The following is a 144,179-nucleotide window of genomic DNA, read 5'->3' on the forward strand; positions in this document are numbered from 1 at the left end:
GATGCAAAGGAGAGTCTCGATCATCAGCTCGTACAGTGCGCCAGGCCATCGCGCCACTCTATCTACTGAGATATTAGGTGAGTTAACTAATACTTACAGCTCCCCGTGTAGGCACTTGCTGTAAAAGATCAGCAAAAGACGTCATCACCCTGGGTTCGAACCACGGTAGCAAAAGAGAGTCTCGATCATCAGCTCGCACAGTGCGCCAGGCCATCGCGCCACTGTATGGACTGAGATATTAGGTGGATAAACTAATACTTACAGCTCCCCGTGTAGGCACTTGCTGTAAAAGATCGGCAAAAGACGTCATCACCCGGGGTTCGAACCACGGATGCAAAAGAGAGTCTCGATCATCAGCTAGTACAGTGCGCCAAGCCATCGCGCCACTGTATGGACTGAGATATTAGGTGGATTAACTCATACTTACAGCTCCCCGTGTAGGCACTTGCTGTAAAAGATCGGCAAAAGACGTCATCACCCGGGGTTCGAACCACGGATGCAAAAGAGAGTCTCGATCATCAGCTCGCACAGTGCGCCAAGCCATCGCGCCACTGTATGGACTGAGATATTAGGTGGATTAACTAATACTTACAGCTCCCCGTGTAGGCACTTGCTGTAAAAGATCGGCAAAAGACGTCATCACCCGAGGTTCGAACCACGGATGCAAAAGAGAGTCTCGATCATCAGCTCGTACAGTGCGCCAAGCCATCGCGCCACTGAAGGGACTGAGATATTAGGTGGATTAACTCATACTTACAGCTCCCCGTGTAGGCACTTGCTGTAAAAGATCGGCAAAAGACGTCATCACCCGGGGTTCGAACCACGGATGCAAAAGAGAGTCTCGATCATCAGCTCGTACAGCGCGCCAAGCCATCGCGCCACTGTATGGACTGAGATATTAGGTGGATTAACTAATACTTACAGCTCCCCGTGAAGGCACTTGCTGTAAAAGATCGGCAAAAGACGTCATCACCCGGGGTTCGAACCACGGATGCAAAAGAGAGTCTCGATCATCAGCTCGTACAGCGCGCCAAGCCATCGCGCCACTGTATGGACTGAGATATTAGGTGGATTAACTAATACTTACAGCTCCCCGTGAAGGCACTTGCTGTAAAAGATCGGCAAAAGACGTCATCACCCGGGGTTCGAACCACGGATGCAAAAGAGAGTCTCGATCATCAGCTCGTACAGTGCGCCAAGCCATCGCGCCACTGTAGGGACTGTGATATTAGGTGGATTAACTAATACTTACAGCTCCCCGTGTAGGCACTTGCTGTAAAAGATCGGCAAAAGACGTCATCACCCGGGGTTCGAACCACGGATGCAAAAGAGAGTCTCGATCATCAGCTCGTACAGTGCGCCAAGCCATCGCGCCACTGTATGGACTGGGATATTAGGTGGATTAACTAATACTTACAGCTCCCCGTGTAGGCACTTGCTGTAAAAGATCGGCAAAAGACGTCATCACCCGAGGTTCGAACCACGGATGCAAAAGAGAGTCTCGATCATCAGCTCGTACAGTGCGCCAAGCCATCGCGCCACTGTAGGGACTGAGATATTAGGTGGATTAACTCATACTTACAGCTCCCCGTGTAGGCACTTGCTGTAAAAGATCGGCAAAAGACGTCATCACCCGGGGTTCGAACCACTGATGCAAAAGAGAGTCTCGATCATCAGCTCGTACAGCGCGCCAAGCCATCGCGCCACTGTAGGGACTGAGATATTAGGTGGATTAACTAATACTTACAGCTCCCCGTGAAGGCACTTGCTGTAAAAGATCGGCAAAAGACGTCATCACCCGGGGTTCGAACCACGGATGCAAAAGAGAGTCTCGATCATCAGCTCGTACAGCGCGCCAAGCCATCGCGCCACTGTATGGACTGAGATATTAGGTCAATTAACTAATACTTACAGCTCCCCGTGAAGGCACTTGCTGTAAAAGATCGGCAAAAGACGTCATCACCCGGGGTTCGAACCACGGATGCAAAAGAGAGTCTCGATCATCAGCTCGTACAGTGCGCCAAGCCATCGCGCCACTGTAGGGACTGTGATATTAGGTGGATTAACTAATACTTACAGCTCCCCGTGTAGGCACTTGCTGTAAAAGATCGGCAAAAGACGTCATCACCCGGGGTTCGAACCACGGATGCAAAAGAGAGTCTCGATCATCAGCTCGTACAGTGCGCCAAGCCATCGCGCCACTGTATGGACTGGGATATTAGGTGGATTAACTAATACTTACAGCTCCCCGTGTAGGCACTTGCTGTAAAAGATCGGCAAAAGACGTCATCACCCGAGGTTCGAACCACGGATGCAAAAGAGAGTCTCGATCATCAGCTCGTACAGTGCGCCAAGCCATCGCGCCACTGTAGGGACTGAGATATTAGGTCAATTAACTAATACTTACAGCTCCCCGTGAAGGCACTTGCTGTAAAAGATCGGCAAAAGACGTCATCACCCGGGGTTCGAACCACGGATGCAAAAGAGAGTCTCGATCATCAGCTCGTACAGTGCGCCAAGCCATCGCGCCACTGTAGGGACTGTGATATTAGGTGGATTAACTAATACTTACAGCTCCCCGTGTAGGCACTTGCTGTAAAAGATCGGCAAAAGACGTCATCACCCGGGGTTCGAACCACGGATGCAAAAGAGAGTCTCGATCATCAGCTCGTACAGTGCGCCAAGCCATCGCGCCACTGTATGGACTGGGATATTAGGTGGATTAACTAATACTTACAGCTCCCCGTGTAGGCACTTGCTGTAAAAGATCGGCAAAAGACGTCATCACCCGAGGTTCGAACCACGGATGCAAAAGAGAGTCTCGATCATCAGCTCGTACAGTGCGCCAAGCCATCGCGCCACTGTAGGGACTGAGATATTAGGTGGATTAACTAATACTTACAGCTCCCCGTGTAGGCACTTGCTGTAAAAGATCGGCAAAAGACGTCATCACCCGGGGTTCGAACCACGGATGCAAAAGAGAGTCTCGATCATCAGCTCGCACAGTGCGCCAAGCCATCGCGCCACTGTATGGACTGAGATATTAGGTGGATTAACTAATACTTACAGCTCCCCGTGTAGGCACTTGCTGTAAAAGATCGGCAAAAGACGTCATCACCCGAGGTTCGAACCACGGATGCAAAAGAGAGTCTCGATCATCAGCTCGTACAGTGCGCCAAGCCATCGCGCCACTGTAGGGACTGAGATATTAGGTGGATTAACTCATACTTACAGCTCCCCGTGTAGGCACTTGCTGTAAAAGATCGGCAAAAGACGTCATCACCCGGGGTTCGAACCACGGATGCAAAAGAGAGTCTCGATCATCAGCTCGTACAGTGCGCCAAGCCATCGCGCCACTGTAGGGACTGTGATATTAGGTCGATTAACTAATACTTACAGCTCCCCGTGTAGGCACTTGCTGTAAAAGATCGGCAAAAGACGTCATCACCCGGGGTTCGAACCACGGATGCAAAAGAGAGTCTCGATCATCAGCTCGTACAGTGCGCCAAGCCATCGCGCCACTGTATGGACTGAGATATTAGGTGGATTAACTAATACTTACAGCTCCCCGTGTAGGCACTTGCTGTAAAAGATCGGCAAAAAACGTCATCACCCGAGGTTCGAACCACGGATGCAAAAGAGAGTCTCGATCATCAGCTCGTACAGTGCGCCAAGCCATCGCGCCACTGTAGGGACTGAGATATTAGGTGGATTAACTCATACTTACAGCTCCCCGTGTAGGCACTTGCTGTAAAAGATCGGCAAAAGACGTCATCACCCGGGGTTCGAACCACGGATGCAAAAGAGAGTCTCGATCATCAGCTCGTACAGCGCGCCAAGCCATCGCGCCACTGTAGGGACTGAGATATTAGGTGGATTAACTAATACTTACAGCTCCCCGTGTAGGCACTTGCTGTAAAAGATCGGCAAAAGACGTCATCACCCGGGGTTCGAACCACGGATGCAAAAGAGAGTCTCGATCATCAGCTCGTACAGTGCGCCAGGCCATCGCGCCACTGTATGGACTGAGATATTAGGTGGATTAACTAATACTTACAGCTCCCCGTGTAGGCACTTGCTGTAAAAGATCGGCAAAAGACGTGATCACCCGGAGTTCGAACCACGGATGCAAAAGAGAGTCTCGATCATCAGCTCGTACAGTGCGCCAAGCCATCGCGCCACTGTAGGGACTGTGATATTAGGTGGATTAACTAATACTTACAGCTCCACGTGTAGGCACTTGCTGTAAAAGATCGGCAAAAGACGTCATCACACGAGGTTCGAACCACGGATGCAAAAGAGAGTCTCGATCATCAGCTCGTACAGTGCGCCAGGCCATCGCGCCACTGTATGGACTGTGATATTAGGTGGATTAACTAATACTTACAGCTCCCCGTGTAGGCACTTGCTGTAAAAGATCGGCAAAAGACGTCATCACCCGAGGTTCGAACCACGGATGCAAAAGAGAGTCTCGATCATCAGCTCGCACAGTGCGCCAAGCCATCGCGCCACTGTATGGACTGAGATGTTAGGTGGATTAACTAATACTTACAGCTCCCCGTGTAGGCACTTGCTGTTAAAGATCGGCAAAAGACGTCATCACCCGGGGTTCGAACCACGGATGCAAAAGAGAGTCTCGATCATCAGCTCGTACAGTGCGCCAAGCCATCGCGCCACTGTATGGACTGGGATATTAGGTGGATTAACTAATACTTACAGCTCCCCGTGTAGGCACTTGCTGTAAAAGATCGGCAAAAGACGTCATCACCCGAGGTTCGAACCACGGATGCAAAAGAGAGTCTCGATCATCAGCTCGTACAGTGCGCCAAGCCATCGCGCCACTGTAGGGACTGAGATATTAGGTGGATTAACTCATACTTACAGCTCCCCGTGTAGGCACTTGCTGTAAAAGATCGGCAAAAGACGTCATCACCCGGGGTTCGAACCACTGATGCAAAAGAGAGTCTCGATCATCAGCTCGTACAGCGCGCCAAGCCATCGCGCCACTGTAGGGACTGAGATATTAGGTGGATTAACTAATACTTACAGCTCCCCGTGTAGGCACTTGCTGTAAAAGATCGGCAAAAGACGTCATCACCCGGGGTTCGAACCACGGATGCAAAAGAGAGTCTCGATCATCAGCTCGTACAGTGCGCCAAGCCATCGCGCCACTGTAGGGACTGAGATATTAGGTCAATTAACTAATACTTACAGCTCCCCGTGAAGGCACTTGCTGTAAAAGATCGGCAAAAGACGTCATCACCCGGGGTTCGAACCACGGATGCAAAAGAGAGTCTCGATCATCAGCTCGTACAGTGCGCCAAGCCATCGCGCCACTGTAGGGACTGTGATATTAGGTGGATTAACTAATACTTACAGCTCCCCGTGTAGGCACTTGCTGTAAAAGATCGGCAAAAGACGTCATCACCCGGGGTTCGAACCACGGATGCAAAAGAGAGTCTCGATCATCAGCTCGTACAGTGCGCCAAGCCATCGCGCCACTGTATGGACTGGGATATTAGGTGGATTAACTAATACTTACAGCTCCCCGTGTAGGCACTTGCTGTAAAAGATCGGCAAAAGACGTCATCACCCGAGGTTCGAACCACGGATGCAAAAGAGAGTCTCGATCATCAGCTCGTACAGTGCGCCAAGCCATCGCGCCACTGTAGGGACTGAGATATTAGGTGGATTAACTAATACTTACAGCTCCCCGTGTAGGCACTTGCTGTAAAAGATCGGCAAAAGACGTCATCACCCGGGGTTCGAACCACGGATGCAAAAGAGAGTCTCGATCATCAGCTCGCACAGTGCGCCAAGCCATCGCGCCACTGTATGGACTGAGATATTAGGTGGATTAACTAATACTTACAGCTCCCCGTGTAGGCACTTGCTGTAAAAGATCGGCAAAAGACGTCATCACCCGAGGTTCGAACCACGGATGCAAAAGAGAGTCTCGATCATCAGCTCGTACAGTGCGCCAAGCCATCGCGCCACTGTAGGGACTGAGATATTAGGTGGATTAACTCATACTTACAGCTCCCCGTGTAGGCACTTGCTGTAAAAGATCGGCAAAAGACGTCATCACCCGGGGTTCGAACCACGGATGCAAAAGAGAGTCTCGATCATCAGCTCGTACAGTGCGCCAAGCCATCGCGCCACTGTAGGGACTGTGATATTAGGTCGATTAACTAATACTTACAGCTCCCCGTGTAGGCACTTGCTGTAAAAGATCGGCAAAAGACGTCATCACCCGGGGTTCGAACCACGGATGCAAAAGAGAGTCTCGATCATCAGCTCGTACAGTGCGCCAAGCCATCGCGCCACTGTATGGACTGAGATATTAGGTGGATTAACTAATACTTACAGCTCCCCGTGTAGGCACTTGCTGTAAAAGATCGGCAAAAAACGTCATCACCCGAGGTTCGAACCACGGATGCAAAAGAGAGTCTCGATCATCAGCTCGTACAGTGCGCCAAGCCATCGCGCCACTGTAGGGACTGAGATATTAGGTGGATTAACTCATACTTACAGCTCCCCGTGTAGGCACTTGCTGTAAAAGATCGGCAAAAGACGTCATCACCCGGGGTTCGAACCACGGATGCAAAAGAGAGTCTCGATCATCAGCTCGTACAGCGCGCCAAGCCATCGCGCCACTGTAGGGACTGAGATATTAGGTGGATTAACTAATACTTACAGCTCCCCGTGTAGGCACTTGCTGTAAAAGATCGGCAAAAGACGTCATCACCCGGGGTTCGAACCACGGATGCAAAAGAGAGTCTCGATCATCAGCTCGTACAGTGCGCCAGGCCATCGCGCCACTGTATGGACTGAGATATTAGGTGGATTAACTAATACTTACAGCTCCCCGTGTAGGCACTTGCTGTAAAAGATCGGCAAAAGACGTGATCACCCGGAGTTCGAACCACGGATGCAAAAGAGAGTCTCGATCATCAGCTCGTACAGTGCGCCAAGCCATCGCGCCACTGTAGGGACTGTGATATTAGGTGGATTAACTAATACTTACAGCTCCATGTGTAGGCACTTGCTGTAAAAGATCGGCAAAAGACGTCATCACACGAGGTTCGAACCACGGATGCAAAAGAGAGTCTCGATCATCAGCTCGTACAGTGCGCCAGGCCATCGCGCCACTGTATGGACTGTGATATTAGGTGGATTAACTAATACTTACAGCTCCCCGTGTAGGCACTTGCTGTAAAAGATCGGCAAAAGACGTCATCACCCGAGGTTCGAACCACGGATGCAAAAGAGAGTCTCGATCATCAGCTCGCACAGTGCGCCAAGCCATCGCGCCACTGTATGGACTGAGATGTTAGGTGGATTAACTAATACTTACAGCTCCCCGTGTAGGCACTTGCTGTTAAAGATCGGCAAAAGACGTCATCACCCGGGGTTCGAACCACGGATGCAAAAGAGAGTCTCGATCATCAGCTCGTACAGTGCGCCAAGCCATCGCGCCACTGTATGGACTGGGATATTAGGTGGATTAACTAATACTTACAGCTCCCCGTGTAGGCACTTGCTGTAAAAGATCGGCAAAAGACGTCATCACCCGAGGTTCGAACCACGGATGCAAAAGAGAGTCTCGATCATCAGCTCGTACAGTGCGCCAAGCCATCGCGCCACTGTAGGGACTGAGATATTAGGTGGATTAACTCATACTTACAGCTCCCCGTGTAGGCACTTGCTGTAAAAGATCGGCAAAAGACGTCATCACCCGGGGTTCGAACCACTGATGCAAAAGAGAGTCTCGATCATCAGCTCGTACAGCGCGCCAAGCCATCGCGCCACTGTAGGGACTGAGATATTAGGTGGATTAACTAATACTTACAGCTCCCCGTGTAGGCACTTGCTGTAAAAGATCGGCAAAAGACGTCATCACCCGGGGTTCGAACCACGGATGCAAAAGAGAGTCTCGATCATCAGCTCGTACAGTGCGCCAGGCCATCGCGCCACTGTATGGACTGAGATATTAGGTGGATTAACTAATACTTACAGCTCCCCGTGTAGGCACTTGCTGTAAAAGATCGGCAAAAGACGTCATCACCCGGGGTTCGAACCACGGATGCAAAAGAGAGTCTCGATCATCAGCTCGTACAGTGCGCCAGGCCATCGCGCCACTGTATGGACTGAGATATTAGGTGGATTAACTAATACTTACAGCTCCCCGTGTAGGCACTTGCTGTAAAAGATCGGCAAAAGACGTCATCACCCGGGGTTCGAACCACGGATGCAAAAGAGAGTCTCGATCATCAGCTCGTACAGTGCGCCAAGCCATCGCGCCACTGTAGGGACTGTGATATTAGGTGGATTAACTAATACTTACAGCTCCCCGTGTAGGCACTTGCTGTAAAAGATCGGCAAAAGACGTCATCACCCGGGGTTCGAACCACGGATGCAAAAGAGAGTCTCGATCATCAGCTCGTACAGTGCGCCAAGCCATCGCGCCACTGTATGGACTGAGATATTAGGTGGATTAACTAATACTTACAGCTCCCCGTGTAGGCACTTGCTGTAAAAGATCGGCAAAAAACGTCATCACCCGAGGTTCGAACCACGGATGCAAAAGAGAGTCTCGATCATCAGCTCGTACAGTGCGCCAAGCCATCGCGCCACTGTAGGGACTGAGATATTAGGTGGATTAACTCATACTTACAGCTCCCCGTGTAGGCACTTGCTGTAAAAGATCGGCAAAAGACGTCATCACCCGGGGTTCGAACCACGGATGCAAAAGAGAGTCTCGATCATCAGCTCGTACAGCGCGCCAAGCCATCGCGCCACTGTAGGGACTGAGATATTAGGTGGATTAACTAATACTTACAGCTCCCCGTGTAGGCACTTGCTGTAAAAGATCGGCAAAAGACGTCATCACCCGGGGTTCGAACCACGGATGCAAAAGAGAGTCTCGATCATCAGCTCGCACAGTGCGCCAAGCCATCGCGCCACTGTATGGACTGAGATATTAGGTGGATTAACTAATACTTACAGCTCCCCGTGTAGGCACTTGCTGTAAAAGATCGGCAAAAGACGTCATCACCCGAGGTTCGAACCACGGATGCAAAAGAGAGTCTCGATCATCAGCTCGTACAGTGCGCCAAGCCATCGCGCCACTGAAGGGACTGAGATATTAGGTGGATTAACTCATACTTACAGCTCCCCGTGTAGGCACTTGCTGTAAAAGATCGGCAAAAGACGTCATCACCCGGGGTTCGAACCACGGATGCAAAAGAGAGTCTCGATCATCAGCTCGTACAGCGCGCCAAGCCATCGCGCCACTGTATGGACTGAGATATTAGGTGGATTAACTAATACTTACAGCTCCCCGTGAAGGCACTTGCTGTAAAAGATCGGCAAAAGACGTCATCACCCGGGGTTCGAACCACGGATGCAAAAGAGAGTCTCGATCATCAGCTCGTACAGCGCGCCAAGCCATCGCGCCACTGTATGGACTGAGATATTAGGTGGATTAACTAATACTTACAGCTCCCCGTGAAGGCACTTGCTGTAAAAGATCGGCAAAAGACGTCATCACCCGGGGTTCGAACCACGGATGCAAAAGAGAGTCTCGATCATCAGCTCGTACAGTGCGCCAAGCCATCGCGCCACTGTAGGGACTGTGATATTAGGTGGATTAACTAATACTTACAGCTCCCCGTGTAGGCACTTGCTGTAAAAGATCGGCAAAAGACGTCATCACCCGGGGTTCGAACCACGGATGCAAAAGAGAGTCTCGATCATCAGCTCGTACAGTGCGCCAAGCCATCGCGCCACTGTATGGACTGGGATATTAGGTGGATTAACTAATACTTACAGCTCCCCGTGTAGGCACTTGCTGTAAAAGATCGGCAAAAGACGTCATCACCCGAGGTTCGAACCACGGATGCAAAAGAGAGTCTCGATCATCAGCTCGTACAGTGCGCCAAGCCATCGCGCCACTGTAGGGACTGAGATATTAGGTGGATTAACTCATACTTACAGCTCCCCGTGTAGGCACTTGCTGTAAAAGATCGGCAAAAGACGTCATCACCCGGGGTTCGAACCACGGATGCAAAAGAGAGTCTCGATCATCAGCTCGTACAGTGCGCCAAGCCATCGCGCCACTGTAGGGACTGTGATATTAGGTCGATTAACTAATACTTACAGCTCCCCGTGTAGGCACTTGCTGTAAAAGATCGGCAAAAGACGTCATCACCCGGGGTTCGAACCACGGATGCAAAAGAGAGTCTCGATCATCAGCTCGTACAGTGCGCCAAGCCATCGCGCCACTGTATGGACTGAGATATTAGGTGGATTAACTAATACTTACAGCTCCCCGTGTAGGCACTTGCTGTAAAAGATCGGCAAAAAACGTCATCACCCGAGGTTCGAACCACGGATGCAAAAGAGAGTCTCGATCATCAGCTCGTACAGTGCGCCAAGCCATCGCGCCACTGTAGGGACTGAGATATTAGGTGGATTAACTCATACTTACAGCTCCCCGTGTAGGCACTTGCTGTAAAAGATCGGCAAAAGACGTCATCACCCGGGGTTCGAACCACGGATGCAAAAGAGAGTCTCGATCATCAGCTCGTACAGTGCGCCAGGCCATCGCGCCACTGTATGGACTGAGATATTAGGTGGATTAACTAATACTTACAGCTCCCCGTGTAGGCACTTGCTGTAAAAGATCGGCAAAAGACGTGATCACCCGGAGTTCGAACCACGGATGCAAAAGAGAGTCTCGATCATCAGCTCGTACAGTGCGCCAAGCCATCGCGCCACTGTAGGGACTGTGATATTAGGTGGATTAACTAATACTTACAGCTCCATGTGTAGGCACTTGCTGTAAAAGATCGGCAAAAGACGTCATCACACGAGGTTCGAACCACGGATGCAAAAGAGAGTCTCGATCATCAGCTCGTACAGTGCGCCAGGCCATCGCGCCACTGTATGGACTGTGATATTAGGTGGATTAACTAATACTTACAGCTCCCCGTGTAGGCACTTGCTGTAAAAGATCGGCAAAAGACGTCATCACCCGAGGTTCGAACCACGGATGCAAAAGAGAGTCTCGATCATCAGCTCGCACAGTGCGCCAAGCCATCGCGCCACTGTATGGACTGAGATGTTAGGTGGATTAACTAATACTTACAGCTCCCCGTGTAGGCACTTGCTGTTAAAGATCGGCAAAAGACGTCATCACCCGGGGTTCGAACCACGGATGCAAAAGAGAGTCTCGATCATCAGCTCGCACAGTGCGCCAAGCCATCGCGCCACTGTATGGACTGAGATGTTGGGTGGATTAACTAATACTTACAGCTCCCCGTGTAGGCACTTGCTGTTAAAGATCGGCAAAAGACGTCATCACCCGGGGTTCGAACCACGGATGCAAAAGAGAGTCTCGATCATCAGCTCGCACAGTGCGCCAAGCCATCGCGCCACTGTATGGACTGAGATATTAGGTGGATTAACTCATACTTACAGCTCCACGTGTAGGCACTTGCTGTAAAAGATCGGCAAAAGACGTCATCACCCGGGGTTCGAACCACGGATGCAAAAGAGAGTCTCGATCATCAGCTCGCACAGTGCGCCAAGCCATCGCGCCACTGTATGGACTGAGATATTAGGTGGATTAACTAATACTTACAGCTCCCCGTGTAGGCACTTGTTGTAAAAGATCGGCAAAAGACGTCATCACCGGGGTTCGAACCACGGATGCAAAAGAGAGTCTCGATCATCAGCTCGTACAGCGCGCCAAGCCATCGCGCCACTGTATGGACTGAGATATTAGGTGGATTAACTAATACTTACAGCTCCCCGTGTAGGCACTTGCTCTAAAAGATCGGCAAAAGACGTCATCACCCGGGGTTCGAACCACGGATGCAAAAGAGAGTCTCGATCATCAGCTCGTACAGCGCGCCAAGCCATTTTTTTTTTCTCTTTTATTGGGAGATGAGCCCACTGGCTCACCCATTGACAACATTATTTACATAATTAAAGCTTAAGTATGATTTATTTAAGTAGAACATTAAATAATAATTACCTTAACATTTACTCATGTTTAAGTTAAGAGAAAACTAAATTACTAAACACCACAGACATAAGAAATTATATACAAAGACAACAATGTCTAAAGCAAAGTCAAAATACCAGACCCTGATTACGTCAACACGTACTTTATACAAGTTAACCCCTATCCAGATCGTAAGTATAGCTGTTCGATTCTTTCTTAGAGAGCACAATATCGTTCTGTGCAAATATATTAAAAAACCGTAAGGTATTGTTTTTGTGATAGTACACATCAAAAAGTAAGCGAATTTTCTTCTTGAGTACATTGTGAAAAACTTTTTCAATATTACAAAGATAGTTATTATTGAGGCGAGATATTCTGCAATTCCAAATTGTACACTTATATATACTGAAGATGAAGTCACACAAAATTCCTACAATACAGTTTTTTTTTACGGCCAAGACCCAGAAGGGACAACCCCTTCCATTCATCAAAATTAACTACCGGATGTAAAGTATTCAACTTATATATTAACCAAAAAGTGCCATAAATTTTCGACTTCAGAACACTCAATAAAAAGATGAATAGTACTTTCGTGCGTGGTTTTGCAAAAGGTGCAATAAGGAGAATCGGCTAATCCAAACTTGTACAATTTGTCGTTAGTGTAAAGAATATTATGTAATACTTTGAAGTCGATATCGGCTTCAAAGAAACACTTTGGAGAACGATATATGTTACTCCATCTATTAGAAAAATCAAGACTGGGAAAATGCTGCTTCCAGTATTTTTCGCCCTTGGGCGATGTGTTAAGATTGTCACGCAAAAGGCGTGAAGCTATTCTGCACGAAACTGAGGAGGCATCTATAATGTTTTTGCCATTTTGAAATTTTACAGTAGGAATATAGTCAATTTGCGTAGATACAATTGCATCAGAAGAAAATATATCACCTAACCAGTCAGAGGGGAAGGCGTGGAGAATGACATCGATATAATTCTGAACATCGATTACTGTAAGGGGATTATCAGGATTAGCAAGCTCAATGCACTCATGCACGGCCTTGGCTGGCAGAGAAGTGGGTATAATCTCATACATCAGAACACTTACAGAAACGATACCACCTTTAATGAAGTGACGATTAAAAAGTGTTTGACTATCATTGTCAACAATCAGGGTATTACTAAAGATAGGTTGATTGAGGATGTCTTCTCTGGTCTCTGGTAGCCAGAAACGGCCTTGAATTAGCCGATCCCATGCTAACATGAGTTCACATGTGTAATACGGGCTTAGCTTATGAACAGACTTGCGGTTAGGAGTAATTTGAAAGATACTACGCCCAAGGCTCAAATTTCAACTGCATGACGGTCTAGAGGCCTACCAAGCTGTTTGAGGTGGGGATGGGCATAGGGCCATAGGCACTACTACTAATCGGTACTAGGCTAGGCTTCAACAACTAGTATTACGACAGTAAGAGTAGGCTAGATCGGCATGTTTTGGTCATAAAGTCCAGGATTTCCTGTTTAGTTCCATTTTAGGCTTGGCTTACTACTTATTTAAGATCAAAGCAAACAAGCATAGGCCTATGGCTTCCTATGTCTAGGACTACGACTGAGTTATAACAAGCCTAGCCTAGACCTACAGTAGTTATACCAGTGCAATCAATGTAACCACTGAAGATTCTAAAGTCTGCCTGTAGCTGGGCTGAATTAGGCCTAATGGACCCATATGCAGACAATTAGCTGTGTATCTCAATCATAGGAATTGAAGTTGAATATGGCCATAAGAAGTAGCCTACTACTAGTACTACTATGGGTATAGCAATACATATTACTAGGTCTAATGCTATGCATGAAGGCCAAGACTGTCTATAGATAAACAGTCCTTCTCAAATTCACTCGAGCATTAAGAATTTGTTACTTGATAAACTACCCCAAATACTGCCACTAGGATTCATCCTTGAGCGCACCTAATTAATTCACCAGTCAACATGTATGATTGTAAACATAAGTGCTCTAAATCTAATGGCCAGCACTACTTTCCTGTGCTTGAAGACATGTTTGGCTTGACCACTGAAATAATACTCTGTGTGTTTAATCATGAATTTGTGCAGAGGAGCATTAACTTTGCCTAGCATTACCAAATGGGGTAGATATTCAATATTCCCTTTTTGGCCAACAACAGGTCGAGTCAGTTGGTATTGCAATAAGTATATGGAAGATGGTAATGGCTTAGCCTAAGATACTCCTAGGGTAAGCACCTACTGTAGCATGCTATGCAACAACACTTTGATTGAAGATTTGTTAACAGACTTATCAGCCATAAGGCTAGTTCTAAATTAGCTAGACCTTACACAGTTACAGTTTCAGCCAAAAACTCCATTAGGCCTATACAATTTGGCCTACTGCCACTGGCTGAAGTTTAAAACGATGGGGTTAAGACTTAGACTAGACTCAGTACATCAGCAAAAATCATTAAGTCGAAAATTTTACGAAAGTTTGTTATACCTTTGAGTTTGACATCAGCGTCCTCGAAATTGGGTCTGTTCATGTTTCACAGTTGCCAAAGGTAGCAAATTTTCAAATTACAGTACAGAACTTCTATTCTAAATGAAAAAATTATAATTAATATCTGCAATTCATGAATTAGAACCTTAAAACTATTCTGGAAATTATATTCAAGATGGTAGAAAAGTGTGACAATCTATAAATTTTCTAAAAGTTGTTCTTTTCTTAATGGTGGTGCCACTCCACCATTAATCAAACATATGTTGTTCATTTAAAGGTAATAATAATGAGTTGACAAACATGTTATTAATTCATAACCTTACTAAAAAAGATATATAAACTCTTAATAGGTTCCAAGTTCGAAACAAAGAAAAGTGATCAACAAGACATAAATTTATTAAACACAGGCCATGCTTGTTATTATACTAAGCAATACATTTCAATGTGTAACGCGCAGGCACACAAAATTCTTAGTAGTTGCATATTTGCACGCACTGTTCTGGCCTTCGGTTAAACATTAGGAGTTGAGACCGTTAACTTACTTAGCCCGATCTGATATTACAAGATGACTTCTCCTGAGCTGGATACCGATGAAGAGTACAGTATCATTGGAAAATATCGTTCGTCAGGACTGTGCCCTGAAAATTCAACATTAAATCTAAGAAGATCGATACGGAAAAGATCAAAGAGTTTAGACTAACGGGAGCAATAAACAGCCACCGAGCTTTGTGCTGAAAAGTGTGAGCAGTAATACTTTTAAATCAAGAAAAGCCAAAATCATGCAATTTAAATCATTGAAATTAAAAAAGCTTCACTGTCCGGTATCAAAAGTATTTGCAAACTTTGATACAGCATTCTGTTCTGTACAAGAATTGTTGATTGTACGCACCTGATTAGCAGTGTAAGAATACCTGCTTTTAGCACAATCAGTCATCAAGTAATTTTTTGTTAACTTTCAATAAGTATATATCAGCATGATTGGAAATCCTTAATAGCAGTATATTGTCTACAAAACTCAGACATAAATCACTTGAACATCAGTTGGTATGATTGTGTATGGTTCTGAATGCTATTTTCCTTTCTTTTTTTTAGGTGGGTGTGGATATGATTGGACCCCTTGCAGAGACCATCAATGGAAATAAGTACATCATAACCCTACGTGACTATTTTTCAAAATGGCCAGAGGCTGTTGCTGTAAGAGACAAAACAGCATAAACCGTTGCAAACTTTCTGTTTGAAACCATGGCCAGGTATATATCCATCTACTTTGTTTTTACTTTAAATGACATATTTTTGACGTTAGTTATGCAGACCTGCATTTGTTCTCAGTTTTACGTGTGACCCAGAAAGCGGCCAAATGGTTACAGGAATTTCTTGAAGTTGTTTTATAAGTTAATGTTAATAAAATGTTAGTGGGATAACGGTCAGTGCAGCCAAGACCAGGTGCTATGTCAATGCTTAACTTACTTGTTTTGAAAGAAGTGCTAAAAGAATCTCCTGATTAAACCACACGGCCACTCTGAAGATGCCAATAGTTTACTGCATTACTCATAACCAGTACTTTAGCAACTTGTTTAATTTTTCATTTATTTAGATTTGGGTGCATAAAAATTGTCATCTCAGACCAGAGAGGAGAATTTGTTAATGCTCTGAACAATTCCCTGTTTGACATGACAGGGGTGGGCCACAGAGTATCCTTCAGCTACCACCCACAGACCAATGGGCTGGATGAAAGATTCAACCAAACTCTGCAAAATGCAAATGTCACTCATCAAAGCTGTCAATCAAAACCAAGATGACTGAGATGGAACACTATCTTCGATTCTCATGGGGTACCGTACAGCAAAACATGGTTCAACAGGTCTTTCTCCTTTCGTTGTGATGTTTGGAAGGTTTGTAATAATTCAACTTACCATTGCTGAATAGAGGTTTACATTTGTAAAGGTCATATACGGAGAAAAGCAATCAGGGACAAGAGAGTTTGGACAAATCCTGCATAGCTACACTGATCCTCTATATGATAAAATCTCATTTGACACATCCCAGGTCCTGGGAAAAACTGCTAAATAGCAAGGACAAAAGATGAACATTCATTAAACTATAAAAGCATGCCAATTAATTTAGATACATGCAATTAATGCCACTGATATTGGTTTTGTTTTTCAGTTATATATCATATTTTGGGCTGGTATGCAATTTGGACCTATAACAGCACAGAATATACTTTTGTTTTATATTTCTGCTGGTTTGAGTAAGTGATGTGACTCAGATTTATGGTTCTAGGGTCTTAATAATGAAAATAAAATATATAAAAATTTATTTATTCTTCAGTCAACAAAGTGTTTTGAATAATTGATTGTTAATTTATCTTCATATATCCAGAGAGCCATTGTTACCAGTCGACATTGAAGACTCCATTGTCCAACCAGAATCTCCTGCTGCAGCGATGCACAGAAGGAGAGGGTTTTTCAACTCATGTCACAGTCGCAGGACATAATCAAAGGTTTTGTGAAAGAAAATATTGGCAAAGCCCAAGAATGGCAAAAAAAGAATTTTGATAAAAGGCAGCAATCAAAACAGGTAATTACATAATGCTATGTTGTGCATTGAAAACTGCACTGTAGTTAAATGAATGGCAACATATACATTGTATTATGATGTTTACGTATATATGCTGGATTTTGTTTTATTCAGAGCTTCAAAGTTGGTTCTATAAGTGTTCTCGTCCGGAATACTAGAAAGGATGCCCGAAGAGGAGGGAAGCTCGAAAACTCTTGGCTTGGGCCGTATGGAGTCAAGGCTGTGAATGAGAAAGGGCTGTACACACATATTAACAGTTCCACAGGCCTTCCTTTGAAGAAGAAATTCAATCCATTTTACTTAAAGAATTTCACACAAGTAAGATTGCTTTACAGTCTTTTATTTGGGGGGGGGGGGGGTCGGGAGAGGGGGTTGATTGGCATGATTCCTCCATAATTTCCTTAACAATAATCAGTAACTTGATGAGTTCTGTGCTGGCTTATGTGAGGGTAAGGCTAGTAGCTGTCTTCACACAATAAATCAATTTTGACTCAATGGCTTTAAAAAATGAAACATAATTGCTAACAATAAAAGAGAGAAGAATAAGTTAATTAGAAAACTCCAGTTTCTAGACAAACGTTTTCAAATATTTGATTTTATTTGCTTAGTTTCGAGAGGAGAATTTTATGTGATGTCAGTTTGAAACTCAGCAATTAAAGTTCCAACTTCTAATTAGCTTCTTGCCAGATCAACTTGGTAAAACCACTTATAGTAACTATTTTCTTTGGTGTAGATATCATGCATGGTAATGAGTGGACGGGGCTTAACATAAAACTAGTATCAACATGTTGCTTGACCATTACAACATTTTTAATCTCTGATTTATTCTGCTGATTGAATGTTTGTAACGGGCGGGACCAAAATAGATTTTAGCTGATGTTCTCTTGTTAGCTCCAATCTGAAGAATGGTAGGTTGGTTTGAGGTGATCCTTGCAGCAATGATGAGCTAAGGAGGGTCATTATTGCTTTTGGTGCAGAGATTGTGCAACAAAATGAGTGGGCAGGGCTTAACATTAATAACTGTTAGCTCCAATCTGAAGAATGGTAGGTTGGTTTGAGGTGATCCTTGCAGCAATGACGAGCTAAGGAGAGTCGTTATTGCTTTTGGTGAAGATATCCTGCAACGAAATGAGTGGGCAGGGCTTAACATTAAAACCTGATCTGCAATTGCTCACTAACCATATGTGGTATGACTAAATTTTATTGTGCTGAGCAGGTTGGTTACCCAGTGCAATGTTTTCAGTGCTATGTTGATTTTGCTGCATATTGGTGAGATGTGTGACAAAATAAGGTTCAGCTGAAATTTCCTGATAAACACAGAATCGGAAGAATTTTATTCCATTTGAGTTGATACTTAACATAATGATACCTCATAGCCTGTAGGAATGGTCCGTCTCGTTTTCTTGGCAGATATTTTCCACTTTCACCCATGTTTGTTGCATCTCAATCATCATTGTTAGCTCTTTCTAATATTTGTAGAGCCTTAATTACTATTAAGTGTGTGCAAACCCCCTTCCCTCCTCACACACACAAACAAACGCATACACAAATTACTCATGCTACATCATGGAAACCATAATGCATTTTAACTTGGTTGATTTTTCATATATTGAACAAACTAATATTAAGAAAATGTCCCTTAACATATTACTTAATTCAAAAGGGAATTGTGATATATAGCATCATTATGGTAATGTTGCTTTACCATTCCAATGTTGTTGTTATAGGAGAAATGATATACTGCTTAAATCTTCATGGTGGTGGCAGCAACCCAATGAGATTCCTGGCTTGCAGCCGAAAATATCAGGAACTTGGCCAAAGTTGGTTGAGTTGATAATCTAACACAATGTCTAGACTGAGTTTGCAGCAAGAACAGCCATCAAATTACCATTTCCCCAAAGAGTGGTGTAGCTGGGAACCACATTGCACTTTGCATGTGTGGTTGGATTATTAATTTTATACAGGTTGTAAAACACTGAATGAAGTCACATTTATTCTTTCATCAACATTGATTCTATCATCACAGAAATCCTCATAGAGGCATAAATGTTCAGAATAGGGACTGATATTGACCCACTTAAATTTCATCTGATCTTGAATTTGGTATGACCTCTATGTATTAACATATTCCTTAATTAACAAAGAAAAAAATGCAAATTTGTTTTCAATATCCAATAAATGTCTCGGAGCGTTTAAATTTTTTATTGCAAGAAAGAATTTTTTAACAAAAGGAATCGATATACATATGAACATATCCACAGTGTACTAACACAAATAATTGCTAACCGGTGCTGTGATAGGTTGTTGAATATAGCTGTTGCATGTAATCCATAAATTTAATTATTCTATATTTCAGGAACTTGCAGCCAGTATCATCAGTACAAACACACCAGATGAGGTTAGCAGCCCAAGTTTGAATATGATTCAAATATCCAATAGAAGAAATTTGAATTAAAGGTAGTCTGTATAGGCAACAAATTATAGCATACTTTTCTGAAGATTTCAAAAATTACATTCCTGGAGATTCTTATTTCCAGATTGGTCTCAGACATTCTAAATGAACACACAAGATGACTGAATGTCTCAGTGAGGTAAATTGCCTCCAGGGTGGTAATGACAACAGTTTAAAATGTTGACCAAATGTGACGGTATTGGAACTTTTGGCATATTTGGGGCCAAACAAACCTCTGCCCCCCTGCACAATTTCCCACCCCAACCTATGTTCTATATTTCTCTTTCACAATATATATTACCTTCTTACAGGGAGAAACATGATCAAGGTCAATACAGCCCCACAGATATTGCATATATATCCAACTCTTGCAAAGAATACTGGTTTTTCTATTTCAAATTGAGTTTTCCGTTTCATTATTTTATGGATATAGATCCATGTTATTGTGAATTTCTTGATCGTGGAAAATCACTGGCCATGCTCGAAAAGTCACATTAAATATTGTTAAATGTTTTTATTTCAGGAAAAAAGCAATCCTGTTATTGTAAAGGTAAGTAACCTAAGACAACCCATGCAGCTTTACAAATAAATTCATTAAGGCAGGGATTGTAAGCCACGGAGGTGCAAGACTTCATGTGACTTGATCCTCCCCACCTGGAAATGTTGAAAAATGGAAGACTTTTACTGTGCCAGGACCATATCCTTGACAAACTCCTATGCCTGGAGAAGGGAAAATCCCAACCTATATGGGCACAATTGCAAGGGGCATTTTGTGATGTTCCAACCCCATCCCAAGGATTGGCACTTATTGCAGAATATCATAATTTTCACTTCAACAATGAAGGTTTTAAGTTTTATTATCCCCCAAATATACTAGATTTCCAACATGGGCACTCTCTTTGTCAAGTTCATGATACCTCTACTCCTTTCTCCCAGTAGCATATTCCAACAAATGGTTATTAAGATATGATGTGTTTATCATTTTACTTGATGAGAGTAACTTTTCAGCTACAGAAGCTAGTGACAGACTTCCAAGAAAGTGCTTTGAATCATCAAGCAATCATAAAAAAAAATAGATACAAATGAAGGCTGCAACCCTAAACTTTACCAATTATATTGATGAGCCACCCATGTCAGATGTAGATTTCCTACAAATCTAAATTTTCCTTCTTTTATAGCTTCTTTGCAGCATCATTCAACACTATGATGGACATAGCTCTGAATTAATGGAATGAATCAAAGCTCTCTTCCACGCAATTTCAACCTGAACTTCATGGGCCTCCTGTCTCGCAAGGTTGAAACAGATTCTTCCAGAGTTTGATTCAACTGCACAGGAGGATGCATTAGCTGTAACCAAAGCCAGTGCAAACTTTTAGATGAGTAAGAGATATAGATCGTTCTGTGAAAAGCATCAAAGCAACCCCCCAAAAAATAAGTGAACTTTTCAATGTATTATTTAAATTTATGCCATGTTGGCCCAAATATTCAAATTTGGTCACCTTTGGTCAAAATTCTATAAACTGTTTTTATTACAAATTTTGAGGAAATTTACCTCACTGGGACATTCAGTCATCTTGTGTGTTCATTAAGAATGTCTGAGAACAATTTGGACTAAGGGCCTACATGAAAGTAACTTGTTAAAAACTTCTAGCAATTATAGCATCCTATAATTTGGGGCATATACAGACTACCTTTAACATTGAAACTGATTGGGAATTTGCTTAGGTTTGCAGGGAATTAGTCATTTTTAAAAGAGGTATCATGGCACCAGTTAGATCTGACTGATAAACTTGCATCAATACAATGAGGATGCACATTTTGTAAGGCTGGGTTTAGATGATAGTCTGTATCTGATTTATATGTTTGTTTCTCTTAATAGTAATTCTGATAATTTTAAGTAAAAGCTGAATGAAAGTTTTCATTTATACCTGATAATCCAGAGGGTAAAGGAACAAATGGAAATTACAATAGAAATGCAACATTGTTGTAATGAGTAACTTATTTTTTCCTTTCCAGGTACTTCTTACATACAACAAATGAGATGAAGTGGACTTCCTGCAATGAGACTTGGCACTGTCGGGCAAACTCATATCCAGTAATTCCAATATATCCTAGTAACAAGGGCTATATGTCATGCTTGAGTATGCAGGGGCACCTTGAGGTGTGTCTAAATTGCAAAGATCCTGAAGGCTTTTGTGAGTCCTGGTGAGTTCCTGCAAACTCCCTGTTTTTGTCATATTGTTTTCATTCCATGCTGTTTTGTGTTATGTAAAATTGTTTCAATATGTAACACAATGCATTTTTGTGAAGTAGCAGTATGTGTGTTTATGAGTGTAATGCTAAGAGCCTGTCATTACGATAACTCAATAAACTGACAAATGAACAGTAGTCAAATTCTGAAACTATTAGTGATGTAAGTTAATGGCCAGAATTCATACGTTGGAAATTTTCAGGTTTAGAATCCAGCTTGAGTTGAAATGATCCCATTGAGCATTTCTAAATACTGTATACAGGCATCTTTTCATATTGACTGTAGATCTCTGGTGTTATGTCTTTCACAATTTATTAATTTATTAAGTGTTGTACAAAGAGTTAATTTCACATAGGGTGACATGTTTATGTGAAATTAATTAACTAGCTATGTCGTTCTAAGTGTTGTGAAAAGAGTTAAATTTACCTAGAGCAAAGATGTCGCCTTAGGAGCTTTATGTGCAATTCACTATTTTTTAATTAAATACTTTGGTATTTGTATTAGGCAGAGGGATTATTATAAATAGCACACCATTAGTCCGGTTCTCCTTCAATACTATTCTCCAGAAGTACACAATTTTCTGGCCAATGGTTCAAGAACAGGATTGATAAAGTATACCGTTTGTATTAGAAACCGTTACTTCATCTAGCCAAGGATGTGAAGAATTATTAGTCTCCAGTAGTTCTTGATTCAGTGGTTCATATTCAATTCATGTTGAGTTTTCAGGAACTATTACCAGTTATGCAACGAGTCAGGGCTAGAGTCACTAAATTTCAGAGAAATAAAGAAACTCAAACACAAGTTCATGGACAGTCTTCCCATAGATCTAGATTATGCAGTGACCAAGACCAAGATTCAACTCAAACATAGGTTTCATAAAAGTGATATCTTTATTAAGTATCTTGATAGTCACTGACTTTTTCATGTTTGCTGATAGTGGTTGTACCAGATGTCATTGTCTTAAACTCCACAAGTCACAAAGTAGCATTAATATTCGGCATAAATTTGTTTCTACTAGGGTCGTGAATGAGTGGAATGGTTTGCCTGAGAAAATTGTACTTGCAAGTACTGTAGTGTGAATGGGTTTAAGAATGCTTTGGACAAGCACTTTAAGCATTGTAATCGGGTCTGATCGTTTGTGTCATCAGTTTTCTTCCATCTCCTATACGGTTTTTGATGGGGACTTGAGTGTCCCTCCTGATCCTTTTTCTTTACTAAACTAATCTAAACTAATAAGGTCAAGCATAAAGTATGTGTGCTGTAGGCCTACGCAATTGCAGAAGCCAACCTTCTTAACCTTTTTGAACTAGCACTTTTAAGGTTAACTTAACCTTTTAGGCAAGGTAAGCTTAACTTTTTCTTTGCAAATGTAATGAACATGATTGAGCAAGAGTCGTGCCAGCAATGCCACTGCATGAGGGAAATTCACAGTGACAGAGTAAATAATTGCTTTCCCACCCACGGATGAACACATGTTAGGTATATTACTATCACTAATCCGGGGAAATTGCATTTAAAATATAAATATGTTTATCAGCTGGTCAACAGTTATTTAAGGTATCATTTAATTGTTTTCATTTACTCCATTAGTGGTCTTCCCTTTTCCAACAGCTTTACTGGAAAGACTCTTGCTCAGCCGCATTACACAAACACTTTACCAACAGAATACTGCAGATAGCTGATCGTTAACTATGTTAGGAATCCACATGCAGTTGTGGTTACAAAAATAGTAAGAGACAAGATCTGCATTTCAATCTATGTTTATGGTTAACTACAATTAAGAATAATGAATTGCAATTTTAATAAATGAGCCCTTCAGTACTGATAACCAGGATTTTAGTTATCTTTTTTTTCTTTCTTTACAGTACAGAAATGCAGGGTTGCACTACACCATTTCCCACAGAGGAAGTATGGCAGAAAACAAGTGGAATTTTACATATAAATGCCAAAAATGTACTGGACAGAAAGGTTCAATAAACTTTTGGAACATTGACACCTCATTCACTTACATGAGGAAACCTTTTCTCATAGATGTTGAATAAACAGTTGTAAGAAGATTAACATGTAGAATTGGTTCTGAAACTAAATCAGTATTTATGAACTCCTCACATCTATGATCTCACCATAAAAGAACAGAAGCAAGTTGTTGAGTTTGAAGAGTTAGCAACTTAAAATTAGGAAAAAGTTTCATATTCAAGAAGAAATCAAATTTCAACTTTATGATAAAGAATGGGATGATTGCATGGGTAGGTGTGAAAAGCCTCTCAGCTACCTCAAAGGGGAACAGTGAAAGTAATACCCATCACCTCAGAGCTTATACCAGCACAGACTTACACTCACTAAGTAGTACATGTAGCTTATTTGATAGGGAAGTTGTAGATCTGGTGAGTAGCCTACTTCTGTGCAGTGTAGCAGAGCAAAAGCGACAGAAGTTTAAAAGCATATATTACTACTCAATGTGGTGTAAGAATCAGCTGAACTGAGCCCCAAGCTGCAATTCAAAATAAGCTTAGGCCTATATACATTTAGAAAATATGTAACTGGAAAGCTCACACCTTTGCAATTTCAGACCAAGATTGGATGTCATGGGCTGATGACATAAATGAAAAGTTGGCAAACATACATCAGCCCCAGCAAGTTACACAGAGGGATGCAGAATGTGGACAGGTGCCTACACCATCAGTAAGCCAGGGGCAACAGCATATGGCATTATGTTCACAATGCTAACCCTGACAGCTAAGAGAAGAGGCAGCAGAGTCCACATTCTGACATATATGCTCTTCAAAGTATTGTGCAAAGTAAAGAAATCTTAAGGACCAAACCATTTGACATCTCCTACATATGCCACAACAGCCTACATGTGGAGAGAGGTGTTACATCTGTCAACAGTATCTTGCAGTGCAACACAGCAGAAAGCCTTGACAGTTTGATGGCACTTGCCAAGTTTATGGTCATCAGCCTACTTGCCTACTTCCCTGACTGAGTGATACTGTTTTAACTCATAACAGTGAGTGTGGATAGACTCAGTTTACAAATTACTGGCATCACTGATAAATATTGTCATCTTCATCATCAGTGTAGTTTTTCATCCTAGAGTAACTGGTCATGATGAATCAGTTGATCTTTCTTATAGAAACTGGACTGGTTTATGTTTTTAGTTCTACCATGTAGCTTGTACTTTCTCTCTCTGAGTTGTGCTCTCCTCCATCTGTATGCTCTGCCTCTCTTACGTAATTCATCACATTGCTGTTTTCTTTGCATCTATTTCAGAGTCTGGATACATGGACTATTTGAGCTCACCTTTAATACTGCAGTTTCCATCTTCCTGGCTATGGACTCTTCAGGCACATTATATGTTATGTGTATGGAACTGTAGTCCCTGTACTGACCAATGCACGAAAGTGTGGTACTATGTTTTGGATTGGTCACAGTGAAAGCCTTATTGATGACATCTGCTTTTGAGTGGAAGTCTCAAAACGAGTGGACCATAATCATTTGCTGCAGGTGGGTGTCTCAGATATTTTGTTTAGCTTCCTGCTGTCAGTGTGGGATATTAGCAGAGAACCCTTTGCAGCATTTGGCATACATGGAAATGTGTACTTCCTGCCCCTCTTGCATACAAATGAATGCTTTTGGCAATATAAATGATTTCCACTGTAGTACTTTGCAAGGCATTCTAAACATGTTGATAAAGCGCTTTTGATATTTCAGATATAAGAAATTTATTGACCATAAAAATTGGCATTCAGTCTATCTCAGTAAAACAGACAATAAAACAATCATAAATACATCGAAAATACATAAAAATCTGATTCCTAAAACGAAAAATTAAGACTACTATGTCCATGTTGTGACACATATATTTGGCCTATTTCCTACATAATTCATTGGCAAGATTGAGAATAGCCCTTTGCAAGAAAGAGCGCCTGTATCTTTCGGTTCAGCATCTCATGACAATTAGTCTGCCTGTTTTATTGCTGTAATCTACCTGATGCCCCAGAGGATGTTGGGATGACATGATTGACTTCATATTCCTCTGTGATACTCTGACAAGCAACTCATCTACTGAACTGAGGTCATGTGACCGACAAACTTTCCTTGCTTTAGAAACTAGTCTACTTAACTTGGTCATGTCTCAAGCAGTAGTATTTTCACCCCACGCGGCTAAACAGAATGTAATGGTGGTCTTGATTGCCGATTTTAATATAGAACAGAGAAATAAGAGTTGGTCTAGTCCGAATAAATTAAGCTTCTGTCATAGGAACATATGCTGATTAGTTTTTGCTAGAATACGTTTTACATGTTCATCCCACTCCAATTTATCAGTGATGGTTTCTCCCAGGTATTTATAAGATTGTCAAGCGCTTCTTAGTCACAGTTTTTGCAGGAACATATCAGAGGAGAATACTGCTTTAATATAGTCAGTGCTCTGCGGAGTGACTTGAGTAGGTGAACTTGATCTAACAGGTTAAGTTCACTTTCAGAATGAGTAGTTACAGCCATTGTACTACTGAACCTTTTACATGCCTTGCCATCAGCATCAGTTGTGAGACACTTGACCATTAGTGGATTTTTGCCTGTAAGTAATTTGGATTCAAAAATCTTTCCACCATTTTGTTCATCTCCGAAATAGGGCATCTTTGCTGAACAGCCCTCATTGCCTGGACTTTGTACCTTGTGATCCCTTCTTCTTTTCATTTCACCCATTAAGCACAACTTGTTACTGTGATGGTAACCAATAACAAATGTATCCATGGTGACATTCGCAACTATTACATCTCTGCATTGTCTTGCAGGAGCAAATGGAGTCTTACTTCTTGCATTATACTTAGAGGGTTGTGATATTGATGATCATATTCTACCTGAATTGGAAAGTCTTTGAAGAGGCCATGCAGTTGCAGTGTCTTCTTAATTAGAACCTTCTTTTGTGCCATATTATTTTTGATTAATTTCTTTCATTACATGTAGGTACAACCTTTTTGTAGTGTACTGACCACAGGACTGGGAAGAGACGTGCTGTTGAGCAATCTACGAGCTGCACTTGAACTGCCCACTACTCAGAGGCAGCGGGGGCTACCCGTTCCTGGGAAAGGCATCCATACCTGGCGCTCATCCTGTAGTAAGTAATGTTTATATGTACATGCTATTGTGTCTGGGCTGGGTAAAATATAATTCCTTATCCTAGGTTGCCAGGGTCAGCTCTGTGCATCATTGTCTTTGTAGAGAGTTTCAGAGTATGTTTGGTAGACCAAACCAACTGTGAATAGGAAATAACGACTTTCAAACAGCATGTGTGTGTATTTGATTAGATGTGTGTGTGCGTGAAGCTATGGGGTTGGAATGGGATTTATTGTGATTGGTGATTACCCAGTATGTGAACATAGAGCATTCGATATTATTTATAATTCCTTTTGAAACAGGATTACTGGAGCATGAAGTTGATGGACAAATTTAGGAATGAAAGGAACACATGCAAGTAGTAAAGAGGAGAAGAAACAGTTAAGTGACACCTGTTCCACTGAAAAATAACCAAGTAGATGACCCAGCTAGCAAACAAAGGCATAAAATGTAAGTACAGGTATAACTTTTGAGAATGAAGCTCATCTTGAGGAAAATAGACATCATTAAATAATTAACATACTAGACTAAAATTGCATTATGCAGTCCTATTCACAAATTTGATTTGATTTGTTTATCACGTGAATATATTCAATGTGATAGGAAGTCCTCTAAAAAAGCTTCAGATGGCTTAACAAAGTAGAGGACTCCCTGTAAAGAAAAGGAAAAAGAAAACAAAATATATAAGAAAAAATGAACATGTTCAATTAATAAGATGCAGTAATTTTTTGAATAAAGTTTCTTCTGAATGATTTTGCAGAAGGTTTATTTGTAATATTGTCTGATAGAGAATTCCATGTTTTGATTGTACGTGCCCTTAGTGATAACATCCCCATTGTAGAATTATACCTGTTATAATGTGCATTGCCTGAAGATCTGGTATTGCAATGATGAATATCACTGTTACATATTAAGTAGTCATTAAAAGCATTTGGTAACAGTCCATTCCATGCCTTATAAGCAAATGTAGCAAGGTTAACCCTAATAATGTCATCAGCTTTTAAAAACTTAGAACGCTTAAAAAGAGGATTTGTGTGGTCCCGTGGTTTGGCATGTGTTATATGGCGGACTGCTCTCTTCTGTGTAATACAAATGGGATTCAGATTGGTATATCTAGTACCAGACCATATGTTACAACAATACGTAATATGTGGCTGGACTAATGTCTGATAGAGAATCTTTAATACGTGTTGTGGCAGATAATGCTTAGGCTTAGCTAAAACACCGGTTTTTTTTGCAACTTTTTTACAGACAGTTGTAATGTGGTCACGCCATTTAAGTTAATGATCTATATATATGCCTAAAAATCTAGTACTATTGACTTGTTGTAGTCTTTTACTACCCATAGTAATATCATCATTCCATGTAAAATTTTTAGAAGTATTAAAAACTATATAGTTTGTTTTATCAATATTCAATGATAATTTGTTGCCAGCAAACCAGTCGCTGAACTTGTCTAATTCAGTTGATACTTCAATATGAAATAAAGTTCTCGATTGTGATACGAAGAAAATATTTGTGTCGTAAGCAAACAAAACAACTTTAACTTTATCAGAAACATTGGTAATGTCATTAACATATAGGATAAAAAGCAATGGACCAAGTATAGAGCCTTGTGGCACACCACATTGAATTATCTCCAGTTGGGAATGAGCATTTTTGTAGGATGTATATTGGTAGCGGTTTGCTAAGTAACTGTCAATCCAATTAAGAGGGGTTCCTCTTATGCCGTAACGGTGTAATTTATTAAGCAGAATTGTGTGGTCTATTGTGTCAAAGGCCTTTGAGAGGTCCAGGAAAACCCCGACACAGGTACTATTCTTGTCAAGAATACTATACAAATTGTCAATGGCATCAGCTAGTGCTAGCTCAGTGGAGTGTTCAGGACGGAATCCATACTGTTCCTGGCATAAAATGTTATATTTTGAAATAAAGTTAAAAATACGATTATACATAAGCCTTTCAACTATTTTGGAAAAACATGATAATAGTGATATAGGTCGATACTTTTCAAAGTTTTCTGAATCCCCTTTCTTAAAGACAGGGATGACCTTGCCAATTTTTAGCATATCAGGAAAAATACCAGTATTGAATGACAAATTACAAATGTGGGTTAATGGTTTGGTAGTAAATAGGATAACTTGTCTTACAATACCAGGCTTAAAATCATCGTATCCAGCTGCTTTATCGGGTTTCATGCAAGAGGCTGCTGTTTTTAACAACTCCTCCTCACTGACAGGATGAGAAAACATGGAATGAGTGTTAACATCAATGTTCACAGATTCCTGTGATTTACGTTTGTGGTTGATTTTACTTGCCAGTGATGGCCCCAGATTGACAAAAAAGTCATTAAATTTATTAGCAATGTCATGGTCGGTGTTAATCTCTTTGTCACCATCCTTGAAAAAGAGGGATACGATGATTGTTTATGACCTTTACGGAGTAGTTGGTTAATGGTATCCCATGTGCCTTTTGGGTTACTCCTCGCATTATCAAATTTATTGTTGAAATATAATTTTCTAGAAAATTTGATAACATGATTGAGCTTATTGCGATATTGAGAATAAATAGTTTTATTTACACCAGATGGGTTCTTAATATGTCTTTTAAATAGCTTATCTTTTCTTTTGATAGAAACTAGAATACCTGCAGTAATCCACAGGTGTCTCTTTCTACGTTTCTTAGATTTGGTGATGCATTGCTCAGGAAAGCATTGATTATATATGGTTTGAAATTGTTATAAAACATAGAATAGGCAATGTTTGCATCAGTTTGGGATGAAACATTTTCCCAAGAAGCATCTCGGATTGTTGAGAAGAAATTCTGTACATTTGTTTTGCAGTAGATCCTCACATACATAGGGCCCCTTTGCCTACTTTTGTGTATGGCAGTTTGGAGAAATAATGGATAATGGTCACTGTTACAAAGATACCAGTTATTAGTTTGCAGTCATCATTGGTTATAACATTATCTAAAAGAGTTGCAGAAGTGCAACCCACACGGGTAGGTTTGGTAATAGTAGGAAAAAATCCACTGGCATATAATAAGTTTAAAAAGTCAGCAGATTTAGTATTGTCAGCAAGATCAATATTATAATGACCCATAATGTATGCACTATGTTGTTCATTCGGGAGTTGGGTTAAAATTTTGTTTACGTGTGTCAGAAAAATATGCAGTGAACTTTTTGGAGGCCTATAAATTATGCCTATGGTATAATTTTTCATTGCTGATGTTATGTCAACCTCTATGAACATTGACAGAATCATTGAAAATGCTTATATCGTTTCTGAGTTTGAAATTTAAATCGTTGTTAACAAATGAACAAACACCGCCACCTTTCCTTTCGGGACGATGCCTTTCAACAAGTGTATAGTTATTGATATGGATTAGGGGGGATATATCTGCAGTAAGCCAGGTTTCGGTAAATCCAATGACAGAGAAATCCTCCTTCAATAGAGACATGAATGTAGTAATGTCGTCTAAGTTTTTGTTGAGGCCTCGACTATTATGGTGGAATAAAGACAATATGTGTTTGCTAGACATCTTGTTGTATGAAACAATATCGTAGTAATTGCATGCGATAGCTTCCTCCCCTATTTCAAGGTATTTTGCAGCTTGCATTGCTATAAATAAATAAATGTATAACATGAACGCCATCATCTTTGCATAGGTTCTGCTGAAGAATCCTTTGTTCTGACATTTCTCGCTCTGCTGAGATTAGGAATAAATGTTTTCTTCTTTAGTCTGATAGTTTGAAAGCTGTCTTCGTCTAGGGATATTTGCCTTTTGTGGGGTTGGATGTTTCCCCTTTGTGTGCTTGCACCCTCCATCTGCTGAGATCCAGTCTCCGGTTGTGTTCTCCGTTGTTCTACTACTTTTTGTGTTGGCAATGTCGTGTTTTGTTCAGTTCGCTGTTGTTGGTGGGTTTTCTTTGACTCCTGGTTTGGATTACTTGGGTGTCTGGGGTTCGGGTTATTGTTCTTCTTTGCTGTTGAATCTGTGTTTTGTTCGGATTTCTGTGCCCTGACCTCGTTAGCTTCTTGAATAGCGTGATCGTCCTGTTCAACTGACCCAGTTACTAATCCCTCAGACTGATATTGTGTCATGGCGATACTCTTCAAACGTCTCAGGACGATTAAAGCTTTTATGTCCAAGTTCTTGGCATTTAAAGCATCTGACCTTTGGGCAATTAGCTTCCCGGTGCCCTTGGGCATCGCAAACTTTACATTTGTTGTAAGGACAGTTTCTCCTGATGTGATCGCTTTCCAAACACAAATTGCATACTTTAGTTTGACCATTGTGCTTTAAGTTCATATTAATCCTGTTAATTCTAATTGCGTAAGGCAAGCTCTTGTGTTCTTCAGGTAGTTCTAACTGTACATATCGTATTCTGTTCTCGATATTTGGGAATCTGGGAAAGGTCTTTCGTTTTCATTCGCCTCTTATTTTGCACCCATACTCACAAAGTTTTCCTGTTAGATCTTTGTCCTGTATGAATGAAGGTACTCCGAAACCACTAACAGTTAGGAACGTTCTGTTGACACCAGTAGAAACTGATTCCCATTCACGAGGAGTCCACTGTCCAAAATAAGATCAGCTTGTTCCTTTGCTTTTAATGTGATAATCCAGCATCCCAAAGATTTCACACAACTTGCAATTCCATCTCTACCAACATCATTCATGATAGCATACAAAGTCTCAGTATCTTTATATGAACTGTCGGCAACTCTGATGCTACACTCCTTTAATTTCTCCACTGTCGCAGAATCCGTACTAACAATCTTGTAGGCTAACGAACGTTGCAAGACGTCATTGCCGAGATCTCCAGCGGAAAAAGTATTCCAAAATTGGAATAAAATAAAATTTTCTGCTAAATATTGTCTCAATTAGTGTCTCAAATAATACAATTTGCAATGATGTAGTGAAAACCACACTCTATTTAACCTCGGAGATCGTTAGAAAGTAGAAAATATAAGAGCTCCTCAAGGAACAGTGTTAACAGGTTGACGGTTGGTTATCCAATAACGGTTGGTTATCCAATTTTTTGACTTCATGAAGTCAGACCAACTTAAAATTGATCTCAAGGATTGGGCTTTTTGATAGGTCTATTTATATGTAGAGATATGCACTAGTTAATTGCAATTTCAGCCCTCCAAACTAGTGTAGGGATATGCAATAGTTTATTTGCAATTTCAGCCCTCTAAACTAGTGTAGGGATATGCAATAGTGTATTTGCAATTTCAGCCCTCTAAACTAGTGTAGGGATATGCACTAGTTTATTTGCAATTTCAGCCCTCCAAACTAGTGTAGGGATATGCAATAGTTTATTTGCAATGTGACCCTTCAAACTGGTGTAGGGATATGCACTAGTTTATTTGCAATTTCAGCCTTCAAAACTCCAGGAAGTTGCGGGTAAGGAACCTGAAAAAGTTTGTGGTCAGGACCATTGACAACGTGGTTTATACATGAAATCTAAGATTTATGTATATATCCAAAAATATCAGTTATTTTTATTAACTTTCCCTGCGTCAGTTTATCATCAAAAGCTCTATGAGGTAATAAAATGTTTCATTTGTAACTTTTCTAAGATTTTGACTGATATGATGCTTTTTTTGTAGTTTGACGTGAAGTTAGGTGTTGCAGAAAATGTACGTTTGCAGTGTATGCTGTGGGCAGCTATGGAGACCAGGTACAATCAGGTAAGTTCGTTCCTTACTTTCTAAACATCTTAGGTCCAAGCATGTGTTATATTATGTGATATGCCTGCTACTACTGTACTAGATGGAATAATTATTTCAGTATGTGAACGAAGACGTTACAAGTATTCATATTTGCTTGCATTTCATTTTTATATTGTAGGTGATTTCTGTTGGTAGACAGCATAAGGCTAGATAGGTTGTACATATTCTGCGGTATTTGCCAGTAGCACCCTCAGTTTTATCACAAGTTTTTGTAGTATAAGATGGCCGTGTCCATGTGTTCGATAAAGGTAACTGTTGTGTACATATTGTTGTTGGCGTTGGTACATAATAGTATTCCATGGCATTGGGATTAGTTGGTCGTATGTACACTTAAAGTTGTAATAAATAAGCTGTATTGATTCCCTTCAGCTATCATCTATTGACAAAGCAAATATTTTATTAGATGGTTATGGATTTTGGACAAATTTAAGATTTTATATCTTATTTTTTTTTTATCATATGTCAGTTATAGCCATGATTTTTAGAATAGAAGGTTAATTTTTGACATGAGATGCATTGTGGGTTGCATGGCATAAGCATTTAAAAGAGCCTTCTACTCCTTAATATTAAAGGAGCCATACACTCTTTCATATTTTCTGAGCATTAAAGGAGTGTTCCAACATTTAAAATGTTCTTTGAATATTCAATATGTTTGCCTAGCATTACCCTTCCTGCAAGTTGTTGACCAAAGCAAATCGTTAAAAGCAAAGATGTCATAGAATATGGAGGATTTTGAATTTTTTGCTTTGAATCTTGACAGGTCTCAACTATGAAGTGTGGCCTATTGCCGATCAGTCAAGATGCCTTGATTTGTGGTGAGATCTCTATACTATGACTACACGGAGATCGTGGTCGAGGAGGAACAGAAGGATCAAATCATCAGGGCCCCTGGACCCAAAAACAAGATCCTATTCTTGTGTAACCATGTATCGTCTGCTGTGGTGGGTCCATAGAGGAGGCGTACTTCCTAGCCCTCAACTGTGTAGCAGCATGTGAGATACAGGTAAAGAATTAGCTGGACTTGGTCCAACGTGGTCTGATTGCTTGTAAAACTTAGCAGTGTGAGGCCAAATGTTTTCTGGTTATGTTACAGTTTGTTCATTCTCCTCCATTTCAGAATATTTTGGAGACCTGTGAAAGTTACAAAGTTTTCCTTTTTTAAGCTGTTTTTTAAAGAGCCGGGAATGGGGTAAGGGGGGGGGGAGGGGGTTAGGGTTGAAAATGGACAAGATTAGTCAACTCGAAACAAAGTAAATGGTATGGATTGAGTTAATCTTTGTTATGACCCTCTCCTCTGAGAAATTTTCAAACTGTTTCCAAACAATATAATCAATTTGGAATTTTTGTTGTCTTGGGAATGATTGTATCTCCTAGCCTACATGGAACTTGATTTTGCCATTAGCATAGTCTACTTCTGTATCAATATGTAGTCTTTACACTCTCCTCAACTCTCTCCACCCCCGAAGATTCTGCTTCTGTACAAACCTTTGTTTGCTATATTCTGAGTCAAACTAGGCTCTGAGTAACAGCAGAAAGCCACCCGCAATAGCAAAGCCTGCTCCATGAAATGAAAAGAAAATAACAGCGGTTGAAAAAGTATGTTTGACTGGAATAATTGCTAGTCTTGATGCGACTTGCCAAATCGGATTTATGGATTTGGATGAAGGCATAGTAGGGGATGTTGGCTTTCTAACATGTATGTGCACTAATATTGTTGACATTCAGCGATAAAGTTCCCATAATAGTCTTTTTGATGTCTGACCACAAGGGCAAGGTTACCCACCTGGGAGATGTGTTTCATTATTGACCTTGGAAACCAGGGTCTTTTGGCTAATGTAAATCCTTAGAAAAGCTACCAGTTGAAACTGTGGGAAAAATTTCCCTTAGAGATCATTCATGAAAGTCATAATTGAGTTTTCTATTTGTATGTCTTGAAGGTTCAGCAACACACTTTACTAGTGGGTTAGGATTTCAAGTGGTGGGGGAAGTGGGGGGGTGTTGATGGGCAGGAATGGGATTACTTGGTCCTCTCTTCTCCCTGCAGCATCAAGAGTTGGTTGTCTGGGTTTTGTCAACCTACAATTTTATCAATCGGAGTGTGTGTGTTTTTTTTTGTCTATAGTCTGGGTAACAAACAATGGTCGTTACAAAGCGGATTATCTGCTTTCTAATAAAGTTACCCTTAACCTAACACGAATATAGTCGATAAGTATTCAAAAAGTATTCAAAGATTTCCTTAGTATTCAGAAAATTTACCATATAACACACAGTACAAAATAAGTATTCCAATACTACTACGAATAACTATAAGCCTTCGTCAGAGCCAAAATATGTAAATGAGTGAAGTATTCGAATACCTGTTAGGTATTCAAATAGGTATTCAAATAGGTATTCGAATAGGTATTCGAGTAGATTTGGAATAGCTATTTGAATACTTAGCTCATTTACATATAAGTATTTGCTAATTTAAATAATTCGGCTCTGATGAATACTTATAGTTACTCGAATACTTATTCGCTAGTATTCAAATACTTGTATGCTAATTAGTTATTTTATGAAGGCTTAACAGGTTTCTGAATACTTACTCGAATACTTATTGAATACTTGTATGCTAATCAGTTCCAAGTAAGGAGAGTTAGGAATTTGGCCAGCTTGTTGTCCTAGTTATTGATTAAAACTCTCCAAACAAATAATGAGAATAACCAGAATTCTGAAGTCTCCTTTTTTATTCAACAACTATAAAATTACAAAACAAAACAAAAATAAAATACAGCTTCTTCAATTTCACGTATCTTGGAGCATTCTACACTTGTATGCAACCCGTTTGTTCTTCTCTTGTGGCTGTGGCTCTGTCCACTGGTTTCTGCCACACATACTGTGAATGTACTCTGAACATAAAACAAATAAAAATAATTAATAATGATAGGGCACAAATATACATTGGCACAATAACCACCCACCAGAAACGAAAATATAATATATAATATTCAGTGCATAATACAGGGACATCGCAACGCGGGGGAGAGATGGGTGGCTTTAGACCCCACTTTTTTTGCAAGCAAGCATGTTTACACATGTCTTACAACATATCACAAAGTTTATATATAACCTTACTAGCCCTCACCCCCACTGTAATAATTATTAAAATGATGAAAAATTTGGCTCCTTGCATATAACCACATATGAAAAACAGAAATGTAATCACATTAAACCCTGCATGCCCAACACTTAAATGTTTTGCATTTTTATAACACTTTTTCAATGGTAAGTAAAATCTCTGTAGTAGGGTAAGAGAAACGTCAGACTTGAACGTGAAGTTTGACTAGGTAAAACTAGGAAAATCCAAGTACTGAATGTCCAAATAATTACCAAACATAGGCATTGCCACATGCACCCATAAGAATAAGCTTAACTGTAGTAACCCTATAAGTTTAGGCCTAAACAAGAAATATACTACACATGTAGCCTTGTCTTATTTTAATTTGATTATTAATTTCTATTAACTGCAAATATGCTGTTTATCATGGCACAAGACAGGAGAAAATTAGAAGTTGAACTTGGTTATTGTGCCACTGTCAGAAAGTTGCATATGATTACACATAGAAATGAAACAGAAAAAAGGTCAACAAACCACTTATTTTGATGATTTTTCTAGAATACGGCCCCTTTCCTCTCCACTTTATCAAGCAGACTGCATTTTCAGTTGCATTTTCTTTGTCCATCACCGACTCTGTACTAACTTGTTGATCTTTCATCCAATAAATAACACATTTTTGAGGCTTGGTCTTCTTCGATGGGTCAACAATATTTTCCATATTCTTGGATAACTGCAGCAAGTTCTGAACATTCATTATTGGATATTTAGGCCTAGGCCTATCGCTGTGGGATAAAATTTATTTTCTTCCAAGTTTCAGCCTAATGTTAATAAAGTTCAGTCGGGCTGCAAGGACTGGAATAAATTTAGTCCGACTCAAAAACTGAAACATTTATTTCTGCTAACTCAAATTCAATCTGCTAATAAAAGTTGAATAACATTCAAGAGGAATAAATATCTATTCAAAAGGGAGTATTAGGCACAGAATACTAAAACAGTAAGTCTATGAATATGATCGATGAGATTTTGGAAAGGCTTCAGTTTTCAATCCTGCGTGGTATATTCAAATACTGCCGCGCCTGTGCACTTCACCTTGGCCAGAAAGCGTATTATAAATACTAATGTGATGACACTAACATCATGAAAAGAAAGCTGGGATACTCCTGAAGGTCTTTGTAAGTTTGATGAGCTCAGCTTGTGCCCGCAGGCGTCCACAGGATTCTGTATCAAATCGTTTGGAGAAGAGGCTTATAAACACAAACTTCCGTTTTCCTGATAGTGTTACGATGCTTCTATTGTACCTCATACATATTGTACATAATGCTTTTGCCTATTTGCTATCAAGGTGCCTTGCAGAATCCAGGCATTGGTTATATCTACCATAGAGACGTTGACATCTTTTTGTTCATTAAAGAGCAAATTATCAAGTAGCCAAGTTTGGTCCAGTTTTGTTGACAGACAAATTTTTGTTGTTGGATAGGAACAAATGAAGAATTATTGCCCAGACAGACAGTTGCTCAAATATTTGCCTGTTGAAGGAGAAGTGCATTTCTGTGTTTGTTCTGTAATGGCAGTATTTAGCTCTTTTGTCCCTTGACAGAGAGATGGAAGACAAAATGCTTCAATTGAGAAGGATTCAAAGGTTTCATCAAAAGGACGAAAATTCAAACTGGATTTAAGCTAAAAACGACTCTTTAGTGGGTCTTGTATTTTTGAAGCATGAACGCCAAACGGATGGTTTCTTCGGCAAATCATGTACGATGTTGCATGTCGTCCTCTTATATGAAATTGTTGAGTTTCAAACCTTGGATGGCATATACAAGATGACAAATATAAGAATCTCCCTAGTAGTGTTAGGACCAGCAGAGCAAAGTCAGCGACGAGAAACGACAAAGGAGGAATAAGAGAGATTAAAGAGTCGCTCGTAAGACTTGTGTTCGATAATGTAACAACAAACTGCATTCAAACACTTTACCGTATGCTAATTATTAGTGTCAGATACATGCCGTAGGCCTGGATAATGTCATCCACCTACCGGATGAAGTCAGAGACAAGGTCGGCGAAGTGACTGCCAAGGACGTAGGTGGGGTCAGTGAGACAGGACACAAACTGAAGGTGGGTGAACTGGAGTTCGAAGCCATGATGAGACATTTGGACAACATAAGATTTCAAAATGCAAAAATTCCAACTCACTTGGCCTGCAACGTCTGTGCAGCAGACCAACTAGCCTTATTTGCATTTAAAGATCTGGGCAGACATAGCAAGCATTTACTATGCTAATTGCCAACCGATGGCGTCGCTAGTTAACGTATGAGGTTTTTGATCATATGTGTACCAAGCTAATACGCTTTATTAAGTGAGATAATTCAGTGAGAAGTGAGTTGTAGGAAGTCAGTGTGGATAAGCAGGTAGCTTCGTTCAGTCAAAGTAAACAGCTGTGACGTATCAGGATGGTTGGATACACCATTTGATTTGATTTGTGTCTTACTTGAAACTCTAATTGTTACAGCTTGATACTCTCTTAGATTCAATATATATAGTATTGGCAAGCTCTTGGCTTAATAATCAGAATGGTTTCATACGCTATTGAACATAATCCAAACGTTATCGGTTTGGGGAACTTCATGAAGCTCCCTACAAGTGATCTGTCGCACACTCCACCCATTTTGAAAATATTTTCAAGATCACTTGCATCCAAAATTGTGCAGTACTTCATGGAAATGGCATAGAAACGGAATGTTCCAATTAGTTTGTCCTGAATGCACCAAAGACAGCGAATGTGTGAGATTTTCAAAGAGCTAGATACTTGTGGAAGACTTGATATGTAATCATTTCATAAGTAAAACAGCAAAGAAGACAAAGATGGAGGAATGTTGTGCTGCTGATGTTAGATGTAAGAGTGATTTAGATCTGCAACCAGCACAAAAATTTGATCACAGGAACTTTTTAATTTGTTACAGGGTTACATAACAGGCAACGTGTACGGCCAGCCGTTTGTGAGACATGAACTGAAGCCCAAGAGCGACGTCGCCTACCCAGCAGCCTCCACCAACTTCATCTACATCTACGACAACGAATTTGAAAAGAGCAGATACGAGTCACCGATCAAGATGTTGAACAGGAGGCAGGCAGAGAAGACGAAATGGCTGAACACGCCAAACACATACTCCAAGGTGGAGGTAGCTCCAAAGTACGCCAACTGGGGAGAGAAAGGGGAAGACGATCAAGGGCTACAAGACAAAGATACACCTGAGTAGTAGTGACATGTAATTGGTGGTAGGCACATCATCCGTTTGACAGAATCACCCGACACAATCCTTAATTTTGGGCAATTTGGGGACTTTGACAATTCAAGACATCGAAGAGGCACTTGCCAAGGTGATGAAAATGTTTTGATTTTAGCACTTTCCAGAAACAAAAAAATCTAAATCTAAAATGTCCTACAGATGGAATTATCAGAAGTTAGTCATCCTTTGTTTGTTTGCTATTTATTTAGCAAATGTTTGATCTTTTCAGAGGGAGAACAGGGATAGAAGGGTTGTTGGGGGGAGGGGGAAGCGGGATTGTCACCATTCTGGACAATGTGATCCGGGGCGGTGATTTGTTTCAAATATTGATGGGGTACATTTGCTTGGGTGCAGGCGCGTGGCAACTTTCATCCCCCAAATTGTTCTCGCGCTTTGTGATATTTTGTATATTACTATCTAAGCGGAGCGCCACCATCGGTTGGCACGCAGTGTACAAGAAAATTTCTGGTTTTGATAGCCCCCAGATCACCGAAAATGGCACTTCTCAGGCTTGAAAATGACCAACCAGATGAACACTTGCCTGAGAACCAAGTTTTTTCCAAATAGTTTTTTTTTTTTCATCCATTACCTATTTTAAGATTGACACCAGTCACACATCATGTTGGACCTCATTGCATCTCCTGTGGATCATTGCTTTTGTAAGTAATACTACGTAACGGCCCACAATATCCGTCAGCCCCACTTTTAGAGGTTTTAAAGCCCATTATTTGTTCAGAATTTGAATAAACAAATTCACTTCAAACATGCCCATAATGTTGCACAATATATCATCTATGGACAACCAATATAGAAAAAAAACCTTCAACCCCTAACAGACCGGTCAAAATTGCAAGAGTAGAGGGAAGTATGATGAAGAATGTTGGTCAGGGAATTTTCGAAAATTCAGACACAGTTAATTTATTGGTGAACAAATATTAAAACCTCTTATAACAGCTACTATAAAACTTTGATATCATAAAAAAAAATACAAAAAAAAAAATCGGGCGGTCTCCCCCTTCGCCCCCTGGCTACGCCCCTGCGGTTAGAAATCTTGTAGGAAACAGGCAAAATGGAAACCCAGTGATTATGCATCATCCACAATTCTTCTCTCTGGTTACATTTTTCACAGTGGGTAGGTGACAAGGACCCTAAGAGTGGTGATGCAGTCGCTATCACCGATCCACAACAGTTTGCAAGACAGGGACAAGATCATAAGGAGTACAAGAAGAAGGTTTAAACTGTACGTTGATGACGTTATACACTGTTATTTCTAATTGATTGTTTTATTTTTGTTATTTGTCACCACTTTCTCCTTCCTCTCACTTCTTTCCCATTTTTTCGCCTTTCCCCTAATTTGGTCTTCCGAGGAGTGAATGATGTATCTGGTATGTTATAGAAAAAGTGGTAAAAAAAAAAAGATAATGTAAGAGTGTATCAGTGGGTGTTGCCCTGGATTCGTTGAAGCGGACTCCCCACGTAGGTAGGGTTCTCCCCTTGTAGGGAGCGGACTCCCCATTTAGGGAGCCATTTCCACATGTAGGGAGGGTTCACCCAAGAAAGTTTTTTAAGTTGTGCTATTTACTACTTTTGTATTTTTATGGTAGGTTGAAGCAGATGGGTGTATATTTCCTCACGCCCCCGACCCCCTTCCCACCCAGGATCATTTTACACACAGCAGACCCTTAGCAAGCCTCAAAAATTTGCTGTGAGAACTTCATTCTTAAATCTCTCCTCCTTAGTATCACTATTCAATGTCCTCTTAGTGTTATGTTATGTGTCTTCTTAGTGCTATGTTATGTGTTCTGTCATTCTGACATCTTTGATAGATGTCCCAAAGAGTGTCTGCCGGTGAAGTTTCCATAACCATATTACCCAGAAATGAAAAATTGATGAGGTCACACCTGCATCCAACAGAACGAGGCATTTAGCACTCATGCCACATGCTCCTTGCAGCTGGTGCCAGGACCGCGGTGGCAAAAGGCATGAATTTTTAATGCCTCATCCTTAATGGCAGAGAGGCTATGAATAGAAGTGTTATAATGTTACCAACGAGGATGTTGTCTACTCTTTGAATTTCAGATTAGGCAAGAGCGTTTTGGGGATAAGACGCACCCTGGACCCATCTCTGAAGTTCTGGCAGGTATAACTTATGGAGATGCTTGCAGAACACAGGTGCGTTGGAATTTTCCTTGTCTCTGGCCCCTCTACATTCCATTCTTCTCCCCACCCCCTCTGCATTTATCTATTAAGTCCACATTCTTAAAGGATATCTCTTGTTTTAGATTATGAAGAGCAGAGCCACCCACCTATTTCTGTTTATAGATTGGTTATGATTTGCATACTAGTAAAAAGTATACCGACTAAGTTCGGTAGTATGTCAGCTGATAAGGCTTTTTGTTTCATGGACAAGACCGTAATAAGTTGGTGTAGGGTTACACAGCAGTTGTACGGGTATGCTACTGTAGACAAGGACAGAATAAAGCGCCCTCGCTACCTGTTGTGTTCTAACGCGTCTCATACCAGCACAACAGTGTCCTGTTTCATTTAAGCTTTTACACTGGTTCGAGAGTAAACCACCTGTATCAGCCCGATGACCCTCTAGTAATATTGTAAACATTGATCAAGATCTAATAATATGGTAAAGTTTGATCAAGGTACCAGTTTACTTAAGAATAGAAAGTCTTCTGTCTTTAGTTAGGTAATAGCTTGGCTGGCCTATCCCCCATTCCCAACAATTATATTTATGTTATTTGATTAAGCATTATCTTGACCGCACCTACCAATGGGCTGCCAAAAACTTAAGTATTCTTGCTTAGTAAAATTGTAAAAATCTTCATCATTAATCCAAAACAAGCACTAAGTAATAGAAAGAGAGAAAATAAAAGGGAGGTGGGGGGGGCAATTTTGTTTTATCAATGTGCCTGGTGTGACAGTCGTTAGTATACGATTCATGTGTACTTATTAAAGTGTGGTGAAAATGACGGATGGTCTCGACATTCCTTCCGTTAGGTTCTATGTAAGTAATATCAGTGAATGTACCAGAAGAAAGTACATGAGCTACGGGGAAAAGTTGAGATATTAGCCACTCCTCCCCCCACCCCACTCCACCCAGTAAAATGTGTGGGTAAATTGACACTGAAGCTAGTACTTGGACATGCCACTGGAGTTGCACTTCATGTTAAAATCAATAGGTTGAACAAACTTCCATTGATAAGATGGAATTAATTGATCAATCTCAACTTACTAAAGCCAGCTTACTCGGAAACAATTATCTTTCAGCTATGGCTTGTTTTGATATTCTTCATTAATGATTACACAAAGTGATTGGTTTTAAGTGTAGAAATCATGTCACCTTTTATGTGAGTCATAAATCAATGCTTTGCTTTACTTTTGTTGGTGAGCTCGGTTTGATCAGTGCTGTTCTACCCAACCTCTACCCCCCACCTATCCCCACCCCCCAAATTGCAGTTGTTTACGGATTGGTTTGACTAGACTCACATGTTTGAAAGACTTGCCTGCAGCTTTTGTTTACTTTTGAATTGAGTGTTTTGTTTTGAATTTATTTTTGGAGTGATATTGTTTTCGTAAGCTTCACTTTCACCCTTTTTGTGCATGAAAAAATGTTTTTATGGTAATGTGTGTATCTTTGCTGAACATCAGAAAGAAAAAAAATACAAGAAGATAATTTCATAATGAAACTATAGTTTAGAGAATTAATACCCAGGAGATTCTCAAAGAATATTATTTTAGAGTTGCCAGATTTTCTGAAAACATCGGTTCTGATCCTGCCAGACTCTATGTTTATTGTTCAGTTAAAGTAGCATTCAGCTTGAAAAATCTCAATAAAAAACCAAACCATGTATTCCATATCAAATAGGAACATAATTGATGTTCAAATGATAGAAATTACACAAAGTGGAAGTTTTAACCTCTGACTATGTCCATATTAGCTGTTAGCATTAGTCTTTACCATGTTTTTACTGTTTCTAGCTTTAGTGTTTGGCTAGCAAAAAAAATGGGGAAAAAAGTGCTCCTTTAATCTAAATTTCCTGCATGGAATATAGCTCCACTTTTAGTCAAATTACAGTAGTGCATGTCACCTTTAAACACTGTCTTTCTTCAATCTCCTTAAACTAGATCCCCCAAAATTGCTTGAATTTCTCTCCAAACTGGGATGTTGCCTCGAACCTTTAAACACTGTCTTTCTTCAATCTCTTTAAACTAGATCCCCCAAAATTGCTTGAATTTCTCTCCAAACTGGGATGTTGCCTCTACCAAAAAGAGGGGAGAAAGGAGAAACTGTTTTCTTTCTTAATTCAGCCATCTTTTGGGCATTTGCTACAATGATGTGATTTTGCTGTGACATTGTCACAACTTGTCACAACGTGTCACAAGTCTGTATTTACTCTGTCGTTGTCGTTGATGTTGTTGCAAGTTTTGGTTTCCTTCCCCACTCGGTCGACCAGGATGCGCCACTGTCGGATTCTCGTGACGGTATGTAACCTGGCCAACAGGAATAGGAAATAAATTTAATAAAAAAACAAGAACAATAGCGCATCTTGGGAATAAAAGCAACCAAAATATCATCATTTTGTCACGGTGGATTTATATTGCAGACTTGAGGTTTCCGTATTATCTATGAGGACATTATTAGAACAAACATCAGTAGCAACTGAAGCTCTCTCTCACCCTGTTTCATCCATTTTTATTTTTATTGGTGAAGGGTGATGGGTGTGGGGAAGTGGGGGGGTTAAATGCCACCCGAATATTTAAAATATGCAAAATTCTTAAAACCACAGAAAGATCAAATGTAAGAGAGGATTAAGATGTCTTACTTTACTTTTCATATAGCAGAGGGACAGAGGTGATCAGGCTAATTAGCCATGTGAAGTTGCACCTCTTTGGGCGTGGGTTGGAGGGGGAGAAATACACCAAGGGTTTCGTACAGAAATATTGCATAATATTGCCTTCACCTGGTGGTAATTAGAATTGAATGAAAAGTGTAGTACGTTAAATGCTACTTCACAAAATTGATTGACCTTTTAGCTTTCAATTCAGGCTTCATCTCTGAAATGCTCTCTCAACCGATTCTCCATTCAGTGATAAAAGGACATCTGGATTCAACTTTAAGTCTCTGCTTGTTTGTTTGTTTCTGTCCTCTCTAAATATGAAAGTCTCAATATCTGTCCCATCCATGTTTTGCCATGCCAAGCATCATATATTTACGGACTAATTGCACCCATTTCGACGGTGCTGAAGTAAAACTCATTAAAGTGTTTTTAGGGAACTATCCAGTAGCTACTTGACCCGACTGTCAACTTATTTTCTATGGTTTCAATTTTTTCTTTAAATCCATTGGGATATGGGTATTTTGAGTTTTGCATATGACGTAAACACAAACAAAAATGTTGGTCATGAATAGCACACGGCTCCTCTGTTTTTACTTACATTTCAAAACTGAGTAAATTGGTTGGTTTTATAACTTGCCTCTTAGTTGTGTTCTGATGAATATCCTTCATTGTTTGTACTTACTTTCATGTGATATTTAGGTATAAAGCCCCATTATGCCTTCCATTATAAACACGAACAAACTGTTCCCTAACCCTATTTTGGTACCATTGTGTAGTTAATAAGCAGACAATCTTGTAGGTGCATTGTTTGCCAAATATTTTGGCCAAATCTCAGAGAACGAGCGAGAATAGAAACCTCCAAAACATTATTATTCAGACCGTCCAGATGGAATGCATAGTGAGACTTTAACATCAAAGGACAAGATGTACAGTGACCTTTGAGTTAATGTTATATATTCTTTGATGGTATGATATTCCTTTTATTACTCTTATATTTCTTACATCATGTTGAAGCGTGTAAAACCTACCTTTATAATCCCCACCGGTTTCATACACAGTGTATCAAAGACTGGAACAGTATGAACTATCTTTTTAACTGTTTTCATTCATTTAGAAGATAGTACAGTATTCAAATTTGGTGGCCTTTACTGTAGAGTTGTTTACTCTATTGTTCACTCTGATAGTTGAGTATAATTAAGTTACATAATATATACTGCAAGACACTTGGGGCGATATTTTATGAAGGAAGTACGTTCCTTTGTAGCTACTTGTTCTGTTGCTATATGATCTAAATGTTAACAATGAATTATTTGACAACCTGCAGGCTTTATTTTCACACTCAAATGAGTACTTATTAATGATTACCCACATTGTTGATTACTATAGATGTGATTGAACACACAATATCACAACCTAATTAAAAGGCTTGTATTAGTATACATCTCTCTCCAGAGGCTCCAGTTCACTGTACTTTCATCAAGGGATGTCATTTTCTTATCATGTTTTCAGTTTTAGTTCTTTTATCTTTTATGTTACTGTTTAATTATCATTCAATTACGGTGTGTATGTATGCTGTTGATAAATAAAAAGGATTCCAGCTTCCACGGAGTGGTAAAATAAATGGCTGTCCTTTGAGTTTCTTATAAAGCTAAGATTTATATCAGAGCTGTAACATTATGTAAATGTGGTTTTCTGTTTCTTAATCTTGGGGTCCAATTGCACTACACATCCAACAAGTGCAGATACCCCCTCCCCCCACTCCAAAGATAAGAATGGGGTTAACACGGCCCTTGTAATAATAATAATGAGCAGTTATTTTTACAAAGCTTAACCAAACACAAATGTGGGAGAAGCCCGCACAGGTGTATGGATCACAACTTACACTACGGGTGGCTTCCAATTCAACATTTTATATAAAATTTAGAAACTCATTTTAGATGGGAAAACTGTAGACTGCTCTTGGATGATAAACCCACCTTACATAGAACCTCCTGATTGCCAAACCTCATTGCTTCAAATGCCATTGCCTTTATCCACTCGATCACAGCACCAGTGGTTCATCCTAGATGAAACCTGGCAGAGGGAGGGGGGGGGGCACCTAAGATACAGTTACAGCAACTGAAGTAGATAAGATAAGATAAGATAAGATAAACTTTATTGCATCCGATAGGGAAATTACATGCTTGCAGATAAAACAGTAAGATATAAAAACGATACTATACAACAATAAGAGAACAAACAGTAGGACAATAAAAGCATAAGAAATGCTAATAACAAGGAATGGGAACAGATGCGCCGAAGCTCACAGAATGGCAAGGAATAAAAAGTATAAACAAATCACAAACGGTAAATATGATAAGAACCCAATGTAAGAAGGAGAGACAAAGGCAAGAGATTACCGATTAAAAGATGCATTAAAAATTCTAACAGCTTGTCCCATGAAAGATGAGGGGTAACGATTAGTATGAGCCTTCAGAGGTCTCATCCTCCCACTACGAGAGATAATACAATTATTTAATGGAGCTTGGAGAGGGTGATCGATATCCTTGAGAACTGAATGAAGCTTATCATCAACCCGACTATCAAAGACCTCGTCAACCATTGGCAAGCGTTTTCCAACAGCCCTACCTGCCCGTTTAACAGTATCATCTAACACTTTCTTGGATGTCTTATTTATGTTACCAACCCATGAAGTTATGCAGTATGACCAAACACTACTAATAATAGAGTTGTAAAAAAAGCATAAAATGTTCTGGTTCAAGTCGAAAGAGACTAATTTCCTCAAGCAATGCATTCGTGGTTCCAAACGTTTGGCAACATACTCAACATGTGCATCCCACTTTAGCTGATCATCCATAACTACACCCAAATATTTGTACTCAGTTACCCTATCCACTGTCTTACTGTCAATGACCACAGGTTCGGACACTATCTTGTTCGCTCTCCGGAAGTCTATAATAAGTTCCTTCGTCTTGTTGACGTTAAGATGGAGATAATTCCTGTCGCATTCAGCAACAAAATTGGAGAAATATTAGATATAACTATTGGTTCTATTAAAATTGAGCAAACCGGTACTTTACCCAACCTCTATTTCAAGACATGCATAAGGAACAGATGCTCCACAACTCTGCACAAAAAGGTAAGACTGTACTTTAAGAACAAAACCTCTACATGGATCACAGAAACAGTGAATATTTCATTTAATACCTTCATTTATATTGGAGAATGGGTTAAAAATTCAGACAATTTATCTAAAAAATCTCAAATGTGACATTTTATCACAAAATTCAAGCAGTTTTTGCCAAAATTTGTTGTGTCTGAAAATATTCATGCAGCTAGCTAAACAATTTTACTGTAGGCTGACATTTTTATGTCAAGATTCGCCCCAAAGAGTCCCCCTCAAAAAGTGTAAATTATTATCTTTAGAATTTCTGTCCCATGGATACGCCAGACCTACACCCTCGCCCCCCCCCCCCTCCCCGCGGTTGATCATGACAGTAGGCCTACTGTCCCGCCTAGGCCTAATGCCAGACCAACCCATTCGGGTAATGATATATTTGTCATTAAAACAACTTTTCTGACGAGATTCGCAGCGAACTCAATAAATTATCTTGACCAACATGTTTAATGACCTTAGGCCTATGTTATGAGACCATTTGAATTGTTTCGTTGTAAATGTAATGATTTCAAATGGATATGCATCTACAGTAGCATGTCATTGCTAGTTTATTATTTTTTTTTTCAATTAATACGTTGATATATTATGCGGTGTTTATCCGACATGGCTTGCAATAGACGCACACGGTCGTGGTCAAAGGTTAAGCAACGGAGCGCGAATTATGATCTGTATATAAAGCTCACGAAAGGTTACACGAGCTTTGCAGTTCGCTTCCTGGCAGCCGTTGACTAACAATTCATACGTAATTGTAACTTGTAGCCTATTCTGTATGGGGGGTAACTGCCAAAGAATGTGAATGGCAGATATATTCGCCAGCTCGAAGGTTGTGTATTAGTTTTGTGGAGCAAGTTAGTACTTCACATTGTTTGAGTCAGCGAGCGTGAGAAATTACGCTAGCCTATCGTATAATAGTACTGCTTAGGCCTAACGATAGGCTAGCTCACGTAGGCACTGGCGTCGATACAGACTAGTTGGAATGCTAATCTAGGCCTAATATGATATTCACTAGACAATTAACGTAAGTAAAGTAAGTCACTTTATATCTTCCGACAAAATACTAGACCTAGCTGGTTGGGCCTAATTAAATACTTTCTGGTTAAGGCTAGTACAGTTAGGCTAGGCCTAACTTAATTAGCCTAGGCCTAAATGTCTTTAAATTCCTACCAGAGTAGCCTACCATAGCCTAGGCTATGCCATCTAGCACTTAACACTAACAGTAACACATCCTCAAGAAACTAACTCGCAGCCGGACAAATTAGCTTAGGATGAAAGCTCTCACTCTTTCCTTTTTTCCCCCACCATGACAGGCAAGGCCGTTGGTTTCTTCTCCAACTTTCAAGAATAAAAACAATAGTTTCCTCCCTGACATTATTTTTAGGGGTTGAAACCAACGTTTTTCAGGGGAGGAAAGAAAGACGGCTTGGCTGTGGAAAGAATTAATTTAGGTATAGTGAAGCAACTGTACATAGTAAATGTGTCTTGTGATTTAGGAGAGTTTGGTGAAAGAAAGGAAAGGAAAACAAGGAGAGGAACCAAGGAGGGCATACCTACTGTATAGGCTAAATTGTCTATGCTATTTCATTCCCACAATGAATGCCATACAAGCAAACAACCCATTACCACTATGAATTCTACGCATGTAAATTACCCCTTGTTCGCATACAATCCTATGCAAACAATCCGGCCTATTCACAAACATTTTTTATCTTCCAATCACTGAACAGTTACACAAGGAAGATACCTGGTCACATTTTCTATTTTCATACTATCACAACTTTCTTTACCTTACTCTACAAGAATATGCAGTCAGAGCCTATACAGAACAACAGTCTCCTCCCTTGAAAATAGTATGTTAGTTTCCTTAACCATGTTATTTTTCACCCTTAACTTTACCTTTCTCCCTTTAAATCTTTTCTTACAGTTATTCCACTTACAACATCTATTCTTTCCACATAGCCTAGCCAATATGCCTCCCATGAAACACCTTAGTTAACTCCCCAGGAAATGTTAGTTTCCAGTGAAAACGTACTTGACTCCCCTATGATGTAGGGGAGGTAAGTTACTCAACTTTTAAGTGGGAGGAAAATAACGTTGTTAGGGGAGGGAACAAATGGCCCCAGGCTAGACCTACCACCAAATGAAAATGGGAAACCTAGGCTAGCCTACCAAAGCGAAGGCTAGATAGAGATAAGGACGAACTAGCCTATCCTAGGCTTCTTATACAAGCAACGGTACTTTGTAAAATGAAATTCTCAAGCAATTAGGCCTAGCTCTGTGGTCTAATTGATGTTAGTGATGGTTCAAGTATGGAGAAAACTCTCCATGAAAGCTGATGTTACCAAGCATAGGCAACTAAATTGATATACATGTATTAATTTGATCAACTAGCATAATTTTGACCTGAAGCTAGGCTTAACAGTATTGGTCCAACTCTTGGCATATCTTTATCAGATCATAGCCTTCTTTTGATGCCTAAGGCATGATTTTATGGTCTGCAGAACTGTTTCACTGAAACTTTGATTATTATTAAACCAAATTCAAACTTTGCTAAGTCAACCTCTCATTGTTGAGTAATTGTCTTTAATTTGGCTTTTAATTTGAAAACATTGATTGAAAGTTGTGAGGAACACAACTCATGGTAAACACATATTAAGAGTATTGAGAGATAAGTACAAGATATAGTATCTCTGTCCTTGTTGATATAGAATATTATTACACAGGTGCTAGAAGTCATGGAAGCACATGAGGGTTTACCATGAATATACTAATATGTTGTTGGTACTTGTGTATTGGCTGATAAGCCAGTTTTCATCTTTGCTAAGTGTACATGTTGTAGCTTAAGTGTCGGTCCTTATTTCACTTGTCAAGTTTCTCGTTTCAAGAATGATGTTTATTTCAGACATTTTTCAATTTTCCAGTTCCTCATGAATGTGCTTGCTAAGTTTGTTTAAACTAGTACATGCACTCCAAATTGTTTGGCTGATGAAATGTTCTCAAATTGTGTTGAATTCATTCCTTTCAATCAGCTTAACCATTATAGTGAACAATATACATCAAAGGAAGTTTTGGCATTTTACGAAGTACTCCATAGGTTTGATAGCAATGTCTAGTAAGGTTCATTAAAGAGTCATATTGCAAGTATTAAAAATAAACAGGCACTTAGTAACAAAAAGAGGTACAGTTTATTCATGTTTGTAAACATTCATCAAAAAGGTATCTGCATACGCAAACTGGAAGATGATCTTATGGCCACACTGATTCACAAGGAGACTCCATGAACTGTGACTGTAACATCCTGCTGGACATTGAAGATTCTGTAATGCTTCCATTTGGGTATGCAGTTTACTATAGTAACACAGAAATATTTAAGCTCTGGTATTTGTTTCGTTTATTTCTGCCATTAAACCACAATCATATACATTTGTTTATACATAGTTATATCAATGAGGCAGCAGTCAGGGTTGTTTAGGGAGTCAGGGGGAGGGAGGGGAGGAAGGGAGGGAGTGTATAAAAATGAGTCTAGTTGCGATGTCTATCTGCTTTCCAATGTATGAAATCTTATCTTTTACAATACTGTCTCAGGTGAAAGAAGAAGATGAAGAAAATTGTGAGTCTTGGATGTCTGTAATGAAGCTGGATCAGGTTTAGAACAAGTGGTTGAAAGATCATAAACTCCACCAAATACGAGAAGATCCTTCAAGCCTGTCCTCTACAGAGAGATCTGGAAGTGTTATCTGGAGGTGATTTAACAGAAATTGGAGAAAAAGTAAGATTCAAGGGAAACATCAGTGTGAGCCAGTATCATGAACATCAGTCTTGTCCTCTCAACAGTTGCTTGTCAAGATCAGTGCTAAATGTACGAGACACGGTGCCTTAGCCTGTTGGAACCAGTCGGTATTTGGTGTGGTCTGTTTTTGTGCTAACTGAACGAGGCACAGTGCCTTAGCCTATTGAAAAAGGTAATTGGTGTGGTGTGTTTTTGTGCTAATTGTATGAGACACGGTGCCTTAGCCTGTTGGAACCAGTTGGTATTTGGTGTGGTCAGTTTTTGTGCTAAATGTACAAGACACGGTGCCTTAGCCTGTTGGAACCAGTCGGTATTTGGTGTTGTCTGTTTTTGTGCTAATTGTACGAGACACAGTGCCTTAGCCTGTTGGAACCAGTCGGTATTTGGTGTGTTCTTGTTTTTGTGCTAAATGTATGAGACATGGTGCCTTAGCCTGTTGGAACCAGTCGGTATTTGATGTTGTTTTTTTTGTGCTAAACTACTATTCTTACAGAAAGGCTGAACAAGTTCCATGATATAGTTTGTACAGAGTGACACATTCCACTCATTCCAAGCAACCATGACAACATCAAAATGAAGCTAATTGGTTTCTTAGTTTATTGGTATGAGATGCTAATTAAATTTTTGTGCTAAATTATTGAGACATGGTGCCTTAGTTTATTGGTATTAGTTTTTAATTAGAAATGTAGGAGACATTTTTGTGCTAAATGTATAAGACCTCAGCCTTAGCCTATTGGAACCAGTCGGTAATTGGTGTGGTGTGTTTGTATTAAATTGATAAGTTCTGCCTTAGTTTATTGATATGAGTTGCTAATTAGTGTGGTCTGTTTTGTGCTAAATTAATGAAACCTGTTGCCTTAGTTTGTTGGAATGAATTTGTAATAAGTATTTTGGTTGTCTAAAATTAATAAGACATTGTACCTAGTTTGATGGAACGAGTTGGTATTTAGTGAGGTCTTTCTTGAGAGTTGTTCAAACCAGTGTCCAAATAACTTTGATCTGACCATTAAATTCCATTTCTTTCACAAAATTGCCCCTCTAGAAGAGTATACATGTTTTGTCTCACGGCTGACAGTTTGGTTGTTAACAGGGTTTGACTTTTTTACTTTTGCTGTTTCTTTGAAGAAAAGTGACTAATTTGTTTTGTATTCCTCTCCTTTCATCAGAGATCTGTGGCCTATGTTGCTCAACAAGCTTGGATCCAAAATGGTACTGTGAGAGGAAATGTTCTGTTTGGTAAAGATCTCAACTCCACCAAATACGAGAAGATCCTTCAAGCTTGTCCTCTACAGAGATATCTGGAAGTGTTATCTGGAGGTGATTTAACAGAAATTGGAGAAAAATTAAGTTTCAAGGGAAACATCAGTGTAAGCCAGTATCATGAACATCAGTCTTGTCCTCTCAACAGTTGCTTGTCAAGATCAGTGCTAAATGTATGAGACACGGTGCCTTAGCCTGTTGGAACCAGTCGGTATTTGGTGTGGTCTGTTTCGTGATAAATTAAAGAGACATTGTGCCTTAGTTTGGTGGAATGAATAGCTAATTAGTGTGGTCTGTTTTTGTGCTAAATTGAAGAGGAGTACTGTGATAATTTGTTGGTAGTTAGTGTGGTGTGTTTGTATTAAATTTATAAGTTTTGCCTTAGTTTATTGATATGATTTGCTAACTAGTGTGGTCTGTTTTGTGCTAAATTAATGAGACCCGGTGCCTTAGTTTGTTGGACTCATTTTGTAATTAGTAATTTGGTTGTCTTAAATTGATGATTGTTGCCTTAGTTTGTTGGAAAGAGTTGCCAATTAGTGTGGTCTGGGTTGTGGTAAATTAAAAAGACAGTTGATTGTTGTCAAGATCAGAAACTTCAAAGATGAGCTGATTTGATGGAAAAACACCAGCTAAGCTGGAAAGCTGCAATATACTGTACAGTCAAGGTTAGTCATAGGAAAGAAAGGTTCATGAAAATGTAATATATATTTAATTATGTTTCCACCAGTAAAGTTTCAATCACAGCCTAAAATTTGTTGGAATTAGTTACTAATTAGTGTTTAATGTTTTGTGCTAAATGTACGAGACTTACTTTGAAGAAAACTGGCTAATTTCTTTTGCATTCCTCTCCTTTCCTTAGGGTTCTGTGGATTATGTTGGTCAACAGTTAGCTTTTTGACATAGTGCCACCCCATCATCCTTCACTCTATGACTTACTCGCCATTTACAAAACGTACACGTCCTTGGATACCAACACAACGCTGCCGAGTACACTTTCGATTCATAGTGTGTCTCTTCAAAAGGAGTTCCTATTCTTTCCGTCCGCCGTCTTAGGCTGGAGACTAATTCTTTCTAGTAAGTGAAGTTCATGATCAATTTCATTGTATAGAAGCCATTTAAAACCAGTAGGGAGGGGCTGTTTTCCAATATGACAACCCCTTACCCACCTATAACCGCCCCCCTAGTCGAAAACCTAAACCTCTCTGATTTTGACATAGACATTAATGACTGGATCCCTGTACAAAAATAGCAGAAAAAACCCATCTCCTAACTCCAAACCAACCACCAAAAAGTCTGCTCAAACAATCATTGTATCATGAATCTTACCAGAACTATCAAAAAACCCAATAAACACTTGCTAAACTAATCAATGAAGAAAAACCAAATGCCATGATCTCAAATATAAACCGTCTTTGTAGTAACGACATCCTAATCACCCCCATGACCCTAAATCTGCAAATATCCTCCTGAAACCATGGACTCAAAAGACTAAACTGGGCAACCCCAAACCAAGAATCCCCCAAAAAGTATGACAAAGAAACTTCTCCGTAGTAGCCTGTGGCATAAACCCTGAAATTCAAATCAAAGATATTGAACAAGAACTCAAAGACCAAGAATACACCCCAATACAAACTGAAAGACTCATTAGTCATGCCACAAACAATACAGCTTGGAAAGTAAAAATGACGTTTGAAGAACAAGAGCCTCAACAATCCCTAATCAAACAAGGTTTCTACTTAGGATACTCTAAACACAAAACAGAAGAATACCACGAACCCCCCCAAATCACTCAATGTTTCAAATGTCAACTCTTTGGACACACCCCCCATACTTGCAAAAATCAAACCAGATGTCTCAGATGTGGCAAAAACCACAGAGTTAAAGACTGTCCCAAACCAAAAGAAAACCCAAAATGTGCCAATTGCTCAGGGACTCATGTCGCCCTTTACAAAGGATGCCCAAAATTTAAAGAAGCTAAAACTGAAGCTAATAACAAACAACAAGAACAAAGAACCTAAAATTGAAATAACAAATAAAATCGTCACTGAAAAAAAACTTAATATCGCAACCTTTGTAATTGAATTAGTACAATACACCTTCCAAAAAGCCAACATTAATATTAAATCTGACGACCTCGCCAGTTACGCCACCGTGTTAGCAATAAAACACCTAAACTGTAACTGTAATTGTAACTGTAATTATGGAACGTCTCCACCATCCTTCAATATTTAGCCCTCCTCAATCACATACATGACAAGCACACTCCCTCCTTCGGTCAAGTTCCTCCACCTAAACATCAACAGTATCCTTCCAAAATTAAGCCTCCTACTTAGTATATTCGCCAACCACTCCCCAGATATCATTTCGTTAAACTAAACTAAATACAAATTCCCACCTTAGCACCCCTGGTTACCAAACTTTCAGACACGATATCTCTCGATATATGGTTTGAGTACTTATTGCTGAAAAAAACAACCTCAAAGCCACCCTCCTCCCAAACAAACCCAAACAATTGAAATTGTACTCGAAAGAGACAATAAACCTCTCCACATTATTAGCTATTATAGTCCCCAAATGAGCCCATATCCACAATCAAAAACAGTTCTAATAAAAATACAATACTACTAGGAGATTTAAATGCCCACCACATCATTTTTGGTAGCACCAAAATATCTGAAAAAGGCATATCTCTCTTAGAAATATGTGATAAACACAACTTAACAATAATTAACCAAAATACCAAAACTAGGATAAACCCAATAAACAATAATACTGAACTACTTGACTACGCCATAACCTCAAACCACCTTGCAACTAAAACTAATTCGATTCAAATCCTAGAAGATGACCTAATCAGTGACCATTTTCCACTCCTTTTTGAGCTAGACATAAACCTCAGTCGCATCCAAAATAACGAATTAACGTATAATTACAATAAAACTGGACATCAAGGGATCATAACAAACAACACTATTACCAATTACCACAACAACAAGCTAAATTACATCGGCATATATTGTGACAGCATTGCCCAACATATCTTTAATACCTTCAAAAAACACTGCCCCTTAAAAACAAAACAGAAATCCAAAACTAAATAGGAATATTCTTACACTAAATAAATCAGACGTCGACTACATAGAACCTATATGATCTCCCCAGATCCAACTCTAAAATCCTAAATTAACCAACTTAAAAAACAAATAAATAGACAAATATCGGCGGTCGACCAAAACCGAGTCCAAAACAAATGCGATTCAATCATTAATGACAAAAACCCAAAACACTTTTGGAAAAATTAAAGAAATATCGAAAACCCATTACAACCCAAACACAGGTAATACAAAAGAATGCCTTAGAGATAAAGTAGGTAACCTCATCACAAAAACTTAAGACCAAATAAAGCTTAGTGAATCATACTTGAAAACTATATTCAATATCTTAGATGGCCCTCCATACGATAACAGATTCCAACACAAAATAGACCGTACAATTATCTGTAATGCAACCAGCTTTATCCCCAACTTCTAAGGATGTCTCAACAAAAACATCCCTCTACTCAAAGAAATAGATATAAATGATTGGTATAGTGCCACTGAATATGCAAAAATGCCTCCTCCCCTGGTCTTGACAACATAAATGACCTAATGCTAAAAGATTCCCCTCCGTCGGCCTCCGATATTCATTAACTCTCATATTTTCCCATTATTTAACGAACTCCTTAGACTGGGTCATTTCCCAACCCTGTGGACATCTGCCAAAATGATTTTAATACCGAAACTAAGTAAAGACACACCAAAATTCAAAACTATCAACCAATTAGTCTCCTACCAGCCTTAGGTAAGATTTTCGAAAGAATTATAGATATCCGCACCAGAAACCACCTTGAGCAAATTAATCACTTTGCCCGTATCAATCAGGCTAATTCCGGGCACACAAATCTACAATAAACCAAACTTTCCACCTTTCCAAAGAAATTTGCATCGGCTTCATAAAAAAACATGATACCACTGCCCTCTTCCTTGATGCCAAAAAGGAGTTCGACAAAACTTGGCACAACGGCATAAGAATTTAACTACTTAACTTTAATCTCCCCTCCAATTACACCAGACTTGCAACAACTCACTACCCCAAAACCAAACCCTTTATGTATTCACAATTGTTACTACTTAAAGTCTCATTCCATTAAAAAAATCCTTTCCTAAATGGTTCTAGGCCCAAGTATACTTATATATACAGATTATATTGTTATCAAACAATAGAAACCACAACCACTCCCTACCCAAACAATAGAAACCACTCCGTCTCCACAATTCTCAGTACTTAAAAAATTTCCTCTCCTTTAGAAATCCCTCCCTAACTGACTCTTCGACTCTGACCTCGGGTTTGATTATGGCTATCCTGTCCAATGTAAATATATAAGACTTCATTTACCAGCAATTCCCTGACTGAACATAGACAACCTTTCCAAGAAAAAAAAAAAAATGTCTATTCTATAAAAACAAACTTATTATCCCCCGTAGGACCTCTCGCCAGGTCGACCAGGGGTTAAACTCCTTTTGATTTGATATCAACAACAACAAAAACAAAACTTTTGCTCGAATTAAAAAAAAAGGTAACTAATTTCATTTATTTTATTTCATTTCATTTATTGATTTTTGTTCTATTTTAACATAAGTATGACATATGACATAGAAGGAGATAATAAACAAAACTTGTGAAAGGAAGTGTACTAAAAAACCCTATGGGGCTTGTCGGGTAGTGACACTCCCTAAAAACTTAATGTGGAAGACATCATGATTAGATTTTGGTTTCATTTAATCAATAGGTGGAGGTAGAGGAATTGGACACTCTTGCACAAGATATCAATGGCTTGAAGTACTCTGTTCAGGTGGCCTCCATTCTAGGTATGTACTTAATAATAATATAATAATAATCATAATAATAATATTAAATTTACTGTGTTTGGAAAGAAACTTTTTGCTGCTTTGGATGAAGATTAAGGATTCTTGTTTTTCAAAAGGCAAAATGCAAGATGGACTATATATGAAAGGATGAATACCAAAAAATTAAGAAAAGAAATTGCATGGGGGAGGGGGAATCAGGCAGAGACCATCATGTTACTACCCTGTTAATTTTGTGTAGGACCCTGGTTAATTTAAAAGGAAGAAATCCCTTTAGTACCCTTGAGTTTCTGAAAGGTTTCTTCTTTGGGATAACGGTGGAGAGACATATCGATGTTCTCTTTTGGGTCTGATCGTCAGGAAAATGCAGATTAAACTGCCGTGTCCATTTGGAACCTGGGAATTGAACCCTGCTACTGGAACAAATGTATTCCATCAGAGCATAGACAATGATTCAGAGAAATATGGCCTTTATATTAATAATCTGTTGTTTTCTTTCCCAAATTTTTCTCTTTGGTTAAACAATGAGTGAAAAGATTCATTCGGTTGGAAGCAGCGCCGCCCCTTTTCACACCCTTTTTTGGGGGGGAGGGGGGGGGGAAGAGACCTATTAGCCCTTAGGGTCTGAAAATATTACAATAGGATTATTGTAGTGGACAGGACAGACAACAGTTATTTTTGCTTGTAGCTGAATGTATGATGTCCAGGGATCACAAGGAAGTATCAAAAGCCCGATCAAAACTGCCGTTTTTTGTACTATCGAAATTTGTCAGAATAAAGAAATTGAAAGCCAAAATATAAAGAGTTTATCTGGCCTTGTAGACTGCAATTGAACCAGTCTCTGTCATCTACAAATAATAGAAAGTGGGTATCCATTTCTGTTTGTGACAGCAATAACAAAAAATGACTGCAAATTAACAAGTTTTTGTAAACTTTCTCTATTCAGGGATTCGAATCCCAAATTCCACTCGAATATACCCCCCCTACTTATGAACTGTCACGTAGCTCAAGGTGACAAACTTACTACAAAGATGAGAATAGGCCTTAGGTGGTTCCTAATTCAATGACGTTTCTCACAGTTAATTGAATTGACTTCCCCCTCCCTCCGGATTATCCTCACCCATAGAAAATACCCTCCACCCAAGAATACTTTAAAAAAAAAACCATAGCTTACCAAGAACCTCTCTGCGTTCATTTTTCAGATTCCAATGAACCTTCCATCCGCAAAGGAATGGCGCAACTCGGTCTGAAGGACAATCGACCGCTGTCGGAATGGCTTGACCGATACAACGCCAACCAGCCGGACCTGGCCGCCAAGCCCAACTTCACCACATTTCCACTGGACTTTAAGCCGTCACCGTGCAAACCGCTCTTCTTTGACATAGCTCTGAACCATATAGAGTTACCCTCCTTGGACGAGAAACTGGAACAGAATAAATCATCCCCGCAGGGGGGTCTGGGTGGGTCCCTGCGTGGATGGTGGAGCGGGGGTGAAAAGTAACTCTCGATTTGCCACGATGTCGGAAAAAGGATTTCGGAAAAAAGGCCTTTGTATACATAAGCCGGTAGTATTTGGGAGGGCTCTCTCACTCTTCTCCTGCATGTGCTGTAATCATCTTTTATTTAAGTTTTGATTTCATTTGTTTTCTTTAGTATAGAAAACTACACCTTGTTGCAATTCAAACACAAAGATGGGGGAAGGCCAAAAAGAATAACACTCACGTTTTTAACGTGGCTTGGCAAACAAAATTTGAAGAATATTCAAAATGGGAATTGGAATTTTATATATTTTGGATTTGGTGTTTGTGTGTTTATCTTGTTTAGAGAAAAAGAAGAAAAAAACAGCATCTTTATTTGATGGGACTTTAAAATTTTAAAAATGGGTTTCAGGTGTTGATTTCTTGGTCTACAAACATTGTGGTGCTTGACTGACTGACACTTTATGGGGGGATGCTAAGGTAACTGAATTTGATATTGGCAGGAGTTATGGATGATAGATGTCAGGACCAGAGGTGGGGGGGGGGGGGGGTGGGTGGTGAGGCGAAGGATAGAGAAGGAGAAATGAAAGTGAAGAGGGAGGATCTTTGAATTAAATTTTCAGTTTGCAGCAGCACAGGTTTACTGCATGAAAAGGCTATATTTAAAGAAACTTTCAATAATGCACTCTTCGTGTATATAATTTGAGGTGTGGTAGTCGAAGCGGGGGGGGGGGAGGGGGTGTGTGTGTGATTGAGACAGCTATGAAAGGGAGCAACCTTTCCACATATATGTTGTTTGTGCTATGGTAGTATCGTTTCCTTTTTCAAACTGGAGGGCAAAAAATGTAAAAATTAAGTTATCTAAAATTAATTCAAAATCAGGTTTAGTTAATAAATGAAAGTTAAAGAAAATTTTATTGATGGTAGCAGGGGTGCCATGGTATTGTAAACTCAATAATCAATCAGCCATGGAAGGCCAACTCCTTTTTGTTGGGAACTTGTTGTCAAGCAAACCTATGGATTCAAGCCTTGTCTGGCTAAAGTAAGATGGGGTTATTATTTTTATCTAGGAGAAATCAATTCTTTTCCCCTCATGTTGAAGTGGTCTTCCAAATGTTTAAAAAAAAAATGTCTAAAAAGAATGTACCGGTGTGAATTGGATAGCCACCTGGTGTGAAGTAAAAAGGCCATAGTCTTATCCCATATGTACATGTGACTGCTTAGTATCATTAAATAACTGCCCTCCAGGCTGATATTATAAATAATAGAAACAGAGAAAATAACCGTCTGTTGTCACCCCACCATCTCAATAGTAGATGCAGGTATCACAAAGAATGTTTATGAAATATGTATTGCATGTATTGATTAGTATTTGCATAATAATTTGATGAGGGATAACCTGTTTCTGGACAGGTAGTTGAAGGGTATTAACTGGTGGGAGGGATGAAGGTATATCCTGTTCATGAACTGATTTGTCATTAAAAGTTATTTCAAAGTATCACTCTTTTTTCTTATTTTTACTTCCTTTTTTTTTCCTTCCTTTTTTTTTCCTTCCTTTGACATGAGTATTGTAAAAGGAAAAGCAGAGGTTGAGTTTGAGCCAGGAACCTTGAGATGCAAAAGCAGAAGTCTTGACCACTAGACCATTAGGTGGGCCTCTGGTTTCTAAAGCTTTACAAATATTTAAAGATCCTGCTGTTTGGACTTAGTCGTTTTTGTAAAACATTTTCTCCACTACTCCTCCTCCCCCAACTACCGATTAGCTAGTCAGGGGGGAGGGGTGGCGGCAAACTCCACTTGTCCGCGCGTGAACCTTGCCGGGGGGAGGGGTGGCGGTAAACTCCACTTGTCCGCGCCTTTACCTTGTCAGGGGGAGGGGGCGGCGACCTCACCTTGTCCGCGCCTCCACCCCCTCTCACCTTCTCACCTTGGTACTCACCTTGCCCATCTGTCAGGAGGAGGGGGCTGCCCGCCTTCGGGATTCACCTTATCCACTTGTCAGAACTCCTTTTGCAAGTACTCACCTGGGACTTGAACCGATGCAATCCAAACCAATCGCTTACTGAACGATGGAATAACCAATTACACCATTTCGGTTCCCTCTGGAGAAAATTCGTTTCTTATATTTATACTTCCACTCCCTCCAGAGGGTAGAAAAGTAAAAGGCTCTGTCTGGACATGAACCGCAGACATGATGCTCTGTCTGGGGTTCGAACCGGAGACATGGAGTTTGTCTGTCTCTCCAGTCCAGAGCACTACCAACTGCGCCACTAGAACTGTTGAGAATTAATGCTCGTTTCTAATATTTAAACTTCAAAGTCCAGAATGGAATCAGTAAAAGGGCAAAAATATAAAATGCTCTGTCTGGGGTTCGAACCGGAGACATGGAGTTTGTCTGTCTCTCCAGTCCAGAGCACTACCAACTGCGCCACTAGAACTGTTGAGAATTAATGCTCGTTTCTAATATTTAAACTTCAGAGTCCAGAATGGAATCAGTAAAAGAGCAAAAATATAAAATGCTCTGTCTGGGGTTCGAACCGGAGACATGGAGTTTGTCTGTCTCTCCAGTCCAGAGCACTACCAACTGCGCCACTAGAACTGTTGAGAATTAATGCTCGTTTCTAATATTTAAACTTCAAAGTCCAGAATGGAATCAGTAAAAGGGCAAAAATATAAAATGCTCTGTCTGGGGTTCGAACCGGAGACATGGAGTTTGTCTGTCTCTCCAGTCCAGAGCACTACCAACTGCGCCACGAGAACTGTTGAGATTTAATACTCGTTTCTAATATTTAATCTTCACAACATTAGAAGGCAAATAAATAGAAAATTAAATGCATCCTCTGGTGTTTGAATTCAAGACAAGGAGTATGTCTCATTTTTTTTCAGTTTATTGACAATTTCATTGTACAAAACAATAATAAATATGCAAAATTATACAACATAACAACTTCGCCACAGTAACTGTTAATTGAGAAATGATAGGCTTTTCTAATATTTTAACTGCAAAATGAGGAAAAGAAATACCAAAACAATACATCCTCTGGGAGTTGAATTCTAGACAGAGTTTGTCATACTTTCTAAGTACATAACACTAACCACAGTAACTGTTTAGAAATAATTATTAGTTATTTGATTTGATTTATTTTGTTTTTTTTTTCACGTGCAAATATACAATGTGAAAGGAAGTCTTCTATAAAGCATACAATAGCTAAACAATGTAGAAGACTGGTCAGAAAAGCATTATTTGGACAATTGCTTCCTATCTAGCAAAAACATATCCCTAACAACAGTAAACCGGTGTCGTAAAATATTTTTGTCATAAACAATGGTAGTATCAATTCTAATAAAATTATTAGGGATTTGCACACCCAATTTCCGATGGTTTCTTAAAGGTAGCTAAGCTTACTGAAAACCATACAAATTTGTCCAATGAAGGTATTTTTAAATACAGGAAATATCCTGGTCATGAAAATTATAATTAAAAAGCAACTCTTTACCGGACGGCGACAGAGAGGAATGAAATAAAAGAGCTTCCAATACCCCGTGTTGGCATTATTACAATAACGCTTGACCCAAGAGGTTTTGAGAGCACCAACAAAGCTGTGAACATATATTTTTTTTAACCCCCCCCCCCCCTTTTCAATGGGGTTATACATAGTAATTTTCCTTACTTTATCAGTTTTCCCGTTCGAAATAAATCAAAAATAGTACTTCGGATCTTATCAATAAAATCTTTTGGAGGGCTATGCAGATTCCTTTGGGACCACGTATCTCCCGCACGGAAGCAGATATGGACCTGGGAGCTGCAAATTTGGGCTCCTGAGCATCGGTTACCCCCTTTTACGTCATTTGGGCGAAATCGATTTTGGATCGATTTTGGTCAGTTTTGGCAAAACTGCAAATCAGGTTTTTTGCCCCCAACACAGCACCTAATTCCAAAATAAACTTCAGATTCGTAATCAGCGTGTCGCGAACTACCAGAAAAGATGCACATTTATCGCCTTTGCGACAAAAATGCGATAAATGTGTATCTTTTCTGGTAGTTCGCGACACGCTGATTACGAATCTGAAGTTTATTTTGGAATTGGGTGTTGTGTAGGGGCGTGCAGGGGGGGGGGGGGCAAAAAAACCCTGATATATGATTTATGAAAAACTGTAGAAATCATAGGCCTATAAACAGCAAGACTTTCCTGGTCAGATAATTACACGAAATTGGTGTATAACAAAGACAAGGATGTCTTCTACTCCACGTCTACTTTTAATGTCGATGGGTGTTTCAGAGAGGACAAGAGAGGGGGCTGAAAAGAGGGGTTTTTCAAAATTGTGCACTTATAAAGAATACGTATTTCTATCGGGTCTTTTGCAGTGTCGGAGCTAGGGGTATTGGTCGAGGGGGCGAGGATGGTCTGCAGGGGCGCTTTCGACACTATCTAAGCGGAGCGCCACCACGAGTTGGCGCGGAGCGTAGAGAAATTTTTGAATAAAGATGCTCCCTAGATCGCCGGAAATGACCCTTTCCGGGCCTTGCTTATATGCAGATAAATGAAGAATAAATAGGTGTCATCGCCAAAAAAAATATGACAAATGTCAATAGGTAGATGAGAGCGCATTAAAAACGTCAATAATCGCATATAAATAAAAAGTGGTAAAAAGCTGAAAAGGGCGCCAGCAGTCCATTTGAGTCCGTCAGGGGGGCATCCGCCCCCCTGACTGTATGGACGCTCCGCCACTGCCAGATAGACCACTCAACCCCCCTCCCCCTTCCATGGTACGCCATTTGACGCAAGAATAACACACCCTCATTGCAACCTATAGCTAATGGATGGACACTTTCGTGGTATGATTATAGTCCCCCAAATGAGCCCATATCCACCGATATAATAAAAAAAAAATCAGTGACCATTTTCCACTCGTTTTCGAGCTAGACATAAACCTCAACCGCATACCAAATAACGAATTGACGTATAATTACAATAAAACAGACTCCCAAAATACAACAACCAAAACAACGAGCTAAATTACATCGACAGTTACTGTGACAGCGTTGCCCATCATATCTTCTATACTTTCAAAAGACACTGTCCCTTAAAAACAAAACAGAAAACGAAAACTAAATAAGAATATTCTTACACTTATGAAACTCAGACGTCGCATACGTAGAACTTATATCATCTCCCGAAACCCAACTCTAAAAACCCAAATTAACCAACTTAAATAGCAATAAACAGACAAATATTGGCGGATGAACAAAACCGCGTCCAAAACAACTGCGATTTAATCATTAATGATAAAAACCCGAAACACTTTTGGAAAATTTAAAAAAAAAATCATTAACCCCATTACAACACCAAACAGGTAAAACAGACCAAGGCCTTAGAGATAACGTAGGTAACCTCATCACAAAAACTCAAGACCAAATAAAGCTAATTGAATCGTACTTTAAAAGTATATTCAATATCTACGATGGCCCCCCATACGATATCAGCTGTAAACACGAAATAGACCGTACAATTATCAGTAATGCAACAAGCTTTAACACCAACCCATTAGGATGTCTCAACAAAAACATCCCTCTGCTCAATAAAATAGATATAAACAATTGGTATAGTGCCACTAAAACATGCATCCTCCACTGGTCCTGACAACATAAATGACCAAATGCCTAAAAACTCCCCTCCGATATTCATTAACTCTCAAATTTTCCCACTATTTAACGAACTCCTTACACTGGGTTATTTCCCAACCCCATGGAAATCCGCCAAAAAGATTTTAATACCGAAACTAAGTAAAGACCGCACCAAAATTCAAAACTATCCACCAGTTAGTCTTCTCCCAGCCTTAGGTAAGATTTTCGAAAGAATTATAGATAACCGCACCATAACCCACCAACAGCAAATTTAATCACCTTTCCCCGTATCAATCGGGCTAATTCCGCGCACACAAATCTACAATAAACCAAACTTTCTGCTGATCCTATTTCTTTTAGCCCTTGAAGATCCTGCTAGGATCGAAACTTTTACACATTCTATTGCTCTCTAGTGGATAAGCAGTTTGCTAACAGTTTTATTTTATTTTCATTCTGCTGATCTTTTAGGCAGAACAAAGGTTTGTGAATCCTTTGTTCGTTTTAAAAGTTTTTTTCGGGTTTCTATTGTTCCTCTGAAGTTGCAAACTGACCAAAAAAGAGGCCGATAGAGAGCGCTCGACGCATCTTGCCAGTCATACGTTATTTCAAAGCAGTCAAATCAAACCTTTCTTATTCATAAATATTCTCCAGTTTCACGGTGTTGTTTCCTCGGAAATTGTATGCTAAGCGATAGAAGTGTTCAATGTTTTAATCGTATTTTTTTCTTCAAAAATGGAACGGAGGGTGATAAAATACTGCCTGATACTGTTGTTTTAACTGGTTGTTGTATATTAATAGTTTTCAACTGCTCCGCGACATGAGCTATGCAGATTCAGGAAACGTTGCCTTGACCATTACTTTAGCATCAAGGCAATCAAGAGAATTAAGATCTTTTAAGGACTCAGAAATGTAGAATTTATATTCCAAATGTTTCAATACCCAGAGAGAACAGTCTTTCTATGTGAAATAAAGACATACAGATGCTCTTTGTATAAGCACATGGACATATTCTCTGATCAATTTGAGCAAGAAGAGCAGCTCTGCCACCCCTTTAATAATTAATGAGTTACATGACATTATTTTATTTTCACTATGAAACATTTTCACAACTTACTGCCAAACCTAGAGTCATGTAGTATTAATCACTGAAAATGCCAATTTTAAGACCATTTGAAATATGAAGTTCAATAAAGGTTGTACGTGTTGAGTTATCCTGTTTACAAGTACAGCATTTTCAACATCACCCTCCGTTCCATTTTGAAGAAAAAATTAGCATTATTTCTCAACAGTTGCTGTGACGCAGTGGTTAGCAAGGGCGTAGGAACCGGGGGCTGGGCTGGATCTAACTGCGCCAAAGTTCAATACAGGGGAACTTGAAATGCAGCTATTGGTCAAGACAAATTGGTGGGGACACGGTATATCATGTCCCCACTACTGAAAAAGTTGATGGGGACGCGTCCCGCTGTCCGCAACAGGATCTGCGCCCATGGTTTGAAGGCTGTTCATCCTGGAACGCCATTTTTATGCTCACTTATATGTTGTGATATCTGCTGTTTGCTTAACAAATTCTAATAATTGAAATGAGACTGAAATAAATAACATTGATTTGTTTATTGTGCAATTCCCTACATTCTTTTTATTTCGAAAGACGCACAGTTTCGAGTTCAGTACACTGAAGGTTTAGATTCTCTATCTGCCTTCAGTTTAGGTAAGATCTTGGGATATTCATCCCTAGATATTGCTAGAAATCCATACAGCACAGTGTTCTTGGTATTTCTTGGGATTTTTCGGGCCTGATCTTGGGAAATTGCAAAATCGGAAGTGGTTACACTCCATTTAGGTCAGTCGTATGGCAAGCCGTTTTAACATTTACCTCGCAATTCGACTTAAGTCGAATACATTTCACTTTAGTGGAATTCAATATCACTTAAGCAGAATACTATTTAACTTACGTGGAAATCTATTTCACTTAAGTGGAATACCATTCCACTTAAGCTTAATTGTATTTTACTTAAGCTGAATTCATCAACTTGTCACTGCATCTTACTTAAGCTAAATCTATTTCACTTAAGGGGATTGTATTTCACTTAAGTGGAATTGTATTCTACTTAAGTGGATACAATTCCACTTAAGTGGAATGTCCTTTCTATTTCACTTAAGTGGAATACAATTCCACTTAAGTGGAAATCAAGTTCAAGTTCAAGTTCAAGTTTATTTGTACCATCATCATCATAATCATTAATTCATATTTTATAACATGAGTAATAGTAAATTAATATACTTACATATAATAAATGATATGCAAAAATCAGTATATATATATATATATACATATGATGGGTAGAGGAGTCAGAATAAGCAAAGCTTTTCGAGTCTGACCCCTTACAAAAAGAAAGGAAAAGAAATAAAGAAAAATAATTAGCAATGTGCTAATTACAAAAGAAAAACAGCAACATTAAAGAATGGTTTAAATATGCATGTAATTATATGTAATATGAAGTCGACATCAATTTTTTCCTCAACCTATTTTTAAAAGTATATAAAGTAATATTCAATTCAGTGAGATTAGATGAGAATGAATTCCAGAGAGTAACACCACTTGAGCGAATCTGGGACTGTCTAAGTCTAGTTCGTGAATATGGAATGTTTAGAGAATACATAGATCTAGTGTTGTAATGATGCATATTATATCTATAATGAAAATATGAGTTGTAAATAGGAGGAAGATTTCCATTATTAAACTTAAACATAAAAATACCTAGCTGATAATCAAATAAATCAAAAATAGTTAAGACGTTCAGACTCTTAAAAAGAGGACCCGAGTGAGCAGTATACGGCGCAATACAAATGTTACGAACTGCACGTTTTTGCAGTTTATATAAATTATGCAACAGTGATTTATTTGCACCTCCCCAAGCAAGTAAATTATAATTCAGGTGTGGAAGTATTAGAGTATTATATAAAGTCAATAATGTATCTTTCGGAAGAACATGTTTTAATCTATAAATAATTCCATTTGCACTGGCAATTTTACTACAGATATATGAAATATGATTTTTCCAGTGAAGGTTACAATCGATAATAGTACCGAGAAACTTAGTAGTTGCTGTGGTTAATACAATAGTGCCATCAATATTGATGGGAATATTAGTAGTATCATGTAATTTATTGTCGAATATAAGAATATTAGTTTTTAATAAATTCAGAGACAACTTATTTGCATTAAGCCAGTTAATAATATGAGTAAACTCTTTTTCTGCTTCTAGAATTGCATCAGTTATATTATCCTTCTGAAATAAGATTGTAGTGTCATCAGCAAATAAAACAAAGTTTCCCTTAGTAGAAGAATGAGAAATATTATTAATGTACATAAGAAAAAGAAGTGGGCCTAGAATAGAACCCTGTGGAACACCAACATTACAAATGGACCTTGCAGATGTAACTCCGTTATAATATACATAGTTTATACGATTACTTAGATAACTTTGAAACCAGTTATAGGAAATTCCACGTACTCCATAAGCAAGAAGCTTCTTTAATAAAATAGAATGATCAATGGTATCGAAAGCCTTTGATAAATCAATAAAAATACCAACAGTAGACATCTTTTTATCTAAGCCACATGATATACTATCAATTAAGTCGATAGCTGCAAGATAAGTTGAATAGTTTTTCCGAAAACCATACTGATGTTCATTTAAAATGTTGTGCTTATCAATGAACTTAATCAATCTGTCATACACTAGTCGTTCAACAATTTTGGAAATAGTGGTTAAAAGTGAGACAGGTCTGTAATTAGAAAACAACTTATGATCTCCAGATTTGAAAATAGGAATAATTTTTGCAACTTTTAACTCTGATGGAAATATTCCACTAGAAAACGAACAATTAATAATGTGAGCAAGCGGAGCCGCAATAAAATCATTAATATGCTTTATAACATTATTGGTAATTTTATCATGACCTGGACTTTTACCACTTTTAAGCTTAATAATATAGCCTTTTACCTCCTCAGTGCAGGTTGGAAGCATCATAAACGACTGCTTTATATCATTATTAATGCCATGCAAGGGATTACTGTGACTTAAAGGAATCTTATCAGTCAAAGTGTTCGCAATGGACGAAAAATAATTAATAAAACCGTCAGCCACATCGTTAGCATTAGTAATATGTTGACCATTACAAATAAACTCTTTATTACAATTAATGCTAACATTTTTACCGAGTATATTGTTAATAACCTTCCATAATTTGGAAGTGTCATCTTTATTACTTTCAATAAGATTTTTATAATGCATTTTCTTAGCAGTTTTAACAACTGTTGTGAGTACATTTCTGTATTTGCTATACACTCTTTTACGGTTATTGGAATAATTTTCTTTATATTTAACATAGAGCTTGTTCTTATGTTTAATCGATTTCAAAATTGCAGGTGTAATCCAAGGAGATTTGTTAGATATATTATGGCGTTTAGTCGTCTTGGTTAATGGACAGCAACGACAAAAAGCATCCATAACTATGTGAATAAAATTGTTATATGATAATTGAACATCCTTAGTAGAGGAAACACTATCCCAGTTAACGGCCGACAATTCGTGTTGTAATAAAGCAATATTATTAGGACATGTATTATGTGTATAATTATTACATTTCTGAGAAATTGTATAATTATTACTAGAATTTACGAAAATTGGAAAATGATCAGAAATATCAGAGATTAAAATACCGCTTTTAATAGAGTGACAAATATCATTCGTAAAGATATTATCAATTAATGAAGTACTGTATTGGGTAACTCTGGTAGCTTTACTGATTGTAGGATACAACCCATATGATGAAAATGTGTTAATAAAATCATCAACTATACCTCTTTCACCAAGTTTGAGTAGGTCTATATTAAAGTCCCCTGCAAAATAATACGTTTTGTAATCATTGGAGAGCAATCCCAGGCAGTGACCTAAATTTTCATTAAACACACGAGAGTTGCTATCTGGAGGCTTATACATACATCCAATAATAATATTTTTAGCTTTCATATTTGTTGCTTCTATAAATAAAGACTCAGCACTGATATCCAATGGGCAACTTAAGTCATTTCTGATTACAAATTCAATATCATTTCTCACAAAAATACCTACACCCCCACCACGACGATCATCTCTCTCCTTGTGAACAAATGTATAACCATCTAAATTATAAATACTACTAAAACCATCTTTAAGCCATGTCTCTGTCATAGCAATAAATGAGAATTTGAAATTTTCAATAGAATGCAAAAAGCCTATAATAGAATCAAAATTTTTGGATAGACTTCTGGAATTTATATGCAATATAGATGCATGATGTTTGTTATTTTTAAAAGTATTATTATAAGTCTGGTCGGTATAATACTCGCAAGTTATGGTATTATTCTCCTGGAAATCGTTTACATTATTAATTGTATAATTCTCTGTTTATGTAATACTTTGAGAAATATATGCCAATTTTTAATTGATATATGTAATATGTATATAAAAATAGAATAATTTGCGCAATTATAAATCATAACCCATTCTGTCGCCAACATGTAGAAGAAAGTAAAAAAGTAATGAGATAACATGATAAAAACTATCATACTAAACAAAACAATAACAAAATAAACCACGTGGTTTATGCCAACGGTACTTTAAATAAATTATCCTCTTGGATGCGAATGTTAAAGTTTGAGAAGATCGTTTGTATTAGAAATGATTACTTTTGATGTTCCAGTTACTGTCATCACATTGGCAATTATACGCCCGTCCCACGTCCAGCAGTTCTCGACCTTGTCGTGCGCCTTGGTATTTTTCAGAAGGAGGTGGTTTCGGTGGGTCAAGTCCTCAGCTATTACAATCCCAGTTCCCTTTAGCTTCTTTCTGGATTTCATTAGTGTCAGCTTTTCACGGTAGGACGAACACTTCACAAGGAGGGCCCTGGGACGACCAGTGGCTGTTGGCTTGCCGACTCTATGTGTACGGTCAATGCTAGAGTCTTCAATCGTTATACCCAGTTTGCTCTTAGTCAGCTCCTTGAAAATATCGTCAGTGACCTCATTTTCCTTCTCTTCAATTCCAAAAATCCTGATACTATTCCGTCTAGTGTATTGTTCCAGATTGTTGACGTCATTCGTGGTTTTGTCTTGGGAGTCTTGAAGGCCAGATAATTTAGTTTGCATGCCTTTGCATTCCTCTGTTTTCTCATCCAGTTTAATTTCTAAGCCAAGAATTCTGGCCTCCTGGATCTCTAATTGTCGAGTTAGATCGTCAAATTTCCTGCGAATAACCTCTTGAACAGTACTTTCAATAGCGGTTTTGAGACTGTCATTCTTGAATAGGCCTTCAGTTACAAGGGCTGCAATTTCAGCTATTGTCTCTTTGTTGAAACGAGTATTGGGAGCCATTGTTAATGTGGCTAAACAGGATCAGTGACCCGTGTTGATGCTTGACAGATTGTAGGTGATGTATAGGCTGGGACTAAAACATGCAGTGAAAATGATAGGCTGAAACTTACATTGTATCGATGTAATGATAATTTCTCAGATTGAGATTGGTTGAAATTAAACCATAATTACAGCCAAAGCATCCAGCGATTTTTATTATATGACACTCCCACGTAGTTACAAACTTTTAGTCCATGTCGTGTCACGAATTGATTGGTTTTGAAGCCACTCAAAGAAGCTGAAACATCAGTGCCTTTCCTAGTCGAAGACACGAGACACCAATCATACTTGCATTCCATTTAAGTGAAATGTGATTGGATAGTCCACCTAGCACTTAACATCCGTGCAAGGTGAGTACGTACGTACCTGACCTGGTAACCTGACGAATACCATTCCAAAATAAAGCCATGGCAAATACATTACAAGTGGTTGGAGCTACAGCCGAAAACGCATTGACAAGGGCAAGAGAACGTATTACTTTTTTTGGATTTTGGATGGAATCTTTTATTTCGTCAAAAGTTTCACTATCTAATAAGTTACGAATACTGCCTATGTTACTTTAACAAGATGTAAGTCGCCTCTGTTGTGCATCATACTGATTGTTCCCCTGTACAAGTGAGGAAACAACACTTCGAATTGTCTCTAACAACAATTATTTGATCGCATTCCAGCAATGTTTAGATGTGAATGATTAGCCATAGCCATGATGTACACGCGCAACGAGGATCGACTACATCATCATATGTGATGAGCAATTGAATGCGTTACGACGAACATTACCCTAAACTGTATTTATATATAAGCCACATATCAACATTTCCACTTAAGTGGAATTGTATTTTACTTAAGCAGAATAGAATTCCACTTAAGAGAAATTGACGAGCAAAAGATATCATTCCACTTAAGTGAAATGCATTCCACTTAAGTGGAATTGTATTCCACTTAAGTGAAATAGATGGGCTATTTAGCTTAAGTGGAATTGTATTCCACTTAAGTGGAAATGTATTCCACTTAAGTGAAATACAATTCCACTTAAGTGGAATGCATTTCCACTAAAGTGAAATACAATTCCACTTAAGTGGGAGGCATATCCACTTAAGTGAAATAGAAATGTCCATTTCCACTTAAGAGAAATGGAATTCTACTTAAGGGATATTGAATTCCACTTAAATGGAATACATTTTACTTAAGTGGAATAACATTTCACTTAAGTGGAATGTATTCCACTTAAGTGAAATGTATTCGACTTAAGTCTAATTGCGAGGTAAATGTTAAAAGGGCTTGCCATATGCACGACCTCTAGCATCACTAATACACAGCTCGATCACTAGACTCGTTATCTATCGATGAAGTGGTGTGTTGCCGGATTTTGTCAAGGTTTTGGTACTACGGGCGAAGGCTATTGTTTAAGTTTTGCACCCATCGGGAAGTGATAAGAGGGGTGGGGCATAGGGGTTGTGGGGGGTGGGTGGTGGGGCATTTTCACGCAGATTGGAACAATCTCAAGAAGTGATAGGTGCGTCCGCCTGCCCCCCCCCCCCCACGCACTACATGATATTCACAGGAGATGTGCTCAATTCTCCAAATAACATGCGGAATTTATTTTTAGATTCATTGTATGAGTTATGGTACAAGGTTTAGGGTAACAATTAGCATTCAGGTCGGAGTATAACATTTTATCTCTGGATGGCAGTGTTGCATCGAAGGACATATGTCTAGTGCAGTTCGCATATAGATCCTGGTCTAACACCGAAATGCATCATGTTCCCGAAGACTCGGTCGAGTTCGAGACCAGCAACAGTTGGTTTCATAGCACAATTGTTTATATATATATATATATATATATATATATATATATATATATATATTGGTGAGAGAGGAAATATGAAAACGTCGAAATGGAGTTGTCGGTGTAAGGGGTAGGGTGAGGCGCAAGCCCCTTCCAAAATCATCGATCCGTCACTGGCTACCCTATGTGTATAATAGGGATCAGCCCTGTAATTATGTCACTGTTCTTTTTTCTCTTCCCAGTTGCTTGCCCTTTTTCTACGCCCTCCTTTTCTCCATTTCCTCTATTTCTTCTTTTTCTTTTCCCTTCCTTCCTCCCCTTCTTTCCCCTCTTTTTCCCTTTTTTCTTCTCTCTTTTTTTCTCGCCTCTATATCTTACCTGAGGGGCACACGCCCCCAACACCCCCTCTGGATACGCGTGCCCCCAACGCCTCCCCTGGATACGCGCCTGATCAAGGTGGTCAGAATTTGACCCTAAGTGACCTTTGACCTCTTCATAGAACATTCAGTTCTTCTACATTTCTGAGCATGAGGATAATCGCAGCTTTGATTTTGATGTCGACAAGGATTTCAGGCTTTTGGCAGCTGATGACTCCAATTTACATTTGACCTCTTAACAGAACTGCTCAAAGTGTAATGCTCAGTGAGGGGGACCTACCACCTAATTATGACATTTTACCGATGCTACAGATATTCACTAAACTAGACTACAAGGTTTTTGTATTTTGGCCGCTGATAACCTCAATTGACATAACTTCATAATTTCCATCTGTAAATATGAGAAAATTTTCAACATGATACCCTTGAGAAGGGCACTTTTGAAAACATGCAAGAGAGAATAAAAAACCCAGTATTTTTAGGTGCAGGGCAGAGATGGTCTTATGGTATTGCAGAAGTATTCAAGACTATGCATGAAATAAAGATAGATTTCCCCAGAAAAAAATTCTGACAAACTATTCCTTAAAATTTAGGAGAGCAGTTTTTTCAAGTGTTTTAAGTACAGCTTCCATAACAGTGTTCTCTATTATATCTCTTGCTATTTCAAGGAAAAAAAACTGCGTATCTTAGTGCTTCAATATTTACACACATGGTGATACAAAAAAAAGAAGTAGAAAAGCTTACATATATTTACAGTTTATATATATATATATATATATATATATATATACATATATAAATATTTACATATATATATGTACATATAGATAGGGAGTACCCTATTCGATTAAGCCCAAAAGGGTTTCTTAGTTGACTTCCTTTCACATTTTTTACTTACTTTTTACCATATTGTCTTGTACACCTTGTAATACTATGTGATGAAACAAATAATAATAATAAATATATCTTTTAAGAAGCTGCAACATCGGTGGCTCAAAAAGTTTGTGATCCTGAAAGTTTGAGACCGGCAGGTCTTTCTGGTAGCTGGATCGAATCACTCTCCGATTCTTCTTCAACTTTAGTCCTATTTCTAATCCCTTCGGGGGAAACTTCCATCAGCTTGTCATTTTGGATTGATGAAGCGTTCGGCACGTCGCTACCAGAATTGGAACAAACTTTTCTGTCTTCTTCTGCCTTCAGGAGGTTATCGTCTGGTAAGCCTTTCCTGATCTGGTAAGAGTTAGACTGTACTTAACTCGGAGGTGAGATGGAGGCTTTCATGTCCATAATGAGACTAGAGTAGGGATCTGAATCGGCTACAGGGGCTTGGGATTCCAATTTATTGTCTCTGTCTGATGTTTCGTCATCTTCCCAAGTCTCTTCCAAATTTAAGTCTTCTGGAGGTCTCTCGGGGAGCTGTTCCATGGTGGACACCATAGGTGGTTCTGTCCATAAAAGAGTATGAAAGAAAATTACTAGATAGGAATACACAAGCCATGTAGACGTAAGAACTCTGCATAAAGTGTAGATCATGCATGTTACATTTGAAGACTCGAATAAGTCAACGATAGCCAATAATTTTAAGGGCGAAAACGGATTGCTTTGGGTGATAGGAGGGGGTGGGGGATTAACACTTTCTTGGTGGGAGGGAGTCAGAGCCACAGACAGAGATCTAAGAACATTTAATGATTTCCCTAACTTATGTTTTGTCAGAAATGTCAATTTTTTTTTTTATATTTATAAACCATCTACTAGTGAAATGTCTAGTATTGTTGTATCAACTACAGTAGTTACAGAATATTATTATAAAATGGAAAAAGAAATGTAAAAGTTTTTGATTGCAATAGATTTACAAGCTATATTACAATGGAAAGACATGAAGGAAAAATTCATAAAAAAGATGACTTCAGAAATAAGTTTAACAAACCTCAGTTAATTTGTTGTGAACGGTTGAAAAACAGTGCTTCTAGACCAGGCTGGATTTTTTATGCCACTTTTAATTTGTAACGGAACGACCCATTAATTTGCCGAGGTTCATCGGTTTAGAGTGACAAGACTATTTAGTCTAATACTTTAACCATTTAGCTGAGTTCCTTAGATCCAGCAAAAAATCACAAAAAGATATTTACCTGTCTCAAATGACATGTTTACAGTGGTAGTACAAATTTGTCAACTCTTGGATAGATGGTGTTGAATTTTCTTTCAATGGGTGCAAGGGTGTTGTTGTTTTAATATCAAGTTAAAGGAACATGCTTTGGTTGAGTGAGAATTTATGTAAAGCAATGGGTTAACAAAACTTAACCTTAAAGCCTGTTCTAGAAGAGCTGATAACATCATCAAGTTAGCCTTTAAAGGAACATATTGGAGGTTTAGCATATTTTAACAGTGAATAGCTTGGAACTGGATCAGCAGTGTGTGAGTGTAAAATCTCAAATTAACCTTGTTCTGGTGGACTACAACATTATTGTGTCTAAAATTCAGCCTACATTTTTCATTTAGGTAGATACTGAAGAAGTGACGGATATGAAGTCATGCTGTCGAGGAAGGAAACATTTCTTTTACAGTTTTATTAATTCTCATTCTCATTTCATTATCTGACAATAACACGGATGGAGAAATGTACTACATCTCAAACCTGCACATAATAAGAAAGCAAAGCCAGAATATTAAACTGGAGGGTGGAGTGGAGGCAATAAGTAAGTGTTTACTATTTTGAATACATGTGCTGAAAGTTTCTCCATTTTGTTTATCATTATATTGATGATAACACTAGAGTTTCTGTTAATGGAAAAAAAATGCCCAGTATCTTTGCACTTGTGTAGCAAGTCAGTCAATTTCATAGCAAGATTCGCTCGGGTAAATGGAGCAACAGAGTTCCGAGTGGGTTTAGTGGTACTGGATATGTGTTTTGGTGGGGTTACAGACAAAATCTAAGAGATGGGGAATCTAGGTCCCACCCCTGGCTGCATCCAAACAGCAAAATACTAAGTAACTAGGTGTTAATTTACACATAAATAACAGGTCTTTAATTGAGATGGAGGACAACACACAATAACTGCAATGTTCCTAAATATTCCACTAAAACCTGCCCCCACTCCCTCTCCCATCCTCCCAGACCAATTCTCTCTTAGTCTCATTACGTGTAGGGTTTCCAGAAAGATCTGGCCTGACCCGGCGTTAATTTTGTTACAACCTTTTTCAAGATTTTCCTCTAAATATATTTATATTTATATCTCTGGGTTTATAGGAAAAGATTATCACTGCACAGAACAAAGCCTTAATTGTCAAAACAAACGTGACACAATGCACATACAATTTAAGGGAAACCCCCCCTCCCCCCCCAAAAAAAAATAATGCACAGTAGCATATGGCAAAACTTATGGCAGGTATAATATTGTTTCCAATACACTAGTAACTGCACAGCTACTTTGATGATGGGGAAAAGGGCAATTTGATTTGCGTGAATACTTATTCAGTTCTAGGAAAAAAGGAACGAGCTTGTTATCCTTACAATATTCACCCAAAAAAATACTTTACACTAAATCTGAGGACGAAGTAAATAAACTTGATGTATTCTTTATGTCACAGCAGATAATAGTCCCTATTGTATTGCCTTATGTATCCTTGAGTGACTCTGAATGGCAAAAGCTAGATTGAACCTGACTTGAAGGTAGTAGCTTTATCCCTTTGTGTCCTGCATATTTGTCTTGTTTTGTGTTATGTATTGTTTTGAGCAGTACATGGTATGCATTCATTACAGAGTTGGAGAATATTCCACACTTGACTCCCAGGGTTTGAAAGGTACAGTTGTACAAGACTGGCTGTGTCCTCTGTGGGCGTGGTGTGTGGTTATTATTGCTGTTGTGGTAAGACCCTGTGAGGGCACTAAGTTGTATTCAGGCTTGTTGAGATGCTTGAAGCTTAGCCTGCGAGGCCAACATTTTATATGCAAAGAAACATATATTATTTATTGTCACCACCTGAGTTAATTTGACCAGTAACCAGTTCTGTGTGGATGTATCGTGGCGCCAGTCTGTACCTGGAGAGCAAGTCAAAGCCCAGTGAAGTAATAAGTCACATTATTTATCCTTGTTATGTGGGTAATGATGTTTCAAGGTATTAGAATTATTTATTCTATTCATTGCTTATTGAAGTGTCACTGTTATTGTGGGGGTTTGTATCCTGACCTAGGTAACTTTGGCTCTAGCCTAGGGGATATGTCAATAATACTTAGTAATATGTGTTACAAGATAATGCAATCAGGGATCACTTTAGAGAGGAGAATTGTGTCTTGGGGTATGGCATGATATTTTAGATACAGAGATTATGTTCTAGAATAATCCTGGCCATTGAAGCTGCCCTAGGGGTAGAGATAGTATGTATATAGTAAGTGTTGTATTGGAGCAGTTAGTGGGGGCATTATAGAATTGGGAACCTTGTGATTATTTAGGGCTTGGTGGTGGGTTTATGTAATTATTTATATTATTATGTGTTATGCATTTTCAATATCCCAAAGGGAAATTCACATCTGCAGGAAGATTCACTGTGGTTAGGGTTCGTCTTACAAATACCATTGGGATAATTCCAGAGCATGTATTTAGACAAAATACTAGTTAACGTATTTTGTACCCTGCAGTTCTTGACAATCATCAGCGGAGCAAGAGAGACAAGGGGTGCTGGCCTAAAGAGAAAGTGGCCCAAAAGACGGGAGTTGGTGAAACAGTGACAGCGACCTGAGGCTTACCGAACTTTTGGATTGAAATTGTCATTTGAAGACGTGAAAAGAGATTTCTAGAATTAATTTCTAGAATTTCCTAATGCTATAATTCTAGTATTCCCTAATTTGTGATTTATATGAAGGGTGTAATTTCATGAAGGGGTGTTTCAGTCGGTAATTGTATCACTATATTTTTCTGTTCTATACACCCACATGTCCGAGTTCTATATGAACAGGTGTTTCAGTCGGTAATTGTATCACTATATTTTCTGTTCTATACATGTCCGAGTTCTTTATTGAGTCAAGTACCTAGCTGTTATCCTCGCCTTAATTAACAAAGTTAGCATCATTCCTGTGTTGGTCAGGGGAACAGTGACACTTTAACCTTCGGAAAATTCCACTCTCCTCAACTCTGTTGTACTACATCGCCTTCGGTAAGACTGAATATTACTAAGTGATATTCCATCACGGTTAGGGATACTTCTTTCTGGGGGTGGGGTGGGGATGGCGGGGACAAAAAATTTAACAACTGCACTCATTCAATACAAAAACTTGGTATCAATTCCATATAAGTTAGGTAACATTCTCGCTTGTGAACTAACATAAATAGAACATTTTAACCAAATTTAAACGTCCCTGATTTATGCTTGACACTCCTGCTAAACGCGCTTGGGTTTATTTAGCAGCGAAGTAAATCTTTGTACGCAAGACAGACTCATTGGTTAGTTTTGAAATTCATTCCAACTTTCTTCGCACATGACCATATCTGTGACCTGCTCGCAAACAATAGTCCTACAACCCATTGTCTCCAGCAAACTGCTACCAATAATTTTATACAATGCGAGCATCATATCCATCTTGTACTCTCAACGTACCAAACCCAAAAGGAAGAAACTTGAAAATGTACCTGGCTCTTCCTCCTTCTGTACGGCTTTATGAGATTGAACGACCCTTTGACCTAGCATCTTGATCTCTGCTAACAGTATCTTCACGGAATCCTCTGATTTTACTACGCTGTCCTTCAACGTCTAAGCAGAAAGAAGATGGATTAATAATCAATCATGCAAATATGGATTATTATACAACACCTAATTGTAGTCTGGTCATTTGATTGGTCAATTGCTCGTTGATTGCATGCAAAATTCGCTCTATTCCACTCTATGAAATAGAACCATGAGTCATACTTTTTTGGTAGCACTTTTTCAATGGTAAGAGAGCAGAGAAACCTGTCTGTTCAAAACAATCTGTTGCATGAGTGCATTTTACCCATCTTAATATAATATGTTGTATAAAACAAATAATGAATGGTTTCCATTCGTGCAATAGTGCAAATATTTCATTCGTTGAAAGATGTAATTTGTTCCATTCAACTCGGCTGCGCCTTGTTGAATGGAACATTCCATCTTTCAACTCATGAAATATTTGCACTATTGCACTCATAACCATTCAATATATGTATAATAATCAATCATGCAAATATGGATTAATAATCAATCACTCAAAGATGGATTAGTAATCAATCACGCAAAGATGCATTAATAATCATTGTTGCTTACAGATTTCTCTTTTGTTATACAACCCACAGGGGAAATGAATTCCACCCCACCAAGATGGGGAATATTTTCACTTTCATTAAATGACGTGTTAACTTTTTCCCCATAAGGTCTGTTCATACCACCGTCTCTTATGCTATTGTCGCATTACAGAGCAGACGTCACTTACTCTCTTCGTTGGGATCTGGGTAGGAGTTGAAATTTTAGCCCCAATGAATGAGCTGGAGCTTGTGGATTAAACACCAAATGTTTCATCCCCTACAGCAGTGGGTAGTTTCACTCAACATTCTATTAAAACGAAATGTAGTGTAAGCAATGAAACTTGAAATTTTCAACATGTTACATGATGTTGCATGTTAGTCGCAATTTAACCTTGCATCTCATGATATTAAACAATAACATGTTAGGACAGCCCTTGAACAAAGCAATTAAACGTACATTAAACTAATGAAACTATACTCAAATTGACAGTTGAATGATCCATTAATTAATAGTTTTGTCACCTCACCTTCATTCTGCCATGGATTGCTTCATTAGTCATCTTAATTCCTTGCATACCTTGAAGGTAGCCATCTTTATCAATCATATCTCTCCTGAAACTTGCCTAATAAACTCCCTTGTTATGGGATCTTAGCATCTATTACTATTAAAACATAAGACAAGATGGCAATCTATGGTACTCATCTCTTTTATGATGGAATGGATCTACAATGAACTTTGACCTTGACCCTAAACAACTGCAGAAGTTCTAATTTAAAATTTGTCTCATTATAGTCAACATATTTGTGGTTTAATGACTTTTTCCAACATGCTGACAAGCAGAAAATGGCTACACTTTCTGGGTATTTGACCTTCCACCTATGACATTTAGACAATCACCAAAGATCAAGTTTACAGTACATGGTCAGGCACCTACCCACCAAGTTTGAACCTGATCGGACTAACAGTCTAGGACACACTCTTTTGCACAATTTAGACCAATTTTAACTTTAACTCAATTGACCTGTTAACTACAAGCCTTAACAGCTAAATCTGTCTTGTTTTAAACTTTTTCTCTTCATTCTCTACATATAATGTCGTTTAATGCCTTTGTCCAACAAGTTGGCATGCAGAAAATGGCTAAAAACTAATTTTTAGATTTCTTGACCTTCGACCTCTTTGACGTCATCAATCACAAAGGCATGAGTTAACATGGTCAGGCACCCACCCACCAAGCTTGAACTCAACAGGACTTGGGGTCTAGGAGGAGTTTGCGACATACTTAGTTTTGCTCACTCACTCACGAACACAGACATACACACGCACACTCACTCACATTTTTGATGTGGGGTGAAGTACAATATCTCATCTCCCTATTCATTACATGAAGGGAGATGAGATCAAAACAAACTCAACACAAGGTCACAAACAGTTCTGCTTTGCAGCAAGAAATAGATAGTGGTCTACTTTAAAATGCACTGTGCAGTTTTCAGTACAGTCAACTGTTTATATTGTAAATTTAAAAATCATATCGTTTAAGCAGCTTATTATAGCCGCCCACCCCTCCACTCACCCCCACCCCAAATCGAGTTCTATTAACCTTCCCAATCCTTTACAACTTGAGATAGTTTAAAATGTCGTTACAAAGACATAGCGTTACCTTTCAACAAGTTACATTTATGGTAAGTAAACATTCAGTTTGGGATTATCCAATAACTTGTCTCAATACACTGCATTTACTTTTCCCAGTCAGTTTCTTATTTTTGAATTGTTTTACAAAAGAAAAAAACATAGATAATATGTTGCCAGCTGACAAAACCTTGCTTAAAATAAAACATGTTTAGAGAGTGAAACTTACTTATGACTGGTTAAAATGTCCCTGTAACTATCGCTACCACTGGACTCCGTGTTCAGAGATGAGCCATGCTTGTACTCGGACTGAGCCATATCTCCTAAATTTTCTACAGCCACTTTTTGTGGGGAGAATAAACTGCAGCGGAAGATGAAAGAAAAGAGGACCAACAATGTAGACAGACAGAGGGTGAAAGAAGAACAAACAAAACACACTCAATGAACGTAAAAATATGTACATCAGGAAGCAGGTGGATGGCAAAATACCTCATGCGGTAATGAGCTTAAAAATCATCCATCACTGATAGCAACAACTGCGGTATGCCTTTTAACCCTTTCAATGCCTTAGGTGCCCTCTTGATCATCCTACAACTTTATCATCTAAGTCAGGGCTCTAAGATTGTCCAAAACTCCAGCGAAATTTGTGCCAAGAGCCAGTAAATATTGAGCAGCTGCAGGAAATGTTAAGGTTTTGATGTACAGTTTTCAAAAAACCACTGAAAAAAAAAGTTGCTCTTAAAATTCTGTCTATTCTACATGTTTTTTCTCACTCTGGAAACCATGCCTCTTGGTGCCTTTTCACAAGTGTATGTAAATAGCCTTGTTTTCCTACTAAAACTACAAAGTTGCCGTAGTGCCCCTGCTATCTCAATGAAAATCAAAGACAATTTCTAATTCTCTCCCTCAAAATAGTGGCTGTGCCCCTCAGGATTCTTAATGAGAGTACATTAATAAACTGGGTACTTAGGTAAAAACTGCTATTGCTGAATCAAGGCACCAAACTGCATTAAATAAAAGCTTTCAATTTTATAAATATCTCTGCATCCTACCCTGTTGGTTTCTGTTACAGCTTATTGTTGCTCCATTTACTGATACTGTTTATATGATAAACTACTTATTATCAACTTTTGTTTTCCAAAATATTCTGTTTTGATTATTCTTGTGTGCAATTACTCCACCGTAATGTTCAACTACAGTAGTAGCAGTGTGGTCTAACAGTTGAATGTTAAATGGATTCCAGAGGGGTGAGAAAGGTAGGGATTTGGGATGGGTACAGTGACAGGACTCACAGGAGTAAGGATTGGGGAGTACAACAATTACAGCCCATCATATATGGAGGGACTACGCCTACTTGCGTAAAGAAATATGTTTGTCCAGACGAAGAACAGATTTATCCTCTAAACTTGACAAAAACATATATATATGTATATATATATATATATATATATATATATATATATATATATATATATATATATATATATATATAAATATATATATATATGTATGGTAGTTCGTGGAATAGCGACCCATACTTTATTACAGATCAGTACGCCTGACGATTGCTGTACAACTACTTGTACAAGAGTGAAACTCTGATTAGCAATGGACTCTTAATAATTTAATGTTTATTACAATATATATATATCAATATATATATATCATGCTCTACTTCGGTATTGAGCCCTCTCACCGTTGATAGTATTTTAGCTATATTTTATAGTTTGGCTCCTGAACCTCGGTTGAGCACTCTACTTACTAACAGCAGTACATGCTTTTACAGCTTAGTATGGAATGATACAACATGAACTACTCGGGCAAGAACATTCCTTTGCCATCAACTAGAGAATACTTGAAAAGACTGCTAGAGATGACAGAGAAGCTGATAAACGGATGCGATGGAGAGCATTATTTTTCCTTGCCGACATTGACACCGATGCGGAAACATGTGACACCAGTCGTGACGAGGACAACACCGCCACCACCGATGCATACGGGCTAAAATCGAGATGCGCCCCACCACAAATACCGGAGTTGGTCTCATTCGAGTCTGATATGCTGGAAATGGTCGAGAACATTAAGTTCAAGGAAGTGACGGAGAAGTTCTTGTCCAACCTCAAGAAGGACATAGAAAACATCGCATCCTCTAAAGAAATCTTCGTAGAGGCAGACAAAACCAGGAACATGTACAAGATGGACCCCGCCAAATATGGTGGGTTGCTAACTGTAAACATATCTCAGAAATACAAATATGCGGACCGCAACACCGCCACCGAAATAGACAATAAATACACAAGTCTAGCCGACAAATTAAAAATAGGTAACCGAATAAATAAAACTGGACCAAAAACGGCTTTCGTGACAATCAAGGACCACAAAGAAATTTTTCAAGATAACACAAAATGCAGGCTAATAAAAAAACAAAAAAAAGACAAAAAAAACCTGAAATGGGACGAGTGAGCAAGGCCATGCTTGACCACATAAATGCAAACATACCACAAGCATACTGGAATGGATTAAAAATATACAGGAAAAGAGCAGTCTCACCTTTCTGGTCTTCGATATTGTTGATTTTTACCCTTCAATAAGCAAGGATCTCATACACAAATGTCTAGCATGGGCCAAAGCATACACCAGAATCAGTGATACTGAATACAAGACTATCATGCACGCAAGGCGATCTCTCCTTCACGATCATAAGGGCAAAAGAGAAGAGACACCGGGGTAACCAATTCCACGTCTCAATGGGTGCATTTGACAAAGCGGAAGTTTGTAAATTGGTGGGACTATTCATTTTGAACCAACTGGAGAAAAACCCCGATATCACTGGTTTGGGACTATACAGGGATGATGGGCTACCAGTAATGAGGTCATGCTCAGGCAGCAAAGCAGACAGAATACAAAAAGCCCTAATCAAGATCGTTCATACATGTGGACTAAAAATCACTGTCCAAACGAACTTGAAAACAGTCAACTTCCTTGACGTCACTTTGAACATGAATACCAGCCCTACAGAAAACCAACAACGAACCAATCTACATACAGTAAGCCAACACTCGAACCACCCGCCCGCAATAATAAAGAACATACCGCCAGCAATCGAAAGAACAGTCTCTGGTCTATCATCTAACCAGGACACATTCAAGAAAGCAGCACCCACCTACAATCATGCCCTCCGGTCAGCTGGATACAACTATACTATCAAATACCAAAACAAGGAAAACAAAAACACCAAACAGAACAAGAAACGCAGGTCAAGAAAAACCACATGGTACAACCCCACATACAGCAAAAACGTAAAGACCAACTTTGCGGCGGACTTCCTAAAACTCATCGACAAGCAATTCCCACAGACCAACAAGCTACACAAAATCTTCAACAGATCAACAGTCAAAATAAAGTTACAGCTGTATGAGAAACATGCAACAGATCATCAAGTCACACAACTCAAAGGTCATGAAAGAAACAAGCCGACCCCCCAGGAAAAGACATGCAACTGCCGAGAAGTAGACAGTTGCCCACTTTGCGGCAACTGCTTGGTTAATGACGTCATTTACAAAGCCACCGTCACGTCAGGAACCGACAACGCGTCATACATAGGCCTCGCGAGCGGAGAATTTAAGAAGAGATACAACAACCACACCGAATCATTCCAACATGACCGATATAAGAAAGAAACGGAACTCTCTAAACACATCTGGCAACACAAGGAGAAAAAAGCTGAATATTCAATACACTGGGAAATTGTGTCACAGTCCAAACGCACAAGCGGCAGTCTGGTCTATGCAATCTTTGCAAAGAAAAGCTCCAAATTACCACCCTCAAAGGCAACACGCTCAACTAGAGAAGCGAGCTCATCTCTACCTGTGGACATGGCAACAGACACAAAAGGAAACCACCCAGCCGTGTCAAACCCAAATGTTAGTTCGTGGAATAGCAACCCATACTTCATTAATCATTCAATCATTAAATATAATATATATACAGTACTGATTTCGCTTAACTCCCGTTGAAAAAAAATCAACGATCGATAACAAACGTTGAAAATCGATAAAAAATGTTGAAAATCGGTTAAAAACGAATAATTTCGTTGACAAGATTTAGACTACTGCGGGCACGGTTGTCAACGAAGTTTCAACGAAATTTCCACGAAAGTTATCGCGATCAAAAACCGCAAAGGCAATTCTAGACATATCAAGGTTGTGACTTGCGTTGAATCCTTAGTTTAACTACAGCCGTTTTCAGACTCTACCAGAAGTTGTAGAGGAATATTACAAATGTTACAAAAGTTTGATTGTAGATAGAGTAAGTTCTGTACTAGGTGTTTGAAAAATGATTTGGCTAGGATAATAAAAACTAGTCTTGATCGATCGTAATAAGCACATTCTACGACTCTTAAGTTATAGGCTAGTATTAAACTAAGATAAGTTTAGGTTAGCTCACCAAGGAACGCAGCGTCAGAAAAACAAGAAATAAAAAAAAATATCCACAATGAAACAGTCGTAGCTGGATATCAAAGAGATCTTTATTTCCAATAAATTCCTGTGTTACTTGACGTACTACAGTACCCTTTACTACAGAACCGCACTCACTTTCAAACTTTTCTGAGAGCGCATACCGTCCCAAAAATCTGCCCCAGCTTCAATGCACGCAAAATAAAAAAACATCCTGTTATTTTCCCCCTAACCCGTTACTGTAAGTTGCCCGCGAATGCAGATGGACTGCCCTGGTATTTAGGTCGCAGCCTGGGTCTGGGCCACCTGCAGTTTGCTGCTAACATGTGTATTCCCTACCCTGGATATCCCCACCACCAAACTTTTTTTGAGAGGCTTAGTCCAATCATAAACCTGGCTTTGTCAAATTCACGCCTACCATCTGTTAATTAGCATAGTATTTATCTGAACCTTTGGCTGGCTGCCTCTAGAAGCAAACATTATTTTACCCCTACTGTTCGTAATGGAATGGATGTTACCTGAAAACCAAATATTCATTCATATTATAAGTAGAACAATCCAGCAGGGATAGAAAGTTTATCTTGAATAAACCAATCAGAAGTCGTGCTAATAAAACTTGAAAACACCTGGCCAGCAAGAGAGTTGCAAACAATTGTTTCCATGACTACTAAGAAAATAAAGCAGTGACTTGGGGCCCACGTTGGGTAGAAATCTGTGGAAAATGAATATATTTTCATTGCTTATTTGAGTATTGTATATTGGGAAGAGCTGATCAAACATTAGAAGGGAGGGCTTTCAACTAGCCTGACGGCTTTCAACTGGCCTGACGGCATGTACATTTAATTTAATGAGAAGGGGGAGTTTTTATGAGTCTCCCGGTATGCGTCACATGAGAAGTAGATGTTTTGTTTTTCGGTTTTATCATCGTTTTTCAAGTGGAACAGCTCATAAAATCATATCAAATGAAAATAATACATATTTGAATATCCTTCCTTAGTTTTACTAATCAGGAATGTTTAATAAAGCATGCAATGCATCGTTTGAAAAAGGTAATTTTAAAGTAGAATTGAAAATGAACGACATAAAACAATATCTGTGAAGCGTGTGGAGCACAACTTTGAATATTCGTTGTGAAAGAAAACATAACGAACGATGCTTATTGCGTACAGTAAATAAATTTCGCGGAACTGGTATAGAGAAATTACGTACTGCAGCTTACGTCAGAGAAGCTCATAAATGACACAGGTGGATAGAGCGCATCAAAATTCGGCTTAGGAAATCCCTCTACAGCCGACAAAAGTCGATATCTCCTTCCGTTTTTGAGTTATAAGCGATTTTGTATTTTTGCGATATGGTTTTTAGTATATTTTCATTCAATAAGATCGTTTTTTTGTGTGTTTAAGTAAGGGTGTGACCTAACAGATATTTCGCTAACCGTTTCACCGTATCGCCTGCCGGTCGGTTAAACGTTTTAAACGCCGTTTCCCGATCGGGTTTTTTCGACGCACGGTCACTCGACTTTTAAAAGGATTGTCTGGTGGCCCAAAGAAGTTACCTTAAAAAATAGTAAATAATTTTCCAAACATGTTGTCAAAGTATGAGAACGCTAATGTTGCGTTTGACGGAGAAACGATTTTTTAATCGTTATGGATAGACAATTCAAATATGATTTGAACAGTACAATACGTGACGTCAGCTCTGCCATAGCAGATTGCGTCATAACCCACCCTCCGCACAGTACCTATACGGTAATCACAACAAAAACAGCGTTTGTATACAGATAAATTTCTTCCATAATTTCTGGTGAAATTTCTTAAAAATTAGATATGTTTTCAAAAACTCCTTAAGCCGCCATGTACTTGAGCGGTGGTTCCGTGGTCTTTGAGTAACAGAAGGTAAATTTTAACAGCAGACTCTGAGTTGTTCAGGCTATACATCGCGCTATCCAACGCGAAAAATGTTCGCATGTAGGCTATACTCAAACGTTGACATTCGGACAGTTCTGCGAAGCCTAAGCTTCTCAGTGCTATATTCTGCTCTGACAACGATTCGATCAATTTCTTCAATAATTTCCGGTGAAATTTCTTATAAATTAGATATGATTTAAAAAACTCCTTAAGCCGCAATATATGTAGTAGATCGGTGGTTTCGTGGTCTTTGTGTAACACAAGATAAGTTTTAACAGCAGGCTCTTCGTTGTTTATACATCGCGGTATCCAGCTCCAGCACGAAGAATGTCCGCGTGTATAGGCTACACTAACGTTTACAATCGGACAGTTCTGCGATGACATCGATCCCGCCAAGTTTCATCTTTCGGTTTAACGAATACTTTACAAGTTTCCTTTTACTGTTAATTTGATCCGTGAATTTTATTTCAGCGATTTCGAAGAACAGTTAATGAACTGTGGTTTGAGTATGAGTGTACTATGTGTAACGCTATACAAGTACACCAACTGGGCATCATAGTATATACCTTCGCGAGTATGTACGTTATATATATGAGGCAATCCAATGTGCTTACACGTGAGTTAATTTGCTGCGGAATTGGGAGTGCTAACTTCAAGTCGCCTGTTTTGCCTATCTGCAAGCACTACGTCAATCACCATATTGAAGCGTTCGAACAAACGGTACTTTTGGTGAGAAACTGGTGAATTTGAAAACCTGATTTCTACAAGAAGAAAATGTCGAATGGGGACAATTTTTACATGGTTAGAAAGAGAAAAATAATAATTACAAGACAATGTATCAAAATCTTCCACCAGACAATTCCTTTAATGAAAATAGGACATTATGAGTACAATAATTAAGGTTTTTTTTCCAGCAGGTAGCAATTCAGGCAATAAGACAACGATCAATGTATGTTAATTACTAATTAGGCCCAATAATATTGCGAACCTTTCGTGTAATAATTGCTGAAAAGAATAACACACATGATCAGTATTCGTGGTCTTCAGAAGTTCAGATCACTGAATTTATATCACTCGGCCTTCGGCAACATCGTAACTTTTGAAGAAAAAAAAAACAATATATTTGTCTATCTATCACAAGATTTTAAACAAAAACTCGCCTAAATTAGTAAACTTACCCACCTTTCCTGCCTACTTATTAAAAGTCATGTTAAGAAAACAAATTACGCTGGTTAAGTTTTAATCGCACTGCGCAGTACCATTCATAATTTGCATATAACATCAAAATTTACACTCGGCGTCCAGATGGCGGGAGATGTAACATCATGTTCAATGTGTTGTGTCGTTCCCATGGTGCGATGAACTTGGGCAAAGTTCAATGACCTACTTATGTTCTGTGACCAATGTCAGTGGGAATTATGTGTGTAAAATCTCGGGTTTTTCCATGTGTTATATATATATATAGAAGTTTACGTAAGCGGAGCGAATTTAGGGCGGCTCGTTGATTGTGAGGAAGCACTTAGCTAAGCATCAATATTTGTGAAAAATATCGTAAGTTTTTCATTTTCATTCATTTTCTTTTATGTTTGCCGCAATCCCGCCCGCAATGCATGCACAGCATAATACCGTGTGTGAAAAAATGGATGTACACGTGCAGACCTGAGAGAGCAAACTGGCCTTGTGTTGTTAATGTTATGACGGTACTTTCTAGAACGACCATTTGCGTCTTTTGGGGTCAACATATTTTCACACAGGATTTCAACATGCCATTGATCGATGTACACGGGTGATATATGTCGCAAATATAAACTGAGAAAACGAATTGACGACACTATCATGAGCTTATGACTATTGGCCTACTACTTTAGTTATATTGAACACATTATTAATGCCTAAAACATCGTTTTTCTGATTTTTATAGATAGTTTGCAGTACATTACTCAGTTCTTCACATATTTTTAAATAATTTTCATGTTTAAAATGTTAACAAAATAGAAAAAATAAAAAGAGAAAACGCCTTTTTGAAAAATGGAAGCGTCCTTGCAGAATGGGCGGGGCATCTTTATTTTGCTTCAAGTAATATGTTTTCGATCGGAAACAAAGTTTCATACTTCAACTCTCATAAAAAACCAAATTTACATCTCTTAAAAATAACTATTTTTCGTAATCTGTAAGTAAACCAAGTTTATATGTCCATTCATTGTTATTTAAATGGTTAAACAGAACTTCAACTTATTTGGAAGGGTGCCTCGTGGTACATAGCTTGTACTGCAGCCTCTAAAGTTCCTGGTCAAGTTAAGACTTATGTCACTGTGTTTGGGGTTCACAGTCAGAAAACGTCCCCCGTCAGTTTAACTACACGTTTCTTTGAGTGTTACCACTCATTTAAGCATGAGAATGCTTTTGTTAATATTCCCTCTTTCAAACGACTGAACCAAAGTCTAACTGATATTAATAAACGAAGTTACGCGTTTTCCGACGTTTCGCGTAACCACATATTGACCTTCTATTTCGTTTAAAAAAGAATTTCAACGCATCGTTGAAAATTCCGCGAAGGAAATGACTGATATAACCAATCGATAAAATTCGATAAAAATCGATAAAAATCGGGGAATTTCGATGAAAAACGAAGAATTTCGGTTATTTTTCTTTCAACGAATTTTAACGGGAGTTAAGCGAAATCAGTACTGTATATACAAGTAATGCCGTATTATATTCAGATTACTCATACACCTCGTGTATATAGGTTATGCATGACATATTTGCATATCATATATTTATAAATAGTAACTAATGTATATGTTACTTTAATCATTAAATATAATTTTGTCCGGCATGGCTTTCTGTATAATGTTGTAACGTTCGGCAAGGTCATAAACATATATATATTATAAATATTAGACACTGGTTTTCGAAGGTGGGAGTATACAAATGTATGAACCGGGCGGCTGTCAGCAGTGCACGAGGAAGCACATACAAATCACTTTCACCCACATAGGGCCCCGCTAGTAACGCAGTAAATACACATGATGTTGAGGAATCTGCGCGCAAGTATTAAATCAGCATCATTTCGAACGTGAGCAAATATGATTTTTTTTGTCTCCGGTTGAAAAGTTAGCAGAGCTTGTCGCAAAACAAGTTTTGAAGGTCATGAGGAAAAATTAGTTTCAAGGTTGAGCCTGAACTTAAGAAGTGTTTCAAAGTTACTTGTTCAGCTCACTTTATTGTAAGTTGGGCCCACTATTAGTATCTGTCGAATGCAAGTCGGGTCTTGAGATAGTTAATCCAGCGTAACGTTGCAGCATTAAATCGCTCCTCGTGATTATTAGAGCTGTTTGGCAATGATATAGTGTGAGTTTACAGTATTAAACTGTTTACCTATTTTAGCCATGTATATCTTACCATGTAGTCACACAGTGTCTGTGTAATATGTCTTCATTCTCTGTCATTAGGCATTCTGTCTGCTTTTAGTCTTCCCTCAAGCACCTAAGTAGCAGCCTTGGAATTTTGAACTTCTTTGGCCATTAATTCCTATTTTGATAGAAAACAAACAAAACACACTGTTGATTGTTCATAGTTTCAACTTATCAAATATAGTTTCTGTGATTCAACTAATGGCATTCTATGCTGACCAAATGATGGTAAAATAAAAGTACTAACAAGTTATTAAATTGTTTGTTAACAGGTGTTGGACTTCTGAAAATGTTTATGATTCTTATGCGGTCAAATAAAATGTCCTACACATAGACACACAATATTGCTCAACCAATTGCTGAATACTAGTCGGCATGATAAAAGGGTCTGTGGTAGTATAACACCTATTAAATGCCCCAATACACACTAAATCAAAAAGTAATGTGATCCCTTAATCTATTTAGCTCTCACAAGGTTAATGCAACCAATAGCTGGATAGCTGACAAGTTGGCCATTCATAGCACCCTCAGTTTTCTATATCATAACCATGCAGATTGCTTGTTTACTATGAGAGACTGAAGTTTTCCTCACTTGTAAACAAACCTCTTTACTCAGCAGAAATCAATTTTTGTATGCTGTTCCAGGGAGGCCTAAATTGGTCTAAACTTACCTCAACTGACCAAATTTTTGTATCACTTGTACTCTCTTTCATGCTCATTAACATCCCTGCCAAGAAAACACCAGACCCTAATTGATAACATATCAAGAAATTTGTTCTCCTGTTGCTTTTTCTGAATGAGAACACTTGTGGTGGATTGATGTAAATGCTAATAGGATTATGCCATCTTAACTGACAATTGAAATTTTTTAGACTCCACATTAAACCTCTATTAATGATTGTTTGAGAAGTTGTTACTTACACCCAGGGACATGGCTAGAGGGGGGGTGGGTGTGGGGGTGTCTCACCCCCGAACTTGATAAAACTGACGATAGTTGGAAAATTGGAGTGCGACAGTTGGAATTTCCAACTGTCGCACTACAGTTTATCTAGGCCTATTCATATATTCCTGTGATTGTGAATGACCTAAAAATTGAAAAATTTCGATCAAAATTGGCCTTTAATCAGTCATGTTTACCACGTTTGTCTTGCCACTTTCATAAATTGTATCTCGCGATTCTTATACTCCACCACACAAAACTTGGTATGATTTTGAATACTCCAAAAAAATGCCTAATAGAACTACCGTCATAGGCGTAGGAGCCCAATATGATTTGGGGGGGCTAATTTGGGAAAAATATAACCAAAATTGTTCACGTTTCGCGTGTTACACATGTCAATGTGCATATCATATAGTCATGCACCGGTTTTTACATCGCATGCCAATAACATACAATCATATGCTGTGTTATTACCCTTCCATATTGGTTAGAATTATTGGGGAAGTCAATACAATATTTATGGTAATAATAATATCAGTTTAACCATTGAAAAACACATTGCAAATTATCTTTCTTTCAGTAGGTAAAAAACATTTGGTTGGGGAGGCTAATAACTTTGTGAAGTGAGCACCAGTGGAGACAAATGTATTGAAAAAAAGTTCAGAACAAAAGTGCAGTCAGTCGCGAAAGACGCCACTGAATAGGTAACTAGGAAATTGTTATATTTTAATGGGTAAAAGGAAAGATATGTTTGGTAGGCGTGCAACAACATTGAAGCCAGGTAACAGGTTCGGTTTTACAGCTCGTACAGCTGATGCCAACCGCACTGGTGACATGCCTACCCCTTCTGATGTGGCACCTATCCCTCTTGCAAACTTAGACATGAAGAATTTGTGGGACTTGGCTCAAAGGTTGTGTTTGGATGCATTCTCTGAACATACAAAGGTACTGTAAGCTCTTGCCCATCTACAAAGGTTTAAACCAAGAAGCAAACCTGGCAAGAATCCCACAGAACTAAACATTGCACGGCAGTAAGGCTTGCATCAGATGTAGATCAGTTCAAGTGTAGCTCATAGATTGCTCAGCAGCATCTCTCTTCCCAGTCCCGCTGTCAGAACACTACAAAAGTCAGCCAACCAGTTTGGACCTGCAATAGAAGAAATGAATGAAAATGATATGTCAGAAAAGAGGTGTATAAAGAAGACACTGCAACTGCATGGCCTCTCAAAAGACTCTCCAATTTTTGCAGAATATGATCGTCAATATCATACCTGTCTGCGTAATGCAAAAAGTAAGACTCCATTTGTTCGTGCAAGCCAATACAGAGATGTAATTGTTGAGAATGTCATCATGGATAAATTTAATTTTGATTACAATCACAGTAACAACTGTAACTTAATTGGTGAAATGAATAGAAGAAGGGGTCACAAGTTGCAATTTCCAGGCAATGAGGGCTGTTCAGTAAAGATGCCAATGTCAAAGATGAACAGAATGGTGGAAAGATTTGTGCATCCATATTACTTACTGGTAAGAACCCACTAAAGGAGAAGTGCCTAACAACTGATGCTGATGGCAAGGCATGTAAAGGGTTCACTGGTACAATGGCTGCAGCTACTCATTCTGAAACAGAGAACCATATGCTGTTAGACCAAGTTCACCTACTCAAGTCACTCCGCAGAGCACTGGCTAAAGCAGTACTCTCCTTTGATATATTACCTGCACAAACTGTGACTAGGAAGCACTTGATACAAAAGTGCATTGCAGAGGACTTGACCTGCCTTGTACTGGCAGAGGTGACTACTTGCAGGAATTAAAGCCCTCAAATACGACCACTGCAAAGTTGTGAAGGCTTTATCAACATGTTAAGACTGCCTTGCAAAGTGCTTCATTGGAAATCATTCACATTGCCCAAAGCATTCATTTGTATGCAAGAGGGGCAGGAAGTACACATTTCCATTCATGCCAAATGCTACAAAGAGATCTCTGCTAATATCCCACACTGACAGCACACAACTACAGTACTGATTTCGCTTAACTCCTGTTGAAAAAAAAATCAACGATCGATAAAAAAAGTTAAAAATCGATAAAAAAAGTTGAAAATCGATAAAAAAAGTTGAAAATCGATAAAAAACAAATAATTTCATTAAGATTTAGACTACTGCGGGCACGGTTGTCAACGTAGTTTCAACGAAATTTCCACAAAAGTTATCGCGATCAACAACGGCAAAGGCAATTCTAGACATATCAAGGTTGTGACCTACGTTGAATCCTTAGTGTAACTACAGCCGTTTTCAGACTATACCAGAAGTGGCCGAGGAATATTACAAACGTTGCAAAAGTTTGATTGTATATAAGACAGAGTAAGTTCTGTACTAGGTGTTTGAAAAATTATTTGGCTAGGATAATAAAAACTGGTCTTGGTCGATCGTAACAAGTAAGTTATAGGCTAGTATTAAACTAAGATAAGTTTAAGTAACTCACCAATGAACGCAGCGTCAGAGAAACAAGAAATAAAAAAAAAATTTACACAATGAAACAGTCGTAGCTGGATATCAAAGAGATCTTTTTTTCCAATAAATTCCTGTGTTACTTGACGTACTACAGTACCGTTTACTGCACACACTTTCAAACCAAAAAATCTCCCCCCGGCTTCAATGCACGCAAAATAAAAAACATCCTGTTACTTTCCCCCTAACCTAGCTACTGTAAGTTGCCCGCGAATGCAGATGGACTGCCCTGGTAATTAAGGTCGCAGCCTGGTTCTGAGTCACCTACAGTATGCTGCATACATGTGCATTCCCTACCCTGGAAATCCCCAGCGACCAAACTTTTTTGAGAGGCCTACTCCAATCATAAACCTGGCTTTGTCAAATTCATGCCTACCATCTGTTAATTAGCATAGTATTTATCTTTGTGGGGGTTTAGCACTGCAGAACCTTTGGCTGGCTTACTCTAGAAGCAAACATTATTTTGCCCCTACTGTTCATAATGGAATGGATGTTACCTGTAACTAAGTTAATTGAAAACCAAATATTCATTCATATATATATATATATATAAGTAGAACAATCCAGCAGGGATAGAAAGTTTATCTTGAATAAACCAATCAGAAGTTGTGCTATTAATAAAACTTGAAAACACCTGGCCAGCAAAAGAGTTGCAAACAATTGCTTCCATGACTACTAAGAAAATAAAGCAGTGGCTTGGGCCCAAGTTGGGGAGAAACCTGTGGAAAATGAATATATTTTCATTGCTTATTTGAGTATTGTATATTGGGAAGAGCTGATCGAACATTACTGGGGAGGGCTTTCAACTGGCCTGATGGCATGTAAATTTAATTTAACGAGAAGGGGGTTTTTATGAGTCTCCCGGTATGCGTTACATGAGAAGTAAATGTTTTGTTTTTCGATTTTATCATCATTTTTCAAGTGGAACAGCTCATAAAATAATATCAATCAAATATCCTTCCTTAGTTTTACTAATCAGGAATGTTTGACAAGGCATGTAATACATCGTTCGAAAATGTAATTTTAAACTAGAATTGAAAATGAACGACATAGAGCTCCTTCCGTTTTCGAGTTATAGCCGATTTTGTGTTTTTGCGATATGGTTTTCAGTATATTTTCATTCAATAAAGTCGTTCTTTTTTTGTGTGTTATAAGGGTGTGACTTAACGGATATTTCACTAACCATTTAACCGTATAACCTGCCGGTGGGTTAAACTTTTAAACGCTGTTTCCCGATTGCGGCTTTTTCGACGTAATGTCACTCAACTTTTAATGAAAATAGGACATTATGAGTACAATAATTAAGGGTTTTTTTTTTCAAAAAAGTAGCAATTCAGGCAACAAGACAACGATCAATGTATGTTAATTACTAATTAGGCCCAATAATATTGCGAACATTACGTGTAATAATTGATGAAAAGAATATCACACCTGATCAGTATATCGTGGACTTCAGAAGTTCAGATCACTGAATTTATATAACTCGGCCTTCGGCAACATCTTAACTTCTGAAGCAAAAAAACAATATATTTGTCTATCTATCACAAGATTTTAAACAAAAACTCGCCTAACTTAGCAAACTTACCCACCTTTCCTGCTTACTCATTAAAAGTCATGTTTAAAAAACAAATTACGCACGCATGTGTTTTGCAATGGGTTGTAGCAGCCTCCGATTTCATTTTCTTTCTCTTGTGTCACATACATGATACAGTACTTTACATTTGATACAAAAGTTTCTTCAACAACAGCTTCCCAAAATTGGTGTCGCAATAGGTTTAATTTTAACCGCGCAGCGCAGTACCATTCATAATTTGCATATTACACCAAAATTTACACTCGGCGTCCAGATGGCGGAATAATGTAACATCATGTTCAATGCATATCAATTCCTTAGCGCCATTCCTTGTGCGGCACGCGAACTGAGTTCGACCGCCGCAGTTTTAGGCCTATGACTTTACCATATAGACCATTTTCCTACAGCCATAGCGTGAAAAGTTAATACCGAAAAAACTTAGTTCAAACGGCACTAAACAGAGAAATGTGTTGTCTCTAAAGTTCTGTTATTTTCTTAACAATACAGTTCAAAATTCCACCGGACTTGGGTGATTTACGATGCAAGGTTAATAAATATCGAACTCAAAACCCTCATTGAAAACACACAGTAAATACTGAAGAAACTCACCATTTGATAGCCGTACTTTGTTTGCGTAACCATCCTCTTGAATATTCATTGCCAAATTTAGTTCAAACGGTTTTGGAAAGGATTTTTTCTTAACTTTACATTGATGTTAAATTCATTTTCATTGGTCACTGTCTTCAATCGGACCAAGTACAATCCAATCGAATGTCTTCTAAGAAAAATGCAAGTTTCGCTTTCTTCGGTGGGCACGCCGTTACGTAATATGTGTATCCTGTACTCTGCAATAGGGTACAGCTACGCAATGCACAGTGCTCACCTACATCGCCACAGCCGAGTTTCGCTTTCAAAACGTCATATTTTATTGAACTTAATATTATTTCAAAGAAAATGACCGTGGAATATGCATCATAAATATTGAAGCAAGTAAGTACCAATTAATTTATCTAATGCAATCCTATAATTATAGAAACACCGTTTAAGACCCCCCTGATGAATGGAATAGTCCAAACAACTTGTCCGCACAGAGCCACAGGATTTTCGGTCAAGGTGATGAGTCATACGCGTTGGTCAGTAAGAGGGCTATTTTGAAGAATGTTTAGTGTGCATTTTAGAAAGAAAGGAATTGATATGTGTTGTGTCGTTCCTATGGTGCAATGAACTTGGGCAAGTTCAAATGTCAATGACCTACTTATGTTCTATGACCAATGTCAGTGGGAATTATGTGTGTAAAAACTTGAATTTTTTCCACGTTATATATATATATATAGAAGTTTTACGTAAGCGGAGTGAATTTTGGGGCGGCTCGTTGATTGTGAGGAAGCACTTATCTAAGCATCAATATTTGTGAAAAATATTGTAAGGTTTATCATTTTCATTCATATTCTTTTATGTTTGCCGCAATCCCGCCCGCAATGCATGCACAGTATAATACCATGTGTGGCAAAAATGGCTGTATACGTGCAGACCTGAGAGAGCCAACTGGCCTTGTGTTGTTAATGTTATTACGATACTTTCTAGAACGACCATTTGCGTCTTTTGGCATCGACATATTTTCACACGGGATTTCACCATGCCATTGATCGGTGTACACGGGTGATATTCATTTAAGAAATGTTTAAAAAAAGAATTGATATCATCATATTAAATTATGTAAATGAGTTATTTACTTCAGCAGTTTCTGTACATAATGTAACAAACATTCAATTTGTATTTATTAATTAATTTTTTTTTCTTTAGGGAGTCTTCCACTTTGTTAAGCTTTTAAGCTTTATGGAAGACTTCCCTCCGCTTTGTACTTCTGTGGAAAAACAAATAAATAAATAAATAAATATATGTCGCAAATATAAACTGAGAAAACGAATTGATGACACTATCATGAGCTTGTGACTATTGGCCTACTACTATAGTTATATTGAACACATTATTTATGCCTAAAACATCGTTTTTCTGTTTTTCATTGATAGTTTGCAGTACATTACTCAGTTCTTTACATATTTTTAAATAATTTTCATGTTTAAACTGTATTTGATTTTTTTTTTAATTTTCCGTTTATACGGTTTGTGATTTTCTAAACGGATAGTGCATTTGCGGCCGGTTAAACAGTTAATCGTTTAAACGGTCACACCCTTAGTGTGTTATCTTGTTCGGAAATGATCCGAAATGAAAGTAATAACTGTTAAGTTTTTCCACTTCTGGTATAAAATTATTCCATCAAAGTTAACCTGATTAACATGTCTCATGCCAAATCTATATTAAACAAAATAGAAAAATATAAAAAGAGAAAACGCATTTTTGAAAAATGGAAGCGTCCTAGCAGAATGGGCGGGGCATCTTTATTTTGCTTCAAGTAACATGTTTTCGCTTGGAAACAAAGTTCATACTTCAACTCTAATAAAAAACCAAATTTACATCTCTTAAGAATAACTATTTTTCGCAATCTGCAACTAAACCAAGTTTATTTATGTCCATTCATTGTTATTTTAATGGTTAAACAGCACTCCAACTTATCTGGAAGGGTGCCTCGTGGTACATAGCTTGTACTGCAACCTCCAAGATAGCCTGGCAAAGTTAAGACTTATGTCACTGTGTTTGGGGTTCAGTCAGAAAACGTCCCCCGTCAGTTTTACTACATGTTTCTTTGAGTGTTACTACTCATGCAAGCCTGAGAATGCTTTTGTAAATATTCTTGCTTTCAAATGACTGTACCAAAGTCTAATTGATACTAATATACGAAGTTACACGTTTTCCGACGTTTCGCTTTACCACATACTGACCTTCTATTTCGTTTAAAAAAGAATTTCAACGCATCGTTGAAAATTCCACGTAGGAAATGACTGAGATCACCAATCGTTAAAATTCGTGGAATTTCCATAAAATCGGCAAATTTTGATAAAAAACAAAGAAATTTGTTTATTTTCCTTTTAACAAATTTCAACGGGAGTTAAGCGAAATCAGTACTGTAAATGAAATACCTGAGACACCCACCTGCAGCAAACGTTTATGGTCCACTCAGTTTCAGACTTCCACTCAAAAATGCTTTCGAGTTTCCAATCCAATACATAGCACAAACATTTCACGCAACAGTCAGTACAGGGACCACAGTGCCACAAACATTACAAATAAAGGGCCTGAAGAGTCCATAGCCAGGAAGATGGAAGCTGCAGGATTAGAGGTGAGCTCAAATAGTCCATGTATCCAGACTCTGAAATAGATGCAAAGGAAACAGCAATGTGATGAATTACATAAGAGAGGCAGAGCATACAGATGGAGGAGAGCACAACTCAGAGAGAGAGAGAGAGCACAAGCTACATGGTAGAACTAAAAACATAAACCAGTCCAGTGGTTGATAAGATATAAAAAAAGATGTTCTCCTGTTGCTCTTTGGAACTTTTCCTGAAGGAGAACACTTGTGCAGGTTGATATATATGCTAATAGGAGTATGCCACCATAAGTAACAGCTGAGATATTTAAACTCCACATTAAACCTCCTTTTTATGATACTTTGAGAAGCTGTGACTTACATCATTTCTGTGTATCTCTGTCTATTGGGTGAATCTTCATATGGTGTCTCACACATGTTGTACAGTCTATATGAATAATACAGTACTGAACTTTAAACAAGTGAGAGCCCAATGATTGACATATTCCCTAGTGTGATAAGAAGTCATTCCATCAGCATGACAGGCATCTACTGAATGTCTAAATTGTTCTTGGGTCCACACAATGTGTTTTAAGCACAGTCCCTCAGTTTGGTGCTACTTACCCCCTCTGGTGGAAACTTGGTTGGCCTTCTTCCCTCTGAAATTTTTATCACTCCCAGCATCCAGTAAGCATGAGCCCATAGCTGTGGCTCTAAAGTGAAAGAGAAAAAGTTACTTGTTACTTTGGCACTGCTTTTCAAAGGTATTTTGTCAGATTTGGTGCAAAAAATACTCAGGAGAGCTATGTACTAGCTGTGACCAGATCTATAATGAGGGCGCTGTTCAAACAACATTCCAAACTAGTTGTAGTCCATCATATTGACTAGTTTCTCAGTGTAAGTCTTGTCTTGTATCATTTTATGTGCAGCTATTCAACTGCTTAGACTTCCAATAAATGCTTACAAACAAAACTAGTGAATAGGTCACTGGAAAATTGGTATATTTTAAGGATAAAAACTGATTAGTATTTAGAAGAATGGGTAGAAGGAAAGGCATGTTTGATAGGCATGCAACGACCTTCAAGCCAGGTAACAGGTTTGGTTTTACTGCTTGAACAGCTGCTGAAGCTGATGCCAATTGCACTGGTGATATTCCTAGCTCTTCTGATACAGATATGGCAACTAATTCCTCTTGCAAACCTGCTTATAGAAGGCTCGACAAGGAAGAGTATGAGAGAGTAATTAACCCAGCAGATAAAGGACATGAGATATTTTCAACTCAGTCACAACAAACCATGTTTGTAAAATCTACAGGAAACAGGTTAGTTAATTTGCAAGCCCTATTAAGGGCCTATCACAGTGCTATGATGGCTCACAGAGAGAGAAGCAATGGATGTGGGGACAACCCTATAGGTCTTTCTGATATGGAAGAATTTGTAGGACTTGAATCAAAGGTTGTGTTTGGAATCACTATGTACCCTTACCGAAATCCCAGATCTGGGCCAGATATAAAAATCCAGATCTGGCCCAGATCTGGAATTTCAATCTGGGCCAGATCTGCTGCAGATCTGGAATTTATATCTGGCCAGATAAAAAATTGGGCAGATATAACTTGATATAAAATAAAGTTTTATATGGCCCATATAAAATTTGATCTGGCTAAATTTTATTGCATCCATATCTGGGCCAGATAAAACTTTATCTGGTTGATATAAAGAAAATCCAGATAAACTTTTATATGGCCCATATAAAATTTGATCTGGTTAAATTTTATTGCATCCATATCTGGGCCAGATAAAACTTTATCTGGTTGATATAAAGAAAATCCAGATAAACTTTTATATGGCCCATATAAAATTTGATCTGGCTAAATTTTATTGCATCCATATCTGGGCCAGATAAAACTTTATCTGGTTGATATAAAGAAAATCCAGATAAACTTTTATATGACCAATATAAAAAAATATATCTGGCTAAAATGTCAATCAAATAGGAAATAATTGGCCAAAACTGGACTAGCATTGATATTAACTTTCCAGCGTGATCAGTTATCTCTGTTCTGGTACGGAGACCCATACAGAGAGCAAGACACACACAAAATATAAACACAGCTGTGTTCTAGAACTCAACTGGATTGGAACAAAGTGGAAATATGTAATGTGCAAGCTCCTTGCTGTTACCTAATCCGACTGCTATGGTCATAAAATGACCGCTGTTCAAAAATAATACTTCAAAGTTGAGTTCTTTATTCTTCTGTGGTCCTGTAGATGTTGATACTAAATTGCGTTGTGCTATTCTTTTATTTAATATATTTGCTTTAATAAATAAGTTCCAGGAGGGCGATATATGTTCCATTCAGTATCGAAGTTCAGTCCCAAAATATATTCCTTGTTGCCATCCGTTCCAAAAACTTCTTCCTTACTTCGGACTGTTCAGTTCACTATAGAAACCTTTGCCAATGTCCTGACATCAATAGGATATTATTTATGAATCTCCATCACCTTTTCTTAATGTACCAATCCTTTCTGTTAAACTTCCTTCTGCTCTTTACTCCTACCATGTGGACACTAGTGTACACATAGCTCCCTTTCCTATCTCACTCCTACAAAGTATCAAAACACATATGTCCATTGTTCAAAAGTGGCCTTCACACTTAAACTCTGAGTGGTTGCCTAGCAACCCAGATAGAGATAGTTATTCCCCCTTTGACTTAGTGTATACACTGTAAGTGATTTACTATTGAAATATATATATGCAAAGTGCAGTACCACAATATAGTGCAATGTAAATCTCTATGAAAATACACTATGTAAGAGCATACAGTCTTAAAGTTTTATCTGTCAATATAAAGTCAAGTATAACTGGATAAACATGATCTATATCCAGTTATACCTGACTTTATATTGACAGATAAAACTTTATATGCATATCTGGATTGACTCTATATCCAGTCATATCTGGCTTTATATGGCCAGATAAAACTTGATCTGCATATCTGGATTGACTCTATATCCAGTTATACCTGACTTTATATTGACAGATAAAACTTTATATGCATATCTGGATTGACTCTATATCCAGTCATATCTGGCTTTATATGGCCAGATAAAACTTGATCTGCATATCTGGATTGGCTCTTTATCCAGTTATATCTGGCTTTATATGGCCAGATAAAACTTGATCTGCATATCTGGATTGACTCTTTATCCAGTTATATCTGGCTTTATATGGCCAGATAAAACTTGATCTGCATATCTGGATTGTCTCTATATGCAGTTATATCTGGCTTTATATGGCCAGATAAAACTTGATCTGCATATCTGGATTGACTCTATATCCAGTTATATCTGGCTTTATATGGCCAGATAAAACTTGATCTGCATATCTGGATTGTCTCTATATCCAGTTATATCTGGCTTTATATGGCCAGATAAAACTTGATCTGCATATCTGGATTGACTCTATATCCAGTTATATCTGGCTTTATATGGCCAGATAAAACTTGATCTGGCCAGATTAAACCAGATATAAAGCCAGATCTGGCATTTCGGTAAGGGTAGCTACAAGAGTGAACTCTTGTCCATCTAAAAAGCTTAATAAAACAGTAACAAACCTGGCAAGAATCCTTCTGGTAGCATACGCCCATTAAAAGCCCCATTGACTTACACACTAAATCACAAAAGTAATGTGGTCTCTAAGTCTAGATAGAAGTTTTCACTAGCTAAACGCTACCCATCACCGGATAGCTGTCAAGTTGGCCTTTCATGGCACCATCAATTTTCCGTATCATGACCATGTAGATTTCTTGCTATCCGAGCTGAAAGTTTTTGTCACTTGTAAACAAACCTCTTCACTCAGTGGTAAACAATTTTCCTACGCTGCTCCTGGGAGGCCTTAAATGGGTCTGAAATGGCCTCAATTGACACAATTTTCTCACTACATGTACTTCCATTCATGCTCTTCAACATGCAAGCCAAAAAAACTAGATCATGATTGATAACAGGTCACAAAAGATGTTCCCCTGCTGCATTTTGGCACTTTTCTTGAAGGAGAACAATAAAGCGGACTGATACAGACTCTAATAGGAGTATGCCACCTTAAGTGAGAGATGAATTTTTTTTTAATACCAATATGATACTTTTTATAGTCGTCACAATATAAACCACAACAAAATTCTATGCAATTATCATTTTAGGTCCATAAAGATGTATTTTCAGAGATTTCAGTATGCAAGGTGCAGTGTGTAAATACACATATGAGCAGTATACATACTGTGTAAGCAGTAACCAGGTCTACGTCTGCAACAACATTTCCAGTTACCAATTTTGATAAGCTTGACCAATTTGGGTGCATCTATGATTCCTGCAGGTTGTATTGGTATCCCTGATCACAGTCCACTTGGTCTGGCTTGCCCTACCTGCAGAAACGTCATCCAGAGAAGGGTCAGCGGGGAGGGTTTTTCGTCTCTGGCTCTGAAAAGTAATGAAAACTACTTTTGTTTAGCTCAGCTGATTCCTCCCAAACTGACCTACAGGACATACCCAAATGTATTCCTGAACTGTTTGGAACATGTTAAACTGATATTGCATGTCACTCCAGTGCAACTGTTAAGTTACTAAGAATAAGAGAAGAGAATTGAAGGTGTTCTTTGCCAAAACTGGATCATCGGGATTTGTAAACCACAGCCTCACTGTGTGACAAGTACATTTACATACTGAATTGACTCCAGTGTGGGGTGGACATACATCAAAGTCTGCAAAATCTCTTCTTTTTGCAATGTTTAAAATAATGCTTATGGAGTAATTTCTAAAAACCATGTGAGCAATTACTACAGACCGACTTGAAGGCCAATAAATCGTCCTATCATTAACGAATATGACAAAAAAAGTGATGTTTCTGCTATAACCAGTGAGGCACTCCTGTGACACAAATATCCTTCCGAAGTGATCTACACTCAGCAAGAAGCCTAAGCTTTGCTTACCTCAGAGACAAAATTTAACATTTTGTCAAATACTCAGATCTACTGAATTCTTTTGCCCAACAATGGCTGGAGACAACAAAGGAAGCAATAGCAAAGGACCTGCGGCAGCTACAAGACAAAGCAAGCAGTCAATAGCCGAAGTCGCGTCCATGGTTACAGCTGATCTCTTCGAGAGCGATGAGTTTAAGGCTCTAATACAACTGTGTGTGACCAACGCTATTGAAAGCAAATTTAGCAGCCTTGTAGAGCAAATAGATCAGTATGAAGGAAGACTATTTGCAGTCGAAAATAAACTAGACCATAAAACAAGCGACTACAAGATACTGGAAGAAAAATTCAACAACTTAGAAAAGCCCAACTATCACAGCATGCTTCACTCAACAATCTTGAACAATACACCCGAAGAAACAGCGTACGAATCACCGGAATCAACGAAGTTAAAGGTGAAGACACAAATCAAATTGTAAAGGAACTGGCAGCAGAAAAGCTAATTGTCACCGTTACCGATCCAGACATAGACAGATCTCACCGAACAGGACGCCAAAGACCCGGGGCAAAGAGAGCAATTCTTGTCAAATTCACATCCTACCAAATGAAATCCCAGGTAATGCAAGCAAGAAGACGCTTAAAATCCACTTGGCATCGTAATCTCAGACGACCTAACGCAAGAAAATCTGACGCTTCTAAAGAGGACCAAAGAACACAATAAAGTAAACAATTGTTGGACTATTGATGGCCGAATCATCGCACTCATAACGTCATTCAATGGACAAGAAACAAAAATTAATATTAAAAATGAAAGAGACCTCGAAAATCTGTAAGTTTACTGTTCGAATAGTCTTCTGATAGACTGACAAATACCTAAGTTACAAAATTTATGCTCACAATGATTTTTTTTTCTTCAATGAATTTATGTAAACTAACCTTTCCATTTTTCCTTTCTCTAAATCATCTATATACCTTTAAGAAGAAACTAAGATCAGACCAAGTAAACCAATGGCAATGTTATGCTTATAATGTATTTAATTTGTCCAAAAATGGTGTGAACACTACAGAATTAAACATCTTTCATCTTCACTGAAACAGTAACTAACGACCAGGGAGACGATTTAAGTAATTTTCCATGTAATTACTATAATGATTCTAGTTTTAATAGCAACATTCAGTGCCCTGATATACATACCACAATTCTTCATATTAATACCAGAAGTCTTACGAAGAACTTTGACCCTTTTGTAAATTTTATGCATTCTATTAACAATTTTAAATTCACTTTTATATGCATTACAGAAACCTGGCTGCATGATTTTCTCCTATTGACACCCTCCAAATAGACGGCTACAAACTCTTTCATAGAAATAGAAATAATAAAAGAGGAGGTGGTGTTGCCATTTCACAAAAGAGACTCTAGATGTAAAGATAAGAACCGATCTTACTCATTTAATGAGTGATAGCGCTGAGTCACTTTTTATTGAGCTAAATAATGTTACAGTCAGAAATACAATAGTAGGAGTCATATACCGACCACCCGATCAACAAATTAATCACTTCGTTGAGTGCATGGGTAACTGCTTAGAAGCTCTGAATACTGAAAACAAGGGTGTCTTTCTTGCAGGGGACTTTAACATTGATCTTGGAAAGAAGAACAAAGTACAAAATGTACAAGAGCTTCGTAACATAATGTCCTTATACTCTTGTTATCAGCTAATTGATAAACCTACACGGGTTACTTCTGCTACGTCTTCTTTGATTGATAATATTTTTACAAATATTACATATGTTTCTAAGAGTGGTATTTTATTGACTGATATTTCTGACCACTATCCAATCTTTTGTGTTTCAGGAAGTAAGATTCAAACTAAAAGAAACATGCTATTTTTAAGAATAACACATGCCGCAAAAATGTTAACCACCTGAAGAATGAGCTCAGTATCCTCGACTGGTCTTTCATTACTAATGACCAAAATGCTGAATCTGCCTATAGAAATTATTCCAATATTTTCTCATGGACCTTTAACAAGTGTTGTCCATACAGCAGGGTACATAAGAAAGTTAATTATGGAAAATCCCCATGGATTACTGCTGGTATCCTAAAATCAATCAGACAAAAACACAAACTATATTCTAAATACATACAAAACCCTACTTCAGTGCGTAAGTTAGCATATACAAAGTACAAAAATTGACTCATAACTACCATTAACTTGGCCAAAAAGATGCATTTTAGTACTTTAATTGAGAACCATAAAGGCGACTCCACACAACTATGGAAAGTGATCCACAAAATCCTGCATAAGAAGAGAGTTGATGTTACCAATAAGACATTTGCATGTGCTCATGGATTGTCCTCAAATGATGATGATATTGCTAATGAATTCAATAGTTATTTTTCTTCAGTTGCTAGTGATTTAGCTAAAAAGCTTCATGCTGGCCAGCATACTCCATTAAGTTATGTTAATAGCAATATTCCAAATTCTTTTGCGTTTTTCCCAACTAATGTTGAGGAGGTAAAATTAGCTTTGTCTAAGTTAAAAATGGCAAGAGTCCTGGTTATGATAATATTACGAATGAAATTCTAAAGCATGTAGCTGATATTATTTCAATACCACCAACCCATATTATCAATTTGTCTTTTTCAAATGGAGTTTTTCCGTCAGAGCTGAAAATTGCGAAGTTAATTCCAATTTTTAAGTCTGGGGACCCGAAGCATTTCTCAAATTACAGACCAATATCTGTGTTACCTGTCATTTCTAAAATCATTGAACATCTTGCATACGATAGACTTTATAAAGTTTATTACAAAACATAAAATCCTATTTACAAACCAATATGGTTTTTGCAATAAACATTCTACTTATATGGCTGCTTTAAGTCTCATAGATAAAATTTCAAGAGGTTTGGACAATAGGCTCACTACTGCTGCCATATTCATTGATCTTTCTAAGGCTTTTGATACCATTGATCATCGTATCTTATTAAATAAATTGTTTGCCTATGGTGTTCGTGGTACAGCCCATAACTGGTTTAAAAGTTATCTCCATAATCGATGTAATTATGTACAGTTTAATAGTTCCCATTCAGATCGTATCCTATGTAATATTGGTGTACGGCAGGGTTCTATACTAGGACCCCTATTGTTTATTCTCTATATCAATGATATTTATAATTCATCTGTGAACTCAACTTTTATCTTGCTTGCTGACGATACCACAGTATTCCTACAAAATAAGAACTTACGTGACACTCTTGCTGAAGCTGCTAGTGGTTTCTCAAACATTTCTGACTGGCTCAGAACAAATAAACTTTCTCTTAATATTCTAAAACAAAATTACTGATTTTTGATAACAAGGTCCAAGACTCTAGTAACATTAATGTTATACTGGATGGGCATCAGTTGATGCTTCACCTCATGCTAAATTTTTAGGGATAACCATTGATGACAAGTTGACTTTGAAACAACACATCTCCGAGGTCAGCAAGAAGCTTTCTAAATCCAATGGTGTGATCAATAGACTAAAGAATTTTTTACCTAAGAAGTCACTTTTGACCCTGTATAATATGCTCTTGTGCTTTCCCATCTCAACTATAGTCTTCTTGTCTGGGGCAATACACAGTCAACTCTACTTAACAGTTTATTTAAGTTACAGAAACGTGTTATCCGCAATATAAACCAGACTCATTACATCTCGCATACTGCTCCTCTCTTTATAGACTCCAATACATTAACTTTATATGATTTGTACAAGTACCAACTAGGGATATTTATGTACAAATTTCATCATGGTCTTCTCCCACCAGCTTTTAATAACTTTTATACTTGCAATTCTAGTTATCACACTTATAACACTCGTTCGATGAATATGCTACACCATCCTTACTCTAGAACTAGTCTTAACCATTCTCAAATTCGTAGCACAAGTGTACCCTTCTGGAATTCTCTTAATCATGCCATTAAAATTTCTCCAACACTCAATACTTTTAAGCAAAAACTAAAACAATACCTACTGCATAGCAATCCATCTTAGTTGTACTTCCTGTTTTTTTTTTTCTCTTTTGCTTCATTTTCTTTTTATAAGATTCTGACTTTGTTAGGTTTTTTTTTGGGGGGGGGGAGGTGGGACGGGGGTTGGTGGGGTGGGTGTTGTATTTTGCACTTTCTTTGTTACAAAGGGACCAGACCAGAAAAGTATCCACTTATTTCTGGTTCCTCTACTTCCATCTCACATATATATTATTTCAATACTCTATATTTACTGTTTAATGTATTTGATACCATCTATATTCATCATAAATTGTTCAAAATGTAAATGTAAAATAATGGAATGTAGAAATAAGTTCAATTCAATTTATGTAGCTGATCAGCAGTCTGATATCAGCAGTCTGTAACAGAGTGGCTAGAAATACTGGTATTATATGCAAATTAAAACATTATTTACCTCCAAATATACTCAGAACACTCTGTATAACTCTGATTTTACCCCAATTAACTTATTGCACGACTATTTGGTCAGGAACCTATTCTACAAATCTTAATCACCTATGTGTCCTCCAGAAGAGAGCTATCCGCCATATATCACATGCTGCACCACGTGATCATACTAGCCCATTATACAAAAGATTAAATTTATTAAAACTAAATGATATTATAAGAGTCCAGCTTGTAACATTTGCATATAAAGCATGGAATGGATTGCTACCCGAGGCTTTTAAAGATTTTATAGTAATAGACTAATCCACAACCATCAAACACGCCATTGTAATAACGCACATGTTTTATCCCAACGAAGTACTTTAAGTTCTTTTAACCCTCGTATTCGTGCTATTAAAACGTGGAATAATCTCCAGGATAATGTTAAGAATAAGCCTTCTTACTCTGTATTCAATAGGAATCTAAAAACTGTAATTATTTCTCACTATTGATGGATTTATTCTTGTGTGTGTTTGGATTGCTTATTAACATTATTAATTTCAAGTAGAGTCAATTCGATTATTTCATCATTGTAGATGCTACTATTAACTTTTCTTTTTCTATTCTTAAGTTTTTCTTTCTTTTTTCTTTTTGGGGAGTCTCCTACTTTGTTAAGCCTTACAGGCTTTATAGGAGACTTCCCGTCACACTGTAAATTGTGATGAAACAAATAAATATACAAATATACAAATCAATATGAGCTACCGTACTTGCTCTTCATATTACACACTACGAGTCTGTGCACTCCATTGAATATGGCTACTGAAATACAATAATAAACCAAGTCTGTTAAGTACTAAATAAATGATTGCCTCCTATATTCTTTATACGACACGCTCGACGGTCACAAACTGAAACATGGTGTCAGAAGTAAACTTAAGATAATTTCGAGGAACATTCTTGCGAGATTCGAAGGACTGATCACCCGAAAATCACCGTGAATTAGTCAGCAATTCGGTAAGATTCCGCTATGCGAATGCACCGTTAGAATAGCATACACAGTATCGTATGTATAGGACTATGCGATAAAACAGTACAGTAATCCGAGATGCAACGTAGAATGCAGTGTGATGTGGTAAGCAAAGAAAGGAACTGCAGATTGTACGCTAAACTATAACAGTAAGATATAACTGTGTTCGACTAGTTCATAATGCAACAAAGGGGAACACACTGCAGCTAAAGCCTTGTGAAACAACAGTCTGGTGAGGTGAAAATAAGAAAAGAAAACAATCGCGTTACTGTACGTACCGGTACAATACAAAACCGTGTACACGTTGGAGAATTAAAATTAACATTCAGACGATTCCTGAAATAAATTCTGCCAGAAGATCGCGAGTTACAATAACAGTATGGATAAAGTTCCCCCACCAGAGAAGATTGATTTTGCTTCTCCCAAACTGGCAAGCAGATGGCAACACTGGAAAGAAGAATTCAAGCTATATGCAGAACTGGCAATGTCTGACAAAGATGATAAGTTAAAGGAAAAATGTGCCTCTATCTTATGGGCACTACCGGACGTGAGATATATGAGACTATAAATCCGGTACCAGCTGCAGGCGCTGCCGATGTTTCCCCGAAAATTGGAGAGCTCCTCACACCCTTTGATGCCTACTGCAACCCAAAGCAAAATGAAACTGTAGAAAGATACAAATTCTTCACGAGATTTCAGGAGCCAGGGGAGCAGTTGGACAGATACATCACTGAACTCAAAGTCCTGGCACAAACATGTAACTTTGAATCATTGCATGACCCGCTTGTCCGGGATAGGATCGTGTGTGGTATCACAAATTCGGCACTCAGAGAGCGATTACTACGGGCACAGAAACTTACCCTGAAATCATGCGAGGATATGTGCCAGTAGGTGGAACTATCCAGAGAAAGGATAAGGACCATCGAGACGAAAACAGAGGTGCACGCGCTCCGACAAAGCGGGCAAGACGACAGACTTCAGAAATGCAAGTACTGTGGGAACAGATACGTCTTTGGGAAGTATACCAGTGTCCTGCATATGGAAAGACCTGTTCCAAATGCGACAGGAAGAAACATTTTGCAGCTCAATGCAGAACAGCTACATGCAAAGCGTCAGCGAGCGGATCCCAACGGAGTGGACCCAAAAGGGGCAAAATGAAACGGAAACCGTGGGTAAATGCTGTAGCGGAAGGTGCGTCCAACATTGGCGACAGTTCCTCCGAGTCCCTCTCAGATGACGACTTCGAGGATCTCAATACGGTGAACCTGCTCACTCCTCCAAAGACAGAGAACAATATAAACTATATTAACTATAAGCAACAAAGTCACATTTACGCTGACATGAGTATAGATGAAGTAAGAGTCACTTTTCAAATTGATAGCGGGGCAACCTGCAACATCTTACCAAGCTCAGTTATGAAGAAACTAGGTAAGCATAACATTAAGCAAACTAGCCAGGTATTATCAATGATTGTACAATGGGAGTACCTCAAAGCCAAATGGTAAATGCAAACTAAAATTGGTGAACCCCAAAAATGGAAAGAAATACCGGGCTGAGTTTGTGATTGTTGACAATGATATTGCAATCCCTCTGCTGGGCAGCAAAGTGGTCCAGCAGATGGGTCTCATAGAAGTTAGACATGAAAACATTGCCAAACCACTAGGCGTCAATGCAATCACGAATGCAAATGATGGTAAAAACGTCAAAGTTGTGAAGGAGGGGCAAATTACTAATGTTGAGAACCTGTACCAGGAGTACAATGATGTTTTTGAGGGTATAGGTCAACTAGAAGGGGAATATAAACTACAGCTAGATCCCAATGCAGTACCTGTAGTTCATCCACCCCGTAGGTTCCCTGTGGCAATCCCAGACAACCTCAAAGCAGAATTAGATAGGCTAGTGAAACAAAACATCATCAAGCCAGTTTCAGAGCCAACCCCCTAGGTCTCCAGTCTAGTGACTGTGGTAAAGCCAGGGAAAATGAGAATATGTATCGACCCCCAGAGACCTAAACAAGAGTCTCATGCGCAGCCACTATCCTATGCCTACCTTAGAGGATATACTCCCAGATTTAAGTAAGGCTCAGGTCTTTAGTGTATTCGATGCTAAGCATGGGTTTTGGCATGTGAAGCTTGATAATGAGAGCTCACTTTTGACCACGTTTAACACCCCTTTTGGAAGGTATCGATGGCTAAGGCTTCCATTTGGACTAAATGCTGCGCCGGAAGAGTTCCAGCGTAGGCATATCAGGCCCTAGAGGGTTTGCCTGGTGTAAAATGAATTGTAGACGATGTTATCGTGTATGGGGAAGGTCCCACCAAAGAAGCAGCTATCCGTAATCACGACCAGAAGGTAAGAAACCTCATGGATAGTTGTCGAGAGAAAAATTTGCGACGCAATAGAGATAAGGTCAAGTTTAGGACAGATGAGGTATCCTTCATGGGTCATTTGATTACTAGCCAAGGATTAAAACCAGATCCAAGAAAGATTGAGGCAGTCATTAAGATGCCAAAACCCACCGATGCGCAAGCAGTTCGGAGATTCATTGGTTTTGTAACATATCTCAGCAAATTCCTACCCAAACTAAGTGACGCATGCGAACCAATGCGCAAACTGACGCTGAAGGACACAGAGTGGTCGTGGCATGAAGTTCACGACAAGGCTTTCAATAACATTAAGAGCCTAGTCACCTCACAACCAGTGCTCGGCTACTATGACTCCGCAAAGGAACTTACCTTGCAGAGTGACGCGTCAGAGTCGGGATTGGGTGCTACGATAATGCAAGACGGTCACCCAATTGCATTTGCTAGTCGCTCCTTGAGTGACATAGAAATGCGATATGCGATAATAGAAAAAGAATTCCTGTCTGTCATATTTGGGTTGGAAAGATTTCACCAATACATGTATGGTCGTAGAGTGACTGTACAAACAGATCACAAACCACTGGAAAGCATCGTCTGCCAAACGTTGTATAAGGGCAATTCCGTAAAGTCGGACGTACATTTCGGACAGTTTGTTGATCCATATCTCAATGGCTATATAGGAGATAACTTTTCATTTGGGTTTTATGGAACATCTACCTTGTACTATTCTTGTATGGAGTTTCATTCCTTGTCCATCTAAATAAACTACAAAAATTCTCAAAAAACCTCCCTGTGACGGACGTACCCAGAGAAAGTGACTTTTTCAGATAGTAATTTTCTTTTGAAAATTTCTGTGAATTGGGATGGGATGCAATTTAAAACTACTATACATGTTAAGAAGAAGACTCTTAACTACACATATCAGTAAACAAGCAGTTGAAACCTTTATCACTTCCCTGCAATATATTCAAAAATTCATCTGTGACGGACGTACAAATTTTTGTGACGGACGTACACGTGTGAAATTATATAGTAAATGTACGTCCGTCACAAACAAAAGTGCTACTTGGTATCCCTAAAATTTTAATTTGTGACAGAGCTTCACCCAGAGTTTCCATTGTTGACAGATGTACACATTAATGCAGCTCATTTACTTGTGGCTAATGGAACAAGTTAGGTAAAAGTAATAGTGAAAAGAAGGTTTACCCTCTCACAAAATTTCTATTCTATTGGAAATCTATATTTCACTTTAAATTTTATGCAAATCATCAATGGTAAGCTGATTTAAAATTTTGTGTGCATCATTTCAAATAATACAGATGTTAGACCCCTAGGGAGTTGAAGTTCTCTAGTGGGTCAGAATGATGGGTCTCTATTAACATTAAGATGGTATGAGCACCAAACCATTTTTCTTTCACTTTTCTTCACACCCTGTTTATTTACTTGAAATTTTTTTTTATATTTAAATACATGTACTGCAAGCTTCTGTATGGATGATATACTGTAACAGCACATTTCAGCAAACAAGAAATTCAGAACTTCATATGTGTGATACATTGTGTTGTATTGCTTCAGGCGCTCTTAGGCTGTGTTCACATTGGATCCCCTGTTCTTAGTCCTGTGTTGACAATTTAACCGCAAATATGTTTCCAAAATCTCCTATAGTGTTCACACTTGAACTCATGCTCCAGCTCTGATTTCCCACTCTGAGTCAATGAACAGGAAGTTACAATATTTGTATGGTGACTCTCACAAAAGTGCAAATGCACAAAGTGTATGGCAAATTTCTAAAAAAGATGAGTGTCACTAACTTCTGCATGCAATGTATATTGATTCAAGATTGAGGTGAAAGTGGGAGAAAGAAGTCAGTGTTATAACACTGTTATAACAAGTGAAGTCAGTGTTATAACCAGGGTGTGCATACTACAAATAGCTGTTCAGCAGTATTGCTGAATAGTTATGAGAGCATTTACTGGCAATAGTTCTTAAATATCTCATGTCAACATACAGAGATACAGCGGCACACCCTTGGTTAGTATAGCAACTATGAAACATTTATAAAGGTAATACACACAAACACTGTGAAGTTAAGGAAGAACCATCTGGTAACTCTGTCCACCAACATGAAACTATGAGCAAATGTGGTTCAAAATTAACTTTTCTTCCACATAATGATACCTGAAACCCAACACAAACAGTAATGAACCTAAAGCAAATGTAGAACAAATTACATCAAAACAATAACATGCATACTACAGCACTTAACAAAATACTAACAATTGCAATAACAGTTCTTGATGACTCTCAGACAATCTTCCTTCTAAAACTGATTTACAGTATTAACTAAAAACTAGTTGAACACAGTGTAATATATACAGTATGTTGGATATCGAAAGGAAACCTCATGGTCAGAGGGAAGGATAAATGGCAGAACTACAAGAAACAATGTTGTACATAAACAAATAGTTTGTAGCTAATAGTTCCATATATGTCCATGGTTAGTTTGCCTAATAGTGAGTGGAACAGGCATGGTGTTATGTAGTTTGTTTGCCTTGATCTTCGGTCACCTTGGTCCCTGAGTGTTCACACTCTGGAACTGATATCCCCCAGAACAGGGGACCAACATGTCACGGTCTGACCCTGAGAAGGATAGTATTTACACTAGGATGTTGATCTCGACCAAGGGATATGATTCGATCGGATCCCCTCTGTGTGTTTTCTAATGTGAACAAGGCTTTTAGATGAAATTTTAAATATCAATGTAGACAATAGCATACTGAACATGTGGTTCAATACTGTACCATGCCATTTCTTTGATATCTTGCCAAGTGCTAACCAATAACACAAATATATATGCTAGTTGACACTGAAGTATGCAATGTTTGCATACCACTACATTTATGCTAATGAAGCAACCACAAAACTACCTAATATCTGTGTTAATGACTTAATGGGTTTGATTATTAAATTCAGAGGTAATGTAGTGATAAACATGTTAAAATACATTGTTTATCTAAACAAAAATAATGTGACGGACGTACACGTGACGGACGTACGTGACGGACGTACGAAGATACGTACGTCTGTCACAGCATTTTCTGAAAAAATAAAATCCTAGGGATTAAAGGCACATTATGTAGTTATTGAGTGTTCAAATTGTGCATTGAATTGTAGATGTCTTGAAATCTGGGTACTTCCTTCTGTATGAAATTTAAAAAATGTGATTTTTCTGTGACGGACGTACACATGACAATTTACAGTTTAAAAAAAAGTTATTCTCAGAAAACTGAAAATCCCTGCAACTTTATCTGTTTGTCAACTGAATCTATATATTATATCACTTCAGCAAATCTAAGAATATTTATTCTACTGAAGATACACAGGCAAAAATAGGCATTTTGTTTTTGGGTGATTTTTATGAAGCAAATTTGAGATTTTTTTGGTTGACTAATACACACCTTATTCTGCCTGGAAACAATGTGTTCTGTGAAAATTAGCTAAATATTATGAAACTTCAGAGTTTTAGCTTTCATCTGATACCCTACATGTAATGATTTAACGTTTTTTAAGTTTTGGTGAAAAGGTTTACTAGTTTACGGAACTGTCCATAAGGCACCAAAACGCCTACAACGAATGTTGCTGCGACTCCAGAGATATGATGTAACCTTAGGCTATAGGCCAGGCAAACAGATGCAGCAGGCTGACACGCTCAGCAGAGCGTATCTTCCAGGAAAACCTCAAGGTCATACCTCTAGAGAGGTAGAATCAGTGAACATGGTGTATCAACTACCCATAACTGATTCCAGAAAACAGGCAATACAAGCGCACACAACATCTGATAGTACACTGCAGACACTCATTACCATCATTCACAATGGGTGGCCAGTCTCAAAATTACTTACTACAGTGTGTGACTCCCTACTACCAATGTCGGGATGAGTTAACAGTGCAGGATGGCGTGGTAATCCGTGGTGAAAGAGTTGTTGTTCCCAAAACACTCAGGAGGGAAATGCTCGATAAAATTCACTCTTCGCACTTAGGAATAGACGGATGTCTTCGCCATGCTCGTGAATGCCTGTATTGGCCAGTTATGAATGCCGAGCTGAAGGACTACATCCAAACATGCGACGTGTGTGCTTCTGTGGAAACTAATCAGCCCAAAGAGCCACTCATGCCACATGCAATAGAGCGAAGACCATGGTCCAAAGTTGGCGTAGACCTATTCCATGTTCATGACCGTAACTATGTTGTGACAGTCGACTATTTTTCTGGTTTTTTTGAAAGTGACTTTCTCCAGGACACCACCTCCAACAGTGTGATACACAAACTGAAAGGGCAATTTGCTCGACATGGTATCCCAGACGTTTGCATGTCTGATAATGGACCCCAATTTAGCTCCTATGAGTTCAAACAATTTGCACGGGATTAGGAATTCAGACATACAACATCTTCCACAGGGTTTCCCCAAAGTAATGGTAGGGCGGAACAAGCAATCAAGATGGCAAAGTCACTAATCACCAAAGCAAAAAAAGCAAGGAAAGACCCATATCTAGCTATCTTAGCTTATAGAAACACTCCATATCAAAACATGGACTCCAGTCCAGCCCAACGCTTGTTTAGTCGTAGGACAAAGACACTGCTTCCTACTAGCAGTAAACTGTTGAAACCTGCTGTGCCAACAAAGGTGACAGAGCAGATTAAATCAAACAAGGCAAGACAAGCCTACTATCATGATAAAGGCTCACATTCACTTCCAACACTTAACACCAGAAACACAGTCAGGATTATGCCACCATCCAAGCGTCAAGAGTGGCAAAAGGCAATTGTCCAAAACCAAGTGTCGCCCAGGTCGTATGAAGTTATGACTGAAAAGAGGCGTGTATATCGCAGAAACAGGAAACACTTGCGACACACAAAGGAGACTTACACACCCAACCCCGAACCACTGGAAACAGTTGAGCAAGAAATTACTCAAACTGATCCACAAACACAAAACCCCCACACTGCTAAAGATTACTCAGATAGACTTCCGCAGCAGACACGTTCAGGAAGAGTAACGCGTGTCCCAAGCTATCTGAGAGATTATACCACTTACTGTAGTTGTCGTAAAGTTGTTAAAGGTGCTGTTTTAGGCTCCCTATAAAAACTTATGTTTATCTTCTTTTTTTTTAATTGTTTTACTTGAGTTTAGCATTAGTGCATTTAATGTAATGAACTTAAGTATGAATATGCTCGTATAGAGTAAAATTGTATTGCATGCTGTTGACATTCACCAAGTTGTGACGTGACTTAAAATCTAAAGGCAAGGAGATGTGACAAGTACATTTATGTAGCTGATCAATATGAGCTACCGTACTTGCTCTTCATATTACACATTACGAGTCTGTGCACTCCATTGAATATGGCTACTGAAGTACAATAATAAACCAAGTCTGTAACTAAATAAATGATCGCCTACTTTATTCTTTATACGACACGCTCAACGGCCACACACTGAAACACACTGCAATAGTATGTACAGTAGTCAAAAGGAACGATTACTGAAATGCTATCTAGATACACTGTTCACCTCAACAGCATATCCAGTCCATTTAAAGGTTTGTGCATAGGTTGTTACAATGTATTAAAGACAGTTATAAGGGAAGAGAGGTGGATAAAACATTCAAATTTGTTGCTCGGCAAACAGGGTTCATTTTAAGCGGTATCGCATCGCACTTTGCGATGCGGTTATTTACATTTGCGATGCAAGATGATACTTTGTATCGCGCAACTGCTACACAACCCAAGGTAGGCCCCTAGACTACACACACCTAGAGTATAGCAGCCTAAAGTCCCAAATAACGACATACATTACTATCACACAGAGCATGATTCATTGGCACGAAATGTTACACTCATATTTGCTATTTTATCTGACACTTTTGGAGTTTTGTTTTCGCATTTGATTCAAATAATTTATTTGGCCGAGGCCTATGCCTGATCTGACCTACGTGGCTACGCAATAATAATAATATAACGTTACTTTCGCACTCGTACTCCGATCCACCGGTGCGGGCTCAGTCTGCATCAAGCTGAAGTTGGCTACCAATAACAGCGGACAATAGCAGCTGCCAGTAAGCAATACTAGTGGCGGACAATAGCAGTGGATAATAAGCGAGTTGCTGCTATTGGTAGCTAGCTTCGGAATATTTACTTGGGATATGCTTCCACTTTTTTATTGACATCAAAACTGCAAACTATTGTAACTGGCAAGCTAGGCGGCAACCTAGTGTGATTGTACCATGGATAAACATGATTTCGCGCACTTTTGACGTATTTTAATCAATATCGTGAACATCCTACAATAAAATTTAAATTCATCACGATTTTTGATATTTGTGTAACTATTTATGGGGCCAACGGCGAAATTCGATATATCAACGTTACTGCGCAATATGCCACATCGTGAATGCTTGCATAATTGCATCCCCTCTAAAAGTGGAAAGATATGTTTGAAACTTTCTTGTGAGAGTTGAGAGTCAATATTTCCAAAGAGGGAGACCCCCGCCCCCAGTGCCAGGGATACATTTATGACATTATCTTTATCGTGCAGCGCACGTGCACAGAAAAAAAAATTGCTAACCATTTTTACCAAACTGCTAATCAATTCAGGATTTTGATTAGCAGTACTGCTAAGCAAATTGAAAAATCTAAAATGAACCCTGTCGGCAAAGAACAACGTCAAATTACCTTATTCTCCATTGGTGGCGAGCACTGGTTCCTATACTGTAGTTACTACAGTAGATCTCCCATGGAAGCATCAGGATATCTCTTTCTGCTGTCAGAGTTGTTTGGGATTTGTTGTTACCTCATCTAACCAGTTGAGTCCATTGATACCACACCCATTCAAAGTATATAGCTGTGAATGCTGAGGACTTAGTGCATCAACTTTCTCTGAAAATTGACAAAACAACAGAAAACTAATGATAGTGAAAATAGGCTCAAAAACCCCTTGATACACATATGCAGGAGCAGAAAATGCATACCTTTGTGGATTATTTGCTGAATAAGACTCAAAACATTCTCTGTGCAAGGTTTTAGCACTCAGCAGCCACTCCACTTAGGATTCAGACCTCATACAACATTGTGCTACAGCTGGTGTAGACGTGTTCTAGGGTACTAACGTAGCGCCATTATGAACCTGAGGCCTAAGCTAACAACAGTATGGGTATTTCATGCATTGAAACTGAGTATTTGTCCTTAGTCAAACACCAGGTACTTCAACTTTAGCAAAAATAACCTAAAATATGGTTACCATGTACTTTAGGTGCCCACAGATGTCAAATTTCACTGAACTTAGTCGTTCACGTCACACACACGGTAGGCATTTTGGTCTGATTCTGAAGGATTTTGAATATCGTGCATTTGGCACCTACTTTTAGCAGGGTCAAGGAAGGAATAAAATTACGGAAGCTTTGGTAGGTCAAGGCTTAATGACCCAATAGTTTATTGGGGAGGAAAACTGGTCAGACATGCTCAAAATTTTGTTCTAGTCTCATGTATAGAAACGCACATGCTCTTTGTGGTACTTTAAGGCTGCAATACTAATTTATGCGTAAAAATCACCCAAGCTTGAAATTTTCAGACGTTTTGCTATCCGAGCCGGAAGTTTTCGTCACTTGTAAACAAACCTCTTCACTCAGTGGTAAACAAATTTCCTACGCTGCTCCTGGGAGGCCTAAAGGGATCTAAAATTGCCTCAATTGACCCAATTTTCTCACCACATGTACTTCCATTAATGCTTTTTAACATGCAAGCCACAAAAAACTAGATTATGATTGATAACAGGTCGCAAAAGATGTTCTCCCGCTGCTTTTTGACGGATTGATATAGACTCTAATAGGAGTATGCCAACTTAAGTGAGAGATGATTTTTTTTTATTACCAAAATGAAACTTTTTATTGTCGTCACAATATAAAGCACAACAGAATTCTATGCAATTATCATTTTAGGTCCATCAAGATGTATTTTCAGAGATTTCAGTATACACGGTGCAGTGTGTAGATACACACATGAGCAATACTGTGTAAGCGTAGGGGTTAGCAGTATAAGATCGCGGCAAAAGCAAACTGCGGTGGTCGGGTCTCGAGCCCAGGATTCAAAATACGTCGCGCTCTCGAGGTACAGAGCACAACAAACTGCGCCACGGCAGCTGTTGATATAAATGTATGTTCGTTTTTAGTACTTAAACTCTCCGATGCCGAATAAGATCGCGGCAAAAGCAAACTGCGGTGGACGGTTCTCGAGCCCAGGATCCAAAATACGTCACGCTCTCGAGGTACATAGCACAACCAACTGCGTCACGGCAGCGGATTGTATAAATGTATCTTCGTTTCTAATACTTAAAGTTCCCGATACCGTATAAGATCGCGGCAAAAGCAAACTGCGGTTGCCGGTTCTCGAGCCAAGGATCCAAAATACGTCTCGCTCTCGAGGTACAGAGCACAACCAACGGCGCCACGGCAGCTGTTGATATAAATATATGTTCGTTTCTAATACTTAAACTACCCGAAAAAGTATAAGATCGCCGCAAAAGCGAACTGCGGTTGCCGGTTCTCGAGCCCAGGATCCAAAATACGTCTCGCTCTCGAGGTACAGAGCACAACCAACTGGGCCACGGCAGCTGTTGGTGTAAATGTATGTTCGTTTCTAATACTTAAAGTTCCAGATACCGTATAAGATCGCGGCAAAAGCAAACTGCGGTGGCCGGTTCTCGAGCCCAGGATTCAAAATACGTCGCGCTCTCGAGGTACAGAGCACAACCAACTGCGCCACGGAAGCTGTTAGTATAAATGTATGTTCGTTTCTAATACTGAAAGTTCCCGACACCGTATAAGATCGCGGCAAAAGCGAACTGCGGTTGCCGGTTCTCGAGCCCAGGATCCAAAATACGTCTCGCTCTCCGGGTACAGAGCACAACCAACTGCGCCACGGCAGCTGTTGGTATAAATGTATGTTCGTTTCTAATACGTATCGTTATCGTATCGTACCGTAAATATTATCAACATATATAGTATTCATTGATAGTCGAATTATTCTATTTTGTATTGTTATGTAAATACTTTTCTTCTTTCCTTAAAACAGGGAGTCTTCTACTTTGTTAAGCTGTTGTACTCTTTTTGGAAGACTTGCTTCCTCACACTGTAAATTTACACGTGAAAATCAAATAAATCAAATCAAATCAAATCAATCAAATCTAATCAAATCTTTTCATCATGGGAGTATTCTGTTTTGTTAAGCCAGCATAGGCTTTTTAGAAGACTTCCATTCACATTGTAATATTTATGTGAAAAAACAAATAAATGAATGAATGAATGAAATAGAAATATCGGCAAAAGACGTCACCGGGGTTCGAACCACGGATGCAAAAGAGAGTCTCGATCATCAGTTCGTACAGTGCGCCGAGCCATCGCGCAACTGTATGGACTGATATATTAGGTGGATTAACTAATACTTACAGCTCCTAGTGTAGACACGAGCTGCAAAAGATCGGCAAAAGACGTCATCACCCGGGGTTCGAACCACGGTCGCAAAAGAGAGTCTCGATCATCAGCTCGTACAGTGCGCCAAGCCATCGCGCCACTGTATGGACTGAAATATTAGGTGGATTAACTAATACTTACAGCTCCCCGTGTAGGCACGAGCTGCAAAAGATCGGCAAAAGACCTCACCGGGGTTCGAACCACGGATGCAAAAGAGAGTCTCGATCATCAGCTCGTACAGTGCGCCGAGCCATCGCGCCACTGTATGGACTGAGATATTAAGTGGATTAACTAATACTTACAGCTCCCCGTGTAGGCACGAGCTGTAAAAGATCGGCAAAAGACCTCACCGGTGTTCGAACCACGGATGCAAAAGAGAGTCTCGATCATCAGCTCGTACAGTGCGCCAAGTCATCGCGCCACTGTATGGACTGAGATATTAGGTGGATTAACTAATACTTACAGCTCCCCGTGTAGGCACGAGCTGTAAAAGATCGGCAAAAGACGTCACCGGTGTTCGAACCACGGATGCAAAAGAGAGTCTCGATCATCAGCTCGTACAGTGCGCCAAGCCATCGCGCCACTGTATGGACTGAGTTATAAGGTGGATTCACAAATACTTACAGCTCCCCGTGTAGGCACGAGCTGTAAAAGATCGGCAAAAGACGTCACCGGGGTTCGAACCACGGACGCAAAAGAGAGTCTCGATCATCAGCTCGTACAGTGCGCCAAGCCATTGCGCTATGTATGGACTGAGATATTAGGTGGATTAACTAATACTTACAGCTCCCGTGTAGGCACGAGCTGTAAAAGATCGGCAAAAGACGTCACCGGGGTTCGAACCACGGAAGCAAAAGAGAGTCTCGATCATCAAGTCGTACAGTGCGCCAAGCCATCGCGCCACTGTATGGACTGAGATATTAGGCCGATTAACTAATACTTACAGCTCCCCGTGTAGGCACGAGCTGTAAAAGATCGGCAAAAGACCTCACCAGGGTTCGGACCACGGATGCAAAAGAGAGTCTCGATCATCAGCTCGTAGAGTGCGCCTGGCCATCGCGCCACTGTATGGACTGAGATATTAGGTGGATTAACTAATACTTACAGCTCCTAGTGTAGACACGAGCTGCAAAAGATCGGCAAAAGACGTCACCGGGGTTCGAACCACGGATGCAAAAGAGAGTCTCGATCATCAGCTCGTACAGTGCGCAAAGCTATCGCGCCACTGTATGGACTGAGATATTAGGCCGATTAACTAATACTTACAGCTCCTCATGTAGCCACGAGCTGTAAAAGATCGGCAAAAGACGCACGTCACCGGGGTTCGAACCACCGATGCAAAAGAGAGTCTCGCTCATCAGCTCGTACAGTGCGTCAAGCCATCGCGCCACTGTATGGACTGAGATATTAGGCCGATTAACTAATACTTACAGCTCCCCATGTAGGCACGAGCTGTAAAAGACGCACGTCACCGGGGTTCGAACCACCGATGCAAAAGAGAGTCTAGCTCATCAGCTCGTACAGTGCGCCAAGCCATCGCGCCACTGTATGGACTGAGATATTAGGCCGATTATCTAATACTTACAGCTCCCCATGTAGGCACGAGCTGTAAAAGACGCACGTCACCGGGGTTCGAACCACCGATGCAAAAGAGAGTCTCGCTCATCAGCTCGTACAGTGCGCCAAGCCATCGCGCCACTGTATGGACTGAGATATTAGGCCGATTAACTAATACTTACAGCTGCCCATGTAGGCACGAGCTGTAAAAGATCGGCAAAAGACGCACCGCACCGGGGTTCGAACCACCGATGCAAAAGAGAGTCTCGCTCATCAGCTCGTACAGTGCGCCAAGCCATCGCGCCACTGTATGGACTGAGATATTAGGCCGATTAACTAATACTTACAGCTCCCCATGTAGGCACGAGCTGTAAAAGATCGGCAAAAGACGGACGTCACCGGGGTTCGAACCACCGATGCAAAAGAGAGTCTCGCTCATCAGCTCGTACAGTGCGCCAAGCCATCGCGCCACTGTATGGACTGAGATATTAGGCCGATTATTAACTAATACTTACAGCTCCCCATGTAGGCACGAGCTGTAAAAGACGCACGTCACCGGGGTTCGAACCACCGATGCAAAAGAGAGTCTCGCTCATCAGCTCGTACAGTGCGCCAAGCCATCGCGCCACTGTATGGACTGAGATATTAGGCCGATTAACTAATACTTACAGCTCCCCATGTAGGCACGAGCTGTAAAAGATCGGCAAAAGACGCACGTCACCGGGGTTCGAACCACCGATGCAAAAGAGAGTCTCGCTCATCAGCTCGTACAGTGCGCCAAGCCATCGCGCCACTGTATGGACTGAGATATTAGGCCGATTAACTAATACTTACAGCTCCCCATGTAGGCACGAGCTGTAAAAGATCGGCAAAAGACGCACGTCACAGGGGTTCGAACCACCGATGCAAAAGAGAGTCTCGCTCATCAGCTCGTACAGTGCGCCAAGCCATCGCGCCACTGTATGGACTGAGATATTAGGCCGATTAACTAATACTTACAGCTCCCCATGTAGGTACGAGCTGTAAAAGACGCACGTCACCGGGGTTCGAACCACCGATGCAAAAGAGAGTCTCGCTCATCAGCTCGTACAGTGCGCCAAGCCATCGCGCCACTGTATGGACTGAGATATTAGGCCGATTAACTAATACTTACAGCTCCCCATGTAGGCACGAGCTGTAAAAGATCGGCAAAAGACGCACGTCACCGGGGTTCGAACCACCGATGCAAAAGAGAGTCTCGCTCATCAGCTCGTACAGTGCGCCAAGCCATCGCGCCACTGTATGGACTGAGATATTAGGCCGATTAACTAATACTTACGGCTCCCCAAGTAGGCACGAGCTGTAAAAGATCGGCAAAAGACGCACCCCACCGGGGTTCGAACCACCGATGCAAAAGAGACTCTCGCTCATCAGCTCGTACAGTGCGCCAAGCCATCGCGCCACTGTCTGGACTGAGATATTAGGCCGATTAACTAATACTTACAGCTCCCCATGTAGGCACGAGCTGTAAAAGACGCACGTCACCGGGGTTCGAACCACCGATGCAAAAGAGAGTCTCGCTCATCAGCTCGTACAGTGCGCCAAGCCATCGCGCCACTGTATGGACTGAGATATTAGGCCGATTAACTAATACTTACAGCTCCCCATGTAGGCACGAGCTGTAAAAGACGCACGTCACCGGGGTTCGAACCACCGATGCAAAAGAGAGTCTAGCTCATCAGCTCGTACAGTGCGCCAAGCCATCGCGCCACTGTATGGACTGAGATATTAGGCCGATTAGCTAATACTTACAGCTCCCCATGTAGGCACGAGCTGTAAAAGACGCACGTCACCGGGGTTCGAACCACCGATGCAAAAGAGAGTCTCGCTCATCAGCTCGTACAGTGCGCCAAGCCATCGCGCCACTGTATGGACTGAGATATTAGGCCGATTAACTAATACTTACAGCTGCCCATGTAGGCACGAGCTGTAAAAGATCGGCAAAAGACGCACGTCACCGGGGTTCGAACCACCGATGCAAAAGAGAGTCTCGCTCATCAGCTCGTACAGTGCGCCAAGCCATCGCGCCACTGTATGGACTGAGATATTAGGCCGATTAACTAATACTTACAGCTCCCCATGTAGGCACGAGCTGTAAAAGACGCACGTCAACGGGGTTCGAACCACCGATGCAAAAGAGAGTCTCGCTCATCAGCTCGTACAGTACGCCAATCCATCGCGCCACTGTATGGACTGAGATATTGGGCCGATTAACTAATACTTACAGCTCCCTATGTAGGCACGAGCTGTAAAAGATCGGCAAAAGACGCACGTCACCGGGGTTCGAACCACCGATGCAAAAGAGAGTCTCGCTCATCAGCTCGTACAGTGCGCCAAGCCATCGCGCCACTGTATGGACTGAGATATTAGGCCGATTAACTAATACTTACAGCTCCCCATGTAGGCACGAGCTGTAAAAGATCGGCAAAAGACGCACGTCACCGGGGTTCGAACCACCGATGCAAAAGAGAGTCTCGCTCATCAGCTCGTACAGTGCGCCAAGCCATCGGGCCACTGTATGGACTGAGATATTAGGCCGATTAACTAATACTTACAGCTCCCCATGTAGGCACGAGCTGTAAAAGATCGGCAAAAGACGCACGTCACCGGGGTTCGAACCACCGATGCAAAAGAGAGTCTCGCTCATCAGCTCGTACAGTGCGCCAAGCCATCGCGCCACTGTATGGACTGAGATATTAGGCCGATTAACTAATACTTACAGCTGCCCATGTAGGCACGAGCTGTAAAAGATCGGCAAAAGACGCACGTCACCGGGGTTCGAACCACCGATGCAAAAGAGAGTCTCGCTCATCAGCTCGTACAGTGCGCCAAGCCATCGCGCCACTGTATGGACTGAAATATTAGGCCGATTAACTAATACTTACAGCTCCCCATGTAGGCACGAGCTGTAAAAGATCGGCAAAAGACGCACGTCACCGGGGTTCGAACCACCGATGCAAAAGAGAGTCTCGCTCATCAGCTCGTACAGTGCGCCAAGCCATCGCGCCACTGTATGGACTGAGATATTAGGCCGATTAACTAATACTTACAGCTCCCCATGTAGGCACGAGCTGTAAAAGACGCACGTCACCGGGGTTCGAACCACCGATGCAAAAGAGAGTCTCGCTCATCAGCTCGTACAGTGCGCCAAGCCATCGCGCCACTGTATGGACTGAGATATTAGGCCGATTAACTAATACTTACAGCTCCCCATGTAGGTACGAGCTGTAAAAGACGCACGTCACCGGGGTTCGAACCACCGATGCAAAAGAGAGTCTCGCTCATCAGCTCGTACAGTGCGCCAAGCCATCGCGCCACTGTATGGACTGAGATATTAGGCCGATTAACTAATACTTACAGCTCCCCATGTAGGCACGAGCTGTAAAAGATCGGCAAAAGACGCACGTCACAGGGGTTCGAACCACCGATGCAAAAGAGAGTCTCGCTCATCAGCTCGTACAGTGCGCCAAGCCATCGCGCCACTGTATGGACTGAGATATTAGGCCGATTAACTAATACTTACAGCTCCCCATGTAGGTACGAGCTGTAAAAGACGCACGTCACCGGGGTTCGAACCACCGATGCAAAAGAGAGTCTCGCTCATCAGCTCGTACAGGGCGCCAAGCCATCGCGCCACTGTATGGACTGAGATATTAGGCCGATTAACTAATACTTACAGCTCCCCATGTAGGCACGAGCTGTAAAAGATCGGCAAAAGACGCACGTCACCGGGGTTCGAACCACCGATGCAAAAGAGAGTCTCGCTCATCAGCTCGTACAGTGCGCCAAGCCATCGCGCCACTGTATGGACTGAGATATTAGGCCGTGTAAGTAATACTTACAGCTCCCCATGTAGGCACGAGCTGTAAAAGATCGGCAAAAGACGCACGTCACCGGGGTTCGAACCACCGATGCAAAAGGGAGTCTCGCTCATCAGCTCGTACAGTGCGCCAAGCCATCGCGCCACTGTATGGACTGAGATATTAGGCCGATTAACTAATACTTACAGCTCCCCATGTAGGCACGAGCTGTAAAAGACGCACGTCACCGGGGTTCGAACCACCGATGCAAAAGAGAGTCTCGCTCATCAGCTCGTACAGTGCGCCAAGCCATCGCGCCACTGTATGGACTGAGATATTAGGCCGATTAACTAATACTTACGGCTCCCCAAGTAGGCACGAGCTGTAAAAGATCGGCAAAAGACGCACCCCACCGGGGTTCGAACCACCGATGCAAAAGAGACTCTCGCTCATCAGCTCGTACAGTGCGCCAAGCCATCGCGCCACTGTCTGGACTGAGATATTAGGCCGATTAACTAATACTTACAGCTCCCCATGTAGGCACGAGCTGTAAAAGACGCACGTCACCGGGGTTCGAACCACCGATGCAAAAGAGAGTCTCGCTCATCAGCTCGTACAGTGCGCCAAGCCATCGCGCCACTGTATGGACTGAGATATTAGGCCGATTAACTAATACTTACAGCTCCCCATGTAGGCACGAGCTGTAAAAGATCGGCAAAAGACGCACGTCACCGGGGTTCGAACCACCGATGCAAAAGAGAGTCTCGCTCATCAGCTCGTAGTGCGCCAAGCCATCGCGCCACTGTATGGACTGAGATATTAGGCCGATTAACTAATACTTACAGCTCCCCATGTAGGCACGAGCTGTAAAAGATCGGCAAAAGACGCACGTCACCGGGGTTCGAACCACCGATGCAAAAGAGAGTCTCGATCATCAGCTCGTACAGTGCGCCAAGCCATCGCGCCACTGTATGGACTGAGATATTAGGCCGATTAACTAATACTTACAGCTCCCCATGTAGGCACGAGCTGTAAAAGACGCACGTCAACGGGGTTCGAACCACCGATGCAAAAGAGAGTCTCGCTCATCAGCTCGTACAGTGCGCCAATCCATCGCGCCACTGTATGGACTGAGATATTGGGCCGATTAACTAATACTTACAGCTCCCTATGTAGGCACGAGCTGTAAAAGATCGGCAAAAGACGCACGTCACCGGGGTTCGAACCACCGATGCAAAAGAGAGTCTCGCTCATCAGCTCGTACAGTGCGCCAAGCCATCGCGCCACTGTATGGACTGAGATATTAGGCCGATTAACTAATACTTACAGCTCCCCATGTAGGCACGAGCTGTAAAAGATCGGCAAAAGACGCACGTCACCGGGGTTCGAACCACCGATGCAAAAGAGAGTCTCGCTCATCAGCTCGTACAGTGCGCCAAGCCATCGCGCCACTGTATGGACTGAGATATTAGGCCGATTAACTAATACTTACAGCTCCCCATGTAGGCACGAGCTGTAAAAGATCGGCAAAAGACGCACGTCACCGGGGTTCGAACCACCGATGCAAAAGAGAGTCTCGCTCATCAGCTCGTACAGTGCGCCAAGCCATCGCGCCACTGTATGGACTGAGATATTAGGCCGATTAACTAATACTTACAGCTGCCCATGTAGGCACGAGCTGTAAAAGATCGGCAAAAGACGCACGTCACCGGGGTTCGAACCACCGATGCAAAAGAGAGTCTCGCTCATCAGCTCGTACAGTGCGCCAAGCCATCGCGCCACTGTATGGACTGAAATATTAGGCCGATTAACTAATACTTACAGCTCCCCATGTAGGCACGAGCTGTAAAAGATCGGCAAAAGACGCACGTCACCGGGGTTCGAACCACCGATGCAAAAGAGAGTCTCGCTCATCAGCTCGTACAGTGCGCCAAGCCATCGCGCCACTGTATGGACTGAGATATTAGGCCGATTAACTAATACTTACAGCTCCCCATGTAGGCACGAGCTGTAAAAGACGCACGTCACCGGGGTTCGAACCACCGATGCAAAAGAGAGTCTCGCTCATCAGCTCGTACAGTGCGCCAAGCCATCGCGCCACTGTATGGACTGAGATATTAGGCCGATTAACTAATACTTACAGCTCCCCATGTAGGTACGAGCTGTAAAAGACGCACGTCACCGGGGTTCGAACCACCGATGCAAAAGAGAGTCTCGCTCATCAGCTCGTACAGTGCGCCAAGCCATCGCGCCACTGTATGGACTGAGATATTAGGCCGATTAACTAATACTTACAGCTCCCCATGTAGGCACGAGCTGTAAAAGATCGGCAAAAGACGCACGTCACAGGGGTTCGAACCACCGATGCAAAAGAGAGTCTCGCTCATCAGCTCGTACAGTGCGCCAAGCCATCGCGCCACTGTATGGACTGAGATATTAGGCCGATTAACTAATACTTACAGCTCCCCATGTAGGTACGAGCTGTAAAAGACGCACGTCACCGGGGTTCGAACCACCGATGCAAAAGAGAGTCTCGCTCATCAGCTCGTAAAGTGCGCCAAGCCATCGCGCCACTGTATGGACTGAGATATTAGGCCGATTAACTAATACTTACAGCTCCCCATGTAGGCACGAGCTGTAAAAGATCGGCAAAAGACGCACGTCAACGGGGTTCGAACCACCGATGCAAAAGAGAGTCTCGCTCATCAGCTCGTACAGTGCGCCAAGCCATCGCGCCACTGTATGGACTGAGATATTAGGCCGATTAACTAATACTTACAGCTCCCCATGTAGGCACGAGCTGTAAAAGATCGGCAAAAGACGCACGTCACCGGGGTTCGAACCACCGATGCAAAAGAGAGTCTCGCTCATCAGCTCGTACAGTGCGCCAAGCCATCGCGCCACTGTATGGACTGAGATATTAGGCCGATTAACTAATACTTACAGCTCCCCATGTACGCACGAGCTGTAGAAGACGCACGTCACCGGGGTTCGAACCACCGATGCAAAAGAGAGTCTCGCTCATCAGCTCGTACAGTGCGCCAAGCCATCGCGCCACTGTATGGACTGAGATATTAGGCCGATTAACTAATACTTACAGCTCCCCATGTAGGCACGAGCTGTAAAAGACGCACGTCACCGGGGTTCGAACCACCGATGCAAAAGAGAGTCTCGCTCATCAGCTCGTACAGTGCGCCAAGCCATCGCGCCACTGTATGGACTGAGATATTAGGCCGATTAACTAATACTTACAGCTCCCCATGTAGGCACGAGCTGTAAAAGATCGGCAAAAGACGCACGTCACCGGGGTTCGAACCACCGATGCAAAAGAGAGTCTCGCTCATCAGCTCGTACAGTGCGCCAAGTCATCGCGCCACTGTATGGACTGAGATATTAGGCCGATTAACTAATACTTACAGCTCCCCATGTAGGCACGAGCTGTAAAAGATCGGCAAAAGACGCACGTCACCGGGCTTCGAACCACCGATGCAAAAGAGAGTCTCGCTCATCAGCTCGTACAGTGCGCCAAGCCATCGCGCCACTGTATGGACTGAGATATTAGGCCGATTAACTAATACTTACAGCTGCCCATGTAGGCACGAGCTGTAAAAGATCGGCAAAAGACGCACGTCACCGAGGTTCGAACCACCGATGCAAAAGAGAGTCTCGCTCATCAGCTCGTACAGTGCGCCAAGCCATCGCGCCACTGTATGGACTGAGATATTAGGCCGATTAACTAATACTTACAGCTCCCCATGTAGGCACGAGCTGTAAAAGATCGGCAAAGGACGCACGTCACCGGGCTTCGAACCACCGATGCAAAAGAGAGTCTCGCTCATCAGCTCGTACAGTGCGCCAAGCCATCGCGCCACTGTATGGACTGAGATATTAGGCCGATTAACTAATACTTACAGCTCCCCATGTAGGCACGAGCTGTAAAAGATCGGCAAAAGACGCACGTCACCGGGGTTCGAACCACCGATGCAAAAGAGAGTCTCGCTCATCAGCTCGTACAGTGCGCCAAGCCATCGCGCCACTGTATGGACTGAGATATTAGGTGGATTAACTAATACTTACAGCTCCCCGTGTAGGCACGAGCTGTAAAAGATCGGCAAAAGACGTCACCGGTGTTCGAACCACGGATGCAAAAGAGAGTCTCGATCATCAGCTCGTACAGTGCGCCAAGCCATCGCGCCACTGTATGGACTGAGTTATAAGGTGGATTCACAAATACTTACAGCTCCCCGTGTAGGCACGAGCTGTAAAAGATCGGCAAAAGACGTCACCGGGGTTCGAACCACGGACGCAAAAGAGAGTCTCGATCATCAGCTCGTACAGTGCGCCAAGCCATTGCGCTATGTATGGACTGAGATATTAGGTGGATTAACTAATACTTACAGCTCCCGTGTAGGCACGAGCTGTAAAAGATCGGCAAAAGACGTCACCGGGGTTCGAACCACGGAAGCAAAAGAGAGTCTCGATCATCAAGTCGTACAGTGCGCCAAGCCATCGCGCCACTGTATGGACTGAGATATTAGGCCGATTAACTAATACTTACAGCTCCCCGTGTAGGCACGAGCTGTAAAAGATCGGCAAAAGACCTCACCAGGGTTCGGACCACGGATGCAAAAGAGAGTCTCGATCATCAGCTCGTAGAGTGCGCCTGGCCATCGCGCCACTGTATGGACTGAGATATTAGGTGGATTAACTAATACTTACAGCTCCTAGTGTAGACACGAGCTGCAAAAGATCGGCAAAAGACGTCACCGGGGTTCGAACCACGGATGCAAAAGAGAGTCTCGATCATCAGCTCGTACAGTGCGCAAAGCTATCGCGCCACTGTATGGACTGAGATATTAGGCCGATTAACTAATACTTACAGCTCCTCATGTAGCCACGAGCTGTAAAAGATCGGCAAAAGACGCACGTCACCGGGGTTCGAACCACCGATGCAAAAGAGAGTCTCGCTCATCAGCTCGTACAGTGCGTCAAGCCATCGCGCCACTGTATGGACTGAGATATTAGGCCGATTAACTAATACTTACAGCTCCCCATGTAGGCACGAGCTGTAAAAGACGCACGTCACCGGGGTTCGAACCACCGATGCAAAAGAGAGTCTAGCTCATCAGCTCGTACAGTGCGCCAAGCCATCGCGCCACTGTATGGACTGAGATATTAGGCCGATTAGCTAATACTTACAGCTCCCCATGTAGGCACGAGCTGTAAAAGACGCACGTCACCGGGGTTCGAACCACCGATGCAAAAGAGAGTCTCGCTCATCAGCTCGTACAGTGCGCCAAGCCATCGCGCCACTGTATGGACTGAGATATTAGGCCGATTAACTAATACTTACAGCTGCCCATGTAGGCACGAGCTGTAAAAGATCGGCAAAAGACGCACGTCACCGGGGTTCGAACCACCGATGCAAAAGAGAGTCTCGCTCATCAGCTCGTACAGTGCGCCAAGCCATCGCGCCACTGTATGGACTGAGATATTAGGCCGATTAACTAATACTTACAGCTCCCCATGTAGGCACGAGCTGTAAAAGATCGGCAAAAGACGGACGTCACCGGGGTTCGAACCACCGATGCAAAAGAGAGTCTCGCTCATCAGCTCGTACAGTGCGCCAAGCCATCGCGCCACTGTATGGACTGAGATATTAGGCCGATTATTAACTAATACTTACAGCTCCCCATGTAGGCACGAGCTGTAAAAGACGCACGTCACCGGGGTTCGAACCACCGATGCAAAAGAGAGTCTCGCTCATCAGCTCGTACAGTGCGCCAAGCCATCGCGCCACTGTATGGACTGAGATATTAGGCCGATTAACTAATACTTACAGCTCCCCATGTAGGCACGAGCTGTAAAAGATCGGCAAAAGACGCACGTCACCGGGGTTCGAACCACCGATGCAAAAGAGAGTCTCGCTCATCAGCTCGTACAGTGCGCCAAGCCATCGCGCCACTGTATGGACTGAGATATTAGGCCGATTAACTAATACTTACAGCTCCCCATGTAGGCACGAGCTGTAAAAGACGCACGTCACCGGGGTTCGAACCACCGATGCAAAAGAGAGTCTCGCTCATCAGCTCGTACAGTGCGCCAAGCCATCGCGCCACTGTATGGACTGAGATATTAGGCCGATTAACTAATACTTACAGCTCCCCATGTAGGTACGAGCTGTAAAAGACGCACGTCACCGGGGTTCGAACCACCGATGCAAAAGAGAGTCTCGCTCATCAGCTCGTACAGTGCGCCAAGCCATCGCGCCACTGTATGGACTGAGATATTAGGCCGATTAACTAATACTTACAGCTCCCCATGTAGGCACGAGCTGTAAAAGATCGGCAAAAGACGCACGTCACAGGGGTTCGAACCACCGATGCAAAAGAGAGTCTCGCTCATCAGCTCGTACAGTGCGCCAAGCCATCGCGCCACTGTATGGACTGAGATATTAGGCCGATTAACTAATACTTACAGCTCCCCATGTAGGTACGAGCTGTAAAAGACGCACGTCACTGGGGTTCGAACCACCGATGCAAAAGAGAGTCTCGCTCATCAGCTCGTACAGTGCGCCAAGCCATCGCGCCACTGTATGGACTGAGATATTAGGCCGATTAACTAATACTTACAGCTCCCCATGTAGGCACGAGCTGTAAAAGATCGGCAAAAGACGCACGTCACCGGGGTTCGAACCACCGATGCAAAAGAGAGTCTCGCTCATCAGCTCGTACAGTGCGCCAAGCCATCGCGCCACTGTATGGACTGAGATATTAGGCCGATTAACTAATACTTACGGCTCCCCAAGTAGGCACGAGCTGTAAAAGATCGGCAAAAGACGCACCCCACCGGGGTTCGAACCACCGATGCAAAAGAGACTCTCGCTCATCAGCTCGTACAGTGCGCCAAGCCATCGCGCCACTGTCTGGACTGAGATATTAGGCCGATTAACTAATACTTACAGCTCCCCATGTAGGCACGAGCTGTAAAAGACGCACGTCACCGGGGTTCGAACCACCGATGCAAAAGAGAGTCTCGCTCATCAGCTCGTACAGTGCGCCAAGCCATCGCGCCACTGTATGGACTGAGATATTAGGCCGATTAACTAATACTTACAGCTCCCCATGTAGGCACGAGCTGTAAAAGATCGGCAAAAGACGCACGTCACCGGGGTTCGAACCACCGATGCAAAAGAGAGTCTCGCTCATCAGCTCGTAGTGCGCCAAGCCATCGCGCCACTGTATGGACTGAGATATTAGGCCGATTAACTAATACTTACAGCTCCCCATGTAGGCACGAGCTGTAAAAGATCGGCAAAAGACGCACGTCACCGGGGTTCGAACCACCGATGCAAAAGAGAGTCTCGCTCATCAGCTCGTACAGTGCGCCAAGCCATCGCGCCACTGTATGGACTGAGATATTAGGCCGATTAACTAATACTTACAGCTCCCCATGTAGGCACGAGCTGTAAAAGACGCACGTCAACGGGGTTCGAACCACCGATGCAAAAGAGAGTCTCGCTCATCAGCTCGTACAGTGCGCCAATCCATCGCGCCACTGTATGGACTGAGATATTGGGCCGATTAACTAATACTTACAGCTCCCTATGTAGGCACGAGCTGTAAAAGATCGGCAAAAGACGCACGTCACCGGGGTTCGAACCACCGATGCAAAAGAGAGTCTCGCTCATCAGCTCGTACAGTGCGCCAAGCCATCGCGCCACTGTATGGACTGAGATATTAGGCCGATTAACTAATACTTACAGCTCCCCATGTAGGCACGAGCTGTAAAAGATCGGCAAAAGACGCACGTCACCGGGGTTCGAACCACCGATGCAAAAGAGAGTCTCGCTCATCAGCTCGTACAGTGCGCCAAGCCATCGCGCCACTGTATGGACTGAGATATTAGGCCGATTAACTAATACTTACAGCTCCCCATGTAGGCACGAGCTGTAAAAGATCGGCAAAAGACGCACGTCACCGGGGTTCGAACCACCGATGCAAAAGAGAGTCTCGCTCATCAGCTCGTACAGTGCGCCAAGCCATCGCGCCACTGTATGGACTGAGATATTAGGCCGATTAACTAATACTTACAGCTGCCCATGTAGGCACGAGCTGTAAAAGATCGGCAAAAGACGCACGTCACCGGGGTTCGAACCACCGATGCAAAAGAGAGTCTCGCTCATCAGCTCGTACAGTGCGCCAAGCCATCGCGCCACTGTATGGACTGAAATATTAGGCCGATTAACTAATACTTACAGCTCCCCATGTAGGCACGAGCTGTAAAAGATCGGCAAAAGACGCACGTCACCGGGGTTCGAACCACCGATGCAAAAGAGAGTCTCGCTCATCAGCTCGTACAGTGCGCCAAGCCATCGCGCCACTGTATGGACTGAGATATTAGGCCGATTAACTAATACTTACAGCTCCCCATGTAGGCACGAGCTGTAAAAGACGCACGTCACCGGGGTTCGAACCACCGATGCAAAAGAGAGTCTCGCTCATCAGCTCGTACAGTGCGCCAAGCCATCGCGCCACTGTATGGACTGAGATATTAGGCCGATTAACTAATACTTACAGCTCCCCATGTAGGTACGAGCTGTAAAAGACGCACGTCACCGGGGTTCGAACCACCGATGCAAAAGAGAGTCTCGCTCATCAGCTCGTACAGTGCGCCAAGCCATCGCGCCACTGTATGGACTGAGATATTAGGCCGATTAACTAATACTTACAGCTCCCCATGTAGGCACGAGCTGTAAAAGATCGGCAAAAGACGCACGTCACAGGGGTTCGAACCACCGATGCAAAAGAGAGTCTCGCTCATCAGCTCGTACAGTGCGCCAAGCCATCGCGCCACTGTATGGACTGAGATATTAGGCCGATTAACTAATACTTACAGCTCCCCATGTAGGCACGAGCTGTAAAAGACGCACGACACCGGGGTTCGAACCACCGATGCAAAAGAGAGTCTCGCTCATCAGCTCGTAAAGTGCGCCAAGCCATCGCGCCACTGTATGGACTGAGATATTAGGCCGATTAACTAATACTTACAGCTCCCCATGTAGGCACGAGCTGTAAAAGATCGGCAAAAGACGCACGTCACCGGGGTTCGAACCACCGATGCAAAAGAGAGTCTCGCTCATCAGCTCGTACAGTGCGCCAAGCCATCGCGCCACTGTATGGACTGAGATATTAGGCCGTGTAAGTAATACTTACAGCTCCCCATGTAGGCACGAGCTGTAAAAGATCGGCAAAAGACGCACGTCACCGGGGTTCGAACCACCGATGCAAAAGGGAGTCTCGCTCATCAGCTCGTACAGTGCGCCAAGCCATCGCGCCACTGTATGGACTGAGATATTAGGCCGATTAACTAATACTTACAGCTCCCCATGTAGGCACGAGCTGTAAAAGACGCACGTCACCGGGGTTCGAACCACCGATGCAAAAGAGAGTCTCGCTCATCAGCTCGTACAGTGCGCCAAGCCATCGCGCCACTGTATGGACTGAGATATTAGGCCGATTAACTAATACTTACAGCTCCCCATGTAGGCACGAGCTGTAAAAGACGCACGTCACCGGGGTTCGAACCACCGATGCAAAAGAGAGTCTCGCTCATCAGCTCGTACAGTGCGCCAAGCCATCGCGCCACTGTATGGACTGAGATATTAGGCCGATTAACTAATACTTACAGCTCCCCATGTAGGCACGAGCTGTAAAAGATCGGCAAAAGACGCACGTCAAGGGGGTTCGAACCACCGATGCAAAAGAGAGTCTCGCTCATCAGCTCGTACAGTGCGCCAAGCCATCGCGCCACTGTATGGACTGAGATATTAGGCCGATTAACTAATACTTACAGCTCCCCATGTAGGCACGAGCTGTAAAAGATCGGCAAAAGACGCACGTCACCGGGGTTCGAACCACCGATGCAAAAGAGAGTCTCGCTCATCAGCTCGTACAGTGCGCCAAGCCATCGCGCCACTGTATGGACTGAGATATTAGGCCGATTAACTAATACTTACAGCTCCCCATGTAGGCACGAGCTGTAAAAGACGCACGTCACCGGGGTTCGAACCACCGATGCAAAAGAGAGTCTCGCTCATCAGCTCGTACAGTGCGCCAAGCCATCGCGCCACTGTATGGACTGAGATATTAGGCCGATTAACTAATACTTACAGCTCCCCATGTACGCACGAGCTGTAGAAGACGCACGTCACCGGGGTTCGAACCACCGATGCAAAAGAGAGTCTCGCTCATCAGCTCTTACAGTGCGCCAAGCCATCGCGCCACTGTATGGACTGAGATATTAGGCCGATTAACTAATACTTACAGCTCCCCATGTAGGCACGAGCTGTAAAAGATGCACGTCACCGGGGTTCGAACCACCGATGCAAAAGAGAGTCTCGCTCATCAGCTCGTACAGTGCGCCAAGCCATCGCGCCACTGTATGGACTGAGATATTAGGCCGATTAACTAATACTTACAGCTCCCCATGTAGGCACGAGCTGTAAAAGATCGGCAAAAGACGCACGTCACCGGGGTTCGAACCACCGATGCAAAAGAGAGTCTCGCTCATCAGCTCGTACAGTGCGCCAAGTCATCGCGCCACTGTATGGACTGAGATATTAGGCCGATTAACTAATACTTACAGCTCCCCATGTAGGCACGAGCTGTAAAAGATCGGCAAAAGACGCACGTCACCGGGCTTCGAACCACCGATGCAAAAGAGAGTCTCGCTCATCAGCTCGTACAGTGCGCCAAGCCATCGCGCCACTGTATGGACTGAGATATTAGGCCGATTAACTAATACTTACAGCTCCCCATGTAGGCACGAGCTGTAAAAGATCGGCAAAAGACGCACGTCACCGAGGTTCGAACCACCGATGCAAAAGAGAGTCTCGCTCATCAGCTCGTACAGTGCGCCAAGCCATCGCGCCACTGTATGGACTGAGATATTAGGCCGATTAACTAATACTTACAGCTCCCCATGTAGGCACGAGCTGTAAAAGACTCACGTCACCGGGGTTCGAACCACCGATGCAAAAGAGAGTCTCGCTCATCAGCTCGTACAGTGCGCCAAGCCATCGCGCCACTGTATGGACTGAGATATTAGGCCGATTAACTAATACTTACAGCTCCCCATGTAGGCACGAGCTGTAAAAGATCGGCAAAGGACGCACGTCACCGGGCTTCGAACCACCGATGCAAAAGAGAGTCTCGCTCATCAGCTCGTACAGTGCGCCAAGCCATCGCGCCACTGTATGGACTGAGATATTAGGCCGATTAATTAATACTTACAGCTCCCCATGTAGGCACGAGCTGTAAAAGACGCACGTCACCGGGGTTCGAACCACCGATGCAAAAGAGAGTCTCGCTCATCAGCTCGTACAGTGCGCCAAGCCATCGCGCCACTGTATGGACTGAGATATTAGGCCGATTAACTAATACTTATAGCTCCCCATGTAGGCACGAGCTGTAAAAGATCGGCAAAAGACGCACGTCACCGGGGTTCGAACCACCGATGCAAAAGAGTGTCTCGCTCATCAGCTCGTACAGTGCGCCAAGCCATCGCGCCACTGTATGGACTGAGATATTAGGCCGATTAACTAATACTTACAGCTCCCCATGTAGGCACGAGCTATAAAAGATCGGCAAAAGACGCACGTCACCGGGGTTCGAACCACCGATGCAAAAGAGAGTCTCGCTCATCAGCTCGTACAGTGCGCCAAGCCATCGCGCCACTGTATGGACTGAGATATTAGGCCGATTAACTAATACTTACAGCTCCCCATGTAGGCACGAGCTGTAAAAGATCGGCAAAAGACGCACGTCACCGGGGTTCGAACCACCGATGCAAAAGAGAGTCTCGCTCATCAGCTCGTACAGTGCGCCAAGCCATCGCGCCACTGTATGGACTGAGATATTAGGCCGATTAATTAATACTTACAGCTCCCCATGTAGGCACGAGCTGTAAAAGACGCACGTCACCGGGGTTCGAACCACCGATGCAAAAGAGAGTCTCGCTCATCAGCTCGTACAGTGCGCCAAGCCATCACGCCACTGTATGGACTGAGATATTAGGCCGATTAACTAATACTTATAGCTCCCCATGTAGGCACGAGCTGTAAAAGATCGGCAAAAGACGCACGTCACCGGGGTTCGAACCACCGATGCAAAAGAGTGTCTCGCTCATCAGCTCGTACAGTGCGCCAAGCCATCGCGCCACTGTATGGACTGAGATATTAGGCCGATTAACTAATACTTACAGCTCCCCATGTAGGCACGAGCTGTAAAAGATCGGCAAAAGACGCACCTCACCGGGGTTCGAACCACCGATGCAAAAGAGAGTCTCGCTCATCAGCTCGTACAGTGCGCCAAGCCATCGCGCCACTGTATGGGCTGAGATATTAGGCCGATTAACTAATACTTACAGCTCCCCATGTAGGCACGAGCTGTAAAAGACGCACGTCACCGGGGTTCGAACCACCGATGCAAAAGAGAGTCTCGCTCATCAGCTCGTACAGTGCGCCAAGCCATCGCGCCACTGTATGGACTGAGATATTAGGCCGATTAACTAATACTTACAGCTCCCCATGTAGGCACGAGCTGTAAAAGACGCACGTCACCGGGGTTCGAACCACCGATGCAAAAGAGAGTCTCGCTCATCAGCTCGTACAGCGCGCCAAGCCATCGCGCCACTGTATGGACTGAGATATTAGGCCGATTAACTAATACTTAAAGCTCCCCATGTAGGCACGAGCTGTAAAAGATCGGCAAAAGACGCACGTCACCGGGGTTCGAACCACCGATGCAAAAGAGAGTCTCGCTCATCAGCTCGTACAGTGCGCCAAGCCATCGCGCCACTGTATGGACTGAGATATTAGGCCGATTAACTAATACTTACAGCTCCCCATGTAGGCACGAGCTGTAAAAGATCGGCAAAAGACGCACGTCACAGGGGTTCGAACCACCGATGCAAAAGAGTGTCTCGCTCATCAGCTCGTACAGTGCGCCAAGCCATCGCGCCACTGTATGGACTGAGATATTAGGCCGATTAACTAATACTTACAGCTCCCCATGTAGGCACGAGCTGTAAAAGATCGGCAAAAGACGCACCGCACCGGGGTTCGAACCACCGATGCAAAAGAGAGTCTCGCTCATCAGCTCGTACAGTGCGCCAAGCCATCGCGCCACTGTATGGACTGAGATATTAGGCCGATTAACTAATACTTACAGCTCCCCATGTAGGCACGAGCTGTAAAAGACGCACGTCACCGGGGTTCGAACCACCGATGCAAAAGAGAGTCTCGCTCATCAGCTCGTACAGTGCGCCAAGCCATCGCGCCACTGTATGGACTGAGATATCAGGCCGATTAACTAATACTTACAGCTCCCCATGTAGGCACGAGCTGTAAAAGACGCACGTCACCGGGGTTCGGACCACCGATGCAAAAGAGAGTCTCGCTCATCAGCTCGTACAGTGCGCCAAGCCATCGCGCCACTGTATGGACTGAGATATTAGGCCGATTAACTAATACTTACAGCTCCCCATGTAGGCACGAGCTGTAAAAGATCGGCAAAAGACGCACGTCACCGGGGTTCGAACCACCGATGCAAAAGAGAGTCTCGCTCATCAGCTCGTACAGTGCGCCAAGCCATCGCGCCACTGTATGGACTGAGATATTAGGCCGATTAACTAATACTTACGGCTCCCCATGTAGGCACGAGCTGTAAAAGGTGCACGTCACCGGGGTTCGAACAACCGATGCAAAAGAGAGTCTCGCTCATCAGCTCGTACAGTGCGCCAAGCCATCGCGCCACTGTATGTACTGAGATATTAAGCCGATTAACTAATACTTACAGCTCCCCATGTAGGTACGAGCTGTAAAAGATCGGCAAAAGACGCACGTCACCGGGGTTCGAACCACCGATGCAAAAGAGAGTCTCGCTCATCAGCTCGTACAGTGCGCCAAGCCATCGCGCCACTGTATGGACTGAGATATTAGGCCGATTAACTAATACTTACAGCTCCCCATGTAGGCACGAGCTGTAAAAGACGCACGTCACCGGGGTTCGAACCACCGATGCAAAAGAGAGTCTCGCTCATCAGCTCGTACAGTGCGCCAAGCCATCGCGCCACTGTATGGACTGAGATATTAGGCCGATTAACTAATACTTATAGCTCCCCATGTAGGCACGAGCTGTAAAAGATCGGCAAAAGACGCACGTCACCGGGGTTCGAACCACCGATGCAAAAGAGTGTCTCGCTCATCAGCTCGTACAGTGCGCCAAGCCATCGCGCCACTGTATGGACTGAGATATTAGGCCGATTAACTAATACTTACAGCTCCCCATGTAGGCACGAGCTGTAAAAGATCGGCAAAAGACGCACGTCACCGGGGTTCGAACCACCGATGCAAAAGAGAGTCTCGCTCATCAGCTCGTACAGTGCGCCAAGCCATCGCGCCACTGTATGGACTGAGATATTAGGCCGATTAACTAATACTTACAGCTCCCCATGTAGGCACGAGCTGTAAAAGATCGGCAAAAGACGCACGTCACCGGGGTTCGAACCACCGATGCAAAAGAGAGTCTCGCTCATCAGCTCGTACAGTGCGCCAAGCCATCGCGCCACTGTATGGACTGAGATATTAGGCCGATTAATTAATACTTCGACTCCCCATGTAGGCACGAGCTGTAAAAGACGCACGTCACCGGGGTTCGAACCACCGATGCAAAAGAGAGTCTCGCTCATCAGCTCGTACAGTGCGCCAAGCCATCGCGCCACTGTATGGACTGAGATATTAGGCCGATTAACTAATACTTATAGCTCCCCATGTAGGCACGAGCTGTAAAAGATCGGCAAAAGACGCACGTCACCGGGGTTCGAACCACCGATGCAAAAGAGTGTCTCGCTCATCAGCTCGTACAGTGCGCCAAGCCATCGCGCCACTGTATGGACTGAGATATTAGGCCGATTAACTAATACTTACAGCTCCCCATGTAGGCACGAGCTGTAAAAGATCGGCAAAAGACGCACCTCACCGGGGTTCGAACCACCGATGCAAAAGAGAGTCTCGCTCATCAGCTCGTACAGTGCGCCAAGCCATCGCGCCACTGTATGGACTGAGATATTAGGCCGATTAACTAATACTTACAGCTCCCCATGTAGGCACGAGCTGTAAAAGATCGGCAAAAGACGCACCGCACCGGGGTTCGAACCACCGATGCAAAAGAGAGTCTCGCTCATCAGCTCGTACAGTGCGCCAAGCCATCGCGCCACTGTATGGACTGAGATATTAGGCCGATTAACTAATACTTACAGCTCCCCATGTAGGCACGAGCTGTAAAAGACGCACGTCACCGGGGTTCGAACCACCGATGCAAAAGAGAGTCTCGCTCATCAGCTCGTACAGTGCGCCAAGCCATCGCGCCACTGTATGGACTGAGATATCAGGCCGATTAACTAATACTTACAGCTCCCCATGTAGGCACGAGCTGTAAAAGATCGGCAAAAGACGCACGTCACCGGGGTTCGAACCACCGATGCAAAAGAGTGTCTCGCTCATCAGCTCGTACAGTGCGCCAAGCCATCGCGCCACTGTATGGACTGAGATATTAGGCCGATTAACTTATACTTACAGCTCCCCATGTAGGCACGAGCTGTAAAAGATCGTTAAAAGACGCACCTCACCGGGGTTCGAACCACCGATGCAAAAGAGAGTCTCGCTCATCAGCTCGTACAGTGCGCCAAGCCATCGCGCCACTGTATGGACTGAGATATTAGGCCGATTAACTAATACTTACAGCTCCCCATGTAGGCACGAGCTGTAAAAGACGCACGTCACCGGGGTTCGAACCACCGATGCAAAAGAGAGTCTCGCTCATCAGCTCGTACAGTGCGCCAAGCCATCGCGCCACTGTATGGACTGAGATATTAGGCCGATTAACTAATACTTACAGCTCCCCATGTAGGCACGAGCTGTAAAAGACGCACGTCACCGGGGTTCGAACCACCGATGCAAAAGAGAGTCTCGCTCATCAGCTCGTACAGCGCGCCAAGCCATCGCGCCACTGTATGGACTGAGATATTAGGCCGATTAACTAATACTTACAGCTCCCCATGTAGGCACGAGCTGTAAAAGATCGGCAAAAGACGCACGTCACCGGGGTTCGAACCACCGATGCAAAAGAGAGTCTCGCTCATCAGCTCGTACAGTGCGCCAAGCCATCGCGCCACTGTATGGACTGAGATATTAGGCCGATTAACTAATACTTACAGCTCCCCATGTAGGCACGAGCTGTAAAAGATCGGCAAAAGACGCACGTCACCGGGGTTCGAACCACCGATGCAAAAGAGAGTCTCGCTCATCAGCTCGTACAGTGCGCCAAGCCATCGCGCCACTGTATGGACTGAGATATTAGGCCGATTAACTAATACTTACAGCTCCCCATGTAGGCACGAGCTGTAAAAGATCGGCAAAAGACGCACCGCACCGGGGTTCGAACCACCGATGCAAAAGAGAGTCTCGCTCATCAGCTCGTACAGTGCGCCAAGCCATCGCGCCACTGTATGGACTGAGATATTAGGCCGATTAACTAATACTTACAGCTCCCCATGTAGGCACGAGCTGTAAAAGACGCACGTCACCGGGGTTCGAACCACCGATGCAAAAGAGAGTCTCGCTCATCAGCTCGTACAGTGCGCCAAGCCATCGCGCCACTGTATGGACTGAGATATCAGGCCGATTAACTAATACTTACAGCTCCCCATGTAGGCACGAGCTGTAAAAGACGCACGTCACCGGGGTTCGGACCACCGATGCAAAAGAGAGTCTCGCTCATCAGCTCGTACAGTGCGCCAAGCCATCGCGCCACTGTATGGACTGAGATATTAGGCCGATTAACTAATACTTACAGCTCCCCATGTAGGCACGAGCTGTAAAAGATCGGCAAAAGACGCACGTCACCGGGGTTCGAACCACCGATGCAAAAGAGAGTCTCGCTCATCAGCTCGTACAGTGCGCCAAGCCATCGCGCCACTGTATGGACTGAGATATTAGGCCGATTAACTAATACTTACGGCTCCCCATGTAGGCACGAGCTGTAAAAGACGCACGTCACCGGGGTTCGAACAACCGATGCAAAAGAGAGTCTCGCTCATCAGCTCGTACAGTGCGCCAAGCCATCGCGCCACTGTATGTACTGAGATATTAAGCCGATTAACTAATACTTACAGCTCCCCATGTAGGTACGAGCTGTAAAAGATCGGCAAAAGACGCACGTCACCGGGGTTCGAACCACCGATGCAAAAGAGAGTCTCGCTCATCAGCTCGTACAGTGCGCCAAGCCATCGCGCCACTGTATGGACTGAGATATTAGGCCGATTAACTAATACTTACAGCTCCCCATGTAGGCACGAGCTGTAAAAGACGCACGTCACCGGGGTTCGAACCACCGATGCAAAAGAGAGTCTCGCTCATCAGCTCGTACAGTGCGCCAAGCCATCGCGCCACTGTATGGACTGAGATATTAGGCCGATTAACTAATACTTATAGCTCCCCATGTAGGCACGAGCTGTAAAAGATCGGCAAAAGACGCACGTCACCGGGGTTCGAACCACCGATGCAAAAGAGTGTCTCGCTCATCAGCTCGTACAGTGCGCCAAGCCATCGCGCCACTGTATGGACTGAGATATTAGGCCGATTAACTAATACTTACAGCTCCCCATGTAGGCACGAGCTGTAAAAGATCGGCAAAAGACGCACGTCACCGGGGTTCGAACCACCGATGCAAAAGAGAGTCTCGCTCATCAGCTCGTACAGCGCGCCAAGCCATCGCGCCACTGTATGGACTGAGA

At 40.9% G+C, this 144,179-nt stretch overlaps 3 protein-coding genes and 1 long non-coding RNA gene across 14 annotated transcripts; 2 read left to right on the top strand and 2 right to left on the bottom strand.

Annotated features, from left to right (window-relative positions):
- Positions 1-13,453: 13,453 nt before the first annotated feature.
- On the top strand, positions 13,454-50,306 carry LOC139967719 (uncharacterized). Its single transcript, XM_071971752.1, has 21 exons — positions 13,454-15,252; positions 15,605-15,762; positions 16,107-16,404; positions 16,895-17,092; positions 17,207-17,410; positions 19,449-19,490; positions 20,068-20,094; positions 20,723-20,924; positions 21,561-21,749; positions 23,407-23,524; positions 23,661-24,802; positions 25,066-25,299; positions 26,764-26,914; positions 27,216-27,363; positions 32,532-32,612; positions 33,415-33,657; positions 37,747-37,863; positions 38,709-39,126; positions 40,165-40,275; positions 41,115-41,207; positions 48,985-50,306. The coding sequence occupies exons 4-8, from the start codon at positions 16,988-16,990 to the stop codon at positions 20,777-20,779; spliced, it is 435 nt and encodes a 144-aa protein (XP_071827853.1). The 5' UTR covers positions 13,454-15,252; positions 15,605-15,762; positions 16,107-16,404; positions 16,895-16,987; the 3' UTR covers positions 20,780-20,924; positions 21,561-21,749; positions 23,407-23,524; positions 23,661-24,802; positions 25,066-25,299; positions 26,764-26,914; positions 27,216-27,363; positions 32,532-32,612; positions 33,415-33,657; positions 37,747-37,863; positions 38,709-39,126; positions 40,165-40,275; positions 41,115-41,207; positions 48,985-50,306.
- On the bottom strand, positions 43,401-47,231 carry LOC139967720 (uncharacterized). The gene is made up of 3 exons (XR_011793101.1): positions 46,773-47,231; positions 45,862-46,003; positions 43,401-43,538 (listed from the first exon to the last, which is right to left on the bottom strand). It is a non-coding gene; the product is annotated as an uncharacterized lncRNA (long non-coding RNA).
- LOC139967716 (signal recognition particle subunit SRP68-like) lies at positions 50,291-59,201 on the top strand. 8 transcript variants are annotated; one of them, XR_011793100.1, is made up of 7 exons: positions 50,310-50,396; positions 50,646-51,022; positions 52,017-52,167; positions 52,973-53,187; positions 56,637-56,728; positions 56,942-57,020; positions 58,220-59,201. XR_011793100.1 is itself a non-coding variant. In XM_071971748.1 (5 exons), exons 3-5 carry the CDS (start codon positions 52,075-52,077, stop codon positions 58,516-58,518), a joined length of 471 nt encoding a protein of 156 aa, XP_071827849.1. In that variant the 5' UTR covers positions 50,291-50,396; positions 50,646-51,022; positions 52,017-52,074; the 3' UTR covers positions 58,519-59,194. The 8 variants fall into 8 exon arrangements, 4 of the variants coding, with proteins under 4 accessions (XP_071827849.1, XP_071827851.1, XP_071827850.1 ...); XR_011793097.1 differs by lacking the exon at positions 56,637-56,728 and having other exon boundaries at positions 52,017-52,217; positions 58,220-59,199; XR_011793096.1 differs by lacking the exon at positions 56,637-56,728 and having other exon boundaries at positions 58,220-59,198.
- Positions 59,202-73,566: 14,365 nt separating this feature from the next.
- LOC139967735 (BRISC complex subunit Abraxas 2-like) lies at positions 73,567-118,927 on the bottom strand. 4 transcript variants are annotated; one of them, XM_071971783.1, is made up of 13 exons: positions 118,701-118,927; positions 118,136-118,339; positions 102,897-103,096; positions 99,249-99,337; positions 98,471-98,687; positions 95,278-95,354; positions 92,865-92,959; positions 92,334-92,486; positions 90,389-90,517; positions 80,852-80,983; positions 79,523-79,607; positions 78,337-78,489; positions 74,066-74,189 (listed from the first exon to the last, which is right to left on the bottom strand). In XM_071971783.1, exons 9-13 carry the CDS (start codon positions 90,433-90,435, stop codon positions 74,133-74,135), a joined length of 474 nt encoding a protein of 157 aa, XP_071827884.1. In that variant the 5' UTR covers positions 90,436-90,517; positions 92,334-92,486; positions 92,865-92,959; positions 95,278-95,354; positions 98,471-98,687; positions 99,249-99,337; positions 102,897-103,096; positions 118,136-118,339; positions 118,701-118,927; the 3' UTR covers positions 74,066-74,132. The 4 variants fall into 4 exon arrangements, with proteins under 4 accessions (XP_071827881.1, XP_071827882.1, XP_071827883.1 ...); XM_071971780.1 differs by lacking the exon at positions 95,278-95,354 and having other exon boundaries at positions 73,567-74,189; positions 78,369-78,489; positions 118,701-118,839; XM_071971781.1 differs by lacking the exons at positions 92,865-92,959; positions 95,278-95,354 and having other exon boundaries at positions 73,567-74,189; positions 78,369-78,489; positions 118,701-118,839.
- Between the last annotated feature and the right edge of the window lie 25,252 nt (positions 118,928-144,179).

The sequence above is a fragment of the Apostichopus japonicus genome, chromosome 5, assembly GCF_037975245.1.
Source record: "Apostichopus japonicus isolate 1M-3 chromosome 5, ASM3797524v1, whole genome shotgun sequence".
Lineage (NCBI taxonomy): Eukaryota > Metazoa > Echinodermata > Holothuroidea > Aspidochirotida > Stichopodidae > Apostichopus > Apostichopus japonicus.

Excerpts from the sequence above, each read along its gene's own strand:
- LOC139967719 (XM_071971752.1), top strand. The coding sequence starts at position 16,988 with ATGTCACAGTCGCAGGACATAATCAAAGGTTTTGTGAAAGAAAATATT. Across the intron at positions 19,491-20,067 it reads GTACAAACACACCAGATGAG|GAAAAAAGCAATCCTGTTAT; the intron begins GTTAGCAGCCCA and ends TTTTTATTTCAG. Across the intron at positions 20,095-20,722 it reads GCAATCCTGTTATTGTAAAG|CTTCTTTGCAGCATCATTCA; the intron begins GTAAGTAACCTA and ends CTTCTTTTATAG.
- LOC139967735 (XM_071971781.1), bottom strand. The coding sequence starts at position 90,435 with ATGACAGAGAATGAAGACATATTACACAGACACTGTGTGACTACATG. Across the intron at positions 80,984-90,388 it reads AGACACTGTGTGACTACATG|TTTATTCTCCCCACAAAAAG; the intron begins GTAAGATATACA and ends CTTCCGCTGCAG. Across the intron at positions 78,490-79,522 it reads CAATCCATGGCAGAATGAAG|ACGTTGAAGGACAGCGTAGT; the intron begins GTGAGGTGACAA and ends CTTTCTGCTTAG.
- LOC139967716 (XM_071971748.1), top strand. The coding sequence starts at position 52,075 with ATGTTCTGTTTGGTAAAGATCTCAACTCCACCAAATACGAGAAGATCC. Across the intron at positions 52,168-56,941 it reads TCTGGAAGTGTTATCTGGAG|GTGGAGGTAGAGGAATTGGA; the intron begins GTGATTTAACAG and ends TTTAATCAATAG. Across the intron at positions 57,021-58,219 it reads TCAGGTGGCCTCCATTCTAG|ATTCCAATGAACCTTCCATC; the intron begins GTATGTACTTAA and ends TTCATTTTTCAG.